The 121,896-nt window shown below is 48.5% G+C and overlaps 2 protein-coding genes across 8 annotated transcripts; both read left to right on the top strand.

The window, feature by feature from the left end:
• The first annotated feature begins 9,969 nt into the window (after nt 1-9,969).
• LOC129210669 (uncharacterized) lies at nt 9,970-15,125 on the top strand. Of its 2 annotated transcripts, none has more exons than XM_054836662.1 (3): nt 9,970-11,210; nt 11,292-11,432; nt 15,067-15,125. In XM_054836662.1, the coding sequence occupies exons 1-3, from the start codon at nt 10,792-10,794 to the stop codon at nt 15,092-15,094; spliced, it is 588 nt and encodes a 195-aa protein (XP_054692637.1). In that variant the 5' UTR covers nt 9,970-10,791; the 3' UTR covers nt 15,095-15,125. The 2 variants fall into 2 exon arrangements, with proteins under 2 accessions (XP_054692637.1, XP_054692636.1); XM_054836661.1 differs by lacking the exon at nt 15,067-15,125 and adding an exon at nt 11,683-12,694.
• Nucleotides 15,126-19,547: 4,422 nt separating this feature from the next.
• IGDCC4 (immunoglobulin superfamily DCC subclass member 4) lies at nt 19,548-119,991 on the top strand. Of its 6 annotated transcripts, none has more exons than XM_054837217.1 (20): nt 19,548-19,762; nt 55,858-56,181; nt 64,910-65,051; nt 70,427-70,560; nt 88,323-88,457; nt 90,882-91,037; nt 91,568-91,978; nt 92,743-92,907; nt 94,036-94,173; nt 95,598-95,768; nt 96,334-96,567; nt 101,021-101,128; nt 101,899-102,082; nt 102,743-102,870; nt 103,810-103,980; nt 104,499-104,636; nt 105,131-105,236; nt 106,050-106,284; nt 113,014-113,178; nt 114,996-119,991. In XM_054837217.1, exons 1-20 carry the CDS (start codon nt 19,657-19,659, stop codon nt 115,515-115,517), a joined length of 3,873 nt encoding a protein of 1,290 aa, XP_054693192.1. In that variant the 5' UTR covers nt 19,548-19,656; the 3' UTR covers nt 115,518-119,991. The 6 variants fall into 6 exon arrangements, with proteins under 6 accessions (XP_054693192.1, XP_054693191.1, XP_054693194.1 ...); XM_054837216.1 differs by having other exon boundaries at nt 95,595-95,768; XM_054837219.1 differs by lacking the exon at nt 95,598-95,768.
• The last annotated feature ends 1,905 nt before the right edge of the window (nt 119,992-121,896 follow it).

Genomic DNA, 121,896 nt, shown 5'->3' with positions numbered 1-121,896 from the left:
AGCCCTTTCCTCCCTTCACTCTTCCTCTGAAATTCTAGGCATCTTTTAAAAGATGTTCCTGTTTCTTGGAAGAGGGAAACCTGTTTCCCATCACCCTGGCTGGCTCAGTGCCTGGGGGGGGGCTGTTGGGGTGCAGGATCCTGCCCTTTCTCGTGCACCTCCATCCACCGGCACGATGGTGGCTACGGGCAGGGGAGCGGCAGGGCCCCGCTCGGACCCGGTCCCAGCCCCAGTTCGGCTACTGGGCGAGGAAGCGTGGGAGCAAACAGCCGCAGCATCGCAAGTTGCCCTTTGGCCACGAGTGCCCTGCCAACCCGTCAGGCTTTTCGGCGCCGTTTCCTCCCTGTCCCAGGCGAGATGTCAGCCGTGGCACCTCACGAGGCTGCTCGCTCGCCTGTTTGAGATGAATAACCGCATGGTTCCCATGGAGACTCATCCCTCCCGACGCATCGGTGTAGCCAGAGCACTTCACAGCCTTTTCAGGCTGCAACAAAACATATTTTCCACCACGGTTTAAAAGGGGGGTTTATTTGCAATTCGGCGAGCTGGCAGACGTGTGCACTTTCTGTTGCTTACTGCTGGAGGGAGCTAGAAAATACCCCGGGGGTCAGGGACAGTGCTTGCTCCTGCTCTGCTCCACGCCGGCCTTGGGAGCAGCGAGGATTTCCCCACGCTGCTGTTGAGCTTCGTGTGGCCACGGCACAGCAACAACCCTGCAACCTTGTTGTGGCTGGTCCTTGAAGCGATGCTCAAAATTGGTCCTCGGTGCAAGAGGGCACCTCCACTCGCTCCGGCTGGTGCAAGTTGAATCCTCCTGCATAAGAGCACAAAGGGTCCTGGTTTGGGGTTTGCGATGCTGAGATATTTGCTCTGGAAAAGCTGCTCCCCCTCCCCGCGTGGTCCTGCCCAAGCCCCGTCGCTACGCAAGGTTCACCTTGTGCTTGCACCCGCGGAGGTTTCTGAGACCCGAGAGAAAGGAATGCAGATTTAGCAAAGGGATTTGTCTTTTTGGGGCTGAAGTCGTGCTTTATTTTGAATGTTCGGATCTTATAGTGCTGGCCTGGGATAGGGTAAGGGAAAGATCTGTCCCGGAAGAGCTTATGGCCTGGGCAAAACAAACCCTCTCTTCACCTGAAGGGATTAATAACAAAACTGCAAACGGTAGCTGAGATTAAAGGGATGTGTTTTCCTCCCTGGCATCAAGTCTTTTCCCAAGATGAGCATCCTCCAGGCTGCCCCTGCCAACAGCCCTACGAGGAACCGGCGCCGTTTAACTCGGGCTCCCTGGGACGTGCACCAGCCATCGCACGTTGTCCCCACGTGGTGCCGCAGGGCTGGCTGCCAGCCGGGCTGTGCATTTCCCAGGGAATTCCCAATTTCAGCATTTCTTCTCTTACAAGCAAACAGCAAGGGAACTGCTCCAGCAGGCGAAATCCTGGCGAGAGGAAAACTGAGATGTTGCGCTTTGAATTAAGCCTTTTACAGTGGTGTTTGACAGCATTTTAGTTGAAAATTTAAAGCTTGTTTGAAATGGAAAGTCAAGCTGGCAGGAACAGAGCGGAAACGGAGTGGTTTGGGCCTCTGGAAACTTTCTCCAGGTTGTCTTCCAGGCAAAATTTTGTCTAAATAGACACGTTGTTGTACAACCTGACCCGGGTTACGGTTTAACTCCCACGTGCAGACCTGGCGTCTCCTGCTGCAGGGCAGCTCCATCCTGGGAGGTGCCGGGCTCAGGTCCCCGCTCGCCGCAGCGGCGCTGGGTCGGCCTCCTGGGAAGGATGGCATGGAAGCTGCCGGATAAGGTCCCACCCACATCACCATCCTCCTGGAGCTTCCTCCCAGCTCCACACCACTCCTGGCAATCGCAGAGTTTCTGGTATTTCTCATCCTCCCAGGGTTTCTCGTATTTGGAGGTGGCTTCCTCTGAGGGTTGCATTTTTTTTTTTTTCAGGGATGCTTTCAGAAAGGTGGGACCCTCCAGGGACAAATCCTGCCCCGTGCAAGGTGCCACTGGGGCTGGTCTGCACGTCCAGGGTCTGGTGGGAGGTGAGGGGGCTTCGAGCTGCCTGCCGCATCCTCGGTGAGGGAAAAAGACCAAAAAACCCCCTTGAACCAGTATTTTGTGTTGGACTCGGCTCTCATCACTGCTCAGCAGTGTCTGTGGTTTTATCAAGGGCCATTTTATTGCCGTGTCCATGGGAAGCCCTTCCAGGAGCTGCAAGGAGCCGTTTATTAACTTCAAGCTGCTTTTTGCTGAAAAACAGAACTTAAAAACCAAACAAAAGCTTGCAGAAACCCGAGAACCGAGGAAGGTGCCCAGCTGGGGCGGGATGTGAAGCGCTGGCCTGGGAGGGAGACTTCACGCAGCAAACAAAGAGCAGCTGCGGCTTGGGGTTGGAAAGGCGGACTTTGCAGGGCATCGCCTTAAGTTTGTACCCTGTCTCCCCGTGGGGAGGGAATTTGGGTTATTTTGGGGCAGTTTGGCGGCGCTCGGCTGAGGGGCTGTGGTGGACCCCGAGTGAGGTGTCGGAGACGTCACCCTGTAGCCCTTAACGCTGGCGCGTTGCCCACGGCGGGGGGTGAAGGGATTTCCAGGGCGGGTGTTGAGCCCGAGGAAATGTCTCCCACGTTTCTCCTCGTCTGCAGCTCAGCAAAAACTCCTTCTGCTCTGGCCCTGCCATCCTCCTGGCCCGGGCGCAGCCAAAACTCCTTCTTCCTCCCGACTTGCAAAACCCCTTTCAGCGCCGGTTGGTTTTGTTTTTTTTTTTTTTTCCCCACCAACAAAGCTGTGAGTGCTGCAGGGCGCGTCTAATAAGGAAAACCAACAGCAAGCGAACAACGACCGAGAAGCGTCGAGTTAGGAACGTGCGGGAGGAAGGAGTGGCGGTGCGGGGCCAGGGCAGCGTCCCACTCGCTCGGCACTCAGTGCCGCGCTGCTTTGCGTTCTGCGTCGGGTGTTCGCACCGGGGAGGGGGGAAAGCCCTTTTGCTTTTCTGATGAGGATGGGTTTGATGATTTGCTTGCATTGTCCCCCCATTCCCTTTTCCTTCTCTATCCTACTTTAAATTTCGTTAGAAATAGATGAGTAAATACCGTGTACTTTTGTGTGGGAGCAGTGGTGGCTTGCGGTTTTATGATTTTCCCCCCAGCTGTGATTCATTGCTTTTTACATTTTTTTAATCTATTCCCCTGCACCCCCCTCCTGCTTCTCCCTTTCTCCTTTGCAGCCCAGCAGCTGTCGTTATCAGTGAAGTGACTTGACATTATTTTGCCGTACTTTGTTTCTATTCATTGATTTGTTGAATGAAAACTATTTATCCGGGACTGACACGCGAGATTGGAGCCTTTCAAGAAGAGGCAACTCTGCGGTATAATTTTGCTCTGAAACGAGCAGAGCCAGAGCTCTGCGTTAAAACAGCCCGGCCAAAATCCCCGGCCCCATGATTGTGCAGAAGCAGTGGCTGCAAAACCTACAAAGGTGGGGTTTTTTATAGGAAAAGCCTCCTTCCTTTCCCCAGGGGCAGCGCTGCTGGGTTCTCCCCGGGGGCAAATCTGGGGTTTCTCTAGGGCTGGGGATGTCGGGGGGTGTGGGGAGGCAGGGGCTGGGCAGCGGGTATCTGGGTGCAGATGCGTCGTTCTCCTCTGCGTGGTGAGCACAGTGGTGCTGGAGCAGCGTCCGGGCGAGATCCTTTACCTCCCCGATCCTCATCTGTGAGCACATCCCCACTTCGATACAGGGCATCCAGTAAAACTCACCCTTTGGATCCCTCCTGGGACCAAATAAGGCTGGAGAGAGGGTTGCACATCTCCGAAAACAGGTGCCCAGTGAGAAGCGATGGACATCTGCAAGGGAGCACATCCCTGCCAGCCTGGTTGCTGGGGTTTGTGCATTAATAGCGACGATAACGCGAGACGTTGAGGTTGCGACGTCCTTGAGGTTGCAACGGCCGCGGTCGAGGCTGCAGCAGGTCTCAGGGCGTCGATGCTCATCCCTGGGAGGACGGGTGGGATGTGCGGGGTAAGAGGCGCTTTGCATTGTCATACAGACAGAAGCAGGGCTGGAAAATACATCTGGGATTTACATTGTTCATACTCAGGGCTCCAGGTTTGGAGCGGCCGCTGTGATTTTAGTTTAAAAAAAAGCAAAACCCAAACCTGGCCACCGTCACCTAAAATGACAGAAGCTGGTTCTCTGCCAGCGCTGCTCAGAAAAATCCCACATCTTTGGCTCCATCAATACCATCCGCACAGCTTGAAGGACAGGTTTTGCCTGGGGAATACGCTCTTGTTTGAGGGATTCAGGATCCCTTTTTCCCACAGAGCCCTGGGTCCTTTCTTCCCGGCACAATCGGCCCTCTCGATGCTTTTCTTGCCTTTTCTTCCACCGCTTTCCCACATTCTGTTCACACCTTCATGAATATTCAGAGGCCATTGGCCATATGAAGCTATTGAGAGCTCTTGTTAACACTCCTCCTAATGACATGCACCTTCAATAGAAAACAAAAACACAGATAAGAGCTTGTTAGCGGAGACCCTTGTTCCCCACCTAACAAGGTTTCCATTGACTCGGACACTTGTGGTGACACATTGCTTGCTCTCACTGTTGCCTCTTTTGATTTGCGACTGGCTTTTACGAAGGGTTTTTTCTTTTATTTTTTCCTTTTTTTTTTTTTTTAATTTTTCTTTATTGTGCAGTTTTAAGCTAATTAAGAAAAAGGTCAGGTCTCCCCGAACAATGAGTTACGGTGCTACAATGAGCACGGGGAGCAGCGAGCGACGCAGCCCCGAATTGGTGGGCGATGGGCTCCGCCGCCGCACGCTGCAACGCATGGGAAAGTTGTGCTGCGAGTGGCATCGCTCTGCCCGCGCCAAGCAGAAAGAGCCGTAGTTGGGTCAAGAGGTGATTAAAACCCAACGAGAGGCTCTGAAAAGGAGCTGAGACCACCCGCCGCGGTTCCCAAGGGCTCTCCGGGTCCCAGCCTGGCTGGACATCCCCGGCGGCCAAAGCACCATTTCCAAAGCCCCAAAACACGAGCAAGCTCCTGCACTAGCGTTGCCGCGTTCCCGAGGTGCTCCCGGTGATGTCATTCCCGATTTATGGCTGTGTACAGAGAGCACGGCCCCGTAGCCGTGTCCCCAATGGCACCGTCTGCCGCAGGGCTTTTCCCCGGGGACGGAAATCCCATCTGGCTTCAGCAACTCTTCTTTTTTTCCATCCTCCAGTTGTGCTTCGCCTTCCTCCAGCCGGCACCGTTACCGGCCAGGCTTTCATTAGGCTGGGCCCACCCATTCGATACCGCAAGATGCCTCGCTTGTTGTCGTTGGGTTTTTTTTTTGGCCACACCTCGTTATTTCCGCTATTATTAGGCTCTCGCAGCGTTGTTTGTCATCTTGTCAAGGCCCCCGAGTTTCTATGGATACTGCTCCCCTAAGTGGCCATGCTATCAATTAAGACAGCTTCGTGTCTGAACTCTTCCAGAGGACTTTGCGAAGATCCAGAGATAATTTCCCTGCAATGCTCCGTTCGTTACCGAGCTGCCTTTTCAGTAACGACCACTCCGTCAGAGCTCAGGGTATTCGGGTTTTCTAAGTGTTACCAGTCTCAAAGGCAGGATCAGCAGCTTGGGAAATAGAATTAGATAGAGGATGATAGGGGCTAATAATAAACCACCAGATTTTTTATATATATATATATTTTTTATTTTTTTTATGGTGGGCTGTACTATATAAGCAATAATGAGATAATCATCACAGTGATGGAAATAAAAAGCACCAGCAAAAAAACCTGCCATGGAATAAAAGGATATTTGCTTTATTGGGGTCTTTTGCGATTCTCCGGGAGGAGGGAAAGCCTCTTTTTTCCTTCTTAATGCCCAGCTTGAGGACAAACGCTCGTGCAAAGCCGAGAGGCTGCCGAGTATTTCTTCTGAAAATGAGACGTCTTGAACGTTTCCAAATAGAGCGATTAAAACTTGTTTTCCTTATGGAAAGCGGCAGAAGCGAGCAAAATGAAAGGCGTATCATTTCCACTGGGGAAAGCAGGCAGAGGAGGGTCGTGCTGGGTTTATTGGGACGTTACTGGGAACAGGCTGAGCGCACGGAGCAGCTTTGCCCATCGCCCGGCAGTTTCTCACTCAACGTTTCCCCGCCACGTCCCCAATATGTTTCCGTGGACAGATTTGCTTCACCTACTGAATTTCTTTTGCGGCTGGTTTAGAATCTACCGCTCCTGTGAGAGCCGGCGCTGTCTCAATGCCGGTACCCGTTAATTTTTGCCCTCCCTGCAGGGACGAGCAGGATGGGGACACGTTGCTGGAGGGATGCGAACTGCTGCCCAGCGAGCACCCCGTCCCGCTCCCCAGCTCTCAGACAGCCGCTTCATTTTTCTGCGCTCTTCTGCAACCATAAAATGTGGATATTTAAAGATTTCTCAGAAATATCAGGAGGTTTGCAGCCTTTCAGCCGGACAGAGAGCCTGAGCACTATTTGCGTTTACTCTCCGGTGAGAATTAGTAGCTGGGGACAGGAGGCAGCGGAGAAGAAGACTTTGATTTGGATTTGAATTTTGGCTGATGATTACAATTCTTTATATGCTCTAAACCAGTTTATCTATCCCTAGGTGGATGTGTGCTGCCAGCAGCGCTATAATATCCATTGAGGGCCGCCCAGAGGTACAAGGAATAAACTCATACGTTATTAGCTAATACAGGAAAGTGATTCGATATGGGTCTCAGAAGCTGGAGTAGATAAATAGGATGATAAATGTTGGCATTAGCAGACGTGACTGACTCCTCTGTCTCTGTGATTTGGTAGTGCCCAGTAATTAAATAGTTGGAGTCTAATGTATTTTAAACTAGAGCCGCAGCCTGTAAATCACGGAGATTATGCTCTTCCCCGCTGTGCGCTCTCTGGGTCGGCAGGAATTTCCACTCCCGTGCCGCAGCTGTCCGCGGGCTCCGGCTGGGTATTGCATCAGGCAGGACTGGGAAAGGCAGCACCGGCCCCGCTGCTGGTCCTGGGCAATAAAGCCATTCCCGGAGCCGTTCCGTCCCAGCAGGGCATCGTCTCCGGAAGGGTCCCAGCCCCGTGTCCTTTCCATCCTGGGTTGTCTCTTCTGTTCTGGCTGGAGCAGCTTCACGCCCACGTGCATGTGCAAACGCACCTGAGATCACTGCAGCCCCTAAAAACCAGGGTGTAAAACATCCCAGGGGGATGACTTGCTCCCGAAACCCGTGCTGTGTCGCTGTGAGAGCATCGGTCCCTTGGGCTGTCTTTGCTTTCAGCCATGATTTTCATTATTATTGTTTTGATGATCCCAATTTCATCATTGTATTTACACCGAGGTTTAGTTTTCTTTGCAGCCGGACTATGACCTTATACTCAATTAAGATGTTTTGTCTTTTTTTGTTGTCCAAGAAGGAAACCCAACCATTTGCAATGCAGCTTGAAGCGGCACTGAGGTAAAAGTTAATTTTTATCTTTACACAAAACTAGTTTTCATTTCTCATCCCTTTGTTGCCCAGACCTAATTCTTCTGCAGGAGGTTGGTCGTATTACGCAGAGTTTCTCCATTAACATTTAGCGAAGGACAGATTTAAACATTTCCGTGCCATTCAGCCATTTTACACCTTTTAACACTGTTCCTAGATTAGCTCAGGCTTTCATTCGAAAATTTCTCTGCGATAACTGGCCGCACAATTCAGCAGACATCGCTTTACAAGAGACCTGCTGTAATGACCCTGTCCACATGCAGAAATACTGCCTGGAACCACAGCTGTGATAAAACCCATCCCCGCTCTTCCTGGATATAATTATTTTTAATAATATCTATTTGTACCTCAAATTCTTTCCTCTTCCAGCTCATGCATTTTTAAATAAAACAAGTAATTCTGCCGTATTGTTACAAATTATGGTCACTGAGGTCTGCCTGCTCTTCTGCACATAGCGGCTACGAGAACCTTTCCTCTGACAGGAAGGATAAAGATGGGTTCTCCTGTTTTAGGTAAAAGAAATGTTCCTTCTACTCTTTTCGTTAGCAGAAGCTGGTGATCTTCAACCCACAGCCTGAAGCAACAACTAATATTGCTTGCAGCAAGATTAGCAGCAGGTTAACAACTGGCGAGCAGGAATTATTGGAGAGGAGTTTGCATTTTGGCAAGTGCAAGGTATAACCCTCCCCGCCGGGCTTCGCAGGGAGTTTGCTCATCTGTAAATCATCCCGCGGCTTGGGTTTTTTCCATACGCTGTTGCTGTTTCGCCTTCCAGCTTATTTTTAGCCTGCCTGTTCCAGGTACCGCTGGGATATGTGACCCGCACAAACCCGAGGGACTTCACCCTGCGAACGGTCGTGCCTCCGCTGCCCTTGGCCAGCGGGCAGCCGAAGGACACGGGGACCTTCAGACTGGTCCGGCTTCATGGTGAGGTGCAGTAGAGTTAAGGATTGACCCTCTTTCCCAAGTTCCGTGGTAGCCCCTTGCTTCCCACGCCGTCGTGTCTCTCTGTGCCCCGTCCTTTGAATGGAGGCTGCTCCGGGGCTGCGTGGGTGGGATGCACCACTGGTTGCCCACAGACCAAAGGGATGAAGTTTTACAAGCTGCTGGTGAGGGTTTGGAAGAAGGAAGATGCGAGGGCGATGACACGCTGTTGGACCAGAGAGGCTGTTCTGGTACGAGCAGGGGGCTGCCAAAAGAGATGTGGTGGCATAGAGCTGGCAGAGCTGTCGAACCCCAGTTGCACAAAGAAACCGTGGGGAAGTTTTTCCCGTGATGAAACATCTCTGGAAGGAATGAATTCCCAGCCCTGGATGACCTACAGTCCTTCGAAGAGGAAGGAAAATGCTCAAATCCTGTCCCCCGTGGAGTTGGAAGTTTAGGTTTCCTCCTCTCTGGTCCCCTCCTAACCAGAGTCCCCCCCTCCTTCGGCTAACAGTGCCTTTGGTCGCTAAATGCTTTTCTTTTTTAACGTAAATATAAAGGATTAAATGAGAGCGGTGTGTCGAAAGCAGCAGAAGCCACCTGATCTGATACAAAAGGAATCAGGATGTTTTAGCCAACTGAGCTGGTAAATGGAAAATGCAGCTGGATGTAGACGAATTAGCAAAATGCTAATTGGGGGCAGTGAACGGAAGGAGGGCGTGGAATAGCGGGGGCGCGTGGAAAGTGTAACAGCCACAGAGGGGAGGAAGGGGTTACTGCAAAAAATCCTTGGAGTGATCCACCCGAGGCTGGGTGGAATGGAGTGAAGTGCCCCAGGCCCCGAGGTACGTCAGCAAAGGCTCCGGCGAGTTTGCGGAGGTTTCCCGTGTACCTCTTTGCTCTGGCACCTCCTTTTAAATAGCAAAGACGGCTCGTTTCTCCAAGCGTGTTACAAATGTCGCTGAGTTAATTTGTTGGCTTTTGTGTGTGTGGAGTGGCGAACAGGAAAGCAAAGGGGTTCAGGTTTGCCTGCAGCCTCCTTTTATGGTCCGATCAGCCAATTTTCTGTGTAACTATAATAAATCACGGCAACAGACACACGGGATGGTGTTGCCTTTATGTAATTATTCCATAAACCGCCCCATTGTCTCCTCTAGAAAGCCCTTCCGATTCCTTCCCTTTGCTGGAGAAGGTCGTTATCCTGAACACAATAGGACAAACGCATTTGAAGAACTTATTTTGTAAGCAGAGGGTAAAGAGATGGAGCCTGCTCCTTTTTCCAACGCGCGGCTGTTTGCTCCAAGGGGGATTTGCAAAACGAGGGAAACAATCTTACAGCTCGGGAAATCAAGCGTGAACTCCAGGACTGAAGCAAAAGCATCTCGCTGAAAAGCCAGTCAACACAGAGCTGAGCTGCCAAGGGCGGCGATGGGGAGAGCAGCCGGCAGGCTGGGGGGACGGGGGACGGCAGGGGCCAGCGTGGTTCTCCCTCCGCATTTCGTTTCGCCTGGGCTGCGGGTTAGCGAGGTCTCCTGCGCTCCGTGGAATTAGCTTCATCGTGGCATTTGGCTTCTCTGCAGAAAAACACTTTCTTTTCTTTTTTTTTTTTCCCCCCACGATAAAGTTTGAAGTCCCTCACCGCGGTGACAAAGGGAAGCTTTTGCATCTTTACGTTGTCCCTGCACAAGTGACATTTTAGGGCACGTTGGCTTTCCAGCTGCTGCAGATGACACCCATCGCCGGCCAACAAAGTCACCTTGCTGAGCAGCACAAACCAGCCCAGCTCCTTCCTGCAAACGGCACGCTTTGCCGCAGATTTGCTTCTGAGAAGCTTTTAATTCTCTTCTTATTCCTTTTCCATTCCCATCCCCTGGCTAACTTCTGTTTCAGACTGCTTAACAGTAAGCACGCAGAGCAGGGCAGGTTCTGCCTGCAAGGAGCCAGATAAACTATTCTCCTGTGGGCACTTGCCGTTATAAAACCCACACAATTTGTGTACAGCAAGACTTTGGGGACCTCTTGGCTTGGCTAGTATTTTGATAACTGAGCTTGTGTTGTTTCTCCCTCCCCTTGCCCTGTAGAAGATACTGTTTAAAATATAGCAAGTGGGAAGAGAAAAAAAACCCAAAAGACCTTTTCCCAACAAGGATATAAAACTTCCATCAAATCAGCCGTGCCACTAGAGACCCAAAGCTAATAAGTCGATCTTACATCTGTACAATAAACTCATTTATTAGGTTTTTATTTTAAGAGTTGGTGGTATTAATTAGATTGATATGGCCCATAAATCACTTGATTTGGCTGAGCCCTCAGATACTTGTAATTTAAATTAATACAAGTGCAGCTTAATTAATCTGATTAAATCCTGGGACAAGCAATGTACTGTTTGCAGCATCCAGGAGCAATTCACAGGGAAAAGGAGTATTTTAAGGGAACGCAGCTTCTCCATCGGAGGGTCAGATCGGCTCAGCTGGTGTATCGAGGTACAAGAGTGGAGCTGCAGAAGATGCAACCCAAAAAACCAGCACAACGTGCAAGGCGGGAAGCTAGACCTGCAAAGCCAAGCATCTTTCAAACATTGGAAAGCCCGGCCGCTTGCAGGGGCTCCGTGCAAAAAGCAGGCGCGGTACAGCCGCTCTCTGGCTCTGCCCCGAGACCCGGCAGCCAGGCAAAGCTCATCACAGCTTCAGGGCCAGGCGAGGAGCTGAACTTCACAAACTCACAGCAACCGCTCTGGTTTTGGGGAGTCCTGATCCTCTTTCATCCGTTGGCACCAAAAAATGAATTCGCCAGAAGGTGAGTTTAAGCCTTTAGTGAGCAGAAGCCACAGCCTGATCTCCTTTGCGGTCACTGTCTTGATATTTCTTTTCCCTTCAGTGCTGCTGAGGGGAGAGAACATTTCTTTCCAGGAGCGAATAACTCGTTAATCGGTTCTTCCTTGCCCAAGGGACTACGTCCCTGCCTCGTTCCCCAGGACACCGGCAACGAGCAGACCAGGAGGACCAGGCTGATGCGGAGGTAAGTCGATGTGCCCCATCCGAGATATTTCCCTTCCCAACGAGTATTTCTCCTCTGGTGATGTTTCTGGGTGCTGAGTCGTGGTAGTTGGGATTTTATTGTGGCTTACCTGTACGGAGGGCTGGATGCACCCTCCTGTGGGATACACGTTGCAGGGTGTTCTCGCTTCCTGGCGTTGAGGGTTCCTAAACCTTTACCAGGCGAATAACACCAGATACTCAACCGGTGTTTCTATCTATTTTTTTTCCAGAATGGTCTGGGCTGACAGCTCTGAAGATTGATGTTCCCTGTCTGTACAGCCCAGACAGCTGCCGGGCAGCCTTCTCCCTACGCTCCTGCTAATTTGCCTTAATCCTGAGTTTAAGTGAGGTCCCCAATGGATAAGAGTGGAATTCAGACCCCGTGGTCCGTCCCAGCCTTGGTTTCTCTGTTGCCCACAAGCAGTCCACGTGGGACGGTGGCACAAGTCTGATATTTACACCAGTTCCCCAGAAGCCGGATGAAAACTCCTTCCACGGAGACCACGGCACGTTTAGCAGCAAAGCACCAGCCCAGGGCTTGTGCAGCCGCAGGTTGTTTCCGTTAGAGTACGGCCGCCATAAAATATGTTTTCTTTAAAAGCAGGAGATAATGCTATTATAGCAGTTGGATTAATCTAATATTCTCCTTCATCTTCAAAAGGGAATTGCCTAAATGGCCAGAGAGAGACACATTTTACGAGTCCTTCTTAAGGGCTATCAATCAAACTTTCCAAGAAAGGCATTGATGCCCTTTTTGCTCACGAGAGGGAAATCAGATTCCCCACGGCTTTGCTTTCAGCCTGCTGTAGCCGTGCAGTGTAATAGCTGCATCGCAAATGGTCTGGACATCCTTTTCTTCCACTTGTACGGGGAGAAAAAAAACCCCAGAACCCATATGGAGGAAACCTGTAAGAAGAGAGGGAAACCAGCCCAATTAGAGGCAATGATCTCTTAGCTCTCTGCCCTCTCTCCCCCCTCCCCCCGGATGAAGCAGATGTAAAACAATAGCTTTATTTGTGAAAATTTTAATTGGGTAGTTCAAAGGAAGCAGCGGAGGCTCTTTTGATCTCTCGGTGTGTTTGAATGCCACGTTGCAATGGTGCCTGCTGGCCACGGCGGTGACCTCTTGTGTTAATTAGTGTTTATCTGAAATCGAATTAGCTCAGAATTGGCAGAAAGCAGAGTGAAAATCAGAGGATAATCATAGATTTGTGTGATTCTCAATTAGAAGTAAAAGCAGGTCTTTGGCTGCAGAAGTTGACATTAAAATAACTCTGTGAACATTATGGTTTTTGCTTTGTTTTTCTAATACTCTTCGTCAGATGGTACTATTTCTCTTACTAATACCCCGTGCTGCCTTCATCTTTGCTGAGTCTGCTGGTCCGCGATGCTCATTGGAACTTAAACCATAAACCAACACCGAACAATGATGCATTATTTATAGCAGACCGAATGCTGTAAGGTTGACAATAGTGCAAAGCTTCTCTTTCTTGTGGTCAGTAATCCATAAATAAATACATCATCTATTTAGGTTTGCAGAACTGTCTGACGGATGGGAATAGCCTGCATTATACAACGAGGGCACTGGGGATGCTGTGAAGGCCGGCACCTGCTTTTTTGGTGCAAACTGGCCATTTCTGAGTACCAGCATTAAAACTCTTTATGTAGACGGGGGTGTCAGAGCTGCCCAGTCACCTTCCTGGTGCCCATCTGTGAAGGTAAAGGGCAAGAGGGGTTCTCAGTGCAGGAACAGGAATGCATAAAAGCATCAGGTTCTCTCTGTCTTGTGAAATATTAGCAAAGGACAGCATTTTATAGCTAAAACTATCTCAAGAGGCAGGTATATGGTCCCAGTTTCTGAGTAGAGAATAGCCAGAGACATGGAAGTCAAACATCTGTCCACGCCAAACATCTGCAGACCTTCAGCGTGTTGGACTGAGATGAAATCCCATCCTCAGATCAGATCCAGATCCCAAAGTTTCCAAAGTGCAGGAATGGTTTTATTCCAACCTTGCTTTTTGCTCCGAAGCCAGCTTCAACTGACACTAAGTTAGAGGTGGACCTTACCGCTTGCCCAGGCAGCATGCTCATCATCCTGGAGCACGGCACTCCAAAAATAACCTGGTGGCTTTTACGCCACGTCCTTGGGCACACATCGCTATATTTTTCTATTTTCTGGGGTTAGCCACAAGAGGGTGGCATGATGATGTGCACCAGGCAGCCTCCCTGCTTCGGCTGTTTCGCTTCTAGCATGGCATTTTACAACCAGCTCTGTAGATCTAATAAAACTTCAGAACAGATCCTTGTTTTTGGCACATGAACACATTTCCCACTACAAAGGAGCCTGACGGGTGTTTCTGAAGGCAGTCCCGACTGTGCAGTATTCCTTGATGTTACATGTGTTCTTTATGCCTAAAACCAACCTTAGTTAGTAGGTACCGTAGCACCGTATAAAATTTAGACTATTTAGGGATCAAAACTTTTATTGGTACTTGGTAACTGCTGTAGGGAGAAGTCCACAGATGTTGTTTATGAGCAAATATTATTTTTCATAGTCATGCATGTTTACAAGACAGTGATGTTCTTATGCAACTGCTTTATAACACATCAGGATGTTTCTAGTGGGTCTTTATTTGATTATAGCTGACGGTGAACAAGCTGATTAACAAATATGCACAAAAAAGACTCACGTGACAGCAAGGGAGACTAACTTAAATGAAACAGATTCATTTCATCTAAAATCTGCCCAGCCTGGATTGTCTCCGCATGTTTTTCTAAATCAGACCGTCAGTAGCCCAAACCCATGTCACTCGAATAATGAATCGGATGATGTGTCTCTGAGTAAGGCAAGTTAGCATTTGATTTTGCAAAGCCTCGCTTGGGTGACAAGTCCTAGTAAGAGCAAGGAACAGGGCACAGGGGACGTCCAGGTAGGAATACAAATCGAAGAGACAAAAAAACCCCTCCAAGTTTTATATGCAAAGCTTTATAAATGCTAGAATTTTTTAATGTTACTTTAATGCGATAACTTTCCCCATGTAGACAGACAGGTGATGTTGATATTCGGAATACACCTCAGCTTCACTGTTGTTTCAGAGCCTGGCACTCATCTAAATCAAAACTCCCCGCCTTGGATCCATGCAGTTTCTGCAGGGTGTGAGAACCTCCGCTCGCTCATGGCTCTGGCTGTAGGGCCAGTGCCCTTCTTTGCAGAAATCCCTTGGGCCGTGAACATATTTTAAATCCAAGCTTCCGAATCTCATTACTTGCTGTCTTTTCCTCTTCCATTTGTTTTTCTCCTAACAATGCACCTGCCAATATCTGCCCCTGAGCCCCATTTTAAGTAGCACTTTCCATAGTTAATGTCACACTCTTGCTCCCTATCTGTCTTTGGCAACTGCCGACTGCCTGCAGCAGGACCAGAGGACGAGGGAAAGCCTTCCCTGGGTATAACAATAACACAACACCCATTCCTGGAAGAATGATGAGATAGGCTGCGTAATAAATATTCATAAGAGCAAGCGTAATGAAATGAATGTGTAGTATACTGAGGCTCCCTTAGGGTTTGGTCATCACATGTTTTTTTCCTCTTTTCTTTCTTCTCTGTTATACAGAATTGTCCTGATGTCCCTGGGTTGTTGAGCAAATTGCTTATTGTGTTGCTCACTTACACAATGCATGTTATTATGTGCAACCAGCTGCTCCTGTTTGGCATTGCTCGCACATACAGAACAGGAGGCTACCGTCACTTTTCTCGTCTGGAAGTCAACGTTCCCTCTAGTGCTGAAGTTGCTGCCAGACCAGAAGTCTGGCAACAAAGCGAGTCCTGGTGGTAAAGGTCCCTGAGAGACTCCTTTTCTGGGAAGACCGAGGTTGCAGTTTTGCAATGAGTTTGAGCTGATCCAGCTTTGTGCTGCCGTTGAAAGCTTCCTCGTGCCTCTGTCTGTATATTCCCATTGCTTTTCTTGTGCTGGCGCTAACTCCTGGGTGACTGCACAGGGAGCTGGAGCAGGGGACTCATTTTGTTGTTATTGTTGTTGCCAATTAAGTTTTCTGCACCATCCTTTCTGCTGTCCAGCTCCGGACTCATTCAAGCACTAATGCCGTCACAAAGGAAAGAGCAGCCAACTCTTCTGGTAATTAGAGCAGCTTAAAACCATCACAAAACGTCAACCTCAGCGTTGCAGACCTGTCGGGAGTCAGGGATGGTCAGAAACCAGAGCAAGACTGGGAAGTTTAATCCTGCTTGAGAGAGAAAGAACCTAAGCATGGTCCCAAACACGTCTCAGGTACTGACCCCCTGCAAGATAGGGGCGGATAGCTGTAGGCAGCACTTCATACCTGCCAAACTGGAGGGCACTAACCCCCGGGGGGATGCTTTCACTGAGAAGAAAAGAAGAAAGATGAACAAGTTCATCCACAAAAGCTTCGATGTGCTCTGACTCCAGAGCTATAGGGTTTGGCAGCGTGGGGATTTGTGTCTGAGCTGCCGTTCCTGATCAGTGGTCTGGGGGGAGCACACTGTCTGCAAAGAAAGTGGCTACTCCAAATTTAAACTGTCCTCTTCAGTGCGGAGTGAATTAAACTGAGAGAATATAAAGCAGTTTCGCCTGGAATAGGAACATCCTTATTATGATTTTTAAAATAGCTATTCTGCTTTAAATTGCGATCTCCTTTAACACTGAATTAACTTCCATTTCTTGCATTAGCTTTAACTGCTCTGACCCTGGACCACAGCTTCTCGACGCTCTGAACCCCTGCCCACGGGAGGCAGCCAGGTAGCATTTTCAGCGCTAGGATTCAGACTGAACCTCGAACTGGGACAACACTGCACTGCCTATTTAATAAAAATACACAGTGTGACATCAATCTTCCTTTTCCTCACTTCTTTTTCTCTGAAACAGCTTTTCCCTGTTCTTCGGGTTTCTTTTCTTTTAGGGGGTCTTCTATGGGAGCAGGCGTTGTTCTTTACCTGCGTTTGTTTAATGTCTTGCACAACCGGATCCCGGTAGTCCGAGTCCTACAGCTGCCAGCTGGAAGCAGACATGGGCCACTCAGCGTGGGTTTGGATTCAGAGTCTGGAGAAATTCTGGTTCAGATACCTCTGTGACACGTGCTGTTGTGCTGTGAGCCCTCCTGCATCTACACCAACTTTTCAAAAGCATGGATCCCCCCTTGGCTACAGGCATAGGAAAAGCTCCTGCTGAGCTAGATAAATTTATAGCGGCTTTTGCTGGATTTCCCTAATGAGCTCTTCATTGCTGGGATCTTGTACAAACCAAGAGATGTGTATGATATACTGTCCATATACCTGACTCACCAAAGATTTTTTTTTTTGAGCACAGAAATAACGTCTCCCGAAGGGGGAACAAAAGCTGAACTACAAACACCTGCCACTTGCTGCTGCTGCTCTTTGCCATTCACACTTTCTCAGCTCAAAGTATCAGAGGTTTGCAGCTATTGAAAGGTAGAAAGAAACCCCTCACCGCCAGCGATGGGAACATAGGGGAGTCTGCAGCACATAAATGGGGGCTTTTGCTTGCTGTAAGTATCGGGGCAGAAATGCCATTATCTGGGGAAGGAATGTCCCTTCTGTTGGCACAGGTCTGCTGTCACTTTGTTCTTTGGGGACTTACAGCCAGGGAGTTATCCCATCCTTCCCAAATCTACAAAGTGGCTCTGTCTCCAGGCTCTCCTTCCTCCGTAAAGGCTGCAAGAAGTCATTTCGTGCAGCACAGGGTATCCCTGCGGGCGGCTGCAACAACTAATGCCTACCCGGGAGGTGTGTGTGACACCAGGAACGCCTCCCTGCAGCCCCAGGACCGGCTCCTGTGAACACACATGTCGGCCAGCGTTGGCTTCAGCTGTAAAGGAGTCACCCTGCGGGAACACCAGCTGCGGCGAGCTCAGTTTGCGTGTGCCGACGCGGGTGGGAGAGGTGGATGGCGGGGACTTGGTGTTACTCTCACAGAGTACGTGTGTCATCAGTGTGAAAGAGCTGGTGCTCTGGGTCATGTTACCCATGCTTTCACAGTTCGAGGGCTGTTTGCTAAATCTTTTTCTTTCTTTTTTTTTTTCTTTTCCCCAGGGACAGATATTCACAGAATGTATCTGTTGCAAGCTGAGGTTTATTAAAATGCTGCTTTAATGCTGTTTCCACTGACACATGGGAAGACAGAGAGGTGCCACGGAGGAATTGAGTTACACTGTAGTATCAGGCAGAGAGCAAAGACAAGAATTAGACCTGGGGCTTTTGAAGCCAGTACCTGCTTCTAACCCTGACATGCTGGCAGGGAGCTGGGTCAATGCCTTAACACAGGCCAGTGCCATTAGCCAGAGCAGGCAGTATTTTGCAGACCACTAGCAGTTTTCATTATTTATATCATGCCAGATTTGCTTCACTTTTAGGTAAAGGTTTCCTTGCTTAAAGGGAGGGAGAAATGTCTGGGATTTGATGAAGAAAGAGCAGGGGTGTGTCGGAAAGAAACCACTGGCAGACACAATGAGGAGACATTCCTCTACAGCCTCCTTACAGCAATTTGACAGCACCTTTAAAACCACCTCACGCAGAAATGAGCAGGTGGGAAAGGCCCACAGAGAAAGGAGGTTTTGTGGAGGGTGTTAAGCTTTAGCTCCATGCTGGAGTAGTGCAGAAGGAAGCATGGCTATTGCTATCCCCTTTTCTTTCCGCAGGGAGGTAAGCGGATACAGGGTCGGTGGGTTTGCTGTGGCCTCATTGCCCCTGATGCTGGGCAAAGCCTCGCTGCATGTCTGTCCAGAGCAGGGGGCTGCTGGCTCCCAGGGCTTTTCTGTGCTGATAGTGCCAACTCATACACATGGGAAACCTGCTTCCCACCACGCAGCCTTTCTGGTTTCATTTAGGTTTTTATAGTTCATTATACAAGCTAATAAATAGGAGGGTCTGGATTAAAAAGGTTTCTTTTTTCATATTCTGCATAGCTGGAGCCCTCTGTGTATTCCACACTGCTGCGATAAAACATCCCCATGTGCCACACAGGCTCTTCTCCTTTTGGAGGCCAAAGCAGACCCCATCCTACCCGCTCCAGATGCACCTGCCCTTCTGCGTGGCACCAGCGGCCGAAGGAAGGTCTCGGTGTCATTTGTCCTCAGGACGAAACCTGCACCTGTGGCTTTACGTGCAGCCATGTAGCATGACTTTGTGTCTGGGACCCAGCCAAGCTGGGGAGGCAGCAGCCTTGGTCTCCATCTTTCAGCACCATTCACCTCCCTGCCTCATTTCCACTGCTTGGCTCAGCTGGCGGATGGGTCCTGCCTCTCTCCGCAGCGATGGAGTGTGGACAGGCTGCACCTTGTATTTTATTTGCTTTATTTTTAAAGACAGCTGAGAAGCATAGGCTAGACTTCAATGCCTGAAAAGCCCAATGAACGATATATACCTGAAGGAGCTGTGCTTCGAAACGAGCCCCAGTGGGACTGCAAGCTGAGGGTGATATGGTCACTGGTGTGTGTTTGCCTTGCAGCACAGCTGGGGCGGCAGCCTCACCTCCTCCCCACGGACACGGGCCTGCACCCGCCGAGAGCAAGGCCTGCGGGTGGGTGGCCATCAGCCCCCGGCTGTGGCGGTGCGAGCCGCTGGGTGCCTTGTGCCTGTCCGTCTGTCAGCGGAAAGCGGCGGGCAGCCGAGGGTGGGCGCCGCAGAGGGCTCCGGCAGCCCTGACGGGACACAAGGGCTGGCAGAGGTGTCCCCCCTGGAGCACCGTCAGGGGGAAGACGACGGCTGGTGGCAGCGCGGTGTTCTCCACACTCACCTGAGGCAAAAAGGGGAAAAAACCAAAACCCTAATGAGAAGGGGGAAAAAATTAATAAAAAACCCACATAAAATGTTTATAACCCCCTGTTTGCTGGCCTGGGGAGCTGCCGGCCCGGCGGACGAGGTCCGCACCTGCCGCGGCAGCCCGGCCCCGCTTCCCCCCCCCCCCCCCTCAGGGAACGGGGCCGCTCCCCCCGCCGCGGGCTGGCAGCAACCTGTTGGTCCCGCCGCTGTCGAGGAGGGCGGGAGGAGCCCCCCTCGGATCGGCGGCGAACCCGCTGACAAAGGCGGAGCAGCGGCAGGCCAGGGCCGCCCCCGGCAGCGGGGCCCGGCGGCGCCGGCGGGCAGCGTGGGGCTGGGGCGCTCGCACAAGATGGCGGTGGGGCGGCGGGAGAGCGCGCTCCCCTCTTAGATGCGGCCGCGGCGGCCCCTGCTCCCGGCGCCCGGCGGGGCTTACATGGCGCTGGAGGACCTGCTTTGTCTCTGCTTCTCCGCCCTCGCAGTCCTGGCCGTGCAAGGTGGGTGAGGAAGGAGAGGGTGGTGGTGGGGGTCGGTGCCCCGGAGCCCACGGAGGGTCGCGGTCGCGCGTGGGGCCGCGGTGCCACCTGCCCTTGCACTGCGCCCAGCCCAGCCATGGGCAGCGGCCGGCTCCCCGCGGGGATGCGCTCCTTGGCCGGGACCCTCTTCCCCGCCGTTTCTCGCCCACCCCCCCCCACCGTAGCAGCCCTCTCTCCCCCTTCATGACCGTTCCCCCCCAGTCGCCCTTTTCCCCCCTCAGTGGCCGTGTCGTCCCTGCCGTGGCCATTTTTCACACACCCCCTCCATCCCCTTCTCTTCCCCGGCCGCTTTCTGTCCCCCTGAGTCAGGCGACAGCCGTGCTCCTGGCCGTGTCTGGACAGTGCCTCCTTTGGGGGTCACCTTTTGGGGGTGACAGTGGGTGTCCCCCGCAGGGATCCCCCCTCAGAGGGCTGGGGGGGGGGAGCAGGCCAGCAGCAGCGACCCCCGGGCCTCTGTCTTGCCAGCCCTCAGTGGCGGTGCTCAAGTTTCCTCTGGAAACTGGCTGCTGTGCCAGAGCTGGCCCGGGGCTGAAGCGCTTGTCCAGCGTGGGGCTGGCCCGGAGCAGGCCCAAGTGTCTGGCAGGGCTATGGTGGGGACCCTCGTCTCCCCTCGCCCTGCTCTCGCCAGGGCAGGATGCGTTGGTGGGCAGATGTCCTGTTGGTCAAGGAAGTGACCCAGGAATAGCCATGCTCCTCGCGCCCTCCGTTTTGCAACGGTTACGCAAACAGCTCCGTGTGTGGGTACACGTATGCTTGTCGAGCCGGCCGACTTTCTGTGTTTGCCATTGAAGTTTGCATCGAGGGTCGTTGGAGCTGCAGACCTTGGGGTGCGTGGTTTGTTCCCTATGCGTGCACAGACCCGCAACAGCTTTTGTCCTCATCCCCGAGAAGGGGTTGGAAGCAGTAGGCTGGCGGAGCTGCACCGAGAAACGTGAGTCGTGTGCGTGCTCTGGAGTTGCTCTTGTTTAAAAGAGCCTCCTAAACGGGGGATTGCGGTGGAGGAGACATCCCTATGTCATTGTACATTTTTATTCCTCTTTATGATGCATTCAGGTTTGGCAGAACATAATAACAGCACAAAGGATGTTTAGTCTTTATAGCTTTAAAAATAGCCTTTGAGGGGAGAATACAGTGTGGTGGGCGGCTACAGGGTTGTTTTCTTTTATTTCTTTTTTTCGGAACATTGTGAGCTCCCGTAAGGGGTAGGTTATCATTTGATATAGGTGCAGCGTTACGGTGGCTGTGTGTAGAAATGAATAATGGTCCATGTGAATGGCCCATTGTCATCGGTCCATGTGGGTTTTTCTAGATGGATGGTGGTCTGTGACCCCACCAGCAGATGAACGGGTAAGCTGGGGTGGGAGCTGCATCTCCTGCGTGTTGGAGCAAACAGGAAAGTGGATCCTGAGGCTTGTAATGGAGAACAATGATTTAAAAAAAAAAAAAAAAGAAAAAAAGCGAGGTGGTGGAGCGGATGTTGTTTTTCAAATGCACTTCAACAAGAAAACTTCAAATGCTTTGTGGGAATTTGCAGTTGTGGCTTCTCTGCTTTTTTTTGCAAGCAATTAGGCAACTAGTGAAAATTGTTTGTTTGTTTGTTTTCTAACAATGGGCCACGTATTGTGTAAAGAGGTAGAGAGTGCATCCCCGCAGTCTGTGGATGTGCCACTCGGTACATGCGGATGTGCTTTCCAACAGGTGGGTTTGATTCTGAAAAGAAAAACATGGACTTGTTTCAATCTGAAATTAATTTGGCAGAGGGTTGAAATGGTTTTGGGAAAGTCTGCATTTGATCCCTAAGCCCACGTGTTTTGATCCAAAGTTCAAGCTTCGCTGGGTATGAAATACTTAAAAGTAGACTGGAAAACCTTCCCCCCTCTGTGGACTTGATGGAAGCTGTACCAGTTCGCACTAGCTGGGGATGTGATCCAGTGTTTTGAAAGCCTTCTGCCTGTCTGTCTTTGAGACTGTTTTCCCTGCAGTAGCAGGAAGGGGTTTAAGAAAAAAAACCAAAACCCCAACCAACCCCTCTTCAGTTGACTCTGGCAAGGGGGTTGTGCGGGTTGCTTTCCTTGGGGCTCTCGACAGGGGACGTGTTGGTGGGAAGTGGGCTGAGCTTTCCATCTGAGTGATCAGCTGAAATCCATCTGGGGTTATGTCATTTGGATTTGTGGTTGGGTCCTCTTGCTGCAGAACAGATTTCTTTTTTTGACATCACCTAACTTTAGTTCTGATTTGTTTTATCCTTCTTGTCGCATTTGTCTTGGCGGCGTAACCCCGCAGCCTGCCGTGTGCAGTTGGTGCCTTTGCCTAGGGAAGTCAGTGTTGCCATTGTTCGGGGATCGCACGTCTCTGCCGCTGCGGTCGCCTGCGCTTCGCAGGACGTCACCTGCATGCAGATCCGCTTGCTCCATTGACTGTGGTGTTGTAGTGTCGCCTGTCCGTGGGCTGGGTTGCAAGGAGGCAGGAGGAGCGGTGCAGGGAAGGGGTTTTTCTTATGGTCCCCAAGAAATGAGGGGCGCTGACAGTGGCAAACACTCCTAGTAGTGAGGTTTTGCCTGTATCATGTTTCCCGGGGCAGTTTTCTTGTGCGGGAGCTTGCTGCCGCTGTGCTGTGGCTGTCATGACAGCCAGTCTCCAAGCCCTGACAGCAGAGGCTGCTCGAAAGTGGGGAATGTTTCTGCTCGTGTTTCCCTGTTTATCTTACGGTGTGTGAAGCTGAAGGAGGAAACCAGAACCAAGCCTCAGCGGTTTATTTTCCCTGTTTTCCCTAGCTTTTTCCTTCTCTCTTTCTTTTTTTGTGCCCACTCCTTTCACTACCTTGAAGTCCAAAGTGAAGCAGAACCTGATAATTTTCTGATGTCTCCCCCATTTCTGCAGCAGACTTTCTCCTGGCAGCTGTAGAAAGTTTGATCTGCTGCAGGGGGCCCCACGCGGGGTGGGTGTATCGCTGATGGTTTGCGAGCCGCTTCAGAGTGGTGCAAGTAATAATTTAAAAAGAAAATGTTTGGCAATTTGCCTTTCCCTGGGGAAGAAGGGAGACGATTCTCCCTGCTTGCGTGCTTGCAGCCTGATTTGGAGCTGGAAGCAGCTTCTGTGGTACGGCGCAGGTCTCTGTGCATTGGGGACACCAGAGCCACCAGCGTTTGGGGAACTGCTGGGGTGGGTTGGGCGTTGCCATGGCACACGGGATGTCTTGCTTGAGAGCCTGCCGTGATCCTGGGCCAGTTGCTTCATCTGCTCTAGTGTCCTCAGGGGCTATCTTTAGACAAAAGTAGAGCTGTTGCGTGCTTCTCTGTCGAAGGTGTTGAGAGGGTAAAATCCATCAATGAGGATGAAAATCCATCAATAAGTATTCTGCATGTATATAGTCTTTGCCACTATAGTGTACAACTATCCCGAGGGCAGGGTGCTACATTGTCCAGTGCTGGCTCACGAATCTGTGACTCCTGAAATTTTATTGCTTGCCAGGTGATTTGAACTCTGCCCTCGTCAGAGCTGCCCTCCCAAAGGCTGGCTGTTTTCCCAGGGAAAAAACCAGGTGCTTGTGAACTAGTTTGAGCTTTTGCAGCGCAAGAGATGCTGCTTGCATGATTTACACGCTCCTCTCCTGTTTAAATGGCTGCCTGGCCATTAAGCCTAGTCATGGTTATATAATTAAGATGGGAATTAATATTTAATCTGATTGTAATTTGTCGCTGGAGTCCATCCCAAACTCTATCTCTGTGTGAGGTGAGTGGGTACCTGAGGGAAAACTGAGGCCAGCGTTACACGTAGGGGATTTTCTGCTTGGACACTTAGAATTATAGGATTGCCTTGGGTGATGGCAGAAACCCTAACCTTTACAAACCCAGAGCGATCACAGTCATTTTGTTATCTGTAGGAAGCAAATGTTTGCTTTATAGTCAGCTGTAATACTACAGGGGATATGGTAAATCCTTGTTATCAGTATTTGCCAAGTGCATGTTGGGCCAAAATCAACTCTGGTGCAATTTCGTTGCTTTCTGAAGAGCTGGATCTGCTTGTCTGCAGTATTTTTAGTTTGTTTTTTTAAGGAAAAGAGACTTAGGTAGTCATACTGTTTGGTTGTCTATCCATCTCCCTTTTCCAAATAATTTTTGGACCTGCTGGTCAGTCACAGCTAATGTGGATATGGAGAGTTCTGAGTTTTTGAAAATAAGTGATTGAATAGAGGACAGAGACATGGTTTCTGCAGGGACTGAGGCACTGGAAAACCCACATAGGGGAGGAACCTGAAGTGCCTCAACTGCAGGAAGAGCTTTGAACAGAGCTTGCACCTTGCGACTGGATTACCCTGTCCCACCCAAACAAGACACAAAGCTGCAGGAAATCACAATCTCAATGTCCTTTTATCCACTTGTTTATTTTTGAAGTCTTTTATGCTTTAAAACATGCTGTTGTTTTATGGTTACGCCAGCATTCACGTCACAGGGCTTGGTAGCTGTTTTGCTTTCCTCTCTTCTTGGGAAGGCATTTTCCAAACACAGGACTTGGAGCTGCTGTGACATTGGCTGTTTCTGTTGCCTTTGGTCACTTGCTGTCTTTGCCTCAGTTTCCTCATTTGTTCCAACTGGGCAGAAGATGCTGTTGCACACTGTAAATATGTGAACACCATTGTCACTCTAAGTACCCTTCTTGCATTTGTTAAAATCCCATGAGTAAGTGACCTCCAAGTGCTGCTTATGCTTTTCTGACTTAACGGCTTCTTGGTGAGAGGATCCACAGTTGTTAAAACTCAATCTGCCATCCTCATAAAAAGCAGAGTTGAGCTGTGTTTTCATGAGCCCTTCTAGAGATGCTAAACCCCACACCAGACATGAGGGGAAGGACTGAAGAGCCCCCTTCTAGTTTGTCTGACTTTTGCTGGTATGCTGAAGTCATCCTTGAAACATCATTGAATTTTCCTAATTTCAAGGAGTACAGAGCCTTCATAGGGAGGGAGGGGAAGAGCTGGTCAGTGTGTACTTCCAGGAAGGTAGATACCTGCTAGAGTTGCAGCTGCTGGGAAGAGAAATTCCCTGAGAGAACCCAAACACTTGTCATAAGCCTTTTTTGAGCATATCTAACACTTTCCTGTTTGCAGGTGTCAAGACACTTTGCTTGTGAGCGTGTAGGTCATGGTGCTTCTCCCTTGGATGTGTTTTCGTTCATGTCACTGGTGCCCTTTGGTGTCTCTGTCTGAGTCAGATCCTCTCCTCCTCTTAATCCATGGGATCCTGCTGTTGTGATATGGGCATGCTTTATCTGAGATGCAGTGTGTTATCTCCATGGGTAGTAAACGTACTCTGGTGGTTATGATAAGCAATTACTGTATTCCACTGAAACTTTCATATCAGATGTTCTGGAATTATTTAAAAATCTGTATCTGCATTTTAAACACAATTGCTTGTTACTGCCATATTAAATTCAGCTGAGCTATTGAATAACCTGGTTTATTCTATGCTTTCTTGTTTTTTAATGTTGTAATTTTTTTTCAAGCTCTCTCATGGATTTCTTGCGGACAGGTCTTTAATATTAAAGGTGTGTTAATGAAACGTGAGCATCCCCAGAGGTTGCTCTCAGCCCAAATTGGTGGGAGGATTAAAACCTAGTGTGTGAAGCTATTGCACCTGTGCTCAGTCTGCTGTGGCCCTTTCCCTTATTCTGACTTCCCTGCTCTTATTTCCTGCTTGGGTTGTTGAACCACATTCCCTTTGGAGTCAGGATGGCTTAGCACCTTGTTAAATGTAAGAGTTTGGGAAATCAAACAGTTAAAACAGAACTCCAGAGAAAGGTGCTGGGTGGCAGAACTTGGAGCAGAAGTGGAGCAAACCTGAGATGCAGAAGTGATGCCAGGCTGGCGGTGGGTCATGGGGAATGAGATTAAGGTCCTGCTTTGTGTTTCATTGCCTGTGCTGGGAAATATGCATCCTTGATAGTTTCTAAATTGACTGTCGATAGATGATCAAGTTAATTGGTGTGACCAAAAAGGTCATTACTTAATGGGATGGATTTCCCATGCTGTGTTGTGTTAATACACCAAGGGTTTTGGCAAAACCTGGCTGTTTATGCATGCAGGGCTTTGATGGATCTTATTTTTCAAAAGCATCAGTAGTGCTTATAGACTTCAAAATTACCTGAAGTTTTGCACTTAATTCAAGACTGTCCTCTCTGTGTCTCTTGGCTAGTTGATCTGATTTGCAGAATGGGTGCATGTATTTTCCAGACAAAAGGGGAATTGTGCCTGATACTAAAAGAAAACTAGAAAAGTATTCACTGGTTTTATTTTTTTTATTATTTGTTGTTGCAACTGAGAAGGCTTTTATGTTCCTCTGGAAATCTTTGTCCCTTTTTTGCCTCTCTTTTTGGAGGTGGTGTAGTGAAAAGCTCCAGTGTGCTCCTTCTAGTGCCAATGTGATGTGCAGTTACCTTTCTGGAAATATTAGTGCTGTCGTAAAAGGATGATACGCATAGTCCTCTTAATCGTGTTGGCCCAGAGGGACTGGGCTAGTTGCAGCCCCTTTCTGTGCCCTACCAGTCCCGCTCGCCTGTTGACTCTTGGCAAAGCCTTGAGAGAGCACATAGGAAGGAGACATGGAGCTTTTCATGACCAAAAAAGACAAGGGTAAGGGAGGGCAGAGAATTAGCAGGTGTTCAGGCTGATGTCCAGGGGGTTTAGCCTGTGGCGTTGGGATGGGACCTGTCACTGTATGGGAGATAAGGCTTGTGTTCGAGGTGCTGGGGCTTGCTTGAGGTTATCTTCAGCAGTGGGGTAAGAAGTGTGGAGGTTCTGGGGCCACAGGCTTGACTTTCCATTATTTCCTGCTTGATAGATATTTTCCCTGCCGCAGAGGCTCAGGCAGCCCTGCTGTTAGAGAATTCCTGTTGTGATAGGAGGGCAATCATGTGCTCCGCAGGTTTGTGTGCCTTGCGAAGGCACTATGTGTTGTTGCATAGCAAGGCATCTTGGCAAAATACACGTAGAAGATAAAAGGGGAAAAAGAAACCCAGCATCTGATCCAATACCAACTCCTTTGCTGGGTTGGCAAAAATTGTTTAGATCCTCCTTCCCAAGAATGATTTTATAAACATAATACTGCCTATTAGCCATGTAAATTACTGTCATTGGTGGCAATTGTTGTGATGGAAAGATAAGTGTCTTGAAACTCTGGTTTGATTTACCCCTCCTGCCCCCCCCCCAGCTTGCTAACCAGTTGTTTATGTCAGCACTGATTGCGGCTTTTGTCAGAGAAATCAAAATATTGATCAAAATTATTTAGCTCTGTTTTTCCTAGGTCACAGTAAATGCAACTTTTCTTTTTTTTCCTTTGTACTCCTTTCCTCGAGGAGATGAGCTGTACGTTCCTGAAGTCAAATGTCACCCGCTTGAAGAGGGTCCTTAGGAGCAGACTTCGTATCTGGAGGCTTTCCTCAAGAGTCTGTCAGTTGAAAATCTGGCTAGCAGCATTACCTCAAGTACTATTGTGGGGTTTTCTTTACGTGCAAAGTGGGGAGAGAAGGAAGTTTCTCCCAGCTGCTGGCAGAGAATAGCTTCCCATTTACTTAACGCTTGTGGCTGCTGCCAGGATTTTCTGTTTAGCAGCGGAGGGAGTTAAGTGTGGGGTGAAAGGCTTCAGTAACACTTCAGCATCCGGGCACGAGGCTGAGCTGTCAAATAATTCTTCTCCCTCTTTGTTGTGTGTTTTTTTTTTTTTTTTTTTTTATACCAGTCAAGGCGCTTGGATAGTTTTGTAGGTTGAAGGCTAGTGAGGATGTGCTGGCTTCGTGTGTACTGCAAGAGGCTGAGAACATTTCTTGTTTCAGGTTTAACGGGTGTGCTTGAACAAGAAAGAGCATCTCTTAAAGAGCAGTGCCCGCTTCTGACTTAAAACTGTCTTGTGGGTGCTTGTGCCTCACAGCCCCTCAGTAAGCTGGTTTGATGTCCTCGCTCACTAATGCACACTTTCATTTAGTCTGAATTTACCTAGCTGGGGTTTATAGGTGTGTATGAAGACAGGTACTGGTGTGAAAAGCCTCCCTGTGAGTAAGTGTACACTGAGAGTTTCCTGGTAACCTGCTCTTTACTGAGCTGAATATGTGTAGATCCTTGAGTCTTTCACCTGTTTTCCATCCCTTAATCTCAGCCTTGTGTAGCTAACACTAGTGTACGTAAAAGCCCTGCTTTTCTCAGCAGTTAGGTGTTTGCTCAGCAGAGGAATTTCTTAGCTACTTTGATTCAGAGCCCGACTTTTCAGATCTGGACCCTGCGAGTCTCTGGGGGCACCTGTTCCCCCACAGCTTAGGCAGAGCTGCTGTTCAGCTCGGACAGCTGGTGCTGGATGCGGCTTTCCAGATGTGATGGGACTGGAGCCAAGCAGAGGGAAAGGTAAAGAAACCTTCAGCTCTGAGAGTGCCTCTTTGGTGAGCAGCCGAGCTGTTGCCAAGGCAGATTTTGGATTTTGCAATGGAAAACATGCAGGAAACCAGAGGAAGAATTGGAATGGGGCACGTATGTGCAGCTTCCGTATTGCTTTTAATGAGAAAGGCTGCTATCTAAGCTGGAATCACACCATGTAGTTATACTTGTGTAGAAAAATACTCAGTCTTACAGCAGCTTTCACCAAAAAACATCTCAGCCACGTCCTCCATCAGCACTTCAAATACAGGTGGAGCATATGGAGCTTTGCCCTCTCCTGCTCATAAAGATTCCTCTGCCCTTTTCCATGTCACCTACACAACATGGTTTTTATTTTCTTGTGTAAATGTCTCCAGCCTCTGCCCAGCTGTGTCCATGAAGCAGCAGTGAGCCTTCAGAAGTAGGAAACCAATAGTAGGACTTCTCAGGCTTTAGGAAGGAGACATGTGGTTCCCTGCTGCATGGCACACTTAAGAGTGGCTTCAGGCAAGCCTCTGCATCAGAGTTTTTAATTTGTAAAATGAGGTATTAAAATTCCTCTCAGAGGGACTGAGCATGAATACATTTGGGGTGGAGGTGTCCAGGTGCTGCGGGGCAGCATATTTTAGATGGGGAGGCCTGTAGAGATGGGGGAATAGGTGCTGGACAAAATGCATCCGTGTACGTGGCTGTGCAGATGTGGTTGTGCCTGCCTGTCTGTGGTGCATCAGCACTGGATGTGTGCGGGTGCAGTGTGAATACAGAGATGTGTATGTGATATGTGCAGGCCTATAAATGAAAAATCCTGATTACTTGTTTATGTATTTTAAAGTTTGTGGGTTTAAAAAAATACTGCCCTTGTAGGGAATATTTTCTTCTCACCAGAAACTTGTTAGACTAGAAATTTCACAGTATTAATTTTTATGGCATTTCCTAAGCTGAACTAATTGGGTATTTTGGAAGGGGGAAGACAAGGGTGTGGATGTGCGTTTTCATGTAGATTTCATTAAAAATGTGACTTGGATTATCCCGCTGAGTGATGTGAAGGTCTCTGCTGGAAAATGCAAGTGATTATAGGCTGGTGACTAACAAATAATCCTTGGCTAATATGAGGTGGGCACAATTAATGTTAATCCCTGCTCAGCAGTAGTGAAAGTTGGATAAAGTCAGGGAGATTTTGCAAGGCTGTTACTGACCTGAACATGAGAATGATCACCCAGCACTCGCTAAAATGAAACTGGCACTTTGGAAGAGGCATCGTTCTCATCATTTCCTTCTTACACTAGAGAAGGAGCTATTCAAAATGGCCCAAAATTGCCTGGTTATGAAGATGAGAATTTCTCCTGCACTGATGTTATGTGCTGAGGCACACAGGACCTCATTAAAAGAGGAGCAGCAGGAATTAGTCTAGATTAATGGAAATAAATCTGTTTTTACTAACAAATGAGGTTGTGTTCCTTGGTCTAGAGCAGGCACCATCTATAGTGCTCATCTAGCAGTCTGATGCACAGAGGCAAAACCTTTCCTCACTGTGGAGAGAAAAAAAAAAAACAAAAAAACCAAGGATGATTTGGGCATTTTTGCTGAAATCTTAGTATACTTGCAGGTGTTGTTTTTAGATGTGTTCTGGTGAAATAAACAGAAGTCCGGAGACAGCAGGGAGAAGTATCGCATCCGAGCCTGGACCCTGTTGATACAGGAGGGCTCCAGAATGGTGTGATGGTCCCCACAGGCATTCTGCTGCTTGGGTACCGTAGCGTTGAAAGCGTGTCCTTCACCATTTGGAAGCAGACCCAGTCCTTTTACTGCTTTGTCCTCAAACTGTCAGGTTTCAGCTGGCTGCAGCTTTGGAAAAAGGAAAGATTTATGTGCTCTGAAGTGAAACTTGCCCTGACAGTGGGTAAATGCAGTGTAGATGTTGGGAAGTTAAGCAGTCAAGTAGGTGCAAGGGATTTTGGAACATAGGCTATGAAATATATTTTCTTCCTGTTATTGTGATGTAAGTAAGTTTAAATTTGGAAATGGGAGGGCAAATTCCCACCCATTCTGACCCTCAGTCCTAACCATCTTCAAAAGGTGGTACTGCTCCTTGTTTTCCATAGATACGGGTGTTTTCTTGCTGTTTCTCCTAACATGATCCCTGAGCTGTAAGAGCTCACTTTGCATTTTCACTGATAACTGAGTTTCCAGATCACAGTCAGATACTGTCTTTTAAAAGTGGACTCGGTGAGAAGTTATGCCAGGAGGATGCAAAGTCCTGAGACGGTCAAGTCCTTGGTAAGATCATCGCGTTGTCTAGCTGTGGGCACTCCTTTGACTTAAACAGTTTAGCATCTCATATTTTATTATTTTCAATGTCTCCTCCTCAAACCTACCCTCTTATCTGCTATTGTCCAAGTAAGGCTGGTTGGCTAGCTGTATTGATAGCGTACCTTTGTGGGTTAAGTGATAACAAAAAGGAGCGGAGCGTGGCTAGATAAAGCTAGGGGTAATCCACACCCATGGAGGGAGCCGGCGTCAGACGCTGCAGCCTGTAGCCAGGCAGTGAAGCACAGATGGGTTTTGTGACTTCCTGGAGGCCGTGTGGTGGATGGTGACAAAGCTGTGCCTGGACAGTCTGGTGCTTTGTCTGGACTACCCACGCTGTCTGTTCTCTGCAAAATTAACTCCTGGGCTAAGCCCCCCTCACCTTTCTCTTGTGTTCCCATGCTGTGTGGGTGGTGTGTGCACTCTGTGGTCCTTGTGTCCTCCCAGAGAAGCGAAACCTCTCTTGGATGATGCAGGCTTGCAGTGGCAGTAGTCTGCAGTGAGCTATTAAAACATACTTTCCCATTAGTTTTCTTTGTTGCTGTTCTGAATTGTCATCTCTTCTCTCGTGTGCTGGCTCATTATTTCTCATTAATTCATGGTTTGTGCAATTACCTGGGAAATGCAGGAGAGTTGACAGGAGTTTGATGAGCCTGAGTTCCCTTCTCAGGGGTAGGTGACTTTGTAACGATACAGTGTGTGAGTTGGTTCTTGTCTTCTTGGAGTGGCAAGTCGCACACCGAGGCCTTGCTGCTGGGGTCTGTGGGACGGGTTGGCTGTTGTGGGGAGAGCTGGAAAGCAGGAGGAGCAGAGAGAGGGGCTACATATGCACATTTCTTGGGTACCTGATAGGACTGAAACCAGAGCCGGTTTTGACATTTTGTGTCTGCTCTGCATTATGGCATTTTATACCCTGTCGTGAAGAGACGCTCCAGACTTGAACGCCAGCCTATCAAGAAAATGTGAGCAAACAAGGGAGGCTCTTTGCTTAACTTTAAAAAACAGAAATATACTATATAATAGTTCTAAATACATGCTAGGGGATTTTCTTTCTTGTGAAAGCTTTCAGCTCAGTCTGAGGAGTGCGCGTGTCTTGGGATGTGTGTCAGAGCAGTGTCACCACTGCAGAAGGGTTCTTTGCCCTTCTTCTTTGCAGACAGCATTTCAGGTAGGAAGAGAGATGTGGTCCCTTTTTGTGAGGAGAAAGCCAGCACACAGCAAGATAAAAGGGCTGTCACTGATTAAAACATCACAGTTTCTCTGCTTGTAGCTTGTGTTTTACTGGCAAATATGTTGTGCCACTGGTTCCCCCATACAAGTGCTCCTCTTTTTTAAGGATTGTATTCATACGCGAACTCCCTAGCTGCTAGGAAGGACCTCTTGATGGAAGCTGGACTGATCTGTTTGATGGATGGTTTCAGAGTTAGAGTGCAGGCTGTTGGTGGAGAAGGGGTTTTACCTGCTCTCCTCCTTCTGTTTTTATTTTCAGGTGAAATGCAGAATCTCATTACCAACGGCAGTGGCAGGGCTTTGAAGATTTCTGCCCTAATTATCTTATTTGTGCTGTGAGTAGCAGTAAAATCCATGTGCTGTCAGGGAGATTTAGCTGTTGTGCCAGCTGTACAGAGGTGGGAGAGCAAGGCCTCATGAAAGGGCTTGTGTGGAGAGTTGGTTTCTGATGGCACGGTCTGGCTTGGGCTGCATGCATGTTCCCCAGCTGTACAGGTGCTGTGGGATTTCCTGCAAGACCCGAATGGGGTGAATGAGGTGCAACTGAGAAGTTACCATGTTCTGGACTCCCTCCGTGGCCCTGCAGATGCCTTTTCTGGGTAATGCTTATGAAGGTCCAGCTTGCAAGGTTGAATTCTTTCTTTGTCATGACTGTAAAAGCAGATTAACGTTATGTAGAATCTGCCATTTGGCTAAACGTTATCTGCTGTCCCTGGAGAAGGTTCAGGCCTGTTTTCTGTGTATGTGGCTCCCAATGGCTTCCTCAGCAGGAAGTTTTAGGTACTTTCACCTAATTACCAACACTCTTATGTATGGAGGGTTTTGGCAAACCGAATTTTCCCCTCTTTTCTATTCAGCTCACTTCTAACAGAAGAGAGATGCAGAGCAACGCTGTAACCTTGAAAAAGGTAGTGGCAGAAGGAGCTTTGTTGGGGGCAATGGTCCATGGAGCACATCAAGGGCTTGCAAATTCTCTTAGGATAGCCAGAGGCCATCTCCGGAACTAACAACTGGACAGGGCACAGCTGATGGATTGTGACAGGAGGTGGCCACAGATACTCAGGAAGGGGAGATGTTTGCTGAGGCTACATGAAGCAGTTTCACAAACTCACTTTAGGAGCAAAACCAAGATGGATGTGCCCAAAAGAATGCAAGAGGACTTCCCAAAAGTCCTCTTTTTGGGAGCTGAGGCAGGATCTTGGAGCCATGAGAGCCAGGCAGCTCCATCCTCGCTTTGGATGTAGATGTGTCTCTTCTGTGTCAAGGTGAGCCAAAGCGAGGTGGCAGCGGGGACGGAGCCATATCTAGCCTGGGGGCTTTCCCCTTGCCTTGGGTAGAAAGTGCTGGGTGCCTCTGAGAGGTCTTCAGTGAACATGGGTGCCTAGCTGCTGCTGCAGAGATGTATCCCATTATCCCTCTCTCTGTGCAGGGACTGTTTGGTTGTCGCATAGTTTTGCATGCTATGCCGCATAACTACGAAGGTGGTGGGTGAAACATGGCAAGTTTCAGTGGTGTGTGTGTGAGGGCTGTGGTAGAGCCATGTGTTTGCACATCACCTCCGAGCCTGTGATAGAGTCATATCTCTGTATTTGTGCTTGGATACAAGGGTTCTTCTGCTATTTGAGTGAAACAGGGGTCAAAATATTATTCATTCCAGCTACTCTCATCCTGAAGCTTTAGCAAAATGTTGCCACATCTCTTGTGTAGGCAAGGAACTTCTGAGGCAGATACAGTCTAAGTAACGCTAAACTGTGCCTAGCAAGAGGGCAAGGAAAAGAAGTACAGGAATGTTTGATGCCTTGATCATCAGTTGAAGGCAGAGGGATGAGAAAGATCTTTGATGATTCAGATCTTTAAGATAATGAAAAATTCAGGAACACTAGAATGTACTCCATCCTGGCACAGTTCCTTGGGTCTTCTTTGAGTCAGTATCTCAGTGCTGTCCTCTCCTTATGGGAACAGGCACAACCACGTCCACAAAGCATCGAAGATAGTAGCTTGTTTTTCAGATGTTACAGGTGATTGGGCACTGAGGAGTTTACAAGAGCTGTTTTCTCAGCTGTTGTTTGGGTTCAAAGTCATCTTCCAAGTTTATGTGCAATTGTGGCTGGGTGGAAGGCAATCAATCGATCCTGTGGTAAGCTGACCTGGCACACAAGCTTGGCAAAATGCTCGTTCCCCCTTGCTTGGCTTGAGGGCTCTGAGTGAACCCTCCCTGTACTGCTTTGTAGGTGAAGCCAAGCAGTCTCTACAAGGCTATTGCCTACTCCTAATCATGCTCCGTATTGGCTTGCATATCCAGAACACTGATTGCTGAGTAAAACGGGTGGGCAAAGTCAAGTAATCCTTGCACATCTTGAGTATTGCTTTTCCTTTCTGTGGTTCCAGATAGCAGCTGGGAGAAAGTTGGTTTGGAAAACAAAGCTGTTGGAAACCGTTTGTTTAGACACAAGGCAAAATGAAAGTGGAAAACATAATCTGTCTGTTCCCCTCAGCCTCCCACCTTCTTTTTGTTTAAAATGTCCACATGCCATTTACTTTGAATAAACAAAAGATGTTTCTTATAAGGTGGTGTTTACTAGTAGGGGGATGTGATTTATTGGAGAACAGAAATCCCTGCTCGTGCCTGTGTTTTCAAACTGGAGCAAGAGTTCATAATTTTATAGACCTTTCAAGAATAGATTTCCTAAAGCAAACAGCGAGGAACTGTTAAATTATAGCCGTGTAAAACAACAGTGTTATACTGTGATTGCTCAGTACTAATGGCTTTATTATTCTGTAACAAATAGGAGTGGTTTGGGCTTGTGGGAGATAACATGCCTTTGCTGAGATAACTTTGGAGCTGATTCAGGAGAAGCCAATTTTAGATCCTTGGGCAACTATTTTTCCTTGTAATGTAGGAGATAAGGACTGTGTGGGTGTTCTCGTACCCTAGCTTTCTTCCAGGATCATGCAGGGAGGAGCAGCTTCCAGAAAAGCAATGTGTGGTTTCTCTCTACAGTCTGAGAGCTACTGAAGTCTCACGCTGCCCCTTCGAGCTTGACAGGGTCTCAGCTTCCCCAACGTTTGCTTGGGGTGTCTGTGTGACCTGTTTGCTGTTTAAAGGGAATAGGAGAGTGATGCAGACCCCCCCAGAATCATGGGTCGTAGGAGCTGTGTCAGTGCCTCTCCTCAGCCCTGTCTGAGCTCACGAGCCCCGCAGGACTCCTGGGCAGTCGGAGCACAGTGTTCAGGCCAGGGGCTTGGGGGCTGCTGAATTCTTCAAATCCCTAGGCATGAGCAGAAATGACCTCAGAGTGCCTGGCACTGATATCTCTGGATCCTGTTGAGACCCAGGTTTGTACCCCATCTACCCTTTTCTTTCCACAGCTGCTCACATGGAACTTAAGCAAGTTGAGGTGCCAGATGCCTGGTCTTGCCTCTGTCTTCCATGTGTCTGTCACCTCCAGGTGTTGGTGGCTCATTGTTGTGCTGACCTTGCTGTGAAGGAAGCTCCGAAAATAGCGGCCCTTTGAGGAGGGTGTGTGCTCCCTTGCGTGGCTCTGCCAGCCATTGTCTCCTTGGCTCTGCCAGGCAATTTGCTGCCGCAGGTAGTGAGAAGCAGAAGAGTACGGCTAGTCTCAGCTTGAGCTCCTGCTTCCTCCAGCCTTGCAGTTAGCATGGGTCTGAGGATGCCTGCCTGGCGCCTGGGTGGGATCTCTAACAGATGCTTCCACGGTGCCCTGGCCCTCCTCCAGCTCAAAGTCATTGCAGTGACCTCTGCTGAGATACGTATGTTGAAAGGGACCGATCTCCTGTGTTTCTTGGTTTCTTTCTCCTGGTTCTCAACTTTTACATGATATATATTGGGCTCATTTCTGACTGCCCTACACATACATATGCTGGAAAACCTTGTACCAGCTTAGTTGGGCTCTTGAAAGAAATTGTCTTTGCAAAGAGAGCTGTGGCTTGTAATGAAATAGCTTTGCAGTGACATAGTTTCAGTGCTGCAGTATGTCTGTGCTGGCTTTCAGGTTGTTCCTGGGCTAAAAATATGGCCCATTAAGACTTCTGGAACAGGATGTAACTATATTTTAAAGATACTTTAGTCCTTATGGTTTTTTTGCTAAGTGATTTAACTAATACTGCATTTGGAGACCTACTTTGTAAGCTCACTTTGCCTGAAGTGGAAGTTGAGAAAAGAATCAAGTGTGTGCGTGTTCCTGATGGTGAGGAGGTGGTGCTGCCGTGGAGGGCTGGGAGCTGGGAAGGCACACTGCTGTCTGATGCCGCCTGATCGGGGCCACTGGACCAGCTATTTCCATTTCTGATCTTCCCTGCTCCCAGATGATAAGAGATCCAGAATTGCATTGAAAAGATTAGCATTAGGAGTTTTACCACCTACTTCATTTGAAACTAGATGCGCTTGAGATGTGTTGAACAAATGGACAGTGGCCTTTCTTCTCCCTGGGGAGAGCTTTTACATGGATGGGAAGCTACAGATGGGGCCCAAGGCAGAAATGCAAATAGGCAGGGCTGTGATACGAAGCATTTGGCAGCATCACAGGCTTAAAAGCTCCCTCCCCACGGCTGCTTGATCCTGCTTTCTCGGTTGTGCTGACACAGCTGGTTGTGGGCTGCACTGTGAACTCTGTGAGTGGAGCTTTGGCCTCAAAACTGTGGGATTAGGGCCTGTGCTGCTGGCAGCGTGAAGCTGGCCAAGCCCAGACCGTCCCAGTGCTGCTTGGAAGAAGCCCTCAGAGGTGTACTCACATCAAAATGACTGCGGTGATTACAGCTTGCAGAGAAGCATAGTAGTGAGTGTGAACAGCTAATGAGTTTTTATAACCCTCTTTTGTTTGCTTTTGAAGACAGGAGTCCCTCGTTTGCTTTCCTGGCTCCCGGATCGGTGTCGTGACAATGTCAGTGTGAGCGTGTGAAGCTCATGTTACGCGGGGAGAGTTCAGACAGGTTTGGTTTCAGCACAGGTCTTGTCCCCAGGCTGTTCCAGCACTTTCCTGACAAGAGGCAATCAGTGCCAGAACAGGTTTGGCTCTGAGACTGTGAACAAAACAGTTTTGAGGGGCAGATCTCCCATGGCAATGAGTTCAGTGGTGGGTTGGCTGGGTTTTTTTTAGATGAAAAGGTCAGATCTGTTGCCTGGGTTATGTAGAAAGGTTTTGTTCTGGAACAGCCTGCTCCTGATCAGCTCCGGTCTCTGCTGAGCTGCCAGGCACTGGTCTAAGCAGTGTTTTTCCTACATTTTCCTTGTTGGCAAGTGTTGGAGAGTTTACTTTTTAGGTGAGTATCTTCATTTAAGGCTGGGAATTTCCGAGTTCAGATCAGCAACTTGGACAAATTTAAAATGCCCCTGATTTTCAGCCTGCCCTACTTGGAGTTTGATTTTAATCACAAGTTTTAACAAATTGAGTCTATTGAAAACATTCTCAGTGAAACATCCTCTTTTTTTCTCAGAAGCCGTTAGCTGTCTTCAAGAAACAATATTTTAATTGAAGTCATGATAAAAGCCTAGTGGCAATGGTTGTTGTAAAGCTTAATTTATTAAACAGCCTTGTTTTTAATGCAAAAAAATCTGTAAAGAAAAAAAGCTATGTGCTTTCAAACTGTCAAAATAAAACCTACAACTTTGAAGTCTTAAAATACTTTGGGAAATGCTGAATGTTTTTGACTGATTATACGGAACAGCTGAACTGACTTAACTGGAACAAAATTAGAGGAACAAAGAGGTTTTGTTTCCAGAGTGTATTCTTTGCCCTTTGACAGCACTGTGTGGCTCACACTCCGAGTTAAGATACCCAGAGCAGGTCACTGTCAGCTTCCCTCCTTTGGTTAGGCTTTTCCACATAACCAGTCTGCTGGAACAACAGTAATATGCTTATAAATGAGTAAAAATCACAGGAAGATTCAGGGGCAAGAGCAGAACTTGAACCTCCTGTAACTGTTGTGGGTTTTTCTGAAGGAGTCTGAGTCTCATATTGATGGTTCCTCTTTGCCAGTGCCACACGTTAGTGCTGAGTTTGAGGATACTGCAGGCTAGCGGGGCTTTTCCTGGCTGCTGATTGATGTTGCATCCTACACAGTTGGACCTTCTCAACATGGTCTTGAAGAAAGAAACTCACCTTCCATGGAAGATGCTCTGAAAGTCTCTCAGTGAACGCTTCCCACATACACAGCAGCTTTCATGAGCGAAAGATGAGAAGGTTTCTGTGCACATGGGGTATCCGTAGCACGGTGGCTGGCACACTGGTTCTGGGAGGTGTTCATGGGCTCTGTTCTTCTGTAGCCTGTTTGCATGAAAACAGGCTCTCTGTAAAGTCTGTCTTCTGTTGGGGAAGGATCGACAGCAGGTGGAGATGAGCAGCTGAGAAACTGCTTGTTTCCGTGCAAATATCCTATGAAGAACAAAAGAGGGCAAGAAGCATGCTCAGAGATGGGATCTGCAAGCAGAAAGGCTCCACGGTTGTTTTTCACGAAGCAGCATCAGGTCCACGTGAATGTACTTTTTACACTAGTATGTTGTGGGTCTCATGGTTGAGTCACAGATGCTGCTTTGATTTTGAACTCCAGAGCTAAATCCTCCACTCTGTCTGTGGGAATTGTGGTGCTGACCTCACTACACTAGAATTAGGGCTTTTAGGGTCTGCCACTGAAATGATGCGAGTTACCTCTTCTTCCCAAATCTCAGCTTGTATAGGAGGTAGGATGTCACATAACACAAAAGTTGCCTTGTCTGCCCCATGGCACTCCTACTGTGGCTGGCCCTGAGCATCCTGGGGACATAGCTCACTGTCTTTAGGACTGCCCTGTAGTTTCTTTCCCAGTGCATTGGAGAGAATGTATTTCTTTCCTTGGCACCTGAGGGTGATGGGAAAGCGTCAGAGATGGGAAGTCCTGCATCCCAGCTAAGACCACCAGCAAAACGGTGTTGTGAACAGCAGCCTCGCTGGAGTCGCCTTGAGCTTGCAGCACTGCCAAGCTTGACGGTCTTTGAGAGGAGGTGGGACTGGAGATGGGGACAGCCTCACAGCGTACTTGAATCAATGTGGCAATGGCAAAGAGCTCTTGGGGACTGATTGGCATTCACTGCAGCAGACAGCTGGGGTGGTTTGAGACTTGGCTGCTCAGAGCCACCTGTCCCTGTGGTAGAGGGTACCAGCTTGATAACCCAGGTAGCAGGAGCAAATGGATGTCTCCCTCTTCCATCACAGCCCCGAGCAAGGCACAAACCTCTGTTCATCAGCATTCACGTCCTTTTGACCTAGAAGTATTGAGTTAGTTGCAAGCCAGTGCACTGCCTGAGCAGATGCACACTGAATTTAGTAGCTTGCTTAGAAATAAGTATCAGCAAGATGTCAGAGAGGTTAGGCTCATTACTAGATCTCATTAATTCTATGGAATACCCTGTAGAGAATATATTAATATTCTTATTCTGTTGACATATATTAACATATATAATAGTTGTATAATTGTTACTACTAATGGTGATAATAATAAGCTTCATCTCATAGACAGTCATCAAAATGGATATTCAGAAGTCCCTGCAGGTACTCTTAAATCACCGCTGATGGACAGGAAGGTGCTGGTGTGTGTACAATGGGGTGAGAAATGCTAGTTTTCTGCCTGCTTCTGCCTGGCAGTAGTGTAAGCCTGGAGGCCAGATTTCATGGGTACAGTTGAATGTGTTTATTTGTGCTGGTTGGTTGGGTCAGGCAGTTTGGGTCAGGAAGTTCCTACGCTTTTAGCTGGAAATTACTGTTCCCTACCCTGGCATTTGTTGCCATTCAGCAGAAGCGCAGTAATTTGATGTGTGCATGCTCCTATGCCGCTGCAGTGATGCAAAGGGACATTGCTTAAGTCACCTTCAGCCTGAAGCGTCTGTTTGGAGAAGCCCATTCTGCTTTGCCTTACAGAAAGATCAATGTCAGTGATAATCTTACCTGGGGGTGTCCTTTCTTAAAGCGCTCTAACTCCAGACTTTTCAGATCACTACCCTAGATGAGATAAAGCTCTTGGTTGTGCATGTTATGTTTGCCTATATAGTTGCTACCCTACTAGGCCAAATCTTGCCATTAGTTATAAGAGAAAACCAGAGGATGCCCTGATTTTTAGATCATTAATAGAACTCTAAGACACATGGAACTCAAAAGGTTCTGCATTAAAATGTGTTCTCCTGGTTTCTTCAAAATAAAAATGCTAACAAGCACATGGAGACCCACAGCAATTACAATACAAGGCTTGGCTCAAAGGGTACAACTCAGGGAAAATAATACCCTGTGGCATATCTGAAAGCCAGATACCAAGCGTCAAACCAGCATGATTATGGCAAAGTAATTATGGCCAGGGATGTCAAGGGCAGCAAGAAAAGCTTCTATAGTTATGTCAGTGATAAAACGAAGACTAGGGAAAATGTGAGCCCTCTCTGGAAGGAAACGGGAGACCTGGTTACCTGGGATATGGAGAAGGCTGAGGTACTTAATGACTTTTTTTGCCTCAGTCTTCACCGCAAGTGCTTGAGCCACACCGTCCAAGTCACAGAAGGCAAAGGCAGGGACTAGGAGAATGAAGAACCGCCCACTGTAGGAGAAGATCAAGTTGGAGACTAAGGAACCTGATGGTGCACAAGTCCATGGGACCTGATGAGATGCACCTGCGGGTCCTGAGGGAACTGGCAGACGAAGTTGCTAAGCCGCTATCCATCACATTTGAGAAGTCCTGGCAGTCCAGTGAAGTTCCCACTGACTGGAAAAGTGGAAACATAACCCCCATTTTTAAAAAGGGAAGAAAGGAAGTCCTGGAGAACTATAGACCAGTCAGTCTCACCTCTGTGCCTGGCAAGATCATGGAGCAGATCCTCCTGGAAACTATGCTCAGGCACTGGAAAAAAAGGAGGTGATCAGTGACAGCCAGCATGGCCTCACTAAGGGCAAATCGTGCCTGACTAAATTGGTGGCCTTCTATGACAGGGTTACAGCGCTGGTGGAGAAGGGAAGAGCTGCTGACGTCATCTACCTGGACTTGTGCAAAGCATTTGATACTGTCCCGCATGATATCCTTGTCTCTAAATTGGAGAGACATGGATTTGATGGATGGACCACTTGGTGGATAAGGATTTGACTGGATGATCATACTCAAAGAGTTGCAATCAACAGCTCAATGTCCAAGTGGAGATCAGAGACAAGTAGCATTCCTCAGGAATTCCTCAGTGGACAGTAGGATTGAGTGCATCCTCAGCTGGGAACACCAAGCTGTCGACACACTGAAGGGAAAGGATGCCAGAAGGGAAGCGTGACTAGCAGGTTGAGGGAGGGGATTCTGCCCCTCTACTCCGCTCTTGTGAGATTTCCCCTGGGGCCTCTGGGGCCCCCAACATAAGACGGACATGGAGCTGTTGGAGCGAGTCCAGAGGAGGCTATGAAGGTGATCAGAGGGCTGGAGCACGTCTCCTATGGAGACAGGCTGAGAGAGTTGGGGTTGTTCAGCCTGGAGAAAAGAAGGCTCTGGGGAGACCTTACAGCACCTTCTAGTACCTAAAGGGGATACAGGAAAGATGGTGAGGGACTCTTTATAAGGGCAGGAAGTGACAGGCCAAGGGGAATGGCCTGAAGCTGAAGGAGGGGAGAGTTAGATGAGATATTAGGAAGAAATTCTTCCCTGTGAGGGTGGTGAGTGAGGCACTGGCACAGGTTGCCCAGAGAAGCTGTGGCTGCCCCATCCCTGGAAGTATTCAAGGCCAGGTTGGATGAGGCTTTGGGCAACCTGGTCTAGTGGGGGGGTGTCCCTGCCCATGACAAGGGGGTTGGAAAGCTGATCTTTGAGGTCCCTTCCAACCCAAGCCATTCCATGACTCTATGATAATATTCAGGGTTGTCCAAAGAAAGATTAACTTTTCAAGTCAGCTTTTACTGATGCAAATTGACAACCACTGTGTTGCAATAAAGAGTAGAAATAACTAAATACGAAATGCTGACTTGCAAAGGGAAGACATCTAAAGTGCTCTGTGTTACAAGATTTCATGAAAATCGTTTTGAAATGTTCTGCTGCATTTACCTTACAGAGAGGCCAGTTCTGCCAGCTGGCAGGTGCTCTCAGCAGTGCATCATCCTGGAGATGTTCGGGGTGGAGCGTGTGCGCTAGAACATCCCGTCTGTCTCGCAGGAGTCAAAACAGGTTTGTTCCCAGTAGTGCCTTTTAAAAAAAAATTTAAAAAAAAAAATATTAAAAGGGCTTTGTCCAGTGCAGGTATAAAAGTCTCCAGCTTGGTTTTCAGTTTCTTTTTTCTGGGCAGCAGTTCCAAATCACTACCTTCCCTGGCAGGGGTACGGCTCTCAAATACATCTTAGGGTTCTTGGTCTGTAGGATCAATGCAAGTTGCATTCAGTGAATGTCTCTTTCATTAAATTCATATTATATAATATAAAGGACATTTTTCTTCCTTCCTAGTGTGACCTAGGATTCCCTTGCATCTGGTGCCCAGTGTTACAGCTCCTGTTTTCTTTATGAATTGGTCTTTCTGCTGCTTCCATTGTTATCCTTCCCTCGTTTGGGTTTTTGTGGGTTTTGTCTGTGGTTTTGTTGTGGGTTGGTTGGTTGTTGTTTTGTTTTGTTTTTTTAATAGCCCACATTCAAGTTGCACACTCTTTGCAGCAAGCATCTTGGGCTTGATTTTTATTTTGTGTTTGTGAAGCATCCAGTTTTGCCTTGATTTTGAGCAAGACCACCCCAAGCAAAATAATGCAGCCTCCAGTCCTTATCTTGCTAAAGCTTAGAGGTTCCAATTTCCCTGGTTTTCTTCCAAGACCCTGCTGGGCTGTGTCCAAAAGGTGAATTCAGACACCGCCCAGCTTCTCCAGAACTTTGTTTCCAGCTTCAATCCTTGCATCCTCTTCCCTTAAGTCTAATTAAAACCCACTGTAACAAACACTGTGAAGCCAGCTGCCGTGCTTTGGCAGGTAGCAAATGCAGGGCAGTGAAACCTCCAGCTAATCCATCCATGCTATGAAGTCATAAGAATCTTGTTAATTTTTAAAAAGCCCTTGATGCCCACTAATCCAAATCAATTTTCATTTCTTTCATAAAGTCGTGCTTCCATTTAGGCTTCGGCTAAGAATTACAGCTAATTTGTTCGATTTTATAACAGTATAATTGAAAAAGTGATTTTAATGTCCTGGCAACCATATTCCCTTTCTTTGGTTGTTAATGAAAGAATCCATTAAAGTTAAATGATTTGGGCACAGATTCAAGTTGAATCGTCTGAATATTCTAGGGGAGTGTTTCTGACCATCTGCTGCTCTGTCATTGGCGTTTGTGTTGTAAATGGGACCGAGAGAAGGACTTCACAGGTCTTGTTTGAACCATTAAGCGTAAAATATCGTTTTAATTTTCTGATCTCAGTGTAAATAGTGGAAATACTCAGGAGAGTTAGGACTGTTCTGGTCTGCGGTATCCTGCGCTCATAAATATCGCTGCTGAGCTGTACTTCCACATCCTTTTCGGTGGCTCTCATGGCTATTTGTATTGATCACAGTACATCATTCAGCAGCATGTTCTAAGTTCCTTTTAATGACAGGCAAGACAACTGGAAGCAAAGCTTGTGAAGGGGAAAGTACACGTGATGGAGAGGTGTTTCTCCCACTGCCTTGAGTCACGCTCGTTGTTTCCGTCTGGTTGCAAATGGAGCAGTACGTCCTAGTGCAAGGCTGGTGAGCGTGAACAGAGACAACTAATAAATTAGAGCAGCTGTTGTCATCGCCTTCCTTCTTTGCATATTGCCGTGGTGGGGATGTAAGGCTGTTGAGCCACGCTGATGCTTGGAAGGACAGGCCTCGTTACCCAAGCAAGGACAGAGTCGAAGGGCTTGCATCCTCCTTTCCCTACAACACGCTCTTCCTCTTTCCTTTGCTGCTGAGCTTTCTCACTGTCATAGAATCACAGAATGGTTTGGGTTGGAAGGGACCTTAAAACCCATCCAGTTCCAACCCCCTGCCATGGGCAGGGACACCCTACACTAGACCAGGTTGTCCATCCAACCTGGCCTTGAACACTTCCAGGGATGGGGCATCCACAGCTTCTCTGGGCAACCTGTGCCAGTGCCTCACCACCCTCATAGAGAAGCATTTCTTCCTAATATCTAATTTAAATCTCCCCTCCTTCAGCTTCAGGCCATTCCCCCTTGTCCTGTCACTCCATGCCCTTGTAAACAGTCCCTCTTCAGCTTTCCTGTAGGCCCCCTTTAGGTACTGGAAGGTGCTGTAAGGTCTCTCCGGAGCTTTCTCTTCTCCAGGCTGGCCAACCCCAACTCTCTCATGGTCCTTGGTGATACATGACATGGCTGACCTGCTGGGAAACAAAACTGACAATGAACCAGGCTGTGAAATCCAGTGGGGGTGGTGCTGGCTCTCATGGGGTTTGAGCCTGTGCCTTGGAGGTGGATGAGTCTTTGGGTCATCCGTTAAAGCTGGAAGCATGTCCATCTTGCTAAGGATAGCTCAAGCAGTCATCCCCTCATTGCCACCTCAGGCTGCTTATCACAGGGTTAATACACTACCCACTCAGCCAGGGTGGCTCTTCGTCCCCCCTTCAACAGTCTTGCAATGTGAAAAAAAAAAAAAAAAATACAGGTGATGTCTTTCTTTGGAAATTACAAAGCTTAGCCCAAGTTTCTGGAGGACTCTAAAATGAGGGAGGGGCAGGACATGTTCTGTCAGTTTGCTCCAGAGCTTTACACTGCATTTTGCATATAAAAGTTTGAGTTGCAAAGGCTGAAGAAGTGTTTGGTAGAGAGGAAGGGATTTATTTGCTGGGAAGTTTGGCTGCTAGTTTCAGACCTGCAGTGGGGATGCTGTTTCATTCCTCTGTGCATTGACTTTTCCCAAGGTTCAAAATTGGGTATGATGCATTATTTTTTTTATTTATTTTTTTCTCTGTAGGGTGGTGAGGAATCGACAGATGAAATATTCACTATGGGAGCTGAACATTACTACATTTAATGTATTTATATTTGTATCTTTGGCATTTACAAAGCCACTAATACCAAAAGAGCTACAAAATGTACTCAGTTTTAACTGTAGCCCACAGCTGAAGGATCTTTGTCTATTTTATTTGGTGATATTAGCTTCTAGTTAAGTGACTATTCTCAAGAGTCACAGTTCTGAAGCATGTATCATATTGCATACTTCTAGCTTTCTCAGGCGTGGAGAGATGAAAGTATATCCTAAAAATATGCTAAACTTAAATAGTTCAAGTGCAAAAATAGGTAACACTCTAACAGCAGATCTTGTTTCAGGCTCTCCTGTGTTGTTTGCAGATCAAAAGTGTATATGATGCATGAAATAAAATCAGGAACTTCTGTGTCTAACAAAAGCAAAATGACTGGGTTTCCTTTCCAACATCGGTGAAAAATGCAGGAAGTAGTTATGTGTTTAAATGTTGTCTGCGAAATCATGCAAATCTAAGCCAGTCCTTTAAAATGGCAAATATCAGGCTTATTCAGCTCGGACCGCTGCTCAGCAGCAAAATTATAGTCGCCGTGGCAAATGGGCCTTCTAATGTTAACACCAGCAGATAACAAAAATAGCATTTAATAACTTTCATTAGAGTTAGTGTTTCTAGGGCTTTGGGGCTTTGCTCTTTCAAATCATTTACATAATTTGCAGGTACAGGCTGCTGTGCCAGACTGGCCGTCTGATTCTCTCTCTGATCGGAGCATATTAATGCACTTGTTTGATGGTCTGTTACCAATAATTACCTTGGATTGCATTAGGAGCATTTCCAACATTGCAGCTGGTCTGTATTTTTCACTAAGTGTATTTCAGGGCCCAATTACAGGACTCTGATGTGTTATTGTTCCAGTGCACTTGTTCAAGCTTGTAATTTTAATATGCTTCTACACTGTAAATCTATGAATGCAAACCCAACGGTCTGTCCTGAGTTCCCCATGCATCCTGTGCTTGCAGCAGCTTCTGCAGAGATTGTCTCAGCTGTTCCTTGTTGACTTTTTAAGAAGGGAAAGATGACATCTAGGAGATGGAGGCTTCCTCAGAGATGTTTATAGAGCAAAGCCTGAAGTTTGGGGTGCTGTGTGCTTGGCGTGGAGTGGGTGGGAAAGGGACAGAAACAGCTCAGCCCTCCCTGGGACAGGCAGCGTGGGGGATTGTGAAGAGGTTTTCAGTGATTTTAGTGTTTAAGTCACTTTGGCACTTTAAATAAGCATCCTTCAATGCAAGGGAGGCTAGTGCTGATATTGCTGTGCACCCAGACAGCTCACCCTGTTCCGCTTCAGTAGTGCGAGACATTCTGGGGAGAAGACCTGAAAAAGGCTGAGTTTAACAAGTCTGGGTTTTGGCCTGCTCTAGACTTCAGCTGCTGTTTCAGAAGCCTTTCTGGGGTCAGAGAGGAGAAAATACAAAGGCTTAACCTTTGCGAAAGAGTCAAGCACTTTACTGTTATGATTGCCATTGACAATTCAAGATGATGAATAAATTATTACTGCTATTGATTTGTTTCATCTTTCTGGACCATTTATTTGCAGGGAATACATCAGAATAATGGACATCTTAGTGAAGCTGAACTCAGTCCAGAGAGCTGGTTTTGTATTTATCCCTATCTGCTAGGCATCATCTGTAGATACAGATAAGATGTTTGGGCAAACCTGGTCCTTGTACAGAAGCATGAGAGCATTTAGTACTTTACTTGGTTGCACTCTAAGGGTCCCCTCAGAGCTTCCAGGGTTACATCAGCCATGGGTTGGTGGCTCTGATGGTCTTCGGTGGCTGAAATGAGCAGCTGCAGTTGGCTTCAGCGTTAGGAGCATCAGAAGTGTCTTTAAAAATATTTAGAGACCTTTTCAGCTGGTTTATTTCCTTGATGCCTGGTATGTTATATTTATACACAAAGATATTCATTTACACAGGGCTTTGGCAGCCTTTGCTTTTATCTAAGTGAGACTAGTCATTAACCTGTTTACCTTAATTACAGCTTTAGATAATATCAGGCTCTTCAGGTATGGCCTATAAACAGTGATGTGGCATTGCATGTGTTTTTAGCTAATGTTTCTTACATGCCATCCCTTCTGCTCTCTTGTTTTTAACGGGCAGTTTGAACAGAGCAAAGACAAGAGGCTCTTGCCCAGCATCGTTCCTCAGGGAGAGCCGCATTTGGAGCGTGCTACAACAAATCGATAAATTATGATTAATTAAACTTTTAAATGGAAGGGCTTAGTATACATATGAAAATATAATAATGGACCACTATGAGGTGAATGGGTTGGATCAATGTTCCAAAGCCACAAAGCCTTGTAAAGATTTGTTAGATGCAAAGATCTTTATAATTAAGTGAAGTAGAGCTATAGGAAGAGGGTATTTTTGTGTGGGCAGCACACTCGCTCCACTGTTTTTGTTGCAGTAACTGGGCTCCCTTTTGACCCTCCCAGGGATGCACAGCTCACCTGCTTGGACAGATGCAGTTGACAGGGCTCAAGTATGCTTGCTCCTACGTGATACTTTGCTCAGAAGGGTGTTTGGACCGTGACCCTCCTAAAACTTTAGAGCAATACATGCCACCCTGAGAGCATATTACAAAGGATTTCTGTCTAAAATTCAGTTCTAGAGCTGTCTGTAGCAGTTGAGCCTGGCCTAGGCTGTGGGATGGCCAAGCCTGTGCTCAGCAGCCAACTCCAGGGCAATTCCACTGGACTGTGCATGGATGGAGTTGCGCTTGCTCTGCCAGTGCTCATCCTGGGTCCCAGTGTGTATCGGGACATGAGGGACACTACTGTGCTCCTGAGCCCAAGCTTGGGACTGTCCATAACACTACGCATTCCTCCCCTGCAGCTATGTCTATGCAGGGTGTGAGGGGATTGCTCCTGGCATGGCTCGTACCCTGCCCCTCGACGCGGGGACGGTGTGACAGCCTCTAAGTGCGGTCTCTTGCTGCGCGCAGTGCCGGTCCGGCACCCAGCTGCTCATGAAAGGCTGGGATCTGCTTAGTGACAGGGGATGATCTGAGAGTCCCTTGCTGCCAGCTGGATAAATATTCCTGCAGCAGTGGGAGACGCTGCATTATTAAATAAACCATCGAGCTTGCATATATGCAGGATTAGGATAAGGCCTGCTTCCCACTGGCGAGCCGCTCTGCTGTGTGTGGATATCAAGTGTTAATAAAATGGTCTTTCCAGCAACCCTGGAGATAGTTTTAGGAGCCCTCTGTTCCAGAGACGCTAAATGCAGGCTGAAGGTGTAACTTTCTTATTCTTAGCTCGTTCCTGTTCCCATTACAAAGTGGAAAGTTCCAGTAACGTCTGCTAACTGGGAAGGGAATATAGGGATCTTGACCCCTCCATCTCACAGGCCTTGTTACGGTTGAGTTGAAGAATGTTTCCTGTTTTACTGTGTCATGGGGAGGCTGCTGCACAAGGGGATTTAGGTGCCCAGCTCCTCTTTCAGCCTCTTGTTCTGTAGAGATCATGCAAGTCGGATGCTCCAACCCCAGAGCTCCTCTGGTTCTGCTTTCAGTGCTGGTGTTGCTGAGCACCCAGAATGCAGACTTTGTCAGAGACCTCCATCCAGATTTCTTTCTGGGTCACCACTTGCCAAGTGCAGTTGCCCTAAAAACAGGCTGAGACCAAGCTATTGACTTTTAATTGTCAATGCATAAAGTTTCCAAGAAGAAAGAGGGCTTTGTGTTGCTTTAATGGGGACACACTGAAGTATAGTCGCTCTTTGAATTAGACAATGAGAACGTAAAAATTTTCTATGGCTCTAAGAGTGTCTGAAGAGCATCAGCAGAAGGTTACATTGAGCAGAACAATGGCACAGTAGTTGGCTTGCTGAGAGGTAGGAAAACCCTTTGGAAGTAGTAACCCCACTTTTCTTCAGTGCTGTTCGCTCCGATTAAATGAGATTAATTGTGCTGTTGAGTTCCACGAGTTCAGCATCCAAAATAAATACATAAATTAAGACAGGCGACAGTGCAGAGGCTCAACTGCAGTTTGAATTCCTGCCACCTCCTGCGGGATGTGGAGGGCAGAGACGAGCCCCTTCCTCTTACTGTCTGATATCCCTCAGAACACACATGACGACCAAGAGCTCTGCTCGCCTTGTCTGAGCCGCTTTCCTTGCTCCCAGGAAGGTTTTCTTTGGCTGGAGCTCTGCAAGGTGCACAAGCCAGTTCCAAAGTGCCAGATGTGTGTGGAATAGGAAACGCGCTGGCCGGGCTCCAGGCTGTGGGACCTGCAGCACAACAGCGGCTCCCCAGGAAAACCTCCGGCTGCCAAGAACTAGAAGTGATGTCAGCTCTGGAAGTGTGTCAGACTAGAAACCCTTGTACTTTGCTCTCTGTGAAGTATTAATCTCCCAAGGCCTGTGCTGTAACGGGTCCTGTCTGGCTCGGCGCAACTTTATTTGTTTTGGGCTGGAAGTGTTTGAGGTTTTTTGCGTGAAGGCACTGGAAGCTGTCAGTGGTTTAGCTGCTTTGGGTTGGGTCCTGTCCTCGAGTTGATCCTGGGGCCTCACTCAGCTGTGCTGAAGATGGGCCTCCCCTGCCTTGAAGTGAAGGTCTAAGCCTTGTAATTGCCGGGCCGGGTGTTTGTAGGAATGGGCTGGGGATTGTAGAATGATTGTGCCTTGGGACCTTGGATCTTTGTATGTGCTTAAATCTCTGTCTTCCCCCAGCTGAATCAGTTTGTTGAAGAGAAGATAGTACATCTCCACCAAATGCTACCTTTCTGTCTGCCTTTGGGTGGTGGCTTGGTTGGTGACGAGGTTGTGGTGTGGTGGGGAGCTGCTGGGGCTGTCCTCACACCAGCCGGAGAAGAGCCTGAGCTCTGCTGCATAACTGAGAGGGGTTTATCTGCTGAGTTTATGGCAGTGCTGTATTTGCAGCTGGGACATACATGTCTGTCTGAACTAGCGTGGCAGAGCTGCGTGTCCATGTGGTGATGTGCCATTCGGGAGCTGGTAGTAAGGTTATTCATGGACCTTACTCAGGGATTGCGGATCAACTCATTCCAGCTGTGCTAGGTACTGTACAAAAAAAAAGAAATCATAGTTATGTCAGTGACTTACATAGGAATGCATCCCTTTCGTTTTATGCCTGTATGTTTTGTTTTTAAAGTAATTACTAAAACACAACTCCTCCTCCTCTGAACAAAGCCGTTTGTCTCCTGTTGAACAGTAACCTTTTATTTGCTCGTGCTGTGTAATGGAGCTCAAGGACGTGTTTACTGCTGATAGCCAAAATTTCACCAGAACAAGCATCTCCCTTGTCTAGGTCTTTCCTCCTTGATTGAAGTGGTTAAATCCCGGGAAGGGAAATAACCCTATGTACAAGGAGACAAGCGGGGTTTTGTGCTGTTCTCAGCCATGGAGTGCAGCTCCCAACATATCTATGGGCTTGGAGAATTGCGTGTGTTGGATGCGAAAACACTGTTCTGAGAGTCTTGCCTCTGACCAAGTAATTGCAATGTCAGGAATCTGCCAAACCTTGCTGTGTTGCTAGCTCACACTTCACCTGGTTATTTATAGTTTTGAAATTACAAAAAATAAGAGAATTGATTCTTTTCCCCCTTAGCTCAGTAGTAAGTTGGGCTATTCCTGCCTCTGTTTGATGTAGGTGAGAGGAGATGATAGGAGTGGTTTTGGCTGTGCATTGAGATGCGCGATTTGGGAAGGGAGATGTTGGCTGGTTTAACGTGGATTTTCAGATGCCTGCTTTGCATCTGGAATCAAGCCTGCTGCTGGCAGAGGCTGTGCTCCTGTGGAAGGCGGAGGACAGCTTTGTGCCTTGAAGATTTTCCAACCTTTTTTCACCCGAAACGCCCTGGTTTTTATGCCACTCAACAGGAGACTTTTTCATTTTGTTCACTGGGCCTGGACCCCAGAGGTGGATGGCTGGCCGATGGAAGTGAAGAAATAGATGGGAGGAATGTTTTTCTCCTGGGCTGTTTTTGTGCATAATGTAGCCTAGGGGTTAGCAATATGGGAGAGAATAAAATACCTCTGCAGAGCCTGGGTCAGAAAATATAACTTTCACGGGAACAAAATGCTTTTAACTTGCTGCTTTGAAGACCCTCCATTTCAGGGCATGCTCTACATTTGAATACATCTGCATTCCCCCAGAACTCTGTGTGTGTGAATGCACATGTATGTGGTATATACCTGTATGTAACTTTGTATTTGCACATACATTTATAATCTCGAAGCTGCTACTGTCCACCTCGGAGTAGCTCGGCAGTTTGCTGGGCTTAGTGGAGTTTAGTATGAACTCTGGTGGTTACCCGGGACTGGATGGGCAGACACTGCGCTCATCCTCTCTCCTCACAACCCACCGCTCTGCTTTTGGCCCCTTTTCCCTCAGAGAAGTATTTCAAGATGTTCTCAGTTGTGTCGGGTCGTTTCTGGGGAGCTGGTAGACAGGCGGTTTTGTGTGCTGTGATGTAAAAGCCTGCTTCGAATGTATATGTGATGTTGCTATACAGGGTCCTTGGCCTCAATTTAGAGATCCATGAGCTGAAAACTTGCAGTTCTGCCAGGCTTTAATGTTTGAAGCCACATCCAGGAGGAGCCAAAGGTGAAAAGCTCTCCAGCTCCAAAGCACAGATCTGTAACTGAAACACCTGCCTGGAAAGACCTTCTGGCTTCTGACTCGGAAGCCCACCTCCGTGTTGTTATTGATGTTCATTGGAGCAGCAGTATTTGCTGCGTGAGGCAAGTGACTGTTCTGGGTAGTCTTCGCTACATTCATTGCAGCGTTACCTCCAGCAGGTAAGAGGGAGCAGGAGGCTGCACGAGCGTGTGACTGTGTGTTTAAACGGGGTCGTATCCATTTCTGTCACTATATGATGAAGAATGGAGGTTGGAAATAGTCAGTAGCTTCTGTAAGCACTTAACATTGCTGATTTCATTTGTCTTTGATCTCACTTGGAGTAATTTTACTCTCTTCTGATCCTTTCCCTTGAAGGGGCTTTTATCTCATTGTCAGGCTTGCTAATTTAGTGTGGTGTTTTGAACTAGACCTCCTCCTACGTTTCCAGAGCCCAGAAGGTATTTTTTCCTTAATCGAGGAGTGTTTATACAATTCTTTGAACATTTTAGGACAAGAGTCATAGTGGGGCTTTTTGCAGTGCTAAGTCTGGGTCCTGGGCCCTGCTGCTCCAACCTCTGTACGTGCAAAGGGCCTGTCCCCAAAAACTTGCAGTATTTTGGGGCCAAAGGGGCAGGAAAGAGGGCTGGATGATTTGGGGCAGGTCTGTGCTTACCTACCAGAGCAGCCTGGTGTCAGTCGAGGGGTTCATTTGCCCAGCTGGAAGCCTCCCCGGGCTGCATTAAGTGACAGACAGTGATGGGTTGTCATGCGTGTTTGGCCTTGCCATGGTCTGCTGCCAGATGTTCAGTTAGAGCCCCGAGGGTTGTGAGTACATCTGGGTTTTTACTTGGGTTCTTGGTCTAGAAACATTGTTGGTGCTCCTGGAATAAAGGGCGGTGGTTTAAGTATGGTCACAAGTTCTCACCATCTCGTGTGGAGCCTGCATTGCTTGGCAATGCCGTACACACTTGCAAGTAGAAACAGATTGATACCCTGGAGATTGGTTGCTTGTAAATGGTTTCTGCTGTTACTGGGTGGATTATGTGGTAGGAACAGGTTTCCGGGAAAGGAGTGACTATTGCTCTTTAAAGATGTTGTGCAATCATGTGTTTATCGGTGTGAAAGCATGAAAGAAAGCAACCTCCTCCTGTCAATAGCCAGTGAGTTGGTATTGTCATGACCTGCTCAGCAAGTGCACCAAATGCTAACGATAGAAACAGACCACTCTGGTTGCTTGGTGAAGGATCCTTTGCTCCTGGTGCGTGTTCCTTGGGGAGCATGCTCCCGGGCTGTGGCAGAACGGTCGCCTGTCAAGTCCGGTTTCAAATGCATTTCCCTCCAAGGGTCATTTCTCCTCTCTTTGTATGGCAGGGAGAGACCTGAACCAGGCTGTCAGGCTTGGCATGGGTGAGCTCTGCAGTCTGCACCGAGTTTTGTAACTGGCCCTTTTTCCTCTAACATACCAACCAGAAGCTTGGAACCAGGTAGGTTTTGACTATGTGGAAAAGAGTTGGGTGATATTTAGGGGTATAGAAACATCACATGTTTTTAAAAAGCAAATACTTCTTCTGCTGTGGTGCAAAGTATGGAGTTGTCTGTTCGTACTCCGTTGCAAGCAGATTGAGTTGATTTTAAGGGATTGAAGCTTGAGAGGCTGATAATTGCTTCTTACCGACCTGTGCTGGCGTGGGAAGCTGCACTGCAGATCTCTGCTCTATTCCTGGCTGCCTGAGCCAGCCAGCTGTCCCCTTGCGCTTCACCTTCCAAAGAGAAGGAGTATTTTCAGCAAAATACCTTCTTAATTGCTGTCTGAAGAAAACAGAAAATAGGACAGATACACGGGCTCTTTCCCCCAAGTAATGAAGAGGAGTGCCTGGCACAGAGCACGAGCCCGTGGAGAATATAGAAGCGAGAGGACAGCCCATGTGTGCAGTGGCAGAGGGCACAGAGGACATCCAGCGTGCAGAGCCAGCTGATTCCACGTGGCCGTACCCACCCAGCCCTGCTGCATTACGGGAGGGTGAGAGTAGGCACAGGCAGTGTTGGTGCCTGTAATGCTGGTGCTGCACAAGAGCTGTCCCAGATGCGTTGTGTTGTTACTGGCACTGATGTGTAAAGGAGGGGCCGAGGGCAAGGGTGCAAAGAGTAAGCTGGAGCCATCGGGTAAGGGGGCTGACCTGTGACCTGAGTTAATTCCTTGTCTCCTCAGTCTCTACTTGTGCTTCTAAAGACAACAAATTTAAGGAAAGCCAAAGGATTAAGACTTTAGCCAACAAAGTTTCAGCATCTTTTGAAATAAGCTTTGCCTCGTGCCTCAGCATTTGCCTTAGCAGCCCTACCTCCCTGGAGGTGGTGTGTACAGGCTGGCTAAGCCCCGTGTGACATGCTGCCAGGAGCAGCTGCTACAGGGAGATCCCTTCAGAGAAGTGTTTGGGGAGTTGCTGCTCCTCCATGGATGGGGGACAGGACAGTGTTGTGGCTCCTGTCCTTAGCTCAGCTGAGTTTTCCCCACACTCCAACTGTTAACCCTCTCCTGCGTTTGGCCATGTCACCTTCTGCACATGTTTGCTGGTAACTTGCTATATGCTTAATTTCTCCCTAGTTCATACAATTTTTTTGTGCCAACTGCATTGAATGGAAGGCTTCCGGTGGCAGAGCCTTTTCCAGAGCATTTGGGGCAGCCTTTCAGCCTCGTGTTCCCCTACTTCTAGCCTTCTGTGGAGCCAGTGAGTGAGTTTTGTAACTTGCCATGATCCTCAAAGGACTAATCTTCCCTAGGAGATGTTAACGGGCAAAATTGCCCTTACAGGAGGGTGACAATCCCTACGTAGTGGCGTTCCTCAGCTTGCTCCCTGGCCTGAGGGAGCTGGGCATAGGAACCTGCTAGCACTGTGCTGGCTGACAAATCCAAAAATTACATTGCAGTGTATTCCCGTTGGGAGCTCAATGGCTTCTGCTGCTTCTTGCTGTGCCTTCTTCCTGCAGAGTATGAGTTAGTGGCACAGTGGAAGCATCCGTGCAGGAAAACCCTAAATCCAGGGACTTGCAGGCAGCTCTGTGTCAGCCATAGCTGTCCCTTTGTTGTGGAGTGCCCGACTGTTGCACAGTCTGCATAGCATGGTGTGAAATGGTGTGAAATGGGCATTTTTGCATCCTGCTGGGGTTTGGGGCCTGGGAGAGTGGCCCCTGGACATCCTAGTGAAGATGGGGGTGCTTGGAGTAGGGTCTGTTCTGTCCCGTAACGGTGGCAATCGACAGGCAGAGGACAGGCAAGATTCTTGTGTAGCCTCCTCGTCACTGAAGGAACATAGCTGGCCAAGATCAAGTTCTTGGTTGTCATTCTGCAAACTGGCAATGAGGGCAAACCTGATGGGTTCCCGTCCCCACGGGCTTGGGTGGGCACCGAATCAGCCCTGCGCGTGGGCAGGGTTAGGCCCTTTCTTTCAGGGGCACCTGCAGTTTCCGGCACACGCCTTGAAATAATTTCCATCTCCCCACATGTGTAATTTTGCGTGTCATTGCCCCTAATTGCATGCTTAACACACACTCTCTTAAAATGCAGCCCTTTTATCAGCAGTAGGTAGTAGCAGGTTTAATAGGGTGTTTGAATTCCTATAAAATTAATCTGTAGCCTTCTGCGATAGGAGACGGGCAGGGAGCCATGTGGTTCATATCCAGTGTTGATAAACTTGTTATAGAGGCAGGAAACATTTCTGATTGGAGCAGTGACAAAATAATTTGGAGTGGAGCCATAAAAAGAGTGGATGGTGATGGTTTGAGCACAGCAGAGATTGAAATTGCTGGTGTGTGGAAGCAGCGCTGCCAGCTAACATTGACTTAGTGTCTCTGGAGAACTCTAACGGCAAATGCATTTTATTAATGGCAATATTCTTTTAGGAAATGCTGAACCTTGTTGCAGAGGTGGAGCTCTCCTACGAGTATGTGGGTTTGGAAATCGGCCAGACCAAGACCTGTTCAGCTTAGCTCGCTGCTGGTCACTGCTCTGGCCTCTGCCTGCAGCAGGCAGGTTGTCTAAGGGCATGTTCTGGGTAAGACATCGTGTGACTGTCCATTTGCAGCTGGAATATCCCTTTCTAGTGGGGAAAATGCATCCATCCATTCTCATTCTGGATTCAGGTATATGGGATAAAACGCTTAGAGACAGGAGGTCACATTTTGGCTGTTCTTTTGTTGTCTTTCCTTTGAAATGAGTTTCCCAGTACATGAACATCACCAGCAGGCGCTGCCTGTCTGGGTTCCTAGCTGGGCTCCAGCTCTTACTCCCAGTTCCCCTGTTGTAACCCATCCTGCACCTGCTCTGGAGGAGTTTGGGCACCATGGCGGGTGGCAGAAATGATGCAGGTTGTGCTTGCAGCCCTAGGGATGTGTGATGGAGAATGCAGTGTCTGGTCACCTAACGGGGCTGAATTTCACCTGTTATCTCCAACCACACTCATGGAGAACTGTGCTTCCTTCGCTGTGTAAAACTGGGATGTGAATAACCAAGCAAAGCAACCCCCACTGCAACGCTGTCTTTTCTTTGCAGGGAGGCTGGTGGAAGGGGATTCTCTGGAGCTGAGCTGTAGTGCTGGTCCTGCAAAGGTGATACTGGAGCCAAACCAAATCGTGGTTTTGGACTGTAACCTGGCCCCTGTTGAGCAGGTCATCAATATCACGTGGAAGAAGAATGGGTTTCCATTAGTGGAGCAGGAGCATCTCCGCGTGCTTCCGAATGGATCACTCTTCATCTCATCCCAGGCAAAGGACAATAAATATCCTGAGAGGGCTGGCGCTGAGGGTAATTACTCCTGCGTGTCTCACAGCTCCCTAGGGGCTGTCACCAGTCAAACGGCTGCAGTCAGATTTTCAAGTAAGTGTTGGGGTTTTTTTGGTTGATTTCCTTCCCCCCCCCCCCCGGTGTTTATACAGACCGTCTGCCTCCCAGAGAGTTTGCGATAAAGTGTCTATGAAGTGAAATTCTATTAATGATGTGTAGGTGGGATTTGGGATAGCCCACAAATAAGCAGTGGTGTCTTTCTATTATCCCACTGTTAACATCCTGTGAAACTCTCCCAGGTAAGTGCCATGAGCCATGAATTAACAACAGGACCCTCATACCTCTCCAAAAACCAGTGCTTGTTTTTGCAGAGAACTTGACGCCTCACAGCCCTGAGTGCAGCATCCTCTGCCTGGGGAGATGGCCGTGGGGGTCTGGCGATGACACCTCTGGCTCTCCTGGCCAAGGCTGTGATGGGCTCGTTGCCCCAGTGACATAGATAAGGAGCATCGCCCTAAATCTGTGAGCACCGGCTGAAACTAAGGGGCCGAGTGATGGGGAAGGGGTTGGGACAAAGCGCCCATTGCCCTTCTTCTGCAGGAATCACTTCTGGGTGGTGTGTGCAGGAATGCACCCACGTTACTTGTGTGGGACAGCTGGAAGTACTGGCTGCGTTTGGGATGGGACCACTTGCATTGATGTGCTGTGTGCTCCCAGCTCAGTGGTGCTGAGCCCTTTATCCCGTCCACACCCCAGAGGTGGCAGTGGGTGGCTTGCAACTCTGTCCAGATCAGGATCTGCCCTGAAGAGTGTGGATACAATGAGAAAAAGAGTTAATCACTGAGAGACGTGGGTGGTCACTTGAGGGGCAAAAAGCACTGGAAACAAGCCAAGCTGTACTCAAGTGGTCCAAGTTCCCCCTTGTCCTTGCTCTCAGTAGCTAGCTTAGATCATAGCAGGCTTCCAGGGGCACCTACTGCTCTCCGCATTTGTGACTTCTGGTGACTTTGACAGCTTTGGTGTGTCTGAATATGGCCTTGTGAAAATGACTGTGAACGTAGTTAGTCACTGATGCACCGAGGGAGGTCTTGGGACTTTTCATCTTCTGCGCTGTGAGGTCCTGATGGACAGGATGTTGGACGTCTCCCCTTCTGATGGCTTTTGTTTCTGAAAGCTCAGCTCTGCCTTCAGTGCAGTGAGTGCAGCTGAACAGCAGGAGCTTAAATCTTTGGCAAAGCTACTTATCTGATGAGAGCCCAGGCTGGTGGCTATAGTGAGCAGGAGCGCGGTGGCTCTCCGTGTGCCTGGTGGGGCCGGGGGAGGTACCAGGGTCCCAGCACTGAATGTCAGTTCCCAAACGTGCTCTCTTAAAGCACAGTGTTGCTGTGCCGATTTCAGGTGTGGGAGGAAAGCAGGTAAGCCAAAACAGTTTTACAATGCTTCGGTGCCAGTGAGCGTGTCCCAGCATGGAAGGATGTGTCCAGCACCCTGCTTTTCAACTGCATTATGCAGCAGGAGAGAGCACTCTGCTCACGGCTTCAGGATAAGGAAACTTTTGTGCATGAGCATGGTCTGAAATGCCTATAGCAAGATCCTCCCCTCCCACAGAGACCAGACTAGACTGTGGCATTGGACTTGTGCTCCCAGGCAGCCTTCTACCATCATCTCTTTCTGTGTCTGGCAAACCTTGCCAGGCTCCCACGGCTGGGCAGGACAGAGCTCCTGGCCCCACGGCTGCCTCTCCTCTCTGATGCAGGTCACTGGGCTGTTCTTGTCTTTGAATTTCTAACAGTGCGTTTGAGTGGTGTTGGCAGTGTCAGCCCTGCAGAAGGGGGAGTTTGAACAGAAATGGCCAGGCAGGGCAGGATAACCTTTTCTGACACCTTTTCGCTAATCTGAAGGTTTTCCTCCAGTCTTAGTTTGTGGTGGTGGGCCTGAAGCGCCAGTGCAAATCAGGAGTTGAACAAATACTTTCCCAGCCTGCCCTGCTGTGACAGGGTGGTCTGGTCCTGTGAGGACTTGGAAAAGCTCTTCTGTAAGGAGCTGAGAGCGAGTTCAGTTGGAAAGCTGCAGGGAGGAGGTCATAGCCTTGAGCAGAAAGGATGGCAGCTCTGGGAATAGGCTCTAGGGCTCACAGACTGGATTTGGCTGTGCATACCAGCTCAGCCGCCTCCAGGTCACCGTCAGTCTGGGGTCCTGGGTGAACAGTCAGTGCAGTTTGGGAACGAGCATGGAGGGGACTTGGGGAGTTCCATGCTGAGCAAGGAGAGGTGAGAAGAGGGCAGAGCCAAGCAGCTGTAGCTCCCTCGGTAGCTGGTGAAGGCAATAGGTGCCACTGGGTTTGCTCAGATGTTCCTGCAGGCGGAATTTACCCCATCTCAGCTTGGTGCAGATCTCTAAACTCTGGGGTAAACTCCAGACAATGAAGAGCAGTGCTGGAGGCTGGGACAGACGCCTGTCTACATGACAAAGAGTCTGTGGCTCCACTTATTGTCAGGACTGTCTTGTGAGGTGAATATCTCTTTATAATGGAAGAGAGGAAAGAAAGGGCTCTTCAGGCTGTTTTTTATTTTGGTCTCGGAGAAGGACACTCCAAGATCTGAACCACTCCAAGATCTGAGCCACTGAATCTTTGCACAGCATTGAAGAATAAAATTTCTTTGTATTCAGAAATGGCTCCTGGAGCTATTTTAAGTGTGTGAGTGTGGATAGATAAATGACTCCTTGACCTACCAAACAAGTGAGGTTAGAAAATAATGCAAATACAGTAACACTTCTCTCTTGTACAGCGACTTAGGTAAATGTCGATGGATTCAGCTGCACAGCACACCATGAGACACAGACCTGAAATGCATTTCCAATCTAGAGAAATCAGGGCCAAGGTGCTTTTGCACTTGCTCAGAGCTGTGGTAGGTGAAGATGGAGAGTGGATATCCTAGCACCCACTCCTAGCACCCCATGATGTATTTAACCTCTGGTACCCCAGGCAGAGGGGCCCAGGTCTGGCCAAGCGTGTGTTTCGGTCTGTGAGCACTGTGCTGTAGAAACCAGCACTCCTGATGGCAGGTGAAGATTTTGCCAGATCAGGGGGAAATCTTTGACCTATGCAACATGTCCTCCTTTTCTGCTCAGAAGATGTTCAGCGTGCAGCACCCACAGAGCTGGTCACCCATCCCTCCTGTTCCCCCCTTTCAGTGATTTGTAGTGCCAGATAAATAGCTGGTTCCAGTATTTCATTAAGTGAAGGAGAGCTCCTGAGGGCTGTGAAGATGGAGTCAGGGATCCTGCATGTGGATACTGTCTGAGGAGGTGGGGGACCTGGAGTAAAAAAGGCATCATTAATCCAAGAGGATTTATTTGGATGCTCCTGCCTCAATCCCAGCCACCCTAAATTAGAATATATTCCCTTTTAGGGGTGACTTGTGTTGAAGTTTGTCCCATGCCTCTTGCCTGGTGGCAATGGTTTGCGCCTCTGTTATGGACCTGGGTTTATTGCTTGGTGTCTCAGGAGTGAGAACAGTGGAGACATCTCAAAAACAGGAGGCTGACTTAAATTGCCCTTCTCTCCCCCTGGACTTTTCCAGAGGAGCGTATATAGCTGACGCATCTCTCCATCCCGTTCTGGATTTCTCCCGGAAATGGGAAATTTCAGGTGAATTCTCTCCTTGTGTGTCCCTATATATGTCTTCTTTTATTACCATCTGCACAAGGAAAGTGCTGCGTGCACATGACATAACATTCATTTCTGAACGGAGAGCAGCAAGGGAATTGATTAATGAAATGCATCTCTGGCTTCGATTTGTTTTGTGGGTTGGGCAGAAACACTTGGTCCATTAGCATTCAGCTGGTGCAAATGAGGATTGTAAAGGCCTTTTTTTTTTTTTTTTAATCCCTGCGGCTGAATACAGTAGCCTATCCAAGGCTGTTTAGGTGTAGATGGCGTTATTCTTTGTGCTGATTGCCCTGGGTACTGCTGATGAGTACAGGCCAGTAGAAGAAAACCTGTTCAGCAGGTGGGATATATTAACCCTGCCATCAGCCTGTGCTTCTGACCAGCAGTTCCTTTCCTTTCCTGGGCTGGGGATCCATCTACGGTCGGCTGTCCACACCTCGTGGCGGTGGTGGCCGGGGCAAACGAGGAGGAGCGAGTCTGTGATAGCTCTCGGTGTGAGTGTGCCTGTTAAGTGAGCAGCCGCCCAGGCTGACAAATTAGGTTTGCGGGTTTCTCTGAGCCTTGCGTGCTCCCATGTGGAAATACCAGCGGTGTTATTTTAGTTGTGGGAAGGTGTAGGTTTCTACCTGTTAATAACTACATCTGTGAAGATTTGTTAAAGCTGTTAATTTAGCTTAAACATTTTGTGCGAGGGAGGTTCTAGAAAATTACAGTAATTGTGACTGTCAGATGAAGATGTTTGCTGTGCCTGGAGGGAACGGGCCTGCATCGCGTGGCTGCTGGCAGCGATCACAGGAGAGGTTTGGTGCGTTGCTGCACCTGGAGGGACAGGCCACAGCAGGAATCAATGCATACGGGCTCTCCTGAACCACTCTCCACAAGGAGAGCATCGCTTCTCCGTGATGTGCCATGTGTCAGAGATTTGAGGAAAGGCAGGCTGGGATTTACTCTTATTTTAAGGATTTATTTTGGTGACTGTAGGAAGAGCCAGGCTGGGCAGGGAAACCTCTAGCAGACTAATGCACAGGCTCTGGACCATCTGCAGATGGGACTTTCAGTGCTGTTTCGAGTAGGTGGGGAACCAGCATCTTTGAGGAGGCAGGAGCAAGCCCTGTACGGGATAGCTGAGCAGCACAGGTCCTGTGCTGCCAGATGGTCCTGCAGACCGAGCGCTGGTCTGGCTCTGCCTCTACCACACTGTCGGGCCGTGGCAAATCGCTCCCATGACTTTCTGTGCCTGTTTCCCTTCCTCCCCCTCCAGCCTGTTCAGAGGTGAGCCGTTTGGAGACAGGGCGTCTGGGCAGTGTATGAGATCTCAGTGGGAGCCGAAGTTGCCCCCAGCTTAGAAATACCTCCTAATAATTGTAAAAGATCCAAAGGGGACGAGCACATGGAGAGTCTAGGGGCAAAGCGCTGTGGGAGAGAGCAGCAAGCCCATTTCAGAAGGCTGAATTCCTTGCATAGACTGCATTTTCTGCCTGGGGTGTAGTGTTGCTGGCTGGCAGTCTTTCCAAGCTCACGGCCTCCTGCACGGATCAGGCTGCTGGGAGAGGGGGAGGGTGCTGTGTTTCACCATCCTGCAGTCACCCCTGGGTTTGGGGCTAAAAGCCTTGGCACACACGGCTTGGCTCCAGCTGGGTTTAACGTGTCAGCAGGGAGAGAGCTGCATGCTCCATTCCTGAAGGCGCAGAGCCTGGTGCTTTGGCATGTTGCTGTGGGCAATTTTCTGTAATGCTCTTCACCTTCTTGCCTGCAGTGGGTAATTTTTACTGAGTGGCCTATTAAGGTGTTCAGGGTAATCAGTGTAACAGGGCTGGGAGGTGTTTTGTGGTTCGGGATGGCTTTGCAAGCTAAACTCTAGCTGAGAAGTTGAAAATAATGTCCAGTATGTATCCGTCATCTTTGTTTTGTCTTTTCCCCTCAAGCATCTTCTTTCCCTGCCTCCCTACGTGAAAACCTCTCACTTTGCAGCACTTCTGCAGTAACCCCTTCCATCAGAACATGTTTCTGGGAGGAGAACAGCCCCTCCTAAGGATCCCTGTGGCCCTAGGGTGAGCAGTGTGTTGGAGCCTGTCTTGTGCTCGCTGTGACCCGCACGTGTGTCTGTGCAGTGCGTCAGAGCAGGGGGACCTGCTTTCCAGTCCTTCCCTTCCACAGCAGGCCTGCCTTGCTCTGGCTGATTCTCTTCTTTCCTCCCAGCGCCAGCTGTTTGCAGCACAGCTCTGAGCCTAGGTTGGGTCGTGCTGTAGGTGCTGGATGTGTTCTGCCTTAGTACCCCTTGGGATGACAGAGGAGGAACACAAGGGATCGCAGCATGCTGTGGTCTTGGCCCCAAGCTGAGGCAGAAGATGCTTGCGGAGCAGCGATGAGCCTGGCCAGCAGTTCTGTCTCTGCCTGAACCTTACTGGTGCTGAGATCCAGGGTTCTTGTTTGGTCCCGTGTCAAAGAAACCTTTTCACCTTTCTTATCTTGCTTTGGTGTTGCTTTCTGTGGCCAGAAGATCCCTGTTTCTGTTCCCTGTCCTCTCCTTCACTAGGCAAGCTGCAGGCTGCTTCTTTCAGAGCTTGCAGAGGTGATTTTTCTTCAGCCTGTCCTCAGCGATTCCCGCTGTCCCTATCCTGATCCTGTAAAAGAAGAAAACTGAGCTGCTCAGCTTCTGAATCCCACCCCAAGAGTTATCACGAGAAGGTGCTAAGAGACACAACAAGGTTTGCTCTGCGTTGCCAGGGTTGGACCTTCAGCACCCACTGAACTCTCAGCCTTTGCTGGCTCTACCGGGGAGCTGTGACTCTGCCTGGGAAGCCTGGCTGTTCCTGCGTGCCACTTGGAGCGGGAGGGACGCTGCGCTCCCTAATCAGGGTCGCTGTTTAGTCACGCTTCTCCACATCCTAATGAGAAATCTGTCACGGGTGCATTTCTTGGCTCTTTGCTTTTGAAGAGCCGTTCCGGAGCCCAGCACAGCAGGCAGATGGGGCTGGGTGGAGGTGAAGGGCAGGATCCGGTTCTCAGCAGGGAATTTCAAGTTTGCAGACGCAGGTCTGGTAGGTGATGGGGAGGAATAGCCGGCAGCCCCGTGCTTTTGGACAGGTTAGTGTCTGGGTAACCCCGGGGAGTCCAGGAGGCACCATCACGTTTTGTACTGCTTTGTGCTTCATGCCAAAATGTGCAGAGGTGAGCCTGGCTCATTAAACATCCTGCATCTCTTACCAAACTGTACAACATGTATGTGCATGCTGTGAGGGAGAGCAAAGAGAGCGGGGAGCTGCCCACTGGGATTTATGGAGCCTTTTCACCACTGTTGGTGACAGTGGCGTTGCTGTTTGTGCACACCATGTGCTACTTAGGCTCTCCCATCTCTGGAGGCTGGTCTAGAGGTTGTTTTGATGGTGCCATCCTGAACATGCGCTGGCATTTGATGGATTTTCTTTTAAACTCTTGGGTTCAGCAAGTTTTATTAACATGAGCTTAAAAGATCTTGTAATCCGTAGAAATTACTTGGTGTTAAAGTGGTCTGTAGTGTATATTTGAAAATACTAAAGCACTTGACTGAATTGGGGCCTTACATATTAATGTCTTTTTCAAATTTTTCCAGGAAAACATTTTTCATTGTCATTTGTATTGAATTGAAAAACTAGACTTGGTGGACAGCTGGTGGGAGAATTCAGTCTGTAGCTGCTGCAGAGAGCAATGAGTTGCTTTAAACACGTGATAACTATTTAAGTTAAAGAAAAAAACACTAACGGCAGCTGAGAATATGCTGAGGTTAAAATGGGTCATGTAAAAGCACTTAATTTTCAAAACTGTACATACTTTCTCAAGCTAACACTACAGTAAAGTGTGTATGTGTGTGCATGTATCTTTGTATGTGTGTGATGCAAAGAAAACTTCAGTTTTGGAGTCCTGTGAAATCCAAAGCAAGCTTCTTGGGAAGCGGTAGTGGGACAAGCACATGATTGTGTTGGAGGACCAGAAGGTCACTTGGGGTCCTGCTGCACTTGGCTCAGCAGTCAAGCCTGTTTTCTGGGTGAAATGTTTATGTTTATTGTGCCACGTTCAAGATTTTTGGCACTTCTGTTATAATATTGCTGGATACATTTGTACGGCAGGGTGGGTTTAACAGCAAAGGCGGTTTAACAGAGACTTATTGAAAGCAGGAGCCAGTTTTTCTGGTGGAGAAGAATACAAGCTTTCTGCCCCCATCAAGGAGCCTGCATGCATATTCAAAACTCCACCGTGTGACTGAGATGCCTTCGGGTTATGCTATTGATAGGACAGATGCTGACAGCCCCAGGGGGGAGAGTTTCTGCTCGGCTGAAATCAGCAGGGTTTTGCAGTGTACTGGAAAGGGAGGAAGATCAGGCAGCTGTGTATGAAGGATGGGAAGGATGCGGTCCAAGAGCAATCACAAACATTAATGCTTTGTCTCCGAAGCAAGTTCAGCCTCTGTAGTATAGAAAGAAGCAGATAGATGGAGGTGAGCCTTGGAGAGCAAACAGGTGTCTTGGCATGTATGAAATCTGTGCTCCTCCTCTTAGCAAGGTCTGTATCCTCCTGGCTGCATCTTATCTGCTCGAGTAGGATGAAGTTGGTTTCTGCAGGCAAAGCTGTTCGCTATGGAGGAGGATCATAACTCTTACGGTCTCTCGCCTTAGTCTCCAGCATTGCCAGCCTGTGGGCAGTTGTTTAGTGTCAGTAACTTGACATCTGGCTTTGTTCTTCCTCTTGCCTTGTTTTAATTTCCTGTGGCTGCGGGAATGCCACAAGGCAAGGGGAAACTCTCCTCTCTCGGGGTTGTGGCATTTCGCCTCTTCTTTTTCTCATTCTACGTGTCCTTCCCAAATGGAGCAAGTGAACAGACAAGGAAGTAATTTAGGAAGGCAACTGCTGAAACCAGCTAATTGCCTCTCTTTTCTCTCACACTGTTGCCTTAAAGGAGAAAATGAGGCAAGAAGCAAATTTGCACATTGAAACCTTTCAGTTAGTGTTGTTAGGACTGCTGAGGGTCTGTAGAGCGTGGGAAAGTGAGGAATTGCATTTCAGGCTATCTTTGGAGAGAAAGCCTTCCTCTTAACTCATGTAACAAAACAAGTTTGCATTTCTCAGCAGAAACACTGAGTTATTAACTTTTTTCCCTTCTTCTTTCCCCAGCATTATCACGCTTTTTCCAACAGCCGGAGTCGCAGACAGTGGAAGAAAATGGCATGGCCCGGTTTGAGTGTCGGATCGAAGGACTGCCCTCCCCTGTCATCACGTGGGAGAAGGACCATGAAGCTGTTCCAGCAGAACCCAGGTGATTCCCTGATTGCTTTCTTGGGTCAGCAAACCAAACCCTGACCATTTAGGATGTGGAGATCCTTCATAAAAAGGTAGAATGGACAGAGAGATGACAGACCAGATTTGGACCTGATAATGAAGTGATGTAAGAGGAGGTGTTCAAATGCAAACAGGTCCAACTTGGTTCTCCAGTGGTCTGGAAAGGCTGTATGCAAAGCTGCATGATTTCAGCACAGTTTACATCAGCCATTTACTCCCTATCCAGAGCGTTGGAGGGAAACCAAGACTATGCAGAAAGGCAAACAGCAGCATAAAAGTGAATAGTGAAACTTGAAATTGTGCCAGTTCTTCCAGCACAGAACCTGCACCCTGTGAAGGCCTGTGTGTGCATGGAACAGGGCACAGTGGGCTGTCGCGTGGGCTGCCTTTGGCTTGTCCTCTTGTGTGAAGTGAAGTGAGGTAGAAGTCTTTGGGGGATTGCGCCTGGCGTGAGGAATATTTTTCCTGCTGACTCTGAGGGTGGAGCACTGGGGATACTGGGCATACCCAGCTGAACTCCATGATGTGTTTTTTCTTTCATTTTGGTTGTGGTTTTAGAGACGGTCATGTTCTTCACTGTTTTCCTGCACAGATTTGTCTCAGGGTTAATGATTCTTCTAGAGCACTGTGTGTGCTCAGTAACCTGGGAGGTCTTTCCATTTGTTTTATTCCCATATTTAGAGGTAATCTAGAAAAAACCCTGAATTTTCTTTTTTTTGGGGGAAAAGATAACAGTCCTGCAGCATGATATTTTTCCTTAATGAAAGTCAGTTACAAGCATGAGAAGAGGATAAGCCATTAGTTGGCTGTTAGTTGGTCTGTAGATGTCACTCCTGCAGGGGATCAGTGGCTGCATTGTCCTTTAGTTCTTAAAAACTCATTTTCTGTTCGGCAGAAGGAGCCGTTTCCCTCCCAGGGAAGTTAAGCCAAGAGGCAGGAGGAGAGGAGGCAAGGAGGGGTGGGGTAAGGTTTAGGAATAATTTTGCAGCAACAACTATTACTGTAAGAATAACCGCTTATATCCTTGAGTCTGAAGTGTGGCATCTAAAGGTTTATAGGAGGCTGTTGCTTTGTAATGAGAAGAAAATTATTTAATTAAAAAGAAAGAAAAAACAAAAAAGAAGGGATTGCAGAGGGAAGTGTGCCATAGATAGGGCAATGGCTTTTTAATGAGACAGCTCGATGGATGTTGTGAAATTACTTGCTTGGAGATTGCTTTCAACACGGGCAGCCTGAAAATTGTTTTCCTTGTAAAAGCCAGACCATAATCTCTGGCTGCAGATCTTGCTTTTTAAATCATGTTTTAGCTAATGTGCTTTTTCAGAAGGATTTGCTTTTTTGTTGTTGTCTAGTTTTTGTTGTTGGATTTAATATAACCGGCTTTCGAAGGAATTAAGTGAATTCCAGGAAACATTGGCTGCCAACCAGAGCTCTGTTATCCTTACCCCATCATGCCTAAGGACCAGATCGCAGGCCAGCCTCTGATTACTGTGGACTCCCTCCTGCGCACGCATCTGATGAGCCTGTGAAAATGCAATCATTTGGATAGGTAGGCGTCAGGATGATGATTTCATATTCCAGAATAGCAAGGTTAGGTTTATGTACAAAATCAGGCTCTGGGGCTATAGATACAACCCTTGAGATAATGCTGCTACATCAGTGTTTATGATTTATTTTAAGAGGGATAAAATAGTCATGGCAAGCCAATACTGCTTTTTTTTCCTTTTTCTGTCTTTTTTTCTTTCTTCTTTTTTCTTTTTTATGTTGATCTTGCCTTTGGGCTCTCTCTTCAGCCTTTGCCCTTGGGCACAGGTTCTAGCATTGTGCCACCTCTAACATGCTGATGGCTGAGCTTAAAAAATGCTTAGACAACCCAAAGGGTAGAGAAGTGCTTGTTGATGATTTCAGATGATTCCTGCTGAAGTTCAGGACAAAATCTAACTTTCGTATGTGAGTGAGTAAGGCACAGAAGTATTTTGCAGTTCTGCCCCTGAAGTACTTTTAAAAACCATTGTCTTAAATCTGCAGCAGCTGCTGAGAGGTGGCTTGCAGGATTTCTCTAGATTGCAGTTGCTTTGGGGCGTGTACCTCATATCTTGGCGTAATCTCTTCTCTGGTTTAGGTGCTGGCTGTGTTTCACGCCAGGCTCCAAATTACTGTTTATTTTCTCTAGAGCCAAGATGAGTACTTGCTAAGAGCTGGAGGTCTTTGGAGCTCTGCACATAAACACGTACCCTACACGTCACATGGTCTGCAATCACAATATCTTTTTCCACATTTTGGCTAAGTGAGGGTTTTATCTGTGTGGAGAGTTTACTTCTGTCATGTGTCAGGAGTGCCTTAATATGGCTCTCATTCATGTACAGAGCTCCTGAGCTGTGAGCAAAAGGGCTTGTAGAATTTGAGTCTGCAACAAAGCTGCAGGCTCCTAACTTGTCCTGAGGACTGGTACTTTAGTCTGTTTTGTATACCTTCAAAAGGATGCGAGGAAGGATGTGCCAGCAGTTTGCTGGGGAGAAGGTAAGAAAGGGAACTGGACTGTTAATACTTAAATATTCTCTGCTATACACACAGCACAGTGCACAGAGCTGTAGGGTTGCAGGGCTTGGACACAAGGCAGCGGTGTTTGATTTCAGTTCTTGAGCTGAACTGCCCTCGCAATGGTTACTGAAGAAGTGGGCAGCCATCGGTCCCTCTGTGCTTCATTCTCTGCCCCTGCTCTCCTGTACGAGTGTGCCTGGGGAGGAGCAGAGAGGGGAACAGCGACACGTCTGTGTCCTGTTGCACTTCATCTTGCTGCCTTCTGTGCCTACGGTAGGTGGGCCCTGGTCTGTGTGTGCTGCCCTTTAACCAGCTACCTGTGGCAAGTGGGGGGCCTGCCTTTCGCCCCCATTCAGGGTGGTTGTCTGTGAGATCCTGGCACTATAGCTGTCAACAGCAAAACTCCCGACATAGCCGTGGCACCAGCATTTCTGTTTCTCCCGGGGTCTGTGTCCTTTGATTTTTGTTTTCTGCTTATTCCATAGTGAAGGTGAGCAGACAAAAAGATTTGCCCTTTGTGTGGTAGAAAAGCTAGTGCCAACTGTCTGCTCTGAATCATCAGGCAAACTTGGCATCCTTGCAGAGAGCCTGGGGATGGAGCAGAACGCCCTTGCAGGCTGCCTGGAGTCTTCTAGTCCAGGGCTGCTGGGACCTGAAGAGCTGGAGGCTTTGAGCAGCTGGGAGAAACTCTGGCTAGAGAAATCCTGCCTTTCTCTCCTCCTTGCTTCCCTGGGAGAGCAGTGCTCACCATAGGACATACTGCATGAAGTAGACTTCTCCACTGCTGGCCTCGCCAAAAGGACCATCTTGAGCTACGTGTTGATCGAGTCTCCTTGCTCGCTCCCCCTTGCCTCCAGCTCCTGCTCTCTTTAGAAACACAGTGGCTTGTTTTCTGCCCTCAAGAGAAGGCGGGTGTGTTGCATGAGTGTGACTGTGGACACGGTCCTGAGCTGACCCTGCTCTGAGAGTGGAAAGACCATAGGCAATTTTCAGACGTCCTTCCCAGCCTCAGTGAATCTGTGATACATAATTGGAGTGTCTTTTTGTGGCTGGGAGATGCCTCGTCTAGTGTTTGAAATATGTTGATATTAATTACAGACTCAAATAGCAGATGCACGACAAAAATAAATATTATCGCAGTGGGAGGCTTTCCCTCCTCGGAGCTGAGAGGATGCAAATATTTGTCTTCTTTCTCCTGAGTCCTGATGAGGCATCCTGATGAGGGCTTTCTGGGTACCACCTCCTCTGAGGCCTCTGGAACTTGATCCTGAGAAAAGCATCTTTGTATGTAGCGGGAGCGTGGCTCCAGGGATGCAGGGCAGTTGCCCTGGTGTACATGGGAAGCTTCAGCAAGTCTGTGTCCATGAATCAGGCTGTAAGAGTGTGCCAGTAGAGACAGTATGGTCACTGGAGGAGCTCTCTTAGCTCTTCTGTCTCTTCATTAGCTGTGAAAAGGACGAGAAGTGATGAGCTCAGATTGCAGCAGCCGAGGTCCAGGATAGACGCTAGACTCACAGCAGAGGTATTTGTCCATGGAACAGACTGCTTAGGGCAGGGGAGGTATTTCCATTGCTGGAGATTTAGGATAAATGTTTGTGGAGCAGGTGTGCTATTGGTGCCCATGGCTTGAACACAGGATGGGTGATCTCTTAAGGTCCTCCTGGTTCCGTGACCTTCACTCATGGCACTCCAGCTGTCTCAGCACCTGGAGAACCACAGTTCTACTTATCAAGTGTACTTACTGGGATCTTTGTGGATGGAAGTAATGGCGTTCATAGTTATAACTTGTCTTTGTGCTGTTCCCATGGAATAGCTGCTATCCCTCCTCTTAGCAATTGCCTTTGAATGTGTCCTCTTCATAATGAAGACTGATAACCCAGAGCTGCCTGTCAAAGCTCGGCAGCTCTGTTTATAGAGGCTTGCAATTAAAAATGGATCTCATATATAATTAAAAAGGATCACGTAGGCTTTGCGCCTTGCATTCAGGAATAAAGAGGCTGCCATCTAGGAATCCAGGCAGAAAATGGAGATGCTGACAGCCAGCTCCTACTTTTATGCTAATTGCTAATCATCTGCTTTGTTCAGTAGAATGCGGCAAGGATTGTGTTCATGTTGTGAGCCATGTAGCCATTTCACTCCGTGGAGGTGTTGCCCAGTAGCACGCCATGGGCAAATAGGGGGATGCTGAATGCCCGGCTGTAAGTTTGTCAGCTTGTGAAAGCCAGAAACTCTTGGAAGAACAAAAGCAATCAACACAACCCAGGAATGGTGCAGCTTTAGGCGGCTGTGTCTGGCTGCTTTGGGCCGTGAAGATGTAGCTATGTATCAGTTGGTCCCTTCATGTATTTGAGGCGCAACAGGAGAAAGATGTTCAGACTTCTTTGCGATGTACTTTTTCTCTGTCTACCAAACCTTTGTGAAAATCAAGTGGCAAAACTGGCTGTAGTCTGTGTGAAGGCACTGGTACACCTGGAGATGTCTACAAATCTGCATGTAGAAATGTGTATGTGCGTATGCAGTTGTTTTATACTGTACAGTTGGCTTGTATCAGCAAAGCCTTGTTGGTCTGGTCTACCAAAAGCAGATCCTGTGTTGTGAAAACTCCAGTGCCACAGATAGGTCTGTATCTGTTGCTTTTTAAGAACCACCAGTGGGGTGGCTCAAAGGTTTGTCGGTCCCACTCTGCTGTGGTTACCAGGGTCTGTACATGATACATCTGCAGGAGAAAAAGAAGGGATAAATGGGCTTTGAGTTGATGAGGAGCTCAGGTAAAGCATAGCCTGTCTCACACTCTTCCTTTTGGTCACTCAGGTTTATAACCCTTCCAAATGGTGTCCTCCAAATCGTGGATGTGCGGGAGAGTGATGCTGGGGCTTACCACTGCGTGGCAACCAACGCCGCCCGAAAACGCTACAGCAATGATGCAGTCCTCAGTGTCCTGAAAGGTAAGGGGCAAGCAGGAGTGTTGGGCTGGGCACACGTCTGCCAGCTAGCCATTGCGTGTGACGGCAAGCTGAGCTGAATTATCAGTGACAATCTCTCCTGCTGGTGTGGCTCTGCACATGGCAGGCTTTGTTTAAAACTTGCAAAGAAGGCATTTTATTAAAGATTTCTCTTTACTCTGATGGGGTAAGCAGGCTGGCTTGGGAGGTATTGCCACCTGGGAGTCACAGCTGGCTGTTGGGCCCAGCCCCAGGACCAGGCAGCCAGCAGTAATAATGGGGGTGTTTCTCTCTGCACCAAGGGATATTTTTTTGCAGTTGGATTGTAGCAGCAGGTGGATTATAACAGCCCTAGGCTCCTTTATGCTCTGGGGCTCTTAGAAGGGGTCAGGCACCCTGCTTGCACCTTGGGGAGGTGCAGGTTGTTGTAGTCTTATCTCCAGTGGCCTTGGATGGCAAGACAAGCAAAGGAGGAAGACGCTTGCCCAAGCTAGCAAAAGAAACAGTTGGAGGCTGGAGTAGTTGGCAGGGCTTTGTCTACCCTGGGTTGCATAGCAGGGTCCAGAGGAGGTTAGGCACAGTGACATCTGACTTGCATTCTGTGTCTGGATTGCTGGCTCTTCGCTGAGCTGTTGGGTAGGCTCCAGAGATCTTTTTGTGGTGTTCGGGAACAGCCTCAGCTGGGATTTCTTCTGGTGACACAGACCACTGGAGCAAGGCTTTGGATCTGAGCTGTCCTTTGCCTCCCAAGCTGGGCCTCAGTCTCTTAGTGCATTTTTCTGTGTAAACCAAGAGTGCAGTGGGCAAGTCTGGACATGAGAACGTAGCTGAGAGCATAAGTGCAGTGGAGGTCTCCAGACTCCAGCATCTTTCCCAGCACGCCTGGCTGCCTCCCCAGTTCTGTATAACCCCTGTCCTGCAAGTGGACGAACTCACGAGGGCTGGGAGTCCGGCTGAGCTGTCCCTTCTCTTGGGACAGTGCCCCTCTGCCACATCTATTTCCTGGTCGTGCTGACCCCGGTATATTTTGTAGGCAGCTTTAACCTTGAAAGCTCTGAAATCCTTCCCAGCCCCTTTTGTCTTTGTTTAGGATTGTGTTGCTTGGCATTCTGCTACCAGTGTATTTTCACAGAGATGGCTTTGCTGTTCATCCATCAGCAGGGAGTGTAATTAACTGTGGAGCCTGAGAATACACCTCTGATCAATGGATTGTGTCGTGGAGGTAATCTGTGTGGAATCTGCAGAGAATTCGTGAGCGGTTGAATGCTCCGTATCTAATTGCCAGCCCCTGCCAGATCCTCTGTGTGCTTAATGAAGCACGGAGGTGAGGGGAGCGCTTGCTATGGGCAGTTCCACACTCCAGAGACGGCTCCTGCGTTGGGTCTGGTTCGCTATTGATAAGTAATATTGATCAAGCTACAAAGGTGAATATGCTGTCCTTGGCATCATAGCTGGTTCTGCATAATTGTATCTTGTAACTCTGCAATGTTTAATCTGCTTTGCAAATGGAGGCAATGGAAGAGGTTAAATGGGAAGCATTCCTTCTGGAGCACCAGCCGGCCCGAGCAGATTTCTGCCTGGAGTTCTCACCCAAATCTCGCTTCTGCAGCACCACACCACCCGCTGGCTGCAAAAACAAATATGCGAGGTTGAGTTTTTCACCAGATTGAGCCGATAGCGATGAAAAACATGCCTGTTAAATCTCTGGGGTTTTTTATAATTGGGGAGAAGTATCTCTGAGACAGATGGGAAACTGCAGTGACCTGTGCAGGCTGCAAACTCCTCCGTGAGTGACTGGCATGGTATTGATCCTTTTTTGTTTCAGCATTTCACCATCAGAGGCACATTTTTGGATGCCCGGACTGGCTTGAGGGGTCTTTTCCTCCCTGTTCAGAAGCAGCTGATAGTAGTTGGAGCGAACTGGTCAGGCAGAAATCCTTTGCCAGTTGTAAAAAATAAAACCAAGTTAAACCAAAACAAACAAAAATTCCCATGGGGAAAAAAAAAAGAACAGTAGCCTGAAATAGAGCTATTTAGTGTTGCTTGAGTTGCTTATTTGGCAATTTCAGGGACCGACCAAACTCCTATGTGTCTGCAGGCAGGAGCAACTAAACTACTTCTCCCCTCCCTGCTGATGGCTAGTGAGTTATTTGCTGAGGTAAGATGGGAGTCCAGTCTCTCAGTCCCGCTGCACTGCCAAGGCTCCTGGGAAAGGTTTCTGCAGTGGGACCGAGTGTCTCCTTACCAACGGTGCCTGCAGCTTTGGTGTCCCAGTGACGGCACCGGGCAGTGCCGTGTGATGATGACTGAGTGTGTGTGCTCGTGACGGATTTTGGGGCAGTGCTGGTTATAACGCAAACGCTTTCACTTGTACTGAGTTGCCAGCGCTCAGGCCTGGGAACGTCTCGTGTTCATGCCTCTGCCCCTGCCAGACAACGCTGGATTTGAACTGGCTGTGCATAGCAAAAGAATCCGTTTCCCTATAGCTCTTCTGCCCAGTTGTCCTTTTCCTCCCCCCTCTCCCCCTTGTTCCCAGTGCGATGACTGGGAATTGTTCCATCTCCCTTATTAAAGGCCTTTTCCCAGTAGAGGCAGCAATTAGTACGACCCCCTTCCGTCATATTTGCATGGCCTAAAAACCCCCAAAGTGTCATTTCCCTTGACGGTGTGACTTCCCCATCGCGTGGGGAAGGCTGTGCTGTGTGTCGGTGGCTAAACTCATGCTGGCCTTACACAGACGGGGCAGAGAGCAGCACGGTGGTGCTGTAAGTGCTGCAGATGTTTCGGCTGTGCAGACTTCATGGTGCAAATTTCCAGACGTTCCCTGGGGAAGCGGGGTTTTGAGTTGGAAGGGAAGAGAGCAGACGGAGAGGGGGGCTACAGTCACACAGCCCTGAAACAGAGCCTGCTGTGGAAATAAGGATAACTTGGATTTTCCCCTTGGATCTCCACTGCTCCCCGGCGGACAGAGCACCAAACACATCTGGCAGCTCCGTCCCTTCACCCCTCACCTGGTCAGATGAATGCCGCAGCCCTGCTGTGCGCTCTGCCAAAAAGGGCATTAGAAGCTGGCTGCAGGATGCTTTTCCCAGGCACTCCATCTGTGTGTGCTGCCTTTGCCTGGGGTCAGGTCTCGGCAGGGCTGTGGCTTGTTTCTTGTAGCTCCTTTTTCTGGAAGCAGGCCCTGGAGCCCTACTCTGAGCTCATATATAAACAGTTAATTCCCTGCGTGTCCCAGTCATGCTCCCAGGTCCTTGACATACACAAGGAAGTGCTGCCACGCTTCATGAAGCAGCTCTCAAAGAAGAGTAGCAGAAAGGCTTGGGGAACGTCATGTTGTGTGGTCTCAGCAGATCACCTTGCCTGTCGCTTCACTTTTCCCCTCCACGTCATGCACATGGCTTGCTCTTTGTGTGTTTTCTTGGGCATAGGGACTGCCTCTTGCTATGTGTTTGCCCCTCGTTTGATACAACATGGCTTGCATCGCCGATGTGGCACATATAACCGTCAGAGGCTGTGCTTCTGCTAGCATGGTACGTTTTTGCAAGGACTTCTTCCATTCTGTTTTTAAATGACACAAGGAACACGGTTCCCTCTAACTCCCATTACATCTTCCCCATTGAATGAATACTGGGATCTCTCTTCTCCATAGCTAGACCAAATTTCACTTTCCTGCAGTTCATCCTATTATTTTTAGTTGCACAGTGCTGGGGGTCTTGAAAAAATGATCCTTCCTCCTTGTTTTTTAATCCCTTTGAGTATGTATTAGCAGTGTGGTGTCCCCTAAGTGACCTAAAGAAAGTTAAAGATCTTAGCAATTTTAGAATATAGTAGTTTTGACTGGGCTGGGAGAAGTACAAGAGATTAAAACATGACCATCCATTTTGAGATCCTGATTTCACAGCTCCTTCCTGAGGATTTCAGTGTTTGTATCTTTTCACGTTCACAGGATGGTCCTTGCAGAAGAGTTAACAAAGTGTGGTCCTGGGAGCCAGCACTCTTGGGTTCTTCTTTCCGCTCTGTTGTCGGGCTGCAGAGGAGAATCAGTTCCTTAACACTTCAATTTCTGCCCCTATAAATAGGCATAATGTAGTAGCCTTGGAGTTGCCCTCTTAGAAATGATGGTTCAGTCTGGAGTGATTAATTCCTGATCCATGCGTGCAGAGTAGCCATGATTACTGTGTGATGTTGCTCTGGTATATGGGGAAAACCTTTGCCTCAGACCAGGCTGGCAAGAATCAGAATGTGCACCAGCCTTCCCCCGACACTGACAAAACATCTGTGCGGTGATATTTGTGCGGTGGTCCTACAGTCGTGCTCCACGTGATCCTGTGCTGCAGGAGATGCAGGAGTGGGGAGAATGGATCCGGGCGATGGGCGTAGGTACAGCAGGGCTGAGGTCTGGGCTGAGCGTGCCACTGAAGAGTCTTCCAGCAGATGAGCACGTCCCCCGTGAGTTGGGATTTAGTACTGTATTATTAGAGATGACACTGCGAGATTGCCGTTGGCAGAACATCATTTACGTTGACAGTTGTAGCAGCTTGCTGCAGCAGTGTCCCAGGAAATGTATTTTTCAGCCAAATATTTGTATGAAATATGATAACAGGGACAGAGCTTGGAGGCAGTTGAAACACCTTCACGTTTTTTTGTTCTTTTGGTGTTTGTATTGTGGTGGCTTGCAGGTACCCAGGGAGAGCCTGGCTCTGGGTGCTGGGACCTGGGTGGTTCCTGCTCCAAAGGGCTGTAGGAGAATACAGCTATTGAATGGGATGAGCTTTGGGGATGGAAGGGAAGGTGGTGATGAAGTGAGCAGCACTCGCAGTTGGCCACCACCTCGCAGAAACAGACGTGCTGTTACCACAAGTGGATTTTCAGTCCCTGCATGTGTGAATGACGTGCTGGATGCTGGCTTGGCTCTCAGCCTGAGCCCTGACGACACGCGCCGTGCTCCCCTCGCAGCTTTGAACGCAGGTACCGTGCAATCTAGGGACAAGGCAGTTCAGATTCGGTTCGGTGCTGCTCTGGTCTGACCTCCCTGACCACAGCCGGGAGTTGATCCCGTTGTGCGTGCTGCCGTTGATGGAGAAGGGCAGTGTTAACCAGAGTGGGGTGACGGTCCCACCTGATCAGGGGTGGTCTTCCTCCAGCAGGACCCCAGGTGGCAGAGGCAATAGGGCCCTGCGGTGTTGTGGGGGCAGAGCTATCCACAGCTGTGTTTGTGGCCACAGGAGACTGCTTAAGGCTGTGCTTTCTGGGAGGCTAGCAGGTCATGGAAATGCATGGGGAGAGAAAACATGGAGTGGGGTAAGGCAGCTGTATTTTTGCTGTGAGTTGTTGGCTTAACCAGCAAGTGATGCTTCACCTCTGGAGAAGGAGGCATCCCAGTTCCAGCCTGCAATTGCTGCGTCCCCATTCCTTGTGCCTCTTCTGCTGGGTACAGACCTCTGTCACTTTTCCCTCTCTTCTTTTAGCATCCTCCTTTTCTTTGCCCTCTGGTCTCTCGCTTTACTAGCAGTTAAGCCAGGAACTTCTCTCCACTTGATATCCCAAAAGCTCAGCCATGAGGACTCTGTTTATGTGTGTTTTGAAGCTCCGGTTTCCGGGGCGGCAGGTATCTGAAGCTGTTTACACAATCCGGCAGATGCATTATGCAAAATGCTCTTGATCCTCGTCTGTGGCAGAGGATGCTAAGCAAACCAGGGTAAGTGTGAATTCAGAGGATGGCAAGATCAAGGAGGACATAGACAGCATTTCTAGCTTAGTAAATAGATCTTTAAAGCTAGAAGTGACTTCCTGCCTTATGTGAGCTGTAAACTTTCACTCCATCTCCGTTTTACTGAGCCTAGCAATGCTAGTGATTTCAAGCACGCACGGAACAGGATTGAGACCACAGATTTTGGGTGAAACTTGTGAAGGGCTGGTGCAGACACGTGTCAGGCACCCACCCAAACACACAGCTCTCTCCTTGGCTGGAGTTCGTACGGGGCTAGCATGCATCACACCACTCACATTGCTGAGGAAAGCTTCTCTTAGCTCAAGTGTCAGCAGGCTGTTCCTGGGAGCCGCAGGGGGAGTTTCAGCTCAGCTGTCTGTGAAGTTTGGTGGGGCTATGATATGCCACGCTCCTGACAGCTCTAGCAGCCTGCGGTGACAGAGGGTTTGATACAAAATTCAGAGCCCTCACCTCCCATTAAGCAGAACAGCCAAGCCCAGGGTTGGCACTGAAGTGAGTGGCAACAGAGGTGTCAAGGATAATAGAGCAGAACAAGGGATGTACGGCTGGGAATAGGTGAGCTGTTTCCAGATCCTGAGGGGAAACCGGTCTCTCCCACACGGTGCATTGGCTGTGCATGATGTTTGGAGCTGTCAGATACGACCAGGCTGGTGTGTTACAGGCAACTCTGCCTCTGACTCCTGAAGACTAGGGATGGCTGGATTCAGGGATGGTTTGTGGTCCTTTGGTGTTCTCCACATGCATCTCTTATTAATCCAGATCTGCTGCGCTTTTGCAGTTTCTTGAAATAAGAGCTGATGTTTGGTAAGGGTTGGTCTGAAGCAGAGTTTGAGCGGCAGGCTTGATTCAGCTCTCCTCTTGAGAGTCTTTTGGTGGTGGTGTAACCCTGTGGTGCGTCAGCACATCTGCGCTACAGGGATCACACCTGGCCTCTCCCAGAGGGGACTGAGCAGGCCATGCCTCCACGACGAGGCTGGAAGGGAGCTAAGAATAGAGATCATAATTAGGTCACCAGATTGCGATGGGCTGCGGGACAGGAAGGTTGATGTGGTTGGGTTCCTGATGGCACTTGTTAATTATTAATTGTCTGTGTTACAGCAGAGCCTCAGTAGCTTTCTGAGGCTGGGGGCTAGCAGTGCCCTACAGTGCTTAGAGCATCCTAACAGCTGGAGTGAAGATGTTGCAAGTGTCCAGAGGCATAGCAAAGCTCATGGTCCTGTTGCTTTAGACATGGGACAGACGTATGGAGAAGGCTTTTCCCTGTCGCAAAGACCCACCAGTGTCAACGGGCCCGGTGGTGCTCAGGAACAAGAGTGGGGTGAGTTGGCCCAGATAATCGGGGAGGCTGAGTCAAGAGCTGAGCCATGCCGCTCTGAGCCCTCGCTTGGGTATCTCGGATGCCATGGATCGCTCGGAACACAGCTGGGAGTTTGTCTTCCATGACTGAGAGATGCTTTTGCCCAACTCTGTTTCCAGTGCAACCGAGGGGCAATGCCACATGGATCGTGGATGAGAGTGAGGAGCGGGAAAAGAGAAGGATGGGGTAAGGAGGGGGGGCAGGTGGTTGATACCAAACACCATGTCTTCAGGCACAGCCTTAGACAGATCGGGGCTCTCTGCAGCACTCAGCAAGTGTCCAGCTGAAGGGCTTTGACAGAGTCTGTGGATATCACTAATGATCTTTCCCCATGGAAAGCCAGCTTTCCTTCCAGACTTTTCCTAGAAAAACAGATTTGCATTGTACTGAGTTAATGCAGATGCATCCATCTGCTTTTAGTTCTTCCTTCCAAGTTGGCAGTCTTCATTTGCTGCCAGACTGTGTTACTGGAGCCTCCCAGCATGTTGTGTGTTCGAAGCGTAGCTTGTAGGAAGCATTCTGCGTACCTGGCATCAGGGAGACGACGCTACGAGGTGGCTTCCCATAATGTTTCTCTTTTCAAAGCCGTGCATGACAGTAATGCGAATGGCCATCGCTGGCAGACGGAATGGGGCAGAGCACAAGCCCCGGTCAAAAAGAAAGCAGGTTGTATCCTTCTGCACAGCCCGGGGCCTCCAGCCTGCTCCCTCTCTGCTGCTGTGAATTGCAAATAGATCTAGTGTTGCAAATAAATCTGAATTGCAAATAGATCTGATGAAATAGGTGTCAGCCCCTGGGAAACATCAGCCTCTCAGCAGAAGGAAGAAGTTACTGGAGTGAAATGGCTCCAGTCACTGAGACAAGGTGAGGTGACTGAGTAGGGAGGACTTTCAGGGCTCATGACCTGTGAACCGGGTTTTGTGTTCACCCTGTCTCTGTCTCACTTCTGTGCAAGAGGGAACAGAGTATCTTTACCTGGCTTACAGCTTTTTTCTTGGAGATTTCTCCTGCATCATCCTGGAAGGTGATGTGCTGGCCTGGGATAATGACAGAGCTGATGTAATGATCATTACACAGGTGTGGGAATGTTCCCACGGAATCCCAGAGGCTGGCAAGTGTAGGTCACCAGGAGTTAGCAGCAGAGACCAGGGGAGACTCTTGTGAACTGCTGGACCAGAGCCTGGCCCTACTGGGAAGCTGGGACATGGTCTTGGCTGGTCAGGGCTGAGGCACTGTGCTGGAGGCAGGCTGAAGGAGTGGACTGGAGCAGCACAGGTTGCATCAAGGATGGGGTCTGGCTGTGCCCTTGTGCTGCTGAGAACGACGTGTTGCTGTAGCATCAGTGTTGCCAGCTGTGGGACATGCCTGCTGTAGTGTGGTGGTTCCTGTTGCTGTGATAGCTTTGCAAAGCATCCTCCTGCAGCCCTCATCCTTCTTGTCTGTGTTCGTGGCAGCTGCTGGGGAATGGCTGGGGCTTGCAGTGCTTTAAGGGCTCAGCTTGAGTAACATAAGCTGTCTGGGTCTTAGGGTTGGGGCAGGGAGACTGCTCTGCCGTTCTCCAAACTGCTTCAGAGACACTGAGGTGCCTCTGCTTCTATCTTCACTTCTTGTGGTTGGCCTCTCATCTGATCTAGAGGCTTAACACTGCTGTACACTGAGTGACTTGCTTTTAAGGAGTTTGTTTGCACTAAGGTCTGTGAAAATGTGCCAAGAATGGTTAAAGGCTTGTTGATTAATAGTTATTATCTAAAATGGTGGCATTATCAGTGCTACTCCCACATGGTCCTTCTGGTAGGTCTTAGTGTCTGCTGTGCCCTAGGCTTGGGTTTCCTATTGCCTCTGTCATGTTCCAGCTCATGGTCTGCTGCTTCTGCCTCCCAGACACTCTCGGCGATGTATCTGCAGGCTTCTGAGGATTCAGATGTGTGGCCTGAGGTCTCCAACCCTTTGGCTAATTTGAGCCTCTGGCAGAAAAACCGAAGAGCCCTAATTCTCGTAAGAACCTGCAGCTCTCTGTGCAGTGGGGCAACAGGGCCGCGTGGTCGCGGCTTTCGGCACGGCACCTCCTGTTTATTTTGCCTAGCTCCTGCTCGGAGCGGGACAGATGTAGGCGCTTCCAAGCGCTCGCTGGGGAAGCGAGCAGGAATTCGTCGTGCAGTCTGGCTCCCATCCCTTTTGGCGTTGTATTGGGTTCATTTCCCCACAGCAGCCCTCAGTGCTGTGCTGTGGATCGGTAGCAGCAAGGCGTTGGTATCACACTGGTGTTTTGACCATTCCTGAGCAGCGCTGGCGCACATCAGGGATGTCTCTCCAACATTTCCCCCCCTCACCAGTAGCCTGAGGGTGGGCAAGATCTTGGGAGGGGACCCAGCCAGGACAGCTGACCCAGACTGACCAAAGGGATGTTCTGTTCCGTATGACCTCTGCTCAGCAATGAAAGCTAAGAGAAAGGAGGAGGAGGAGACGACATTCATTATTTACAACATTTGTCTTCTGGAGCAACCCCTACATGTACTGAAGCCCTGCTTCCTAGGAAGTGGCCAGACACCGCCTGCTGATGGGAGGTAGAGAATAAATCTTTGGGTTTTCCTGTGCTTCTGCGTGTGGCCTATTGCTTTTGCTTTATGAAACTGCCTTTATCTTGACCCACGAGGTTTTTTTCCTATTTTTTTTTTTCCCCTCCCTGTCCTGCAGAGGAGGGGAACGATAGAGCGGCTTGGTGGGCATGTGGTGTCCAGCCAAGGTCAACCCACCACAGGCGTGATGAAGAGCAGTTCCAAATGCACGTGCACAAACAAAGAGCCAATGTTGACAGCTTTACAGGAGGTGGAGTGGTGGGCAAAGCACACTCCAACTGCTTTGCAGCAGAGCTAAACATACCCTGGGCATGTAAAACTCTGTACCCTGAAGGATCAAGGGTTTGGGGGTCGGGGAAGAGCCCCCCAAAAATCTAAGGCAGTTCCTGGAAACCTTCCTCTTTCTTGGCTTCTGGTTACATATAGTTCAGGGTGTCAACTTATGGCTCAGCTAGTACATTAAAGGATTTAATTCCTGAGCTGAAATCTGTCAGCTGTGTAAAGAAGTCGAGGGGAATGAAAGAGGACTGAGTGCCTGATGGCCCCTCTGCCTGTCTGGACTGGGATCCGTGTGCTTCCCAGGCTTCCAGACACAGGACACAGAGCTGGGGAAAATGTTTAACAGGGTGTTTCTCTCAGACCAAGTGAGAAGCAGTTCCTAGAGCAGCTTCTCCTGCCACACTCGGCATGAACATGTTCCGTGGAGAGACCCCAGAAGCTGTGGCAGGTGCTGGTCTGAGGAGTGTGTCTAGGTGGTCAATGAACACTCCTCATCCAGACTAATTTATCTCCTTTTTAAAAAAAAAAAAATAATTAAATCATAGAGTGTATTTCATCTATTACATTCTTAAATTTGCATGTATGTATATGCAGACATTAAAGGAGCAGGTTTTGTGCCTGCTATTAGAAGTGTAGGTTGCACCGTGTATTTTGCAATCTGCTGACTTCTTTGGGGATTTTGTGATAGTAGTTTGAGACACAAGTGCTATATGTGGAGGTCTCTTAATAGGACTAAGAAAGCGATTGAACTTCTATGTTTTAATCATTTATGCATGTTTCTTTGTATGCTGCTTTAAAGATGACAAATAATGTGTAGCTGCTCTGCTGCAGCACTAACTTAGTAAGTAGGAAGAGAGACTCTGTCCCTATTCCAAAATGTGGAGATAAATTCTTCCCTGTCCAGCTTTTTAATTAAATCTTTGCATTGACAAATGCATAACTGCTTACAAAATGTTTTGAGGTTCTGAGGTAAAAAAGACAATACAAAACTGATTTACTGAGCTCATTTATGTTATTGGGCAGAAACCCCACCCCCCGTTATGCCAATACAGCGTCACTTGTGCAATAAAAGCCGGGTTCCTTTCAGCCCCCTTCCCAGGATGACTCGTGTGTGCACCCAGGCACGCTGCAGCTGCCTGGAAAGGGAAAGAAAGAGTTATTTCTACTGACGGAGGCTATGGGCACTGGTGCTGCCAGATTGCACTGGGACAACCTTTGCAGTCCCAGTACTCAAGCATGGTCCGTGCTGGAGTTTCTGCTGAGGCACCTGTATAAAAGCTCCTGCAAGTCTTGTGAACCAAAGCCCAATCCTCTGCATAGGAGGAGTTTTCAATGCTGAGAACCATCAAAGCAGTACCAAATGTTTGGTGAATTGAGTCCTTAATCTTGTAACCAAAAGTCATCCCTCCCCAACTTCAGTGATGGAAGAAAACAGAACTTGGATTCAGACTGCCACAGGGACTGGTATAGCAAAAGTGGGGTGGGGGAAAACAGGTAGAGGTAATTTCCGGAAAGGACGTGTGGTTGTGAGAGCTGTGTTTGGGGAGGAGGCAGTGTTTGACTTGTGATACTTTGGGGAGTCCTGAATCGTAGGCTGTTGGAAGGGCAGCATCCAACATCTCCAGCCACTTCTGACTGTCAGTGGTGCTGGTCCTCTCTTGGCTGCTTTGCTTTCCTGTTTGCAAAGCTGTGCATTGCTGCGTTCAGATGAGAGCAGTTACAAAAGAAGAAATGTTTGTTGCTACGCTTGCTCGGGTTTGAGATCTGACATTGTTTATGTTGCCCCCAAAGCAGATATGCCAGAGTGTTAGGATACAGTTAGGCAAGTGTCCTGCCTAGAGATTTTACATGCGAGTTATTTCCTGTCCTGGGTCTAGCCCAGAAGTAAAAATAAATTGTAGATAAATTTCCAGGACAGTGTAAAGGGAGGGGAAGGCAGGTGCGGAGGATGTTTTTTCTCCTCCATGGTTGCTGTCATCTTTCTCCCTGAACAGTCCAGGAGGTCTGTGAGTTGTCTGAGAAAAGAGAGTGAGCTAGGGAGTGGGAGTAGGACATGCTCTGCAAACACAGCGCCTGCATTTTTGAAGGTGTGTGCTTTGCAATGGGTAATTTGCTCCTTTATTGTCTGCAGAATAACAGCAGTGACAGCATTGACTTTCTCTAATGAACAGCTGCTCAGTGCTAGAATCTATTCCCGGAGGAGGCTCACAGGGATGAATAAGGTTTCATGCTCCTTCTCCGGAGAGGGTGAGAAAGTTCGCAGAACAGAAGATTGTTGCTTGATTGTTGGATATCTCCAAATCTTGGACTGCTGACAGCTGAGAGCTGAATGTGTCACCATGCAAGTCATGTTTAACCTTCCCGCACTCGTCAAGGCAGGGTGTTTATAGTGTCGGGAGAGAGGTGTTAGTTCCCGTCCAAGAAGTCATCCTCTTGTCACTGCAAACGACCGTCACAAATTGACTGAACAAAAAACATTTTCCTCCTGTTGCACTGCCTGAATTCTTTGCTGATGCTCTGCACTAACAAGAGCAGGGAGGCAGGAGAGGAGAGCTAATGAATTATGGATGCATTAGAGGCAGACCCAAGTTGTAAACTCTTAGAGTATGAAATCACTTGTGTATGTTATAACTCAAGCTATAACTTCAAATAAACAGTTTGAGCTTTGTCCCCAGCAGCTCCCCATGGTGCCTCCTTTCACATCCCCACTTACAGTTCCCCTTCACTTTGAAATGATACAGATTGGATTTTTAGAGGTTAGCGTGCTCGCTTGCTGTCTCAAGGTTCCCTGTGCTCCCCTCCCCATCTCCTTTTGGTTTTATACTACACTTGATCATAAGCGATTTGTTGTAGTTTCCCTGTGCCTGCCCAGTGCCTGGCCCTGGAACCAGCTCCGTGGGTATGACGCCCAGAGGTGCCCGTGAGAGCAATGCTATGAAAAAGTAGGGCCCCAAATTTGGCCTGACTTTCCAGTCTCATGATAGGAAAGTGGAAAAACGCATAAACTACGAAGTCTGCTGTAGTGAGTCGTTCATAAACAATAAAATCTGGGGGAATATTTTGAAATATTTCTGCAGATTATTGGTAAGTCTTGTTTCTTGCTCTGTGATGGCTCCCTTGCCGTCTCCCGGTGCAAACACAAGCACATGCACAGGCTGATGAACTGTGCAGGAAAAGAGCTGCTTCTGTAACTCAGTGCCCAGAGGATTTCTCTCAGCCCTAGTGCACTACTCTGAGTCATCCCAGAGCTGCGTTTGGCACCCTATGGGTATTTTTTTCAGTAAAAGAGGGTAAAATTGATCCATCTGACTCAGAAGGGCAAAAAGCCCACAAAGGCCATCAGTGACAGCGAGTTTTGATAGGAATCCATGGGTTGTGCCTTGGGCTGTGCAAAGCTTTTGCCTAGAGCAGCTTTGCTACTTGGAGAGACAAAACAAAGCTTGGGGGGAACGGGGGGGAAGAAATCTCAAAGCCAAAGTTTTAAATAGCAGCAGTGTGAAAGCTTTTAGTGCCACAGAACGGACAGTATGGCACGTGTGCATTCAGTGACCTGTTTTGTTTAGGCAGTGAAAGATGTCTTGGAAACTGCAGCTCTCTTTTTTCTTTCTTTCTTTTTTTTTTTTTTTTCCCTTTGGTTCTAACAATATTGTCTCTTGACCTGAAATTATCTTAATGGTAGTGGGGGCAAAAAACTCACGTTGATTTGACACTTTGATGTTCGTTGGAATCCCCTGTGCAGAGGTTTTCATGGTAAGCTTAGTTCTGTTCGTGGGAACTCTTCAAACCAAACGAAACCTTAGCAGTTTCATAGCAGTTAACCTGTGATCCGTCCTATCTGACCAGCTATTGAGATAGCAGGTGAAAAATATACTCTGAAAGGGGCTCAATTTAAAGAGGACCTTGACTTGTAGACTTGCTCTGACAGACCCACAGTGAAATACAAAGCTGGAGAGAAAAGCGTTTGTGTGTGCCAGAGGTGTATGGGGCATTCATCCATGCACACACCCAGGAATGTACTGGGAAAGCAAGCAGAACTGTTTGGGTTTCTAGTATAATTTCAGTAATAATCAGTGACAAACAGACATGGCATCTGGGCTACTATGTTTTCCCAATAGTTTTTCAAGGCTGAAACCAGAGTTTTGGTGGAGGGAGAAGGAAGCAGAAATGGATGTTTGAGCTACAGATCCCTGTGGCTGTTGCCGCTCTTGGTTGTCAGAGGGACCTTCAGTTGTGCCCTTGGATTTGACTGCCAGGGAGCCCCAATATCAGCTCTCTTTGTACCTTCTGCAGAGTAAGTATGGAGCCAGTCAGTAGCTAGTGGTCAGCCCTTCTGGTTCCCTGGCCACCAGCGAGCTCCTTGCTCTTTCCCTTCCTAGGCACCCAGGGATGGGCAGCACCAGAGAGAAGGGCAGCATGGGGTGAGGGTGGTGAAGCGTTTTGTTGGTCCTTCCCCAGCCAGGAGGAATTCAAGGCCCCGAGGAAAGGTGAAGCTATAGGCTGTGCCTTTACAGCAGCGCTTCATGGTGGCTCTGTTAAAAAAGGAGATTACAGAATCCTGCAATCCGGCTCCTGGGGCCGTTTCAGAGGGAGAGTTTGTGCAGCTCCTAAAGTCCCTCTCCTAGTGACTGACAGCGCTACAAGGCAGGTGTCGAGGGACCGAGTGATATGGGACAAGTGCCTTCGCGTGAAGTTTCTATAAGCTGTAAGGTGCCTTTGCCAGCCGGGACCTGGGGCCACGCACCTGAATGCAACAGGCAAGTGCTTAAGTCAGGTTTGAAGAGCTTTCTCTCTTCCTCTGCCCTAAGCTTGGTAGAGAAAGCTGCTTGGAAATCTGGCAGGGAATATATTGCCATCTGGCTGGTGTTATTTTTTTACTCTAGATTTATTTTTTTTCCCCCAGCACTGCAGAAAACAACAGCTTTATGCACACAGACACATTTCAGCCGTGCCCTGCCCAACAGGTAAAGAAGCTCACTCGTGTGGTAGACTGGAAGTCTGTCCCCATGTACTCCTGCTCCCAGGACCTGGGGTGCAGGCTGCTGCCCTCTTCATTTTCATCAAAAGCGGCTGTGGCCCCCAATGGGTAATGGGTCTCCAGGGTGGGCAGATGAGGCTCAGCGAGCCCTGCTCAGGGGGAGTGGGGCCTGAGCCTGTGGTCTGTGGAGATGTGCTGCCACGTCCAGGCATGTTGCCAGCCCCTCAGCACAGAGCAACTCCTCACCTGGCTCCTTTGCACCTCTTTCCCCAGCTCACTCTTAAAACCAACTTCATCACAACTTGTTGGGTTCTCCAGTGTCTTCCCAGCACTGTGGCCTTCCCTGTAATGGCTGCTATAAAAGCCTTTTCCTTTGCTTCTGCTGCTTTCTCATGTGGTTCTTTCCAAATCCTGGCTGGAAAGCTCCTTCTCCTTGTTCTTTCTCCGATGTTGCCTCATCCCTCTCTGCCGTATGGGGTAGAGGCCTCACATTAGCAATGTGCTGAGCAGCCTCACCCATCCAGCCGGGTCTCACTGGAGTCCCTGTGCTTGGTTGTTTTGCAGGAATCATGGATTGCTCATGGATTTCAGTGCTTTGTTGGACTGGAGCTGGAGTTAAAAGAAAGCTGCTGTTCCAGAGAGCCATGTGTTTCTCTGATCCTTCAGCTTACGTGCCTGTTGTGGAACCTCTTGTGCCTGATGTTACATTAAGCCCATTTTCTGTCTCAGTAGTTCTCAAGCCCAGCCTTGGTGCCACAGTTAAGACTGGCCAGGACTTTGATCTGTTTGTCAGTGAGGTCTCTGAATCCATAGTCTGATGCAGTTTCTTCTTGTCCCTATTCTGTCCCCCAAGTTGTCCTGCTGTGGCTGGATGTGATGGCTGTGAGGCTGAAAGTGTCTGTAGGCATGAACGACCTAACAGCTAACGTATGTGAATGTTGCAAAGCCCTGGCCAGCCCACACCATGCTGTAAGCACAAAAGGAGATTGCACGTGCCTGTGCACACCAGACCCTCTGTGTAGCATACTTGTTCCATGGGAAGGAGGATACTTGGCTTGGCTTTTCCTTCCTGCCCCATGGCAGCTCTTATTGCTGGTGTTTGCCCAGGGCTGGGGTTGCAGTTCAGTGTGGTCCAGCCATTGCCCCAGGTAGGAGACCACGGGCGCTCCTTGGTCTCTGCTTCCATCTGCTGGACAAGCGCTGGCTCCTGCTCTCTCCTGTTTTCCTTCAGTGCCTTGGAGATTTTACTAGCTCCTTTTAAACTGTGCTCACGTAATACTACAGATGGAAATCCCTTTCATGCACGTATGGACTGCAAGAAAATTTCAGTGTTGAACCAACTCTCTTTGGCAAGACTTCTGTGTGCTAGAGTAAATGGCAACAAGCCTGGAGATGGGCTGAGCGCAGCACGTTCGGTGCAGCGATGTGCAGCCTCTGGCCATGCAGGCAGGTCGGTGTGCTGAGGCCAAAGTTCCTCTGGTTTATACTCACAAGAAAGTCAGGCATGAGTGAGTGTTGCTTGGATGCCACGTGGATGGCCAGTGCGGGTCAGGCCAGAGGTTCAGTCATTGCAGTGCCATCTCCAAAAGTGACCACAGCAGATGCTAGAGGAAAGCATGTAAAAAAACTGGGCAGGGAGTATATGGTGCTTTCCTTGGACATCTCCCTCAGCATCTGACAGTCAAGGATGTGGGAACGTCTTGGGCTGGGGACTGCAGTGAGACTTCATATTTAACAGTCTCGGTAAATGTGTCCTCCATGAGCTTGTCTTGAACCTCTTGGTTTTTGAACTCTGCAGCATCTTGAGACAGTGAGTTTGTACTGTGCAAAAAGGTCCTGCTTTTATTTGTTTGAGACCTGCTGCCAACAACTTTCTCTGCTAGGTCATGGGAGCACCTGAAGCAGGCCTAAGAACTACTTGTACTACGTTTCTCCTCTGCAGTTATCTCTCCCTTCATGAGGACAACAACAAAAGTGTCCCTCGGGGTTAGATGTATTTGGGCGAGCTGGAAGAACAGGGTTGCTACTGTTGAGGGTCATGAACAGTCTGGTCTGCACAAGAGTGCTCTGGTTGTTTTCATCTGACAACAGAAATTTGGCCGCTGCAAAGGCATTTCCTTAACCTTCCCCTAACCTCTGCTCAGCAGTGGGCAGACACAGGCAAAAGGTTCATTTCAAGCAAAAAAATCCCCCTCCCATTCTCAAGACATTGTGCAATGCAGCCTGTAGATCTTCCTGTAAATGTTGCTTGATTTACATGTTGGCCGTTCATCTGCGCACGTATAAACTAAATAGTGCTCTCTCCTCCAGATGTGTAATGACTGATTTAGTCTTTGTGCCATCAGGTGAAGGCCTGGACGCAGAGATTTGACCTCCCTTTGTTGCAGTTTACAATACAGCGCCTCGATGTTAGAATTTCTTTAACCAAGTTTCTAGATTCTTTCTGAGCTGTTCAATGCCATGGCAAAGGGTGTGTTGTGTGGCTGTTGCTCTGAGGATAACGATGTCTTGTTTCATCTCATTAACAAACATCCATTTAGCAACAGTCAATGAAGGTGCTGGGTTGAAACTCTACTTATTTTCCATGTGAAAATCCTGAGACCAGTTTTCGCTAGGGTCGGCATGATTCGAGTAAATCTGCAGGGCACCCCTTTGTTCATTTCTTTAGCAAAAATAGTGTAGTCATGTAAAAGCAAGACCTGCATTTCTCTTCCAACTATGCATGGGTCGTTACCACACGTGAGACTACTCACAGCCAGGGTGTCTGGGCTCTACATTCTGTATTCTTCTAGGAACTTTGCAATTTGGAACGACAAACTTTTCTCTTTTGATTTTTGGCATTAGGTTCCCAGCCAGCAGGAGGAGATGTCACCATTGTCGCCGCACCGGAGAACACCACTGTGGTGGCCGGGGAGAGCGTGGTGATGGAGTGCATGGCGGCTGCTGATCCCACCCCCTTCGTCTCCTGGATACGACAGGGTGAGCATGAGGGACAGAATTAAGCTTTTGCTGTCAAGACACTTTATTTTTAAAATCTATTAAAAGATGGAAAAATCTGTGGGACAGTAAAGGTGCTTATTACATCGGTACCTTATGATGCAGGTGGTGTCACAGCATAAGGTGTCCTTGCGAAACTGGAATTACTAATTAAATCTAGGAGGTTACAAAGCATGCAGCTCACTTTATAGCTGTTTGACCTGTGAAATATAGGAAGTTCTAGTGCCTGCATGCCTTTTGATCTAAATTAGTTATCCTTATTGTATAAGCTTGAGCAGTGAAGGTCGTGAGATGGGGTCAGCTCTATGCCACTCCTCCAGGGACTCAGAGGTTAGTGGGAATTCTGTGGAATCTGCCACTGCATTGGAGAAATAACTTGTATTATCTCGCAGGATTATAAAACATGATAAGATCTGTTAATCATTGGAGTGGCTGGGAGTGTTTCTGGGAGGGTTTTATTCAAAAACCTTGCTGTGGTCAGATTGGTAATGGAAGGATCGAGAACATGCTTAGGTCTCATCAGAGGTGTACAAATGAGCCAGACCCAGGGCTGATAGCCCAAGACACGAATAGGATGCTGGTGTCACTTCACCAAGTGTCACACGCATCAGATGCATTTCAGAGGGTCTGACTGAAGACGTTTTCAGCTCAGGAGTCAAATCTCCCCCAGAAAAGGCTCACAGTCATTTTCATAAATCCGGGTCACGATTTAAGACTCCTCTCCCCTGTAACCATTTATTGTGGTTGGTCTTCAGCCCAGACTTGTCCACAGGCAGTGATTTTAGTGTATACAAATATTTCCTCTTCCCCACAAAAAAGGAGAAAAAAAAAATCTCAGAGGACACAGCTTTGGAAATCAAATCAGCAAGGATTAAACGTTCTGGCAGAAATGTTTCTTGTTTATCCTGTGCACTTCACAATTACAAATACTCAGCTTTCCCATGCTAGATCACTTACTCATTGTGTTACTGGGAGCTACTGATGCCCATAGTAGAGTAGATATTATCAGAGTTAATTATCACTATGAAAGCTTTTTGGATGGGGGCAAGGGGGGTAGGTTGGTGAAACAGTTCCTTGCCTGCTTTATTTTAAAGTGTTTGCTTGGTTCCCCTCTGCTTCCCAGTATGGACTCTTCAAATTAGAAAAGATGGATTAACTGTGCTAGCAGTTCTGTGTTATACAAGCATGTTTCTTTCCAAGACTTCGTTAGGGAGCAGGCTGGGTTACTGGATGATTAGTCATGTAGGTAACAGAGAGGATTGTACCTTCAAGGTTGCCAGTTTGGCTCTTGCCAGCCTTGGTGGTGTCAGCTAATTGTCACCATCTGGAGTCAGATTTTCAAACCAGTCCAGTGCAAATGGGGTGCACAGATTTTCTCGTCCTCTGAGCACACAGCCGCTTAACTGTGAGGCCATCTGAAGATCCCCAAAATGGATGGAGAGGGCAGAGGATCTGATCTCAGCTGCATTCCCTGCTGATGGTGCTAAGCAGGTACAGCTGCTCACAGTGAAGGTGGAGAGCCTGCTTCTGTCTCAAGATACAGGCTTAGCTGAATCTGTGAGAGGCTCGCCCACACTCATTCAGAGGTACCGATGCAATGGTCCCCATGTTTCTCACATCAGAGCTGTGCTGAGAGTAAGCAGTACTCAGCACCAGCCTACTGTCTTGTCCATGACGTGCTGAGGAGCCTAGGGCTATTTGAAGTTGTAGAAGGACGGCTCAGCTTCTGGCCTGCGGGCTGGAGCCACCTTTCCTCCTTCCCTACTCAGCAGTGCTGAGCATCTAGCCAGGAGAATGGGGAGAGGGCAGCTCAGGGCCCATATCTCTGACCAGAGCCCCAGGGAGAAACAGATGTCTTCCTGATACCTTACAGATCAGGAGCCAAGCTGGGGGCAAAGAGTGAATCGGGAAGCTCAGTACATTTGGGTTCGCCTCCAGGACCCAGAAAGGGAAGAACCCCTGAGTTGTTGGTAATTCAGTGCTCTCTGACATTTACATTAATGAGTGAGGGGAGGAGGTGTGTGTGTTTGTGCATGGGGGTCAGCAGGCAGATCCAGCAGCTTTTCCAAAATGTGTGTTAGCATAGCTTTCCCTTGAACGTGCTGTTCCTAGGAGGTCTCACTGCAGGCACACCCTAGGCATCAGAGACTATTTTAATCCAAAACAGAACTTTTTCAGTTATTACAGGCTAAACTACACCTTGGGCCAATGCTGGCTTGGGCTGGCTGATGAGTCAAGCACTGAGGAGTGTCCCATCAGGAATCCTCCTCTGGGCTGGGGTTTGGGATTTGGGGGTCTCTCTGCTCCCCAGCTGTAATCCTAGCTCTAGTAGATGTATTGTTTACAAGCCCTCCTAAAGGGCAACTTGGGGCTTCCTCCCACATTTGTGCACATTTCTTCCTGCAGATGGAAAGCCTGTTTCCACCGATGTGATTGTGCTGGGCCGGACAAATCTCCTCATTCCTTCCAGCCAGCCCCATCACTCAGGGGTGTACGTCTGCCGTGCTAACAAACCCCAGACCAGGCAGTTCGTTACAGCCGCAGCTGAGCTCCGGGTCCTTGGTGAGTAGAGAGCAGGATAAATGTTCCAGGTAAAAATGCTGGCCAGGTAGCTGTGGATTACCTGGACCAATGTCCAGGAGATCCCAAGAAACTGCATCTGTGGCCCGTGCTGGGTAACACGGGACCCAGGTTAGAGCCAGGAGGCCCTGGGTTGGGATGGCTCTCAGTGGGAGTGTCGCCTCTTTAATTTGGGGTTTAGTTCCTTGTATTTACTGAACCGTTTTATGCCTTATTCTTGTTCTCCAGGGTTTTTCCCCATGGAAATCTGTATCAGCAATTAACTTCCAGTATCGTGGAAGCCAGCAGGGAGAACAGCCTAGGATCAGGGAACGCAGCACATGATTGATACAGAATTTATTTTTCCTTTTGGACAGAGTCTAAATTAAGCCTCTAGAGTCTGCCTGGCAAATCCTATCTTGTAAGCAAAGCTGCTACTGAATAAAACATAGCACCGAGCGGGGAGGAGAAGGGATTTGCTTTGCTATCTTTTCCTCCTCCTTCCTGCATTAATTTGTCCTCTCTCCTCCCAGCTACACCCAGCATCTCCCAGGCTCCTGAAACCATCTCACGCACCCGAGCCAGCACAGCCCGGTTTGTCTGCAAGGCGGAGGGCGAGCCAGCCCCGACCATTCACTGGCTGAAGAACGGCGAGTCCATCCTCTCCAACGGGCGGGTGAAGGTCCAGAGCAGCGGGAGCCTTGTGATCAATCAGATCGGGTTGGAGGATGCCGGCTACTATCAGTGCGTGGCTGAGAACAGCCTGGGCATGGCTTGTGCCACTGCCAAGCTCTCAGTGATCGTGCGGGAGGGTTTGCCCAGCGCTCCCAAGAAGGTGTCAGCCGTGTCCCTCTCCAGCACCACAGTCCTTGTGTCCTGGGAGCGACCAGAGTACAACAGCGAGCAGATCATTGGCTTCTCGTTACATTACCAGCGGGCTGTGGGTACGTGTTATCTGCCTGTGCAACCTGCCTGTGCGACACAGCCGTGTTGCAGGTGCGAGACACAAGGCACACGTTGACTTTCTTCCCCAGCTAGTGACAAGTGTGAGGCAATTCCAGTTACTTTAGCCCTTTTTGTTGCAGATAAAGGAATTTTCTCTTGGAGTCAGCATCAGGCTGTGACAGTGCCTGTGGATCAGCTGACATATAGTAGCTTGTTGACCAGCAGTAGTGTGTCCGCGTAGCAGAGTTGTCTGGATTCTAGTGGGACCGGGCACTCCTGGAAATTTATTTCTGTTCTTTACTTTTTCCTCCAACACGTTGATTTTATATGCAAAGGGTGTGATTATTAATGGAGATATTAAACAGCTACATTGTGTACAGGGGTAATCACTAAATTATTCACATTCAGGATCTGAAGTGAGGCACTCGAGTCTCTTGGGGTCTGTCTTCCCAAGCAGCCAACAAGCCAATATTCTTGCTGAACTGTTGCCAGAACTCCTCTGAAAATTAAGCCAGTAACTTCAGCTGCCTTAGCATGAATTAAGAAGCTTGAGTCAAAATGGAGATGTTAACGTTGAGGTATTGAATGTTTCTGCCCAAAGAGTTCACATAAGAGATGGGTTTTGTGCAGGTGCTGGGGAAACTGGAGAAGACATAGTGATTTTTAAGGTGGATTTACACTATGGACCTTGTGGGCTGAGTGATTTTTCGAGGAGTGTCTTGGTAGTTCGCTGACCTTCTGATCAGTGTTTCCTTGGCTCTAGGAACAGATAACGTGGAATACCAGTTTGCTGTCAATAATGATACCACTGAGCTGCAAGTCAAGGACCTAGAACCCAATACCAACTATGTCTTCTACGTGGTCGCGTATTCTCAGCTGGGAGCCAGCCGGACATCCTCTTCCATTATTGTTCAGACCCTGGAGGACGGTGCGTTGAATTAGATGGGTACTGGTGCCTAAAACATGTTCTTGACCTGTTTCATGGTGAGCATTGAATATACTCTGGAGAATAGTATCAGCTCCTAGAAACCTAAACCTACTGCTCCTACAGCTTCTTCTCAAAAGCCCTTTTTAAAAAAACCCCAAACAACAGACCAACCAAAACCCAAGCACCCTGGTCTGATCCTCAGCTTGGGTGATGAAGAGCATGAAAATGACCTCACTGACACCAGGGCCCGTGAGAATCCTGTGGGAACTGCAGTCAGCTCCTCTGGGCTTTCACCTAGCTAATGTGATATTGCTCCAAACTTGACTCTGGGCCAGACTTGATTTTAACTCAGAAGACAGACATCTATTGCAATTTGTAGGGGTGGGAGCAGCCTGGAGGTTGGATCCCTTAAGAACCAGTAGTTTGTGTTGAATTTACCATTTATCACGTAGCATTTTGTGAGCAGTAAAGGCAGAGTGCCAGAAGGACAGCTGCCCGACAGGGAAGGACATGGACAGCTTTCAACAGACTGCAGGACAGAGGCAAGAAGCAATGGTTTTGGCAGACCTCGTGCAAGCCCCTGCTATGCTGCAGGGTGCATTATGTGCTTTCAGTACTCCTGACATAGTGAACTGCGTGGTCCCACATGTATCTGTCTGAAGCCAGAAAAGCTGAGTTGAAAGCACGATCGCTGCCTGCAGCACAGAGCTGTGATTCTCGAGGGAACGGGGATTCCCGGACTGAAGTCTGGATCTGTGAGCCGTTTCCTTTAGTATCTCCTTCATGCTCCACAGTACAGCATAGGCCCATTAGCTGCTCTGTGCTAACCTGCCCAGTTTGCGGTGGACATTTTGCTTCCCTGGGGAGCAGTGTGGTGTGGCCAGCAGGCTCTGAGCAGCCTGTTGAAGCTGCACAGCTCACCATCTCCCCTCCCCAGACACCCTGCCGATGATCCGAGCTGCTGAAGAGCTGTGGGGTATTGGTTCCTCCTGTGACAGACAGCATGTCACCAGCATCTGGGCAGGGCCAAGACCAGGTAGTGGCCTCCAGCCAACAGAGAGAGCTGGCAAAGATGTGTTGAGGTCTTGCCCCGGTCTTTGCTGACTTCCCATTGTTGCTTTTGTCCAGTTCCTAGTGCTGCCCCTCAACTGTCCCTGTCGAGCATGACTCCTGGCGACATCCGTGTGACATGGCTGCCTCCTCCTCCAGAGCTGAGTAACGGCAAGATAACGAAGTACAAGATCGACTACTGCACCCTCAAGGAAGGTGAGCGAAACACCGTTTGGGGGTTGTGTGTGTCTTCTGCTCCAGCAGTGTTAACAGCAGATCGTGTGGAGGGGAGGGGGTGCAAGGCTGAAAATGGAGGGACCCCTTTTTACTCAGGGGAGGAGAACAGCCCTCTTGTAGCCTGGCTCTGCCGGTGGTGGTCACAGCAGTGCCGGTGCCGTGCTACTTCACACCACGCCGAGGTGCCTGTTCCTGTGATTGTGGAGGAGCCCACGTCCCCAAGGGAATGGCCCGATGTTGCGTGTTTGTGCTGCCCCGTAAATGTCTGCATGAGCAACTGTTTGGTGCCATCTGTGCTGTGTGTGTTGGGGAATAGCTTTATGCTGGTTGGGTAAGAAGGGTAAATGCATTCGATTCCTTTAAGATGGAGCCTAATCAAAGTGATCCTTGTGGGAAAAAAAGCAAGTATCCTGGCCAGGCTGTGTTGCTCTGTTTCTGAGTTTTATCCTGTTTTATTTATATTGTCAGACACTCTAAGAAGCCTTCAGCAGGGATAGTAACGTTTCCCTATGCTGGATACGGCTGTTCCAATTCTGTGTGTGCTTGCTTTTCAAATCCTTCTGGGTATTTGCTCTGCAGCTTCTCACTTGCCAGGGTCATGATTTTTACTAAGAGAAAGATGGGGAGTGTGATGAAGTGCTGGACATGTTCCCACGTATTTGATCTGGATTAGTAGTCTGCACTGTGACTCCTGAGCCTGCCCGTGGCTCTGTGGCACTGTAAAACCTTGGAAACGTTTGCAGTCCAGGGATCACGCTCAGCAATACGCTGTTACATAGCAGGGACAGCGCTCCCAGCTGAGTTTACGCCAGGTGAAGCTGAAAAGCAAGACCTCTGCATTCACCAAAGAGGCAATGTGAATCTTCAGCAAGACCAATTAGTTGTTACAGTGAAAATCCCAGGCCACTCTTGGGTTAAATTTCCTGTTATCTCCCTTATGAACTTGGGCGGGCTGAAGAGGGAGCGATAAAACCTCAGTCTGGCGTGAGTGAAGGTGTGAATTTTGCAGAAAGCAGGGCTGCTGGACAGATCTGGTTCAAATTAAGGTGATGATTTAAATACAGCAAAGAGAAGTACGGGAACGTACCATCAGCTGTGCTCGTGTTCTGCCATTGTGTCAGCAGCAGCAGCAAGGTTTGACAGCTCTCCTCCAGGCAGGCTCAGTGGTGCTGACGGCAACCTGCAGTTTTGAATGTGGTGAAAGGGGTTGTCAGTCAGGATGTCGGCATTGCCCCATCTTTAGTTCTAGTTTTTTCTGGTGGCGTGAGATTGCACTGGGCACAGCCAAGCCAGCCCAGGGCATGCAGACCGCGTGGGGGTAGCTAGGCTTTTTCGCTGCTCAGTTGGATTTCCCTTTGACTGGGAAAACCATGTTTTCAATGGTGTTGCCTTGGTTCCAGCAGATCAGGTTACCTCCATTGAAGTGGGTGGAAATGAGACGCAAATCACTCTCTACTCGCTCCATCCCAACAAAGTGTACAAAGTTCGCATCGCAGCCAGCACCAGCGTGGGCTATGGGGCCCCTTCTGAGTGGACCCAGCATCGGACTCCTGACAGAGACAACCAGACGCATGGTAGGAGGCTGGGTGATGCCTGGGGTTTGGGGTGGAGTGTGAGGGCGTTGGGGAAGTTGAGGCATGATCAGAGATGTTTGCTTTCATGAGGGAATTATAACCGTTGGTTTTGGTACCCACCTTTATCTTTCTGTAGAGCAGCCCCTGTATGTCTTGCTGCTTGCCTGGTCCTCCCTCCATGCACAGCTGTGAAAATTCTTAAAAAAGAAAGAAACAAACAGAAAACCTAAACCCCGATGTTAGGACATTTGGGAGTGGATAGACAATTCTGCCAAACAGAGCTGAGCCCAGGCCAGACTCCAGCAGTGGTTAAAGATGGTGTTATCTCAGAAGACATTGAGAAGTTCCCATAGTGGCTTTGTGACATTGGTTTTTCTTGTATCACCCAGCTGGTAAAGTCAACAGTATAGCATAACTGTACCACTGTCAGACAGTGGAGACATCCCACTGCCCAGGACAGCCTTTCCTCACACTCCTCCCTCACTGCCCACGACAGGGAGGATTCAGTAGAGCAGGGAAATGGAGACAAGCAGCTGAACATTTTTCTCTTGTCTTTTTCTTCTAGTTCCATTTGCCCCAACAGAATTAAAAGTCCGAGCGAAGATGGAGTCTCTCCTGTTAACATGGCAGCCCCCAGCCAACCATGCCCAGATATCTGGCTATAAACTCTACTACCGAGAGGTGGGCCCAGAGGAGTCCAGCGAAGAAAGCCCTTTGGATGGTGCTGAAGATGAGAGCTGGGACGTAGGACCCATAAAACTAAAGAAGAAAGTGAAGCAGTACGAGCTGACTCGACTAGGTTAGCTGGTTACATCTTCTTAGCAGTTGGTGTGGAAACCCAGGGTCTGTCTCTTGCACTGTGTAGCAGTCCCAGGATGCTTCCAAGAGGCTCAGTTATCTGCTTGACTGCAGATACATAGGACCAGGACCATGTGAGCTTCTTTAAGAGCATCCAAAATCATTTCTGGAGTAGGGCTCTTGGGGCTCGTTCTAAGCAGAGTTTAAAACACAGAAATTTCTGATGCCAGTGTAGCAGGGATTGTATTTTTAACCAAGGGCTACTAATATACTTAGTATACGCTAATAAGTGGATTTGAATCAATTAATGTTTTTTATTGTGTTGCTATGAATAGTGCCTAGATTAAACTCTCCAGTCAGGACAATGATCTCTCCTTCCCTGTGTATTTCTAAGAAGCTCCATAATTGAATGCTATTTGAAATCTCTCTCTATTAAAATGCAGAGATGGGTTAATTCACAGCATGCTAATTTTGGGTCAGTATTCTCCTCCACTTGCCCCTAAAGGCAAAGGGACAGAAGACTGAGTGTCTGTGGCTGGAGAAACAGGTCTGCATCACAGTCAGATCTGCCTGCCTGGCTAACTGTGCTTGGCGTTTCCCATAAGGAATTATGTTTCTAACATCTGATCGTACTAATTAGTTGATTTGTCCATTGATACAGGATGGAGAGAGAGAAGAGAGTCATGGCAGATGCATCCTCGAAACAGGATTCTGCTTCTTAGAGTTCTTCCATCCCCCACTGCATGCTTCATCTCTGGTACTGCCCAGTGAGCTGAAACTGCAGGGCAAGCGTTTCTAATGCTGGTTCATCTTACACGTCTAGCATATATATTATGCATGGTGTAAAGGTCAGGCTGCAGCACCTGGAAAGACAGTTTGTGTCATCACTAAGTAGGTTTCCAGCCATGTTGCAGCCATCCTGCCACTGAGAGGGTGTTAACAGTTATGAGTTTCTCTGAAGAATTTAGGTCTGTAATTATTGCACTGAGGAAACCACATGTGAACATCATCACGCGCTGCACTAACCACTGGCAAGTCAGTTAGCGGAGGGACTCGGGAGTGGGCTGAATTGGTTCCAAATGCTCTGGCACAATGATGCTGAGAAGGCTGCTTGTTCTTCTGTAATTACTTCCTTAAATTTGGGCATCCATCAAGCCCTAATGGTTTCCGTATGATTCGGCAGTTGTGTATCGGCTATCAGTGTGTCAGGAAGAGAGTCTTGGGTTTCTTCCAGCCGTGGATGTTCTCTTTCTCCCCCTTATGCTGTTGAATGACAGGCTCTTGCGCGTGTACAGTAAAGGGGTCAGGGATCTGGCTGTGTGGAGAAAGGCAGGGGGTCTGGACATGAAACAAGGAGTGACTGGGAGTTAGAAGGGTTTAGGTTTATGGCAGGGACCTACGCTGTGCAGGTACTTACACCTGCATTAGGGGTCTCGATGGAGAGTGAGCAGCAGTCCCGGGAAGGGTTGGCAGCCCTAATGGGATCTACGTTGCTGCACACTGGGGAAGCAGCTGGGGGGATTTCCCAGCTCATGGATGTCTGCCTGGGAAGCACAGCAGCAGAAACCTCTCCTAAGATCCCTCTGTAAAAACAAATGAACGAAATACCCAACGCTGTCTCTTGGGAGTATCTCTTGATGTGAGGGGGTTGCGTGTGGTGAATGGTGCTGTCTGGTGGGAGAGAGATTTGCCCAGGCTGGCCCACGGGAGGTGGGCTGTTGAAGAGGTGTCATGGCTGAAACTGCAAATTGGGTCAAGAGCTTGAAGAGATACGAATAGAATAGAATGTTCTTTGTTTACATAGAACAGAATATTTCAGTTGGAAGGGACCTGCAAGATCATCTAGTCCAACTGCCTGACCACTTCAGGGCTGACCAAAAGGTAAAGCAAATTAATTATAAAGGGCATTGTCCAAATGCCTCTTAAACACTGATAGGCTTGCGGCATTGACCACCTCTCTGTCCTGCAGGCTTCCTCATCCTTTGCCTTACCCCCAACATCTGGCTTCTTGATTTTGCCTTTGGTAATGCCCCAGCTGTCTCCATTTGACCTGCCTGAAATAAAAGACAATTTTTCTCCTATGCTTGTGTTAATCTCTGGAGCAAACCATGTCTCCTTAGAGTGATACTGCTAGTGATGTGCCTCGTATCTTGTCTGAGAGTTATGTGCTGAAATCCTGTGAGAGAGGTGGGCAGCTGTTCAAAGGCACATAAGAAATACAGGAATTTCATGAGCCCACAAAATCAAAAGGAAACTGTCCTGACTGAATCACCAGGAGGGCTTTTCCCTGAGAAATTCTCATTCATTTCCATCTACATTCTAGCAGTTAGTCTTTGTGATGGTGTGCAACTACCAGGGCCATATTTTACATGAAAAATAAATGGTAAGGATCTGATCCTGTCTTCCATATTCCCACAAAGGAAGAGTGCATTCCTCTGGGAGTGACTCCCTGGCGATCAGGGTATTTTCCCACTTAGGGGAAAGTATGGCGTATGGCATCTGGCCAACATGAACACCTTGAAAAACTGAATGAAACAACATATTTAGTGTACTGGATATATTACACAGTCATCCAGATTAGTGATTTGAAATGATCTGGACTAGATTATTCTGCTTATATTTAATGTATGATGGAATGCAGTGAAATACATCTGTTTTCATGCTGCCTACTAGCTTCTTGACAGCTTGATAGAGCTTTATGTCTGCATGTTCTAAGAGCTTCAACATCTGGGCCTGCGTATAAAAATTGAAGCCAAGCCTCTGACTGAGAAATCCAAAATAACCCTATTTTCAGAATGTGAATTGCTTGATGTTGTGGTAGAGCTCTCCTGGCTTCACGTGTAAGTGGCTGCTGTATTGATCCTACCCAGAGATGGAGGACTTGTCCTTTCCTTCCCTTCATTCTCCAACAGGAGCTGCCCGCAGCTGTGTCACATCTGTGAGCTCTTCCTCATCGTTTTCAATTGCATCATCTGCAATGAGCTCATGTCCCAGTGAAGCCCAGCCAAATGCTTAGGCAGGAGGCGGAGTGTGTGTGCTGGTGAGAGACAGGCGCTGGGGTTCTTTGTTTCACCGAGCCCATGGTCCCAGCCATTTGGAAGTTGAGCACCCTTTGGCCTCTTATCCCCTGTGTGGGTTTGAAGCATTTTCCTGTGGCTGGAGAGTGTGGAAATGCAGATGAGGCTGCCTTGGAGGCAGACAAAACTCTGTTTGCTTTTGGGATTCTTTCGGGGAGAAAAATGTGGCTGAACTGTTTTTATATTCTGAGCGCGAACATGTGTTGTGGAGCAGAGAAAGCCTTTGGTAATTGGTACCATTAGCCTCTGGGAGCATAATCAGTGCAGTAATAATAAAATTGGCATCAATAAGAAAGGTTTTATTCTGCTTACGTTGTCTGGCAAAGAGAGCAGTGATCTATCAGGGCAGGGAATGAACACGCACGTCCCAAATTAACAAACTTCATCAATGCGCTGCAGCCAAGGCAACCAAAGACGGTCTGGACTGTTCTCGCTGAGCTTCTGAATGGGCTGGCTGCTGAAGGGAGAAGCTGGCGAGTGTCTTAATTGAGAACTTTGTATCTCCCAAGTTGTTTCCTCGATTAAACATCTCCATTAAAAAAAATAACATCAGATGTTACTTAACACAGCAGAGGAGTATTTCAGCTGATGAAAGGCCGGAGGAAAGTGGGAAGTGAATTTTGGACTGGGGCAGCACTGCTTGGAGAAGAGCATCCTGTCCTGCAGCTCAGTTTGGGTCCAAGTTTGAGGTTCCCCATAGAGTGCCTGGCTGTCTGATGGGAAGGGTGTGTAATGAGCATCCTCAGGTTTCTGGTGCGGGCTGTGTGTGAGCTTTTCTAATTGCGAATGAAGAAATTCTGCTGTGGAGGCAAACACAACAAAAGCTGCCAGTGACTTAACAGGGTGTGTGAGGACTTGCTGGAAGGAAAATCTTCACAGCAGTGAATAAATCAGAAAGGACTTTAGAAATGGGAGGTGCATTTTGGAGTGGAGAGGATATCCTCAGTCTTCAGGAATAAACAGTGCAGTGCATCCGCTTCCCTGGGGGGGAGAGAGGAGTCATCGTCGTGCATTGGTTTCTTAGTAGTCTGCAGGGAAGAAAGATAGGAGATCGTGAGATGATGTGCTACAGTCCATGACACTGGTTAACCCTTCACGGCTGGGGCAAGTCCATTTGCTGCTGCTAATTTCTGTAAAAAGTAAGAGGAGAACTAGAGAGTAGCTGTGATGATACGTGCACCAGTTGTGAGACAGTATTTGAATGTGAAGAGCTTGTAAGTGGAAGGGGGGCTCCCTGATATTTTTTAGCAAATACAATTCTGTTCAAGCTACTTTCTTGAATGCTGAGAAAAGCTGGTCAGATCAAACAAAACATGTCTAACTGGGGAGGGTTGGTAACAAAAATAACCCCAGACAAACCCTGATTGATTTTTCCAGCTCCTGGGAAACTCTATGAGGTGAAGCTGGTGGCATTCAATAAGCACGAAGATGGTTATGCAGCGGTTTGGAAAGGCAAAACAGAAAAGGCACCTGCAACAGCAGTAGGTGAGGAATGCCCTTCATTTGTTGTCTGTCTCTTCTGCTTGGCATGTGGCTTCAAAGGAAGGGTAGAGGTAAAGGTACAGAAGATGAACATGAAGAAGGACAATATGAAAATGGGGAAGGTCCCAGTATGAGGAAACTCCCTTTGACAGTCATTGCAAATTGCATTGGAGGCATTATCTTGGGAAGGAGAGAAAGGAGCAAAATATCCTTCTCATTAGGGTTGTTCTTGTTCTGGGTGTGATGGCCTTCACCGTGTTCTCTCTGGCCCCATTAGTGGGTCAGGGATGGTCTTGGAAATGCCAAATACCCTGGGTTTCACCTCTTACGTTATAAAGATCCCAGAACGGGAATTAGCAGCATGCCAGGCTTTTTGCAGTGTTATAAAGAGAATAAAAGCTCTGAAGATGTAGGCTCCATTCTCAGCTCTACCGGTGTTGTAGGATGGTGAAGAGTCTGGGCTCCTCCTTACCCTGGTGTGGGCCTGTCAGGTGGGCCTGTCAGCTGTCCTCCCATGCTCCACAGCAGTACAGCACCACCTTGGTGCATGGATCCTCACTGTGATCTTTCCACATGTGAGGAAAAGCGTGAACTGCTGTGTGCACAGAATGGCTGAGCCAGACACCTAGGCTTACGCTGGAGGCCAGCATACTGGTGCAGGCTTCACACCCTAGGCCTATTGTACTCCGTGTTTTCTGTGTCCATGACGGCTGTCCCTTGCCTTACTCTCGTGTATGTCTCCACATCTCTTTTCTTTTTGTCTTGCACTGTAGATCCCCCTGTGCAGAAGGGTCCTCCGCTGCCTCCAGTCCAAGTCTATGCGGAGTCCAACAGCTCAACTTCCATATGGCTTAGGTGGAAGAAACCTGACTTCACAACAGTCAAAATCGTCAACTACACCGTGCGCTTCAGCCCCTGGGGCCTGAAAAATGCCTCTCTCGTTACATACTACACGAGGTAAAGTGGGATGATAAGGGTTCAGCTGCCATGTATTGAAGCTCCAATACTGAGCAAAATCTGGGTGTTCCATGTGCTGGAAGGGTCTGCCTTGGTCACGGTTCCATTCAGAACTGTCGAAATGTGTGGCACTGAGTCTTGTCCGTGACTTAAATACCAAGGGATCATTTACTGGCTGGTCTCTGCATCTTTTTTTTTTTTTTTCCTGCTCTGGTTGGACCTCACATGCTTGCTTCCCTGTTAATAACAAAGCTAGGTGCAATTATGGCTTGTCTCAAAGCCGCCATGATTTGTGAGGTGGTCCTCACAAGTTTGGTTTAAAAATTGCTAGTTTAAGCAGTTATAATAATTTGGGTATGTATTTTAAATTTGGATTCCTGTGCAGGTTTTCAGCCTATAACCAGGCTGTGTTTTCAAGCTTTTCTCTGCAAGTACATCAGAAATGGTCCTGGAGGCTGGGAACCTACTTTGCTCTGTATCTGGGCACTGAGTGCTCTTGCATTCACATGCCTGCAGGAGATGAAGATTTAGGTGAAAAATCAAATACTGTAAGAGTTAGGATAATCTCTTACAGTGTTCCTGGTATAAGGTATCAAGGTGACAGTGGCTGGGAGAACCATCGAGTGTTAATGGCCTTTTGAATGTGTCCTCTTTTGGCAGCTCGGATGAAGACATTCTTATTAGTGGGTTGAAGCCCTACACGAGGTACGAATTTGCCGTGCAGTCCAATGGTGTGGGCATCGATGGGCCCTTTGGCAGTGTGGTGGAGCGGTTCACCCTTCCTGACCGTGAGTATTTATGGGAATTGAATCCTGATTTCTTCTGACTTTTGCTGAATCTTTATGAAATCCCTCCTAATGTGCCTCTGAGAGATGTGATCTCAGATCACCTCTAAGCTCTGATGCCCCTGAGTACACGCTGAGAGCCACTAAGCATCCTGGTGGTTTTCCCAAGCCCATTAAAGGAGTGCTGCTTTGTAAAGAGAGGAGCATGTAAAGAGATTTGGGGCACCGATTGCTGTTACTGTGGGGTTGCCTCTCAGTTCAGAGAAATTCTGCTCATTAGAGACAGCAGATAAGCTTAAGCGCTAGGTCCTCCCTGTGCTCAGTGTCACTGTCAGAACAAGAGTGCCTTGCCCAGCCTAGTTTTCTAGTAAGACCTCCACCTCTTAGCTTCAGGCCTGGTGAAGGCTGGGAGGCAGAGATGATCGTGGGAGCTGCAGTGGGTTAGCTCCTTACTCTGTGACAGCTTCTCTACTATTCAGCTCCACAGAGCAGCAGCAATGGCCTCTGGAGGTGTTGTGTCCCAGCTGGGACTAGTTGTGGTCCAAGCATGGCTTTGGGGAAGATAGAGAATAAAGCAACAAGGCATAAAAATGTGCTTGGAATATTCTCTCAAAGACGGACGGTGTTGCACAGCCTCAAACTGAGCTGCATGGCTTCATCAGCACTGTCATGCTTCCCTCGGCTGGCTGGCCGTGATGCACAAGTCCTGCCCTGGACTTGGGCAGGACTGGGGCTTGGCAGCCTTCTCTCTGCGCCCTCCAGAGCTTGTTTGGATGAAGTGTCCAGCCACCCAGGTTGCCCATCATTTCATGCTTGCAAACATGGCTGCAGCACCACTGAGAAGGATTCAGAGAAGGCACAGACCATTTGTCACGTCCTGTAGGTTAAATGCTTTCCTCTTCTTTTCTGCTGTTCACGCTGGGTCTTTATTGTCTCTGCCAGGTCCCTCGACTCCTCCATCTGACCTGCGGCTGCACCCACTCAACCCCTATGCTGTCCAGGTGCACTGGTGCCCCCCTGTCGAGCCCAATGGCATCATTGTGGAGTACCTCATCCTGTATAATGCCAACAACACGCAGCCAGATGACATGTGGACCTTGCTGACGCGAGAAGGTGAGCCTCCTCGAGGTACTGTAATACCCCACCAGGTTCTGCTCCTCCTCCTGCCTTCTTCCCTGCCTGCGGAACCCTGGTTGGTCACTTCTGCTGCCCTGATTTTTGCCTCGCTTTGAGCACATACAAATAAACATTCAAGAACTCGTGCTGCCAGCTTTCTTGGAGCATGTGCTGGGCCTTGCTTCTGGTCATATAGGAGAGTCCAGGGACACAACAACTGAGAGAAATGAAATCATACATGTCTAGGGCTGAAATAGCCATTATCACCCAGCAAACATCCTGTAGACACAGGCTGGCAGCTAGTAATTCCTAGGAGAACGTGCAGTCTGTATCATCAGCTCTTTAAGGAGCAAGTTCATTCATACCGAAGAGGTGTATGAATTACCTCTTAGAGCTCACGATACAAAATCCCTCGCTTCTGAGGGTCCAACACAATTGCATTGCTGCTTTGCTGCAGCCTCTGAATACTCTTGAAACTGCATGTTTAAAACCTCTTTTGATTTGCTTTTGATCAGGAAATATCTTCAGCACTGAAGTGCATGGCCTGGAAAGTGATACCAGATACTTCTTCAAGATGGGAGCAAAGACAGTCGTGGGATCTGGTCCCTATTCAAACGTTAAGGATGTGCACACCCTCCGGGAGAAGTTGTCTGGTACGAATTTCCCCTTTGTCCCGGTGCAGAAAGCGAGTCGCGTTGCCGAAAACCGCCATTCGTCAGCAGCAGCGTTTCTGTTTGCCAAGCAGTTGCCTGTCACCGCGCAGGATGCGCGATGTGACAGCGTGTGGGCCAGCGCAGCGGATGATGGCAGAGTCCTCGGATGTGCAGCTCCACTGCCTCAGGCAGCTCCAGAACCCATTCCACAGAACCTCATCTCTCTTCCCCGTCCCAGCTTCTGCGGAAGGCCATGGGCAACCTGCATGTTGTTGCCTTTCTGTTAGGCCTGCGTAGCATGAAATTAATGAATGTGCATAGATGCCAGTTTGCTTTAAGCTGCATGAAATTGTCACTGCCAAGTAATCTTCCTTTACGTGTACAGAGGCATCACCTATTGGTTTTAGTGAAGCTGGTGCTTCTCAGAACGTAAGACTTTTTGTACCTTCTTCCTGCTAGCGGCTGAACTGATGTATCTGTCCTTCCCCTACTAGATGTTCTGGATATCCATTCTGTCACGGGAATCATTGTGGGAGTCTGCCTGGGGCTGCTCTGCATTCTCTTCTGCATGTGTGCCAGCTTCCGCAACAGCAAGCAGAGGTAGGTGTCACCTCGCCTTTGCAGGAGGTAAAGGAGGCTGATGTGCAAGGAGACAAAATACACTGTGAGCTGCTTCCCCGTGTTCAGCTGGGCTGTTTGGGATGCGGTGTACGACATCAGTTAATAGAAAGATTGAGTCTTGGGAGTGCTAGCTGGCTAAGGAACATATTTAGTATAGTCTCTTTACGGATCTATTTTCTCAGTAGTTTCTGTTTAATTTGTGTTGCTAGATTAATAGGGTTTTTTTCAGACAAAAAAAAGCAAGAAAAGGGAAAAAACACTATTTGCTGGATTACTACCTGTGTCTGTTAGTGTGAGCAGTATTTTGCTTCTGAGGTTGGTCAGCTCTAAGGATGTTTGGAAAGGGTTGGTTAACTTCCAGTTGGGAAAATGATGAAAGACTTCCCAGTGAGTGACAGGCTGGTTTAAGGAGGACTGAACTCAGCCCAAAGCCCCTGCTGTCCAAGGGTTCTGAATCCTGCCACAAGCGTTTGGAAAGACCATGGTCAGAAACCAGCTTAGTTGTTGAGTAGAGCCTTGAGCTGGTGGCAGATCTCAGGAGTAGGAACAAGCAGCTTCTGAAGTCTTATCCTAACGTGGCCACCAAACTTTTCTGTCCTGGTGCATCTCTCATCTGTAAAGCAGAGTTGGACAGGAGTGACATGACTCCCTGCGTCAGGGCGGGGGCTTGGGCTTGGTTGCTTCCACAAGGACGGGCTGAGTGGCCCGGAGGGCATCACTTTGGCAGTCTGTGGCTGTTTGGGACAGAGGAAAGTGAGGCTGTTGAGAGATGTCATGCTCATTTTCCCTCAGGGAGGTCCTGCCCGGCCTGGATTCCCAGGCAGCCGGCAACCACACTTACTACCACCGGAGCAGACAAGGAGTGGCAGCTCCCAGTGCCACCTTGGACTCACATGAGCTAGAGTCCCTCATGTCCCCACTGCCGGAGGATGCCCCTGTGCCCCTGGGGGACATCACAGAACTGACGGAAGTGCACAGCCTCATCCACACGAGTCTCCCTGATGACATTGTCCACGGGAAGAGGAAGGTAAGGACCCACACGCATGGTGACTGGGCTCCCACCCTAGGCAAGAGCCTTTGTTTGGCGTGTCGGTGCTGGGAAGCCAGGGGCTGATCGTGTCCTGGCTCTGCAAAGTGCTGGTAGTCTTGGCTGCAGGCTGGTGCTGGGCAGCCATGCGTTTCCCTCTCTGTAAAACTGCCTTGGCTCAGTTTGGGATCCCCGTGCCACCTCCCACCCCTTTTCATCCCCTGGCACAGCGACCCCTCATCCCCGGAGAAGCAGCTACCAAACGTACTGCTGCAGAAAGCTGTGCTGTTCCTCTTGCTGTGGCATATAGATGGTGTGAGAACGTGTGATGTCTAGAGTAGGTGCTCTGCCTTCTGGGATACTCTTTTGCTTAGAGTAAAAGAAGCTTTGTCCTTAAGTAGCGTGTTCACTGGAATACCCCTGAAGAATATAAGAGGTGAAATTGTGTTTTATTTGTGAACCTTATTTTTTGAAGCAGTCTTTTCCTGCCCCGCTTGGTTTGCCTGACATTGCATTGTCTTTCACTCCTTCCTGCCCATTTCCTCTCTCAAGCTTGCCTGAACCATTTCATTCCATTAGGGAACCTTTAATTGGCCTAATTTAGTTAATCTGTTTATGTCTCTCTTTGTAGCCCAGGGAGAGCATGTAAAGTAATTAGGAGGTTCAGTAAAACAAATGTATTGTGAGCGCATGGGATTTCATGTTTGCATCAACGATGCACTCGTGTGTCCCTGGAAGGAAGGTGAGTTCAGGATACCTGGCTAACCGCAAGACCTGTGCTTGCTGCTGGTGCAGCTGTGGTCTTTTGGAAACATGACGTCTTCTGCTGCTTTTAATAGTCCTGTGAGCCGAAGCTGTGCTCTTGGCCATCCCCAAGTGCCATGGCAGATCAGTGCTCAGCTGAAGGAGAGGCAGTTTGCAGCCAAGCCTCATCTATGGATTTTGGTGGAATGTAGCTGCCTGTCTGGACCCAAGCCGAAGTGTGTGAGGAATTTCCTACTGTTAAATAAGGAACAAATGTTTTCATGGATGGTGACTTACCCTCAGAACACGTCAGGGTGGGAGTTCCCTCCCTCGGGAGGCCTTTCTGGGGGCAGCATCCAAAGCAGCAATCCTGTCTGCAGAGGTTTACAGAAAGATTATAACGTGTGCAGAGCAGGGGCTGCAGAGAGCAATGCCAAGGCCTGGCTCAGGGCTTAGCTGAGAGCTCGGGGCCCCCAGCGTCTGTCGCAGAGGCTGGCAGTGTCCAGCAGTGGAGTTATGTCCAGAGATCAGAGCTTTGGGGAGAGGGGCAATTCTGGCCGTAGTGTCTCTGCCTCCATAATTGGATGGAGCAAGGCTGCTGAAGAGTTAAATTCACTGAGGATTTTTGCCAGCAGAATAAAGAGCTTGTTTTCTTGATGGATGTGGATAGGGAAGCAAGGATCACTGAGGAGCAGCCGCACGCAGCCACCCGGAGAGAGTGTTGTCACCCATGCCGACCAGTGAGGATGACCTGGCTGGTGAAGGAGAGAGCTCGAGTGGTGGCTGGGAGCAACAGGCTGTTGTTGCTGGGAGCGGGCACTGGAGGGAGATGTGCTCCCACGCAGGAGGCCCTGCTCCTCCACTGCCCAGTTCCTGCTGGAAGTGCCACCTGAGCCAGCCCTGAGCTCCACTGCATCCTCCCTGTACTCTGACACGTATAATCAAGGGTGAAAAGATTCAGGCCAAAAACATCTTTCTGCTGCAGTTGCCAAGAGGCCACACGTCCGGATGGCGATGTGATTTTACCTGGCTGGGTGGTCAAGGAGTTGGGCAGGTCTCATGAGCATGGCCAGACTGGTGCACACATGTCTGGTCCCCACAACAGATGTAAATCAGAGTCTGGTGCAGTTGTGAGTGTGTGCATCTCCCTGCTTGTAGACAAAATGCTACTAGCCAAGGCCCAGGAGTGGGTTGTAGATTCCTTGGGTTGTCTTGTGTGCTGCAGATAGCTTCTTCCAGCAGCCATTTAAGCTAGGCTGCCAAAACCCCCCGGGGACCCTGTCTGGAGCCGAGTGTTGCCAGGAGCTTTGTACCCTACAGTGACCAGCTGCCTTTGTTGCCTTCTCTTTTCTTCTCTCATGCTGTGTGTGGTTGGGGCTGTGAAAATCCACGGCAAGGAATGTGGTGGAGCCACAGAAAAGAGAAAATCCTTGTGGAAGGCAATTCCTGGTCCAGCCTGGCAAGGGGAAGCTCCCCGGGGTGCTCTAGGTCAGGTACCATCACTTGCAGTCCTAGTCAATAAAAGAAAGGGAGTGAGAAATGTCTCAAGGATCCCTTTGATTTAACAGCATATCGTGTCACCACAGAGCTCAGGATGTTGGCTGGGACGGACTGTTAGTCCGATGCTGCTGGCACTGTTGGGCAAGTTTGTCTAGCTGTGATGCCAGGGACCTGGTAGCTCCAGGCCTTTGTGACCTCCGGCTGCCTGCTTGCCTCTCTGTCCTCGAGTTACGCTCCTGAAACCTGGTTTGTGGTGGTTGGGTGGCACTTGCCATTAGCAGCGGCAGTGATAGCTGCTCCCGCGCTTGTAGGCTTTTCGCATGCTGGCTCATTACTTTGCAGTTCATGGATTATTCTGCATTGGTTTTATTCTTGTGGCAGCTCGAGGTTCCACTGGAGATTGGAGGTTCCGGTGCATGGGAGCCGCCTGGCCGCCCTGGCCCTGCCTGCGGGACTGCAAGGTGCTGCTGCAGCCAAGCTGTTGGCACGGGACCCCTCCGGATGGCTGACAGCTCTGTTAGGAGTTCGCTTTAGAACACCCTTTTCCTTCCTTTCTCTGTGTTTCCCAGTGGTCACACACAAGGATTTGTAAATACACTGACAAGTGATTTTCCTCTGTTACTCTCTTCCCCTTTCAAGTGACCCCCAGACCGATGGTCTCAGTAGCCCGCGTTATAAATGACACCGTAATGCATAGGCTGTAGCGAGGCAGCTCTGTTTCCCCTGACAGATGGACTGAGGATGATAAAATGGCTCTGCTCCAGACATCTCTGTCACTGCTGCTTTTGGGCCAAGCAATTTAGGGGGTGGGGGAGAATGTTAAAAAGCATCTGCTTTCCATGGAAGACTTCAGCTTTTCATTGAATGAAGCCAAACCCAAGTGTTTTGGCTTGGAAATGTTTGCCGTTGTGCTTCTTGTGAGCTGGAACCTTCCTTGCTTGCTGCCTCGTTTCTTCCCTGCGGGCCTCCTCCCCGCGGGAGCTGTGTTTCCCATGAAGCATCCCTGTGACTTGGAGAGCAAAAGCCGTAATGCATCAGGGAACTTGGATCTACCCAGGTTCTTCGTCATTTTCATGTTGACATTTTTCTGTGTGGAAAAAAAGTCCCAATGTTTTCTGAAAAGTCGTGGATGAGCGCTGTGCTCCCGTTGACAGCCAGCAGAGATTTTCCTTTATGTGGTGGGGGAGAGGTCTGTGTTATGTTGCATCTTGTTTAGAGGTGCAGGGATGCCTGTACGTTTGCATGACATGGAGCTTTCCCGCTGCTGCGGTGCCGTTCAGCAACGATTCCTTTCTTTCCCTTAAAAGCTGGTCACATCTGAAATGTCCCCAGCCTTGTTTTGCACAGGATTTCAAGCTAGTTTAAATAACCGTCATGATAAACCAGGGAAGGTTTCAAGATCAACATTTCCTACATGTTCATTCTCAGCTCGTATATTTGCATGAAATCATTACTTGTCACTGAAAAGGTAACATGATCTAGGCACATTTTTACCAGTTGGAGTTTCTATAAAGAGGCTAAAATGAAAAGGCTTGTTTGCTTTGATAAGGATTTAGCTGTAATGGAAACACCTTTTATAGGAAGATGTTTTTATTAGTTTTCATTCTGGTGTTTGCACTGAACTGACAAAGGGATTTTTCCCTCTTTAAATTAGTATTAGACTGACATTCCTTGTCTCCGTTACTCTATTGTAAAAACCGAGAGAACGTTTCCTTGTCTTCCTTCAGCCATTCACCAGCCCAGCACAAGTAGAAATAAATAGTATTGTTCATTACACCGAAAGATACTGCTTAAAAAAGCAGAGAAGCTTTGAGGCACACAAGACCTTCTTCAGGTCTGTGATGAAAACAGACCTGAGTTAATTGCTGCTGCCCAACCTTAGAGACTGAGCCCCAAGAGAGTTTGGGGTTTTTTTCCCTCTCAAACATAATGTGCTTGAATAACATGTGGGATATAGGCCATGTTGTGTGGCTGATGGTTTTTTCTGTTTGTTGAAAGTTGCAAACTGGTACAAAACAAGTTTGTTCTTCATTGCAGCCAATTTCAGCCAGAGCTGAACAGGCTGTTCCCAGAGTCATCAAAACCTATGTAAACATGGCAGATTGACATTTCCGCTAACAGATGGTCCATTGGGGATTGCAGCAGAGCTGCCTGTTTCTTTCCACGTTTTTTGGTATTCACAAGATGCCTGCAAGAAGGTTTTCAAGTTTGCTCTCTCTGTGTGTGTGTGTGTACGCGTATGATGCTCAGATCTTTCTGATGGCAAATATGCATGTAAGCATCTATAATAGGACACACATTTGTGTGCATGTGTGCATATTTGTGTAGGTTCAACGCTGAAATTTCCAGGCAGTATTTGCTCAGTAACGTATGTTCCTTGGAAAAGGCACAGAAGCCATCAGTCAGCAATGTAGCTGCAGAAAGCCTTTCAGATGGCAGCAGAAGCAAATCGAACACGTTCCTCGAGTACTCGCATGTAGCGATATTCCTTATTGTTAGCTGTGTGTGATCGCTTGGTTGATTTCTTGCTATTAAAGCGTAGTTTAATGATTGTCCACTTAGAAAGGGAGCAATTAGGGAATGCTCTTGGCTTAGAATATATCGTTGAGGATTGCAGAGAGAGGAATGACGAAGACGACGCCTCCAGCATCCACTTCTAAATTAGCGAGTGCTCGATATCCACAGCGCTGGGTTTGGATGTCACTGTTCTGCAGGGTGCTGTCATATAAATGAGGCCCTTTACTACTTGCTTTCTTAAGGTTTGATCCTGAGGCAGCAACGAAGCTCCTGGGACTTGAGGTTGGTGCTGGGATGTAATGCCGCTCTTCTTCCCGCGAGGTGTTAGAGCCCCTTTGGTGCTTGAGTCGGGGTGGACAGAGAGCGCTCGGGGAAAATGGTTCAGCGCATACGTGAGCACTTTAATGCACTTTCTGCCAGCACTGACAGCACGAGGTAGCATTTGCTTCTTGCTAAATAGCTGACTTAGGAATGCCTGGCTCACATACAACATCTGGTCATGTATTTCTACCTAATTTCCAGCCAGATGGACCGAGGCACAAGGAGGTCAAATGACTCACACAAGGTCAGGCTGATGTCAGAAATCTCCTTGCCATCTCGGCTGGACTCGTGCTCCATTGACTGTTGTTGGAATAGATCTGGCCTAAATAATGGCCGCACATGCAGAGCAGAAACCTGGGTTTCTCCTGCCTGACAGTGAGCAATGGGTGGTTAGTGGGTCTGAATGGCTGTGCCATGTATCTTCACCCTACGCAGCCATTGTGCTCACACCACCAGTATTCTGTACGCACACTCACAGTTGTGTCAGGTCAAGATTTTTTCTCTTTGCTTCAGCCTTGCGTTGGCCTCTCACTTCTCTCCAGGCAACATGCAACATCTGTGGAACGAGCCCAGAGAAAACTGGCTCATGTCTTCCTTAAATCTGAGCACGTGTGTGTGTATATATGTATATGTACGTGAGTCAGTAGCAAGGCTGAGCTCAGGTAAATGCAGGACAGACCAATAAAATCAAAACCTGGAAAGAAAATACTTTTCTGCCTGTGAACTAATAGTCTGAGCTGTTAAATAACTTCAGCTCTTAAAGGCACACATTTCCCATACACAGAGGTGTGCATTCAACAGTTTATTGCAAGGGGAAGCTGAGAGAACCCAGAACAAATTGCGTTCAGCCCATATAATTTAATTAGATCTACAAACAAGGTAACACTGGTTGCCCAGGGGATTTAAAGCTGAGCTAAGAATTGCTTGGTGGTCTGTTGAAGAAAAAAAAAAAAAAAAAATAAGGCCCCCAATTTTGTGCCTCGGTGTTGATGGGGAATGGCAGAGTTTTTACCCAAGCTGTAGCTTGGAGCAGGAAATCTGTCTGCGCTGCTGAGCGAGCAGTTTAGCATTGTCTTCAACTCTTACTGGAGCACACAGGCTGGTACAGACAGGTGAGGGTCCTTCTGCATGCTGCAGAGCATTGCCTGTGCCAAAGCAAAAGCCGTAATCATTCTGCTCCAGATTTCCACCGTCCCTGTTCCTTTCCTTGCAGTATTTCTCAGTAGGCTCATCCTGCTCTGGGTTGTTTGCAGCTTTGCAGGGAGTTGATTTCAGTGGACCTGTGAGTGATGTCTTGTGCCATGATATACCCGTTGGCCTCAAAATTTGAGAATCAGTTGAAAACTCCTTATGAGACCAGTTGTGAACCATCTGGCAACTTTATCCACTCGCTCTGCATCAGGCCATGTAACAGAGCAATAAATAAAGCCTGTTGTAATGCAGCGACTGCATGAGTCCGTTGCAGCAAGCATTTTATTTTGGTACCATCAGAAGTGTTCTCCGCATTTAAGTTGCATCTTCTAACACCATGGTATTTTCCCAGCTTGCACTTCCCTTTTTTAAGCTGCTTCTCATTTCAGGTTTATGAGGATAAGAATCTGTATCTGTGATAATTGGATCTTTTCTTCTCCCGCTTTTCTTCTGCAGTCTTCATGGAATAAATCAGCCAACCAGCCCTGGACAAACAGCATAGCCAGATACGGGGACACTATCACAAAAGAGCCTGTCTCTGCTGTGAACGGATCACTGAAGCTCCCTTCCAGCGCGGGACAGAAGCTTTTGTTACAAGCTCTGGTCTACGATGCTGTCATGGTGGGTGTCTTCGGTGGCTTATTGACTTGTGTATTCTGATGTGGTTTTTCCATTTATATTCCCTTTCTCCTTTTTGCAACACAGGAGAAAATGTTTTCTTCTCTAAGCTAGGTTTAGTTGGCTGATCACAGGCTTTATTTTTTTTCCCCTGGATACAGGAGTGCATGCCAGCGAGACTGATGGGATTTGAGTAAAAGCTGTTTTTTCTAAGCATCACTCAAAACTTCAACTCTCCCCTGAGCTTGTGTCTTAACTCCAGCCTTAACTTGAGAGCCTGTGCTGTGGGCTTGTTCTTTTGGTGATGGCCAAGTGGGGCCAGACAGCTCAGGTCTGTCAGCAGGGTTGCAGCAGTTCCTGAGGACCCGGAGCCCCGCACCAGCCGTCTGCTCGGAGCCTTTGCTGTGGCCATGCAGCAAGCAGCCTGCTGAATGAGTTAGGAGCTGCAATGCTCAGCATGGTCATTAAGATCTACGGTGTGCTCACCCGAAGGAAGGATTGCATTTTTGCCTGTAAAAGGAGTCAAAGATCAAGGGTTGATTTAGATTCCGTCTCCAGAGAGGGTAGAGCAATTTCCACTGCATTTGTCTTGTGCATAGATTGGGAGGAAGTCCTGTTTCTGATACTCCTTCATTAGAATAAATATACACTCCCGTGTTTTGGAGTGTTTGTTACAAGGACGGTGATGTCTGTGCCACAGTCTGAGCAAAGCAAACTGAAACCTGCTCAGATTGGCTCTGCACCAGAAGATTGCTTTGGTTATTGCTTTAAAAAGTTCACCCCCCACCCTCCACCCCCAGCAAATACTTCCAAGTAACCCACCTATGTTTCCTTCCTAGATAGTAGTGTGAAAATCAATTATACACAGGATGTAATTAACATTATGGATAGAGTTAAGACAATGTTTTACAACCCAATTACAGGGCACCATTTAAAGCACAGCTTACCCATCAGAGTTTGTCAACAAAAGGAGAAAAGTGTTAAAATATGTAAATGATGCACAAAGTTGGCTTCAACAGAGAGCGCAAATTACACGTGGGATATTTCACTTTCGTACTTTGAATTGTCTTCTTGCTACTAAATCACGCTCAGCCCAGAATCTGAGTGCTGATTGCCTAGAGAGCTCTTTGTGAGCTTCCAAAATAATTTGTCTGTTAAATTATTGAACGATAATCCAGCAGAATGACCTGCTTGTTAGTCAGATTTGTGGGGACTTGTAGCCTGAACTCCACTTAAACACTGCAGAGAAGAACCAGTTGGTTTCTTTCTGAATTAAAGTGCTTGAATTTAACCAACTTTACCAAGCTGTGACCAGGGCTCTAACGAACAAACATTTTGTGATATGTAGCCAAGATTAAACCAGGAAAATGAAGGGAGCCCCGGTATCTAGTTGTGGGATTATATCATGAGCTGTCTCAGCTGTCCACTCGCCCTCTAGAAATCTGGCCCTTAACATGGAAACAGACTGGTGAGTGTTGAAAATTGTGGTCTTTGACAGAGGCTTGGAGGGATGGTTCGTCCAGCCTGCCAAGAAACCATGGGCAAATAACTTCACTCCCTTGGGACTTGCTTTCCCAAACGTAAAATAGGAATAATGATCCTGAGGTGATTTGAGATGCTTTTAAGACTTCAGCTCTGAGAAACATATCAAAGTAATGCTTAATGGACACATGTGTACATCCCATGGCACTCTGTGGGATTAAAAAGAAATACATTTCAGTGCTTGGTTGGGTCATAGCCCCAATTATCTGAACTTCATTTACTTTACCTTTTTTTTTTTCTCTCTTTTTCTTTTTAATTTTCCCCCTGTTTGATAACAGAATGAAGCAAAGAAAAGCCACCCACCAGCCAACCTCCACCAAGTGGAAGCAGAGGTCATCGTCCATTCTGATTTTTCAGCCTCTGACAGAGACTACGACTCCCAGCTGCACACCCTGGAGAGCGAAGAGACAGAAACCGAGGAGCAGGAGCCTGATGAGCTCCCCTCCGGACAGCCGGCTCTTCCCGGCTCTCCCAGCACCCAGCAGGATGCTAGCCAAGTGTTGGTGGGCAATTCTGAGGTTCAGACCCAGGATGAGCTGTTAGGTACGGACAGAAAGACTAACGAACCAGAGGCCGTTAGCATCCGGGGGCTCACCAATGGCTTCCACAGGCACAGAGAAAGTCTGGATTCAGTGGAGAGCGGAGATTTGGACTCCATCCAGGAAGGCAGGGGTGATGTGCAGCCAGCCAAGTGCCAGTCGCTTTCCACGGCCCTGGAGGAGGCCCCGCTCTGCAGTAACTCTGGTTTAACCAGTTCATCCTCAGCATCTGAGAACGTGGCATGTGTCCACAATCACTAAAGAGTGAACTAATCTGATTTTGATCATGGGAGAGCTAGAAGCACTAGTGAGGGCCTGTCCCTCTGAGGTACTGCGTGCCCTCGACTCACTGAGCCCAGCAGGAGCTAAGAAAGGCGCAGCATCTCACCAGAACAGGATTCAGACCTGTCAGCTGTACGTATCACCTTCAGGAAATCAGTAGTGGAGTGGTAAAGGCCCGTTGTCTTCTCACTGAAGCTGATGAGTAACTTGGTTTTCATGGGAGCGGGACTGAGCCATCTGCCAAAGTCTGACGTGAAATCGTGGATAGAACAGAGCCTTCTGCGTTAGGCTGGGGCTGTCGCTTCGCTGTAGTCCTTGAGGCGACTGGCAAGATGTCTCTTAATTCTGGGAAGAGGCAGGGTACACCGAGCGATTCTTCTCAACTGTCTCTTCGCCAAGGAGCGCCTGGCACTTACCTACTGTCTTGTTGGGATGAATTTTGTCAGAGGAGTCCCGCAAGGGGTGGAAGCCAACACAAACAAATGCAGTGAGCTGTAACCACCAGCCTTTTCTGCCCTCCCGTGGTTAAAAGGATTATAAGGCTCTCTGTGTGTGCTACCGCAGTAACTCTTACTAGCAGGCTGATGTAGTGGCCTTTTATTACACACTCTACGAGTGCCTCTAACAACTTGTACTATATAGAACCTTCTTCAGTGTCTGGGTCATTTCACCAACCTGGACTTTGGTTTATGTAGGTTCTTGTACCTAATATTTTAGGTACACATCTGTCCTTTTAATGTACAACATGTATTTTTATTTCCTTGGAACATCTTTATATTATTTAATTTTATAAAGTGGAGTAGTGTGTGGTATAGAGTAGCATTTTTACTACTTCTCTCTTTCTTTATTTTTTCCTCCCTAACAACACAACTACCTCATGTCTGTTGGAGAAAAAAAAGCAGTAGATCTACTCTTTTGTTATAGTCCATTATAGGTTTTAACTTATTCTTATACTGCCTTTTTCTAAAGAATACGTTTGCACTGGTTGTTGACTCTTTTTTAATGCATAGTGCTGCAGATCTGATGTCTCTCTTGCTTTGTTTCTAAGTGTCGCTGTAGGACACCTTCCCTGCAGCTGGAGAGTTGGGTTGTGTTTCTCTGTAGGACTGTGTTTTGCAGGAGCTGGCCAAAGGAGACCGCTTCAGCTGGCGGGTATTGATCCATCTTTCCTTAAGAAGCTTATACTAGCGAAGAGGAAAAAGAACCTACAATTGCAAAAGTAACTTGTGATCTTGGGGACATCTGTTTCTTTTTTTTTTTTTTGTGCCCAAGTGGAGACATCTCAGATGATTTTGATTTTCAGAGAGCAGCACTCAGCCTTCTGTAAGCAGTGGGCTTGCTGAAGGCTTTGGGTGAACAGGTGAAATTTTCCAGTCACTTCTGAGAGTCCTGGCCAAAGTACTTTTGGGGGGTTTTTTTAGGGTTTTGGAGGGGTTTTTTTTGTAAGAGCAGAGCACCACCAGAGCTTAAAAATTAAAATAAAATCTTTGGTCTCATACCAGTCAGTCCGGTTTGAAAATCATCCAGTGACTCTTCCTTGCTGACATTGTGTGCTTACTGCTGACGTGTCTCTCGGCCTGGCCTCTGGTGTTGGGTGAACTTTTCTCTCCCCTCTTTTTAGCCTGTCTCTGCCCTGTTCCAGGCTTGCAGAGTTGGACTGGAACGCTACAGATTGGACCAGCTCCTCGGGGGTAATAAGGATCGGTAATTCTGCTCATTGAGCGTTTTGTAAATGTTCTGCCTTCCTGGAGGATTCAGACATCTGGCCGTTTGTTTAACAAATGAGGGAAGAGAGGCCAGTCTCCCTCTTTTCCTACCAGATCCCCCAGAGCTATACAGGGAGCTGTGTGCTGATCTGAGATCCTGTAAAAGGCTTTAGAATTTTTTTGTGGTGAAATTTGGACTGAGATACCACTGCTTGCAGCAAGGAGAACCTTGCTCCACCAGCACCCTATCCCCGCTCCTGTTGTGAAGAGCCCTGTCACAGTGTGCCCTGCATTTGGAGCTGAGCTGGACCAGCCCGTGTCCTAGCAATCCTCCAGCAATCCCTGTTAGCTCCAGGTCTTCAGCAGAGGAGTTACCTCCAAGCCTCCGTGTACCCTCTTGGGAAGGATATTGGAGCTTCCACCTCTCCCCATCCATCTCCTCCCAGCATGACACACCGTTCTGGTAAATGGCCATATTTCCACTCGTTGCACTTGCTCCATTGCTCCAGCTGCTGCTTGGTATTTTGAGAAATGCTGTTCCGTGCTCAGAAGCACCGTGACTCCAAAAGGCTGTGGCACAGAAAGTGGAAATCAGTGCCAGGGAGCAGGCTAGGCAGGAGTTAGTGCAAAGACCAAGAAAGGCAAGAAATCATAACTCAGCAGAGGAAGTACGTAATTAACCTCCAGAACTCATTGCCACAAGACTTTGAAACTAATGACTTAGCATGGTTACAGATAAGGCAGTGAAGTGTTATTGCAGGCAATAAGGGCAATTCACAGTTGTATGGGAGCGGATGCAATTGCAGAGGTATAAACCCTCCAGCTGGGGAGTATCGGGCACTAGCTGCGGAGGGAGATTTCTGTAGCTGGCCCTCAGTTCGCAGTTAGTTTCGTGGAAGAGTCCTTGCCTTTCCCCAGAGACAGAACAGACCCTGTACAAGCCACGCTGCTGCCTTTGGTGTCCAAAGAGGGAGAAGGGCCCTTCTCCACAAAGCTCCCTGGAACCCCTGGTGACTTCCTTTCACCTCCAAAACCAAGTCATCCGCCTGCAAGCATGACGGCATGCCGAAGGACCGCTTCCGCTGAGCATCTCGGCTGCCGGAGGCCAGCGCCGGGAGGAGTTTGACCAGCAGCGGGCACGACTGGGTCACCGGAGTTCTCCTCCCAGCTCCCTGTGGTGACGCTACCTGGGGCAGGTCACGTTACCAGCCCTGAGCTTTCCATCCAAGGGTCTGTGGGGATGGAGCCATAGCTCCTGGAGCACTCCTTTGTACCTGCACCCTCTGCTTCGTCCGTTCTGACTTTAGCAACCATATAGCCATGGAGTGAGTGGCGCTGATCTGCCTACGAGCTGCCCCTGCCTCTCACTGAAGCCAACACAAGCAGGCACGGTGTGACACCATTCTCCTGGATCACCTTGGGCCCATCACAGCGCCACCAAGGTAGTTACGTGCTCCGAGAGCTTTTGGGGGGGGATGCAGCAGAGTGCAAACAATTCTGCTTGTGCATCACAAAAATGCTTTGTCTCTTCACGCTGAGACTTGGTCTGATCTCGTTACAACCCACCAAATTGTACCAGAGGGTGAAGCTGGCGGCGTTTGGATGTCCAGGTACTGCGTGGCCGTGGACTGGTATGCCAGACCTCGGCTTCAGAGACCAGGGCAGTTCCCTGTGAGCCAAGAGATCCCCACCGATGGGCGGCAGCGAAGCCGTTCCCTGAACGGACGCATGTCCATGCAGAGTGCTGCGTGTCCTTGTCTAACTTGGCTGTGCCCAGGTCCCTCCTGTCCTGAACACGCGTGGGACCTTTCTAGTCTCAGCTAGAAATGAATGGAAGAAGACAAATAATAACACATTTTATGTGTAAAGCTGAAACAACCAGTGCATATATTTTTTTATCATGAAATAAGTAGCTTTCTTGCAGATTTCTCACAGACACACAAACTGTTGATACCTTTAATTACCCATCGTACCTAATATATGTTCCTGTGCATCAGACTCCTTTCTCCCTTTTCTTCCTTTCAGTAACACTAAAGATTATTGCTGTTCAACTTTTTGCTGGTGTATATTGTTTTACATTGTTAAAATGTCAGGTTTGTCTCACTGGCATAATTTTGTAGTATTAATGTTACCATTTGGCTACACAACTGTATATTCCCATGCTGCTGCGAGAGTCACAGTTCTCATCCTTTTATTTCTTTGAATTCTTTGTTACATGAAACACATGACTCGGCTAAAAATCTCTTTCAACTTTTAGTTGATTTGATTTATTAACAGACAGCAAAGTTCTGGTCTAAATAGTTCAAATGAGATAACTCATAATCTAGGTTTTGAAATTTTTTACATTACTAGCTAACAGCCCATGAAATACGCTGTGTAAGAAAGCAACCATTTTAATAGAGCACTAGGTATGTTTTTGATCTCATTAGAAATAGATGTTTTGAAGGGATCATCGTGTCTTTTCTAATCAATACTTTTGTTAGAAAAGAGGTCTTTAGTCCAGCAGAAATCAACCATCTCGTTCTGTTACTGTATTCCCTTGCTAATATTTTAAAATTAAATTTCATTTAATTTTCTACACAGTGCATAAGGATGTGTAACCAGAACTTGATCTCGTTTGAAGGCTGTGTCTGTGTTTGGTTCCATGCTGTACTTAATTATAACTTACTTTCTTCAGACTGTTCTTACTCCACAAATACTCTTTAGTGTTAAAGTGTAAGAAGACATTGTCCTTATATTCCTTAACTAATGGGTTATTAATAAAATATTTAAAAATAAAAAAAGAGTGGAATTTGTCTCACAATTCAGTCTGTTACAGCTCTTACTCCAAGAGAAAGTTGTTGTGGAAGGCAGCTGTGCTTGGAGCAGCTGGACCCTGGGAAATTTGCTGGTAGGTGCCGTCCCTCAAAACACAGGACGGCCGGAGAGTTCTGCCTGCGTCGGCTGCTGGAGACAGACCCGCGAGGTGTCCCTGCAGGCTGTGTCAGCCCGGCTAGAGCCGTGCCTCGTGGTGCGTTGCCGAACAGCTCAAGTCCAGCCTTGTGCCTACCTTAACTCGCTTCTGGGGGGGTCTGACCACGACCCTGCAGCTGGTGGGCACGGGCTGGTGGGGTGGAGCAAGGTGGGGAAGCAGCGGTGGGAGCGGGACCCGGGACGTGCCCGCTCAGTGCCTGGGCTCATAACCGTGGAGGCTGGGAGGTGGGATGATGGGGGGTGCCCGGTTCCTTAGACATCACTTCAGGGATTTTGGGCGTGGGCAGAATTTGGGTTCATTAGGCATTTCTTGATGCTCGCTCATTCCTCAGTTTTGAACTGATTCCTATAAGAAAAAGAAAATTGTCCGGTTTCATGCTTTATCTTGCTGGGGAATTTTTTAATGTGAAAAATAAGCAGAAGCATCTAGCAAATGAATGGTGAGGGTTCTCTCAGATGCCGTGCTGGGCTGAACACTCAGTGGCGTGTATGCAGCGAGATTGGTGAGAGGCTATCTGGCAGTGCCCGAGGACGCACTCAACCTCCCATGCATCTCTCCCTCTCCCTAGGATGCATTCCCTGCTTGAGCAGATAGTTTCCATTATTACTTTATGCTGCCAGGACTACAGAGCCATAAAATCTCATTTTATCTGCATTACAGAGGTAATAAATCTGCACTTAGCACAGTGTTCTCTGATAGTGGATAAAGGGAACTCTGTCAGACTGCGTAACTCTGATGAGTCTTTCCCCTAATGACGGGTAACCCCACAAATGAGCAAGGAAGAACCTTGCAGGGGGGGTGGTGGGTGGTGATGGGTGGCTGCAAATCCCACTTCCAGCTCAGTTCACAGCGTGAGGCGCTTGGTGGGGTGGCTGCAAACAGGGCAGCGCGTGGGTAAGCAGAGAGACGGACGGACACAGCAGTTACAGGGGAGCCAGGACCACGGAGAAGATAAGAGCAAGGCATTTGTTGCATTTCTTTCTCTTCCCAGTAGGCTATGCCAGGATGCAGCTGGCAATGCTACCGCAGTGGGCTCGGGTAACTCGGTAAGTTACAAGTGCCCGGTGCAGCACATTGCCTGGCTCAACACAGCACGAGGCGACGGGCTGCGTGATGCAGCGAGGCGGCCAGGGGTGCTCCACGGATGCTCAGCGGACACCAGTGGTGGAAGCTGCATTTCGGGGGACTCCTCCGACCTCCTCCCCTCCAGCAAAGCACCGGAGCAGCGGTTACACCACCACAGTCAGACCTCCGTGATTTGCGTGGCAGGTACAATCGCGTGGGTCTCATCGTTCGCGCTGGCTCCCCGCACTCATTTCCACTGATGGCAAAACCGCTGGATCGGTGGCACGATGGTTTTCAATTAACGGAGAACACGTAGCTCCTCCTCAGCCCGGAGGCATCCCCTCGGTGTGGTGGGAAGCGCTGGCCCCTGCCACTACAACAACTGTGTCCTTATGCAGCCAAAAGCAGACGGAATAAAGGTTTCTGCTGGTGAAAGCAGCTTCCCAGAGCACATCCCGGGGCTGTCCCACCGCTGCTGGGATGGCTCCCGGTTCAGTGCCTCGAGGTGGGTGCCTTCCCTGTTGCTCACTGACCACGAAACAGATGCTAAAACCCTGCGTGTGTGTACATAAGTGAAAAGCTCCCGGGCTGTTAGCAGACAGGGAAACCACAA

The sequence above is a fragment of the Grus americana genome, chromosome 10, assembly GCF_028858705.1.
Source record: "Grus americana isolate bGruAme1 chromosome 10, bGruAme1.mat, whole genome shotgun sequence".
NCBI lineage: Eukaryota > Metazoa > Chordata > Aves > Gruiformes > Gruidae > Grus > Grus americana.
The sequence above is the reverse complement of the archived record's forward strand: the minus strand, read 5'-3'. Positions and strand labels throughout refer to the sequence as shown.

Bases quoted from the DNA above. Each gene is read 5' to 3' on its own strand.
- IGDCC4 (XM_054837216.1), top strand. From the start codon at position 19,657: ATGCGGCCGCGGCGGCCCCTGCTCCCGGCGCCCGGCGGGGCTTACATG. The intron at 19,763-55,857 runs GTGGGTGAGGAA...TTTTCTTTGCAG, and splicing joins CGCAGTCCTGGCCGTGCAAG to GGAGGCTGGTGGAAGGGGAT. The intron at 56,182-64,909 runs GTAAGTGTTGGG...TTCTTTCCCCAG, and splicing joins GGCTGCAGTCAGATTTTCAA to CATTATCACGCTTTTTCCAA.
- LOC129210669 (XM_054836661.1), top strand. From the start codon at position 10,792: ATGTACTGTTTGCAGCATCCAGGAGCAATTCACAGGGAAAAGGAGTAT. The intron at 11,211-11,291 runs GTGAGTTTAAGC...TTTTCCCTTCAG, and splicing joins AAAAATGAATTCGCCAGAAG to TGCTGCTGAGGGGAGAGAAC. The intron at 11,433-11,682 runs GTAAGTCGATGT...TTTTTTTTCCAG, and splicing joins AGGACCAGGCTGATGCGGAG to AATGGTCTGGGCTGACAGCT.